Genomic DNA, 144,179 nt, shown 5'->3' with positions numbered 1-144,179 from the left:
TAATAGCTATCATATGGACTTTCCCCTGCTACCTGTCCATGCTTGCGTAATGTATTAATGTATGGAACATGATGTAATATAAGCTTATATAAAAGAAAGGCTTTGGACTGTAATAGAATCCTTCAACCCCCTCTTAAAACCTATTTACATATATCTATATAATGTGGGTTTTTTATTTTGTTCCTTTCTAGTTTTTCCTTAGTTTGCTTGTAAGCCTTTAGGTATTTCATATACCCTTTAGGAGTATAATCCTCAGGCTTTTTTTGGGTTGTGTTTATCTCTTGTACCTCTACCGGAGTATAGAGGAATGTTGAGTGTACCCCTCTTTCGGCCACATTTTTACATATGGTAAGAAGGGAGGGCACACACTGTAGACAACAGCAGAGACACACTATTGCAGCGATCACGGCGAGTACCACTCCTACAACATACCTTATTTGACCAAAGTCAGGTATCCAACCAAAAAGCCAGTCCCACCAACCTTGGTCAACATCTTGTTTTATATGTTTTATCATCTCTTCTAGTTGGCCTATTTTATCTTTTATTCCACGGGAGTGATCTGATAAATTGAAACACATCCCTGGAACGCTGAGCATCCTATACCTTGTTGAAGCAATAAATAGTCAGTAGTTGCCCTATTCTGTAAGATAGCCTTTTTATATGATTGTATATCGAGCAGCATATCTACTAGTGACATCTATCTGTTTTACCATACAACAGGCAAGTTTTGATATTGTCCTGTGGTTATATATGGCCAACCCTGGTACTCCTATCAAAGATACCCCTTAACTCATGTATTCTGCTCTAGAGAGGAGATTCACATTATAATCACAATTTTCTGGTAGCTGTAGGGAAGTGTCTCTCGTGTGTCGTGTCTGCATTGCTGGAAATAGTGGTATCATTGCTAATGTCAACCTAGCTATTGTACAGGGTCCCTCTGTAATATTGGCCGGTATATATGTGTGACTAGTATTTCCACAGGCCAATACCCATCCTGCTGGTAGAGGTACATGTTTGTCTAGGGATGGTACTGTTTTTGTAATATTACATTGCATATATATATATTTTTTTTTTCTGATACTATCTTTTTACAACTTTCTAGATTTCTATCATATTACTTTGCAGAGTCTCATATGTAGGACAGTTATAACGAGCATGATAAGGATTTACATATCCATATTTAACATCATGATCCTGCAAATCTGTGTAATTTGATTGGGAACGTAGGAGCCCTGTCCATACATTACATCTACTGGGGTGGGGACTGCAATTATCAAAGCACTACATTTCAGTCATCTCGAGGAATTTCCCGACTGCGTCATCTCGTTTGGGGTCAAGGCTGTCTGCCTCCGTTAGTACCCCTTCTGTATCTTCTTCGAGGTCAAGGCTGTCTGCCTCCGTTAGTACCTCTGGGCCTCGTTGGAGGTCAGGGCTGTCTGCCCCCGTTCCTGCCTCCTCTCTTTCTCTAACAAGCTTCACTCGGGTGGCGTGGATCCAAATTGGAGATTGTTCAATCAGCACAGCTGTTCTGGTTACTGCAACCACGGTAGTAGGTGGGCCATCTACGAAATCACCTTGAGCTCTTCCTTTCTTCAGTGTTTCGACCACCACCTCATCCCCCACCCTGTATGGGTGGGTGGGTTCCTGTGGAAAAGAGGGAGACTTACAAGCAACTTTGTTCTCAGTTTTGTTAAGAACCTGTATCAATTTGGTGACATAGTCTTCCCTAATCTGGTCTATGTCGCCTTCCTATACCACTAGGGGGTGACTTGCCCAAGGAGTTGGAAAGGGCCTACTCATAAGGATTTCAATGCTGTTATGTCCTACTCCATGGAAATGTGCTATTAAGATGGAAGCACTGTTTTGGGGGAATGCATAACTTCCCCTCTTTGCAGACTAATTCTAATCCTGTCTTAGGATTTTTCTGCAATACTGGATAACACCAGTCTTGCTGTTCCTGTTCAGTGGCATACCACTGAAGATCAGTAAGTATCTGCAACATCTCAGGGGTTGGAGGTGCCAGACATGGCATCTCCCAATGGTTACACAAACCTGTGAGGTTGCATTTGGCCACTCATTTTGCCACCTTATCTGCCAGCGCATTGCCCTGTGAGACATGATCCTTACCATCTGCTGCCGTGAATCCTCTCCTCTGCCAAATCATACCATGGTCCCACACTACCCCATGTGCGTACCTACTATCAGTATAGATGGTGACAGGTCTATCAGTATGTAGAATACATGCCCTAGTGAGTGCAATGAGCTCAGCTGCCTGCTGTGTTGAGTGTGGATGCCCTTGAGTAGGCCTACAACATCATGAGTGGTGTGCAAAATGGTGTACTGTCACATTGTGAAAGGAGTTGCCAACTCTACCATCATAGCACAGGCTGCAAGAGAACACAGACATGCCGGCATCCCTTGAACAGGGGTGGGCATTACCTTCGAAAAAAATACACAAGGACGCAACTTGCCTCCGTTTTCTTGTGTCAGTACACCCGCCATGGTTTTACAATTTTGGCGTGCAAACATGCGGAAGGGCATATTATAGTCAGGGAGGCCCAGCCCTGGACTCAACATGAGTGAACATTTCAGATAATCAAATGCATTGTACATTTCAGAAGACCATTTAATCAAATCTGGATTTCCGTCCAGAGTGGCTTGCCTCAAAACATTGTCATAATAAGAGCAATCAGGAATCCATTGTCTACCGTACTTTATCATACCAAGGAAAGATAACATTTCTTTCTTGGTGTGCGGGGTGACCAAACCCGCAATAGACTGGACTCTTTCTATGCCAATTCTCCTTTCACCTTTTGTGAGGACAAAGCCCAAGTATTCAACCTGCATTTTACACCATTGCATTTTCTTAAGTATCACTTTGTGACCACATCCTGACAACCATTGTAAACCATCCTGAATGCTGGCCTCCGCTGACATGCTACACAGTAATAAATCATCGACATATTGCAGCAGCACAGAACCTTGGGGGGGGTACCATGATTTTAACATCGCTTGGAGGACTATGCTGTACACTACAGGTGAATCAGCATACCCCTGGGGTCTGCACCAGGTCAGTTAGCGTCTGTCAAAGGAAAAAGCAAAAAGTAGTCTGGTTATCTTATCAACTGGGATAGAAAAGAATGCATTTTTCAGATCTATCACACTGAACCAAACAGCGTCTGCTGGAATGGCAGATAATAATTAAGTGACATCAGGTACAACAGGGGCTATAGGCACAATGATGTTGTTGATGGCCCCTAAATCCTGTACAAAGCGGGTAGTACCATCTGCCTTTGTCACTGGATTCACGGGCGTGCTGTAGGGTGAAATCACCTCTGCCAGGATTCCCTTTTGTAGGAATTCTTCTATCACTGGCCTAAGTCCATCAAGTTTCTCTTTTAACAGCTGGTATTGTTTCTGGAACACTGAGATGACAGCTGGTTTCGCAGTAGCTTTGTAAGGTGTGCAATCTATGAATCCTGTGTCATATTCATTTGAAGACCATAATGCAGGGTTAATGTTGTTAAGTTCTGTGTGGTTCTATATGTTTGCAAGAATCAGTGGCACTGGTGTAGAGACTGGAATGAGATCTGAGTGTACTCTAATGTCCTGATTCTTTGCTGATACTTGCAAGTCAAGCTTAATGAACAAATCTCTCCCTAATAGGCTGACTGGGCAATCTGGTATAATGCTAAATACTTGATCTGTGATGTATTCCCTGTCCATGGTCTCGAGTAGTAGTGAGTCAGTTTTGAAAGGTTTTGTCAAAACCCCATTAATTCACATAGAAGGCTCACACTTCCTTCCTCCCACTCTTAGTCATCTAAGTCCACCCCTTTTAGTCGGACGCTTTGGTCCGTCCTCTGTCTGCCATTAGTATCCTAGCTGTCCAGAAGAACAGAGCTCTGATGTTAAGCACAACACTTAACATGTAACATGTAACTTCAAACATTGAAACAAACAGATCTGACAATACAGACATGAACACACAAAGGGCCCATAAAAATTTTTCATTGACTTCAATAAAAAAATGTACAGCTTGATCAATGCTGTTGGCACCAATAAAAACCAAAAACTTCCAAAAAATAAATAAAAATAAAATTCTCAATGCGCATATTATATAAAAACAAAATACCGTATTCCATACACATTCACATACATTTTCATGTACTTAAAAACTAATTTGCACACACAGCTCTGCTAAAAAAACATCTCTCAGGCTTCTTATATTTTTTAACTCCACTACAACTCAAAGCCATACCCATTCACATTCCACTGAATCATGTATCTTCCAACACAGTCAAAAAATGTCTTTGTTTCATTCCAAAACTTGCAGCACAGACAAACACAGCTTTCCTGGAAACAGATATCCACACCACACACAGTTTGTTGCTGCGTTTTCCAATCTCTTCTGGTTTTCACTCTGTGATTAATCAACTCTTATAAGAAGACAATATACATGTTATAATTAGGGATGAGCGAACCCAAACTGTATAGTTCGGGTTCGTACCGAATTTTGGGGTGTCCGTGACACGGACCCGAACATTTTCGTAAAAGTCCGGGTTCGGGTTCGGTGTTCGGCGCTTTCTTGGCGCTTTTTGAAAGGCTGCAAAGCAGCCAATCAACAAGCATCATACTACTTGCCCCAAGAGGCCATCACAGCCATGTCTACTATTGGCATGGCTGTGATTGGCCAGTGCAGCATGTGACCCAGCCTCTATATAAGCTTGGGTCACGTAGCGCTGCACGTCACTCTGCTGATACAAGCGTAGGGAGAGGTTGCTGCTGCGACGTTAGGGCGAGATTAGGCAGATTAACTCCTCCAAAAGACTTCATTCAGTGATCGATCTACAGCTGTGGATCATTGAACTGCTGATATTCAATTGCTCACTGTTTTTAGGCTGCCCAGAGCGTTTTTCAGTCACTTTTTTCTGGGGTGATCGGCGGCCATTTTGTGGCTTGTGGTGCGCCAGCACAAGCTACCACCAAGTACATTTAACCATCAATAGTGTGGTTATTTTTTGCTATATCCTACATCAGGGTCAAGCTTTCATCAAGTGCATTTAACCATCAATAGTGTGGTTATTTTTTGGCCATATACTACATCAGGGGCAAGCTGAGCTTGAGTCACCCAAGTGCATTTAACCATCAATAGTGTGGTTATTTTTTGCTATATCCTACATCAGGGTCAAGCTTTCATCAAGTGCATTTAACCATCAATAGTGTGGTTATTTTTTGGCCATATACGACATCAGGGTCAAGCTTTCATCAAGTACATTTAACCATCAATAGTGTGGTTATTTTTTGCAATTCTCAAAATTAGTGGTTTCTGCTGTATCAGGCCTACTTTAAATCTATCCCTAAAAGGGTATATTAGATTCAAGGTGCTGATAGGGTCATTCTCAAAAACTTAACACACACGTTACAGTGCAGATCCAAGTCTAATTCTGTGATTAAACGTATACCTGTCACCCAGCGCCCAAAAAATAGGCCTCACATTTATATTCATTTAAATCTGTACTGTTTTAGCTGGTCAAGTTATTTTTTGTGACCGTCAAAGCACAGTTTTTGTTCTGGGTTGAAAAACAATTCCCAAATTTGCAATTCTCAAAATTAGTGGTTTCTGCTGTATCAGGCCTACTTTAAATCTATCCCTAAAAGGGTATATTAGATTCGAGGTGCTGATAGGGTCATTCTCAAAAACTTAACACACACGCTACAGTGGAGATCCAAGTCTAATTCTGTGATTAAACGTATACCTGTCACCCAGCGCCTAAAAAATAGGCCTCACATTTATATTCATCCAAATCTGTACTGTTTTAGCTGGTCAAGTTATTTTTAGTGACAGTCAAAGCACAGTTGTTGTTCTGGGTTGAAAAACAATTCCCAAATTTGCAATTCTCAAAATTAGTGGTTTCTGCTGTATCAGGCCTACTTTAAATCTATCCCTAAAATGGTATATTAGATTCAAGGTGCTGATAGGGTCATTCTCAAAAACTTAACACACACGCTACAGTGCAGATCCAAGTCTAATTCTGTGATTAAACGTATACCTGTCACCCAGCGCCTAAAAAATAGGCCTCACATTTATATTCATCCAAATCTGTACTGTTTTAGCTGGTCAAGTTATTTTTTGTGACCGTCAAAGCACAGTTGTTGTTCTGGGTTGAAAAACAATTCCCAAATTTGCAATTCTCAAAATTAGATGTTTCTGCTGTATCAGGCCTACTTTAAATCTATCCCTAAAAGGGTATATTAGATTCAAGGTGCTGATAGGGTCATTCTCAAAAACTTAACACACACGCTACAGTGCAGATCCAAGTCTAATTCTGTGATTAAACGTATACCTGTCACCCAGCGCCTAAAAAATAGGCCTCACATTTATATTCATCCAAATCTGTACTGTTTTAGCTGGTCAAGTTATTTTTTGTGACCGTCAAAGCACAGTTTTTGTTCTGGGTTGAAAAACAATTCCCAAATTTGCAATTCTCAAAATTAGTGGTTTCTGCTGTATTAGGCCTACTTTAAATCTATCCCTAAAAGGGTATATTAGATTCAAGGTGCTGATAGGGTCATTCTCAAAAACTTAACACACACGCTACAGTGCAGATCCAAGTCTAATTCTGTGATTAAACGTATACCTGTCACCCAGCGCCTATAAAATAGGCCTCACATTTATATTCATCCAAATCTGTACTGTTTTAGCTGGTCAAGTTATTTTTTGTGACCGTCAAAGCACAGTTTTTGTTCTGGGTTGAAAAACAATTCCCAAATTTGCAATTCTCAAAATTAGTGGTTTCTGCTGTATTAGGCCTACTTTAAATCTATCCCTAAAAGGGTATATTAGATTCAAGGTGCTGATAGGGTCATTCTCAAAAACTTAACACACACGCTACAGTGCAGATCCAAGTCTAATTCTGTGATTAAACGTATACCTGTCACCCAGCGCCTATAAAATAGGCCTCACATTTATATTCATCCAAATCTGTACTGTTTTAGCTGGTCAAGTTATTTTTTGTCACCGTCAAAGCACAGTTTTTGTTCTGGGTTGAAAAACAATTCCCAAATTTGCAATTCTCAAAATTAGTGGTTTCTGCTGTATCAGGCCTACTTTAAATCTATCCCTAAAAGGGTATATTAGATTCAAGGTGCTGATAGGGTCATTCTCAAAAACTTAACACACATGCTACAGTGCAGATCCAAGTCTAATTCTGTGATTAAACGTATACCTGTCACCCAGCGCCTATAAAATAGACCTCACATTTATATTCATCCAAATCTGTACTGTTTTAGCTGGTCAAGTTATTTTTAGTGATCGTCAAAGCACAGTTGTTGTTCTGGGTTGAAAAACAATTCCCAAATTTGCAATTCTCAAAATTAGTGGTTTCTGCTGTATCAGGCCTACTTTAAATCTATCCCTAAAAGGGTATATTAGATTCAAGGTGCTGATAGGGTCATTCTCAAAAACTTAACACACACGTTACAGTGCAGATCCAAGTCTAATTCTGTGATTAAACGTATACCTGTCACCCAGCGCCTAAAAAATAGGCCTCACATTTATATTCATCCAAATCTGTACTGTTTTAGCTGGTCAAGTTATTTTTAGTGATCGTCAAAGCACAGTTGTTGTTCTGGGTTGAAAAACAATTCCCAAATTTGCAATTCTCAAAATTAGTGGTTTCTGCTGTATCAGGCCTACTTTAAATCTATCCCTAAAAGGGTATATTAGATTCAAGGTGCTGATAGGGTCATTCTCAAAAACTTAACACACACGCTACAGTGGAGATCCAAGTCTAATTCTGTGATTAAACGTATACCTGTCACCCAGCGCCTAAAAAATAGGCCTCACATTTATATTCATCCAAATCTGTACTGTTTTAGCTGGTCAAGTTATTTTTAGTGACAGTCAAAGCACAGTTGTTGTTCTGGGTTGAAAAACAATTCCCAAATTTGCAATTCTCAAAATTAGTGGTTTCTGCTGTATCAGGCCTACTTTAAATCTATCCCTAAAAGGGTATATTAGATTCAAGGTGCTGATAGGGTCATTCTCAAAAACTTAACACACACGCTACAGTGCAGATCCAAGTCTAATTCTGTGATTAAACGTATACCTGTCACCCAGCGCCTAAAAAATAGGCCTCACATTTATATTCATCCAAATCTGTACTGTTTTAGCTGGTCAAGTTATTTTTTGTGACCGTCAAAGAACAGTTTTTGTTCTGGGTTGAAAAACAATTCCCAAATTTGCAATTCTCAAAATTAGTGGTTTCTGCTGTATTAGGCCTACTTTAAATCTATCCCTAAAAGGGTATATTAGATTCAAGGTGCTGATAGGGTCATTCTCAAAAACTTAACACACACGCTACAGTGCAGATCCAAGTCTAATTCTGTGATTAAACGTATACCTGTCACCCAGCGCCTATAAAATAGGCCTCACATTTATATTCATCCAAATCTGTACTGTTTTAGCTGGTCAAGTTATTTTTTGTCACCGTCAAAGCACAGTTTTTGTTCTGGGTTGAAAAACAATTCCCAAATTTGCAATTCTCAAAATTAGTGGTTTCTGCTGTATCAGGCCTACTTTAAATCTATCCCTAAAAGGGTATATTAGATTCAAGGTGCTGATAGGGTCATTCTCAAAAACTTAACACACACGCTACAGTGCAGATCCAAGTCTAATTCTGTGATTAAACGTATACCTGTCACGCAGCGCCTATAAAATAGGCCTCACATTTATATTCATCCAAATCTGTACTGTTTTAGCTGGTCAAGTTATTTTTAGTGATCGTCAAAGCACAGTTGTTGTTCTGGGTTGAAAAACAATTCCCAAATTTGCAATTCTCAAAATTAGTGGTTTCTGCTGTATCAGGCCTACTTTAAATCTATCCCTAAAAGGGTATATTAGATTCAAGGTGCTGATAGGGTCATTCTCAAAAACTTAACACACACGTTACAGTGCAGATCCAAGTCTAATTCTGTGATTAAACGTATACCTGTCACCCAGCGCCTAAAAAATAGGCCTCACATTTATATTCATCCAAATCTGTACTGTTTTAGCTGGTCAAGTTATTTTTAGTGACCGTCAAAGCACAGTTTTTGTTCTGGGTTGAAAAACAATTCCCAGATTTGCAATTCTCAAAATTAGTGGTTTCTGCTGTATCAGGCCTACTTTAAATCTATCCCTAAAAGGGTATATTAGATTCAAGGTGCTGATAGGGTCATTCTCAAAAACTTAACACACATGCTACAGTGCAGATCCAAGTCTAATTCTGTGATTAAACGTATACCTGTCACCCAGCGCCTATAAAATAGGCCTCACATTTATATTCATCCAAATCTGTACTGTTGTAGCTGGTCAAGTTATTTTTAGTGACCGTCAAAGCACAGTTTTTGTTCTGGGTTGAAAAACAATTCCCAAATTTGCAATTCTCAAAATTAGTGGTTTCTGCTGTATCAGGCCTACTTTAAATCTATCCCTAAAAGGGTATATTAGATTCAAGGTGCTGATAGGGTCATTCTCAAAAACTTAACACACACGTTACAGTGCAGATCCAAGTCTAATTCTGTGATTAAACGTATACCTGTCACCCAGCGCCTAAAAAATAGGCCTCACATTTATATTCATCCAAATCTGTACTGTTTTAGCTGGTCAAGTTATTTTTAGTGACCGTGAAAGCACAGTTTTTGTTCTGGGTTGAAAAACAATTCCCAGATTTGCAATTCTCAAAATTAGTGGTTTCTGCTATATCAGGCCTACTTTAAATCTATCCCTAAAAGGGTATATTAGATTCAAGGTGCTGATTGGGTCATTCTCAAAAACTTAACACACACGCTACAGTGCAGATCCAAGTCTAATTCTGTGATTAAACGTATACCTGTCACCCAGCGCCTAAAAAATAGGCCTCACATTTATATTCAGCTAAATCTGTCATTACTGGTGTGCCTGTATTAGTTTAATACAGTATCTAAATAGATAGCCAGATAGTGTTAGGTGTCTGTAAAAAAAGGCCTGAATTTAAATTCAATACATTGGCCCGAATAATATTTTTCTTATTGTGGTGAACGGTAGCAATGAGGAAAACATCTAGTAAGGGACGCGGACGTGGACATGGTCGTGGTGGTGTTAGTGGACCCTCTTGTGCTGGGAGAGGACGTGGCCGTTCTGCCACAGCCACACGTCCTAGTGTACCAACTACCTCAGGTCCCAGTAGCCGCCAGAATTTACAGGGATATTTGGTGGGGCCCAATGCCGTTCTAAGGATGGTAAGGCCTGAGCAGGTACAGGCATTAGTCAATTGGGTGGCCGACAGTGCATCCAGCACGTTCACATTATCTCCCACCCAGTCTTCTGCAGAAAGCGCACAGATGGCGCATGAAAACCAAGCCCATCAGTCTGTCACATCACCCCCATTCATATCAGGGAAACTGTCTGAGCCTCAAGTTATGCAGCAGTCTCTTATGCTGTTTGAAGACTCTGCTGGCAGGGTTTCCCAAGGGCATCCACCTAGCCCTTCCCCAGGGGTGGAAGAGATAGAATGCACTAACGCACAACCACTTATGTTTCCTGATGATGAGGACATGGGAATACCACCTCAGCACATCTCTGATGATGACGAAACACAGGTGCCAACTGCTGCGTCTTTCTGCAGTGTGCAAACTGAACAGGAGGTCAGGGATCAAGACTGGGTGGAAGACGATTCAGGGGACGATGAGGTCCTAGACCCCACATGGAATGAAGGTCGTGCCACTGACTTTCACAGTTCGGAGGAAGAGGCAGTGGTGAGACCGAGCCAACAGCGTAGCAAAAGACAAAGAGGGAGCAGTGGGCAAAAGCAGAACACCCGCCGCCAAGAGACTCCGCCTGCTACTGACCGCCGCCATCTGGGACCGAGCACCCCAAAGCAGCTTCAAGGAGTTCCCTGGCATGGCACTTCTTCAAACAATGTGCTGACGACAAGATCCGAGTGGTTTGCACGCTGTGCCATCAGAGCCTGAAGCGAGGCATTAAAGTTCTGAACCTTAGCACAACCTGCATGACCAGGCACCTGCATGCAAAGCATGAACTGCAGTGGAGTAAACACCTTAAAAACAAGGAAGTCACTCAGGCTCCCCCTGCTACCTCTTCTGCTGCTGCCGCCTCGGCCTCTTCTGCTGCTGCCGCCGCCTCGGCCTCTTCCTCCGCCTCTGGAGGAACGTTGGCACCTGCCGCCCAGCAAACATGGGATGTACCACCAACACCACCACCTGCGTCACCAAGCATCTCAACCATGTCACACGGCAGCGTTCAGCTCTCCATCTCACAAACATTTGAGAGAAAGTGTAAATTCCCACCTAGCCACCCTCGATCCCTGGCCCTGAATGCCAGCATTTCTAAACTACTGGCCTATGAAATGCTGTCATTTAGGCTGGTGGACACAGACAGCTTCAAACAGCTCATGTCGCTTGCTGTCCCACAGTATGTTGTTCCCAGCCGCCACTACTTCTCCAAGAGAGCCGTGCCTTCCCTGCACAACCAAGTATCCGATAAAATCAAGTGTGCACTGCGCAACGCCATCTGTGGCAAGGTCCACCTAACCACAGATACGTGGACCAGTAAGCACGGCCAGGGACGCTATATCTCCCTAACTGCACACTGGGTAAATGTAGTGGCGGCTGGGCCCCAGGCGGAGAGCTGTTTGGCGCACGTCCTTCCGCCGCCAAGGATCGCAGGGCAACATTCTTTGCCTCCTGTCTCCTCCTCCTCCTACTCAGCCTTCTCCTCCTCTTCTTCCACCTGCTCATCCAGTCAGCCACACACCTTCACCACCAACTTCAGCACAGCCCGGGGTAAACGTCAGCAGGCCGTTCTGAAACTCATATGTTTGGGGGACAGGCCCCACACCGCACAGGAGTTGTGGCGGGGTATAGAACAACAGACCGACGAATGGTTGCTGCCGGTGAGCCTCAAGCCCGGCCTGGTGGTGTGCGATAATGGGCGAAATCTCGTTGCAGCTCTGGGACTAGCCGGTTTGACGCACATCCATTGACTGGCGCATGTACTGAATTTGGTGGTGCAGAAGTTCATTCGCAACTACCCCGACATGTCAGAGCTGCTGCATAAAGTGCTGGCCGTCTGTTCGCGCTTCCGGCGTTCACATCCTGCCGCTGCTCGCCTGTCTGCGCTATAGCGTAACTTCGGCCTTCGGAGGTTTTTTGCAACAGCAGAGGCCAGGTACAAATGTGGCCGAACAGGGCCCACTACTGGAGGACGAGGAGGACGAGGATGAGGAGGAGGTGGAGGAGGATGAGGGTGAAGCAGGTTCACAGCGGGGTGGCACCCAACGCAGCTCGGGCCCATCACTGGTGCGTGGCTGGGGGGAAACGCAGGACGATGACGATACGCCTCCCACAGAGGACAGCTTGTCCTTACCTCTGGGCAGCCTGGCACACATGAGCGACTACATGCTGCAGTGCCTGCGCAACGACAGCAGAGTTGCCCACATTTTAACGTGTGCGGACTACTGGGTTGCCACCCTGCTGGATCCACGGTACAAAGACAATGTGCCCACCTTACTTCATGCACTGGAGCGTGATAGTAAGATGCGCGAGTACAAGCGCACGTTGGTAGACGCGCTACTGAGAGCATTCCCAAATGTCACAGGGGAACAAGTGGAAGCCCAAGGCGAAGGCAGAGGAGGAGCAAGAGGTCGCCAACGCAGCTGTGTCACGGCCAGCTCCTCTGAGGGCAGGGTTAGCATGGCAGAGATGTGGAAAAGTTTTGTCACCACTCCACAGCTAACTGCACCACCACCTGATACGGAACGTGTTAGCAGGAGGCAACATTTCAATAACATGGTGGAACAGTACCTGTGCACACCCCTCCACGTACTAACTGATGGTTCGGCCCCATTCAACTTCTGGGTCTCCAAATTGTCCACGTGGCCAGAGCTAGCCTTTTATGCCTTGGAGGTGCTGGCCTGCCCGGCAGCCAGCGTTTTGTCTAAACGTGTATTCAGCACGGCAGGGGGCGTCATTACAGACAAACGCAGCCGCCTGTCTACAGCCAATGTGGACAAGCTGACGTTCATAAAAATGAACCAGGCATGGATCCCACAGGACCTGTCCATCCCTTGTGCAGATTAGACATTAACTACCTCCCCTTAACAATATATTATTGTACTCCAGGGCACTTCCTCATTCAATCCTATTTTTATTTTCATTTTACCATTATATTGCGGGGCAACCCAAAGTTGAATGAACCTCTCCTCTGTCTGGGTGCCGGGACCTAAAAATATCTGACAGTGGCCTGTTCCAGTGGTGGGTGACATGAAGCCTGATTCTCTGCTATGACATGAAGACTGATTCTCTGCTGACATGAAGCCAGATTCTCTGCTATGGGACCTCTCTCCTCTGCCTGGGTGCCTGGGCCTAAATATGTGACAATGGACTGTTCCAGTGGTGGGTGACGTGAAGCATGATTCTCTGCTATGACATGAAGACTGATTCTCTGCTGACATGAAGCCAGATTCTCTGCTATGGGTCCTCTCTCCTCTGTCTGGGTGCCGGTGCCTAAATATATGACAATGGACTGTTCCAGTGGTGGGTGACGTGAAGCATGATTCTCTGCTATGACATGAAGACTGATTCTCTGCTGACATGAACCCAGATTCTCTGCTATGGGACCTCTCTCCTCTGTCTGGGTGCCGGTGCCTAAATATATGACAATGGACTGTTCCAGTGGGGGTGACGTAAAGCATGATTCTCTGCTATGACATGAAGACTGATTCTCTGCTGACATGAAGCCAGATTCTCTGCTATGGGACCTCTCTCCTCTGTCTGGGTGCCGGTGCCTAAATATATGACAATGGACTGTTCCAGTGGTGGGTGACATGAAGCATGATTCTCTGCTATGACATGAAGACTGATTCTCTGCTGACATGAAGCCAGATTCTTTGCTATGGGACCTCTCTCCTCTGTCTGGGTGCCGGTGCCTAAATATATGACAATGGACTGTTCCAGTGGTGGGTGACATGAAGCCTGATTCTCTGCTATGACATGAAGACTGATTCTCTGCTGACATGAAGCCTGAATCTCTGTTATGGGACCTCTCTCCTCTGTCTGGGTGCCGGTGCCTAAATATATGACAATGGACTGTTCCAGTGGTGGGTGACATGAAGCATGATTCTCTGCTATGACATGAAGACTGATTCTCTGCTGACATGAAGCCAGATTCTCTGCTATGGGACCTCTCTCCTCTGCCTGGGTGCCTGGGCCTAAATATGTGACAGTGGCCTGTTCCAGTGGTGGGTGACGTGAAGCCTGATTCTCTGCTATGACATGAAGACTGATTCTCTGCTGACATGAAGCCTGAATCTCTGTTATGGGACCTCACTCCTCTGCCTGGGTGCCTGGGTCTAAATATGTGACAGTGGCCTGTTCCAGTGGTGGGTGACGTAAAGCATGATTCTCTGCTAGGACATGCAGACTGATTCTCTGCTGACATGAAGCCAGATTCTCTGTTACGGGACCTCTCTCCTCTGCCTGGGTGCCTGGGCCTAAATATCTGACAATGGACTGTTCCAGTGTTGGGTCACGTAAAGCATGATTCTCTGCTAGGACATGCAGACTGATTCTCTGCTGACATGAAGCCAGATTCTCTGTTACGGGACCTCTCTCCTCTGCCTGGGTGCCTGGGCCTGAATATCTGACAGTGGCCTGTTCCAGTGGTGGGTGACATGAAGCCTGATTCTCTGCTATGACATGAAGACTGATTCTCTGCTGACATGAAGCCAGATTCTCTGCTATGGGACCTCTCTCCTCTGCCTGGGTGCCTGGGCCTAAATATGTGACAATGGACTGTTCCAGTGGTGGGTGACGTGAAGCATGATTCTCTGCTATGACATGAAGACTGATTCTCTGCTGACATGAAGCCAGATTCTCTGCTATGGGTCCTCACTCCTCTGTCTGGGTGCCGGTGCCTAAATATATGACAATGGACTGTTCCAGTGGTGGGTGTTGTGAAGCATGATTCTCTGCTATGACATGAAGACTGATTCTCTGCTGACATGAAGCCAGATTCTCTGCTATGGGACCTCTCTCCTCTGTCTGGGTGCCGGTGCCTAAATATATGACAATGGACTGTTCCAGTGGTGGGTGACGTGAAGCATGATTATTTGCTACATTCTGTGTAGTTTTGCTCTTGTGGTGCATGTGGACCGCGCCGACATCCTCCATTGTATGCATATTTTGCTGGGGATAGTCGATTACTTCCGTCCACATGCGGTCGGGCTGCTCCCCCAATGAAAGACACGCCACAGTGTCAGGGGTTGAGCAGCCCCTCCAGAATTGCCACTTCATTTCTGTGTTTTGTCTTGTTAGATTTGAGTGTGTTTAAACACTCTTTTGCACCTGGTAACCTCCATCACATGGTCTGATATGGGTGTGGCTCACGGTCTGGCCTCATTCACATTGTACTACTGCAGTATTCATGCTGGGCTTTTGTGTGGAAGCTTGGCTGTGAGCTGAATTACATCACCCCCAGATCTTGTTCACACCATAGTTAGAGCAGCGGCTAGGACCCTCTGCCATGCTGAGTGACCGTGACGTGGTGCATGATGGGCTCCGATATTTTCCTGACTGGAATATATTGGCGAAAGTCTCAGCTTTCAATACCTGCATTTATGACTTCCCAGTATAGTCAGTAGCATTTCTGTTTGGTGCATTTTCTCTCTGTGTTTCATATGATTATTTGCTACATTCTGTGTAGTTTTGCTCTTGTGGTGCATGTGGACCGCGCCGACATCCTCCATTGTATGCATATTTTGCTGGGGATAGTCGATTACTGCGGTCCACATGCGGTCGGGCTTCTCCCCCAATGAAAGACACGCCACAGTGTCAGGGGTTGAGCAGCCCCTCCAGAATTGCCACTTCATTTCTGTGTTTTGTCTGGGACTAGCCGGTTTGACACACATCCCTTGGCCGTCTGTGCGCGCTTTCGGCGTTCTCACCCTGCTGCTGCTCGCCTGTCAGCGCTGCAGCGTAACTTCGGCCTTCCCGCTCACCGCCTCATATGCGACGTGCCCACAAGGTGGAACTCCACCTTGCACATGCTGGCAAGACTGTGCGAGCAGCAGCAGGCGATAGTGGAGTTTCAGCTGCAGCACGCATGGGTGAGTCGCTCGGCGGAACAGCACCACTTCACCACCAATGACTGGGCCTCCATGCGAGACCTGTGTTCCTTGTTGTGCTGTTTCGAGTACTCCACCAACATGGCCAGTGCCGATAACGACGTTCTCAGCTTTACTATCCCACTTCTATGCCTCCTTGAAAAAACGCTGCTGGCGATGATGGAAGAGGATGTGGCACAGGAGGAGGAAGAGGGATCATTTCGTAGGGTTTCCGGCCAGTCATTCACAAGTGGCTCTGAGGGTGGGTTCCTGCACCCACAAACGCCAGGTACACTATTGTCCATCCAGGGCACAGTTCTGGAGGATGATGAGGTGGAGGATGATGAGGAGGAGATGGAGGAGGAGGAACTATGTTCACAGCAGGGTGGCACCCAGACCAGCTCATGGCCATCACTAGTGCGTGGCTGGGGGGATACAGAGGACACAGACGATACACCTCCCACAGAGGACAGCTTTTCGTTGCCTCTGGGCAGCCTGGCACACATAAGCGATTACATGCTGCAGTGTCTCCGCAACGACTGCCGAGTTGCCCACATTCTAACATGTGCTGATTACTGGGTGGCAACGCTGCTGGATCTCCATTACAAGGACAACGTACCGTCCTAAATTCCCTCACTGGAGAGTGATCATAAGATGTGCGAGTACAAGCGCACGCTGGTAGACGCGCTGCTGGTGGGGCACCGCCAGCACCTCAGAAGGCAGGGTTAGCATGGCCGAAATATGGAAAAGCTTTGTCAGCATGCCACAACAACCAGCACCACCAGCTGATATGGAACGTCTAATAAAAGAAAGTCAGTCACGTAGTTCTTTTGGATACTATTGAATACTTGCGCTGCAGGTCCTTGTAGTGTTGTGGGTCAATTCACAACAGTTTCCAATGCGTTAAAGTGAAGAACCGCGCTGCCTAAACAAGGAATTTTTTCCACCATGCTATAAGCCCACCGAGTTGATACAGGATAACAGTGCCTCCCAGCTCTGGATTCCAAACGCACCTCCTGGATTACTCTGCAGGGCACCAAAAAAAAAATCACACCATAGTGAAGCACTTCAAATGCAGGTAAAAAAAACTTGTGGTTTATTATACTCACAAACGAGCTAAAATATATAGCATACATAAAATCCTGGTAGTAACACTCCGCTGCCCGACCCGGGTTTCGCACTCAAGCTTCGTCAGGGGCGAAATCTGTCGAAGCTTGAGTGCGAAACCCGGGTCGGGCAGCGGAGTGTTACTACCAGGATTTTATATATGCTATATATTTTAGCTCGTTTGTGAGTATAATAAACCACAAGTTTTTTTTTACCTGCATTTGAATTGCTTCACTATGGTGTGATTTTTATGGTGTCATTTCACTACTTTGTCAGTTACATTTTCTGGTGAAATTTACAAATTTTTGGGTGTGATTTACCACTGCTATACCTAGTAGACCGGTAAAATAGAAAAAAATTAAAATTGTCAGTTACATTTTCTGGTGAAATTCATCATTTTTGGGGTGTGATGTACCACTGCTATACCTAGTAAACAGGTTTAAAAAATAAATAAATTGTCAGTTACATTTTCGGGTGAAATTCACCAATTTTTGGGTGTGAAGTACCATTGCTATACCTAGTAGACCGGTAAAATAGAAAAAAAATAAAAATTGTCAGTTACATTTTCTGGTGAAATTCATCATTTTGGGGTGTGATGTACCACTGCTATACAGAGTACAGGGTGGGCCATTTATATGGATACACCTTAATAAAATGGGAATGGTTGGTGATATTAACTTCCTGTTTGTGGCACATTAGTATATGTGAACAATATATAGACAAAAGACCGGCACTCACTGTTAGAAGGTATTGTTGGCTTTATTCAAAGCATGGATACAGCATTACGCAAGAGAGCACCACGATACAAGAGAGGAGTGCCGACTGTTTCCCACTGTTAGTATATGTGAGGGGGAAAACTTTTCAAGATGGATGATGACCATGGCGGCCATTTTGAAGTCAGCCATTTTGAATCCAACTTTTGTTTTTTCAATAGGAAGAGGGTCATTTGACACATCAAACTTATTGGGAATTTCACAAGAAAAACAATGGTGTGCTTGGTTTTAACGTAACGTTATTCTTTCATGAGTTATTTATAAGTTTCTGACCACATAAAATGTGTTCAATGTGCTGCCCATTGTGTTGGATTGTCAATGCAACCCTCTTCTCCCACTCTTCACACACTGATAGCAACACCGCAGGAAAAATGAACCAGTATCCGTAGTTTCAGGTGCTGCACATCTCGTATCTTCACAGCATAGACGATTGCCTTCAGATGATACGAGATGTGCAGCACCTGAAACTACGGATACTGGAAGCCTGTGCTAGCATTTCTCCTGCAGTGTTGCTATCAGTGTGTGAAGAGTGGGAGAAAAGGGTTGCATTGACAATCCAACACAATGGGCAGCACATTGAACACATTTTGTAAGTGGTCAGAAACTTGTAAATAACTCATGAAAGAATAAAGTTATGTTAAAACCAAGCACACCATTGTTTTTCTTGTGAAATTCACAATAAGTTTGATGTGTCAAATGACCCTCTTCCTATTGAAAAAACAAAAGTTGGATTCAAAATGGCTGACTTCAAAATGGCCGCCATGGTCACCACCCATCTTGAAAAGTTTCCCCCCTCACATATACTAATGTGCCACAAACAGGAACTTAATATCACCAACCATTCCCATTTTATTAAGGTGTATCCATATAAATGGCCCACCCTGTAGACAGGTAAAAAAATATAAAAAATTTGTCTGTTACTTTTTGGGGTGAAATTCACAATTTTTTAAGTGTAATATACCCCTCCTATACCTAGTTGACAGCTTAATAAATTTCAAAAGTTTTTATTTTACATTTTAGGCTACTTTCACACTTGCGTTCGGTGCGGATCCGTCTGGTATCTGTACAGACGGATCTGCACCTATTATGCAAACGCTTGCATCCGTTCGGAACGGATCCGTCTGAATAACAGCTTTTTCAGATCTGAGTTTTCACATCGTGGAAACTCAGATCCGACAGTATGTTCTAACACAGAGGCGTTCCCATAGTGATGGGGAAGCTTCAAGATAGAATATACTAAGAACTGTGTACATAACTGCCCCCTGCTGCCTGGCAGCACCCGATCTCTTACAGGGGGCTGTGATCCGCACAATTAACCCCTCAGGTGCCGCACCTGAGGGGTTAATTGTGCGGATCTCAGCCCCCTGATCAGGTGCAGCCAGGCAGCAGGGGCCAGACCCCCCTCCCTCCCCAGCATTAAATTCATTGGTGGCCAGTGCGGCCCCCCTCCCTCCCCAGTATTATATTCATTGGTGGCCAGTGCAGCCCCCCCCTCCCACCCCAGTATTAAATTCATTGGTGGCCAGTGCGGCCCCCCCCTCCCTCCCCAGTATTAAATTCATTGGTGGCCAGTGCGGCCCCCCTCCCTCCCTCCTCAGTATTAAATTCATTGGTGGCCAGTGCGGCCTCCCCTCTCCCCCCCTAATTAAAATCACCCCCCCCATCATTGGTGGCAGCGGAGAGTTCCGATCGGAGTCCAAGTTTAATCGCTGGGGCTCCGATCTGTTACCATGGCATCCAGGACACTATTGCAGTCCTGGCTGCCATGTTTACTTAGCAATTTTAGAAGCATTATACTTACCTACGCTGTCTGTGGCCGGCCGGTCGCTCCTCTTACTGGTAAGTGAAAGGTCTGTGCGGCGCATTACTTATAGCACAGACCTGTCACTTACCAGTAGGAGGAGCAACTGGCCGGCCACAGACAGCGCAGGTAAGTATAATGCTTCTAAAATTGCTAAGTAACCATGGCAGCCAGGACTGCAATAGTGTCCTGGATGCCATGGTAACCGATCGGAGCCCCAGCGATTAAACTGGGACTCCGATCGGAACTCTCCGCTGCCACCAATGATGGGGGGGTGATTTTAATTAGGGGGGGGAGAGGGGAGGCCGCACTGGCCACCAATGAATTTAATACTGGGGAGGGAGGGAGGGGGGCCGCACTGGCCACCAATGAATTTAAAACTGGGGAGGGAGGGGGGTCTGCCCCCTGCTGCCTGGCAGCACCTGATCTCTTACAGGGGGCTATGATACGCACAATTAACCCCTCAGGTGCGGCACCTGAGGGGTTAATTGTGCGCATCACAGCCCCCTGTACTGTAAGAGATCGGGTGCTGCCAGGCAGCAGGGGGCAGTTATGTACACAGTTCTTTGTATATTCTAACTTGAAGCGTCCCCATCACTATGGGAACACCTCTGTGTTAGAATATATTGTCGGATCTGAGTTTTCACGATCTAACTCAAATTCGATGGTATATTCTAACATAGAGGCGTTCCCATGGTGATGGGGACACTTCAAGTTAAAATATACCATCGGATTGGAGAAAACTCTGATCTGATGGTATATTAATAGGGACTCCTGACTTTACATTGAAAGTCAATGGGGGACGGATCCGTTTGCAATTGCACCATATTGTGTCAACGTCAAACGGATTCGTCCCCATTGACTTGCATTGTAAGTCAGGACGGATCCGTTTGGCTCCGCACGGCCAGGCGGACACCAAAACCCTGCAAGCTGCGTTTTCTTGTCAGCCTCCAGAGCGGAATGGAGGCGGAACGGAGCCAAACTGATGCATTCTGAACGGATCCGCATCCATACAGAATGCATTGGGGATGAACGGATCAGTTCGGGGCCGCTTGTGAGAGCCCTCAAACGGATCTCACAAGTGGAACCCCAAACACAAGTGTGAAAGTAGCCTTAGGGTGACAATAAACAATTTTTTTCTGTCATAGACCCCTGCTCTACCAAGTAGATAGGTTAATACATTTCTGTAATTTTCCTGTGACATTCTTGGGTTGACATTATACAATTTTAGACGTGAATAAACTCCTGCTCTGCATTTTTGCGCCTCAATAGCCTTTCCCACATTTCCGCTTGACTCTTTTGGTCCACATTTGGGCTTCTGTAATTTGTCCCACATTTGCGCCTCAATAGCTTTTTCCATATTTCCTCTCGATCCCAATTTTTTTAAAATAAATTTATCTCCCTTAAATTTGGTCTCTTTTTCTCACGCTCCCTCTCCAGCGTGGAACCCTGATTCGCCGATAACCGTGATCAACATGGTAGGCTCAGAAAAGAACATCGAAAGTTGATAGAGAAGATATCCAAATGGATGGTGGATGTCACTGGGGCACCTCTACAAAGGTGACAGGAATATAAATTTCGTCAATTACATTGTCAGGTGACATTTTTAAAATTTTGCCGGATAGAAACCCCTGCTCTGCATAGTTGACAGGGAATAAAATTTAATAAATTCTTCATTAATTGATGCGCGACACATCCTTTCATTCAATTCTTAAACTTTAAAAAGTTGTTCCACTTTTACACTTTAATAATTTCTCCCATATTTCCGCTCTATAATTTAAAAAAATTAATCCTCCCTTGGATGTGGTCTCTCTTTCTCACACTCCCTCTCCGGCCTGGAACCATGATTCCCCGCCACCCGTGATCACCATGGTAGGCGCATAAAAGAACATCGAAAGTTGATAGAGCAGATATCAAATTGGATCGTGAACATCACGGGGACGTGCGACATGGTGGGGCAGTAAGTATGCACATGCCTACACAAACTGACTGACAAGGGTCAGCCCCTGCAACTTCTGGGTCTCCAAATTGGACACATGGCTGATCTTGCCCTTTACCCCTTGGAGGTGCTGGCCTGCCCTGCAGCTGGTGTATTGTCTGAACGTGCGTTTAGCACGACTCGAGGGGGTTATCACAGGTTATATTTCCCAATGTTTTGGGGTGTACCCTAATTTAAAAAAGCAGTGTAGGCTACCTCCTCCTCCTCCACTTCCACCTACACCGCCACATCCACTGCCACCTCAACCTCCTACTCCATATGGACCTCGTCCTCCTAGATCAAGATTATTATTTTTTATTTTTACGTATTTTATGTTATTTAAAGTCATTTCCCTATCCACATTTGTTTGCAGAGCACTTGCCATGCTCTTGACCACATTTTGATGCCATTTGCAGCCCTCTAGCCCTTTCCATGACATTTTTACAGCCATTTTAGTGCTCAAAAGTTCGGGTCCCCATTGACTTCAATGGGGTTCAGGTTCGGGGTCAAGTTCGGGTCCCGAACTCAAACATTTTTCTGAAGTTCGGTCGAACCCGTCGAACCCGAACATCCAGGTGTCCGCTTAACTCTAGGTATGACCAAACAGTTTAAGCTCAATAATAAATAATGTCAAAATTCATATCCAGGCGAGTGGACTGGTGGTGTTCGTGTGCGGTGTCTGAGTTTGGTTGGTCAGTATCTGTTATGTGCTCATGATATTTTGCTGCCCTCATGCCTTATGTATTTTATGTGGTGTGCGTTATGTGACATCACCAATTTGGCAATGTGGTTTTGATGTATTGAGATATGAATTTTGACATTATTTATTATTGAGCTTAAACTGTTTGGTCATACCAACTTTTACTATCAGAGGCTGACCATTAATATTGCACTTGCACTTTATTATTGTACACCGACCACCCACCATCGGTCCTTTTGGTTTTTAATGTTTTTAAAATGTCTTTAAAATGTGGCTTGTGAAATTTTCAATAAAAATCATGTAATTTTGCGATTACTTTGTTTCTATATGTGTTTTTGTTCATTGAGTGACCCATTCATCTCTGATTGGTTTTCTCTGATATGTTCAGGTGTGGGTCCTGGACATTGGTTTTGGGCTTTATATAGGTTTCACACCAGTATCTTGGCCAGGTGATGGCAATGCCGCCAAATGGAGATAGGAACCATAGTTACTGATAAAGTAAAAAACATTTTGTCTGTGCTGCGTCAGGAAGGGCTGAGCCATGCACCCTGTATGGTGCACGTCTTGAATCTCGTTGTCACCCAATCCCTAAGGCCTCTTTCACACAGGCGTCGCGTCTGAGGGCCGGATAGGATGTGGGTGCGTTGCGGGAAAATGCAAGTTTTTTCCGCGCGAGTGCAAGGTGTTTTAATGCGTTTTGCACATGCGTGAGAAAGAGAAAAATCGGCATGTTTGGTACCCAAAAGTACCAAGGTTCACAGAAGTTCGGGTTTGGGATCGGTGTTGTGTAGATTTTATTATTTTCCCTTATAACTCGGTTATAGGGGAAAATAATAGCATTCGTAATACAGTATGCTTAGTAAAATAGTGATGGAGGGGTTAACAAATAAAAATTAAATATTTTTATCTCACCTCATCCACTTGTTCGCGCAGCCCGGCTTGTCTTCTTTCTTCTTCTTTAAGGACCTGGGAGAAAATGACCAATGGTGACATCACTGCGCTCATCACATGGTACGTCACATGGTCCATCACCATGGTGATTGACCATGTGATCAGCGCAGTGATGTCACTAAAGGTCATTTTTTCCCAGGTCCTCAAAGAAGAAGAAAGAAGACGAGCCGGGCGGCGCGAACAAGTGGATGAGGCGAGTTTAAATATATATTTTTTTTAACCCCTCCATCACTATTTTACTAAGCATACTGTATTAAGAATGCTATTATTTTCCCTTATAACCATGTTATAAGGTAAAATAATAAAGATCGGGTCCCCATCCCGATCGTGTCCTAGCAACCATGTGTGAAAATCGTACCGCATCCGCACTTGCTTGCGATTTTCAAGCAGCCCCATTCACTTTTATGGGGCCTGCGTTGTGTGAAAAACGTACAATATAGAGCTTGCTGCGATTTTCACGCAACACACAAGTGATGCGTGAAAATCACCGCTCATGTGCACAGCCCCATTGAAGTGAATGTGTCCGGATTCAGTGCGGGTGCAATGCGTTCACATCACGCATTGCACCCACATGGAAAACTTGCCTGTGTGAAAGGGGCCGAAGTCTTCCACTGAACTGCAAGAGCTGTTAATAATTCCCAGGACACTGTGTGCATGCACTTCAGCCACTCTTACCATGCAAAACACACACTCCTTGAGCTGCAAAGGCAGAGTCCCCTTCCCCAACATCGCCTGATATGCAACTTTTCCACCCATTGGAACGCCACGCTTCCTATGTTAAACCACGTGGGCTGGAGGGTGACGATGAAGACAAGACAGATGACCCTGACAGACCGTGGAAGTATGCAGTGGAGATGGATGCAGGGAGGCCCTCCTAGTCCCTTGCGCAAATGGCCAGATGCATGCTGTCTGAATAGATTATTCAGCCACTAATAATCATACTGTAGAGCGCTGTCACACCGGAATATTATGCAAAATGGACCGTTACTTCTGTCCACATGCTGCTGCCACCATTCTTTTGCTGCCATCCGCCTGCTGCCTCTTCTACCATTCCGAAAATGGGGCTTCTTGGCCTACTGATATGTGTATGTTAATTTTTTGAAAGGGTATGCATGCCACTGGGTCTTGCGATCACACTGTTGTGTATGCCACTGCTGCTGCCCCCCTCCCCACTCTGTCATGGGGCGACTGTTGTCACTGCTGCTGCCCACCCATCTCCTCTCTGTTATGGGGCCACTATTGTCTCTGTTACTGCCACTGCTGTTGGCCCCCATCCCCACTCTGTTATGGGGCCACTATTGTCTCTGTTACTGTGGGGCCACAGTTTATTTTTCTGTTCTTCTTATCTGTCAGAAGAACTGAATAAAAAATTATCCTATATTTTGAGCATCCGTAAGGCCTCTTTTACACTGTCAGTATTTGATCAGTATTTGTAAACCAAAAGCAGGAGTGGGTCCAAAACACAGAAGAGATGCAAATATTTCCAATATGTTATCTCTGTTTCGGACCCACTCCTAATTTTTGGCTTACAAGTACTGAACACATACTGATGCAAAATACTGACCAAATACTGACTGTGTGAGTGAAGCCATTAAGGTCCTGCATGCAGGACTTTTTTCCTTGTTATAAAACAGATTTCAGATGTAAATGGCCAAAATGGATGCAAATTGAGCTTAAGGCCTTTTTCACACGGTCAGTATTTGGTCAGTATTTTTCAACAGTATTTGTTTAGAATTTGTAAGCCAAAAGCAGGAGTGGGTTTAAAACACAGATGAGATGCAAATATTTCCATTACATTTTATCTCTCTTTTGGACCCACTCCTGTTTTTGGCTTACAAATACTAATGCAAAATACTGACCAAATACTGACCATGTGAAAGAGGCCATTGTGCATGCACAATGCACGGATGAACGGAAGTACTGAAACCCACGGAAGCACAACGGAGTGCTTCCACTGGGTTTCTCTCCGTGCCTCTGCACCGCAAAAAAATGTTCTATTTTTTTTGCGGTGCGGATCGGTCATGGACCCATTCAAGTTGAATGGGTCTGCATCCATCTGTGGCAGCTGCACAGATAATGCCCGTGCATTGGGGACCGCAAATTGCGCCCCCAATGCACGTAACACCGGCATGAGCACTTAGGTCTCTTTCACACAGTTAGGGCTCATGCACACGACCGTATGGCTTTCTCAGTGTTTTACGGTCCGTTTTTAACGAATTCGTTGTTCAGTTTTTTGTTTCCGTTGTGTTTCCGTTTCCTTTACGTTTTTCAGTTTTTCCGTATGCCATATACATTATACAGTAATTACATAGAAAAAATTGGGCTGGGCATAACATTTTCAATAGATGGTTCCGCAAAAACGGAACGGATACGGAAGACATACGGATGCATTTCCATATGTGTTCGGTTTTTTTTACGGACCCATTGACTTGAATGGAGCCAAGCACCGTGATTTGCGGACAAGAATAGGACATGTTCTATCTTTTCACGGTACGGAAATACGGAAATACTGAAACGGAATGCACACGGAGACACTTCAGTTTTTTTTGCTGAACCATTGAAATGAATGGTTCAGTATACGGACCGCATACTGAACTCAAAAAACGGCCAGTATACTGAACGCAAAATACTGTCGTGTGCATGAGCCCTTAGTATTTGCATCAGTATTTGATCAGTATTTGTAAGACAAAAGTAGGAGCGAGTCCAAAACACAGCTTACAATTGTAAGTTTGTTGGCTTACAATTACTGATCAAATGCCAGGGGGAGAAAAACAGAACTAGATCGCACATCCACAATGCTATGCTTTGATCTAACTCGCTTCTCAGCGCTATATTAAAGTGTACAGCCCTCCATACTGCATGCTGAGGCATTAGTGTACATTTTGATCAAAAGACATAAGCCCACTCACCACGCCAAAGTCGCCTCTTTGAGCGGGGCCTACTCTGACAAAAAGGCGCAGCGCAGTGCGGTGACAAAGCGGCACTGCCCTAGTAGGCGGCGGGACCTAGGAGTCAAACAGCAACCCTGCTGTCTGACAATGCCACCCATGGCACTGTGTCCCACCAACCCACCAGTACAGCACCACAAAAACAAAGGCCACCACGCAGTACTGCACCATGTGAACAGTTGTCTAACACAACATGTCCATTGCTATCAGGAGCTACAGGTCAATGACCACTTTATGCAGACCAATGTGATTAAAACCACCGTGCCGAATGGGAAAAGTGCTGATACCAGTAGTAAAGAAAAAGATAGACCAATAATATGCCAGGGGGAGAAAAACAGAACTGGATCGCACATCCACAATGCTATGCTTTGATCTAACTTGCTTCTCAGCGCTATATTAAAGTGTACACTAATGCCTCTTGTACAGCATGCAGTATGGGGGGCTGTACACTTTAATATAGCGCTGAGAAGCGAGTTAGATCAAAGCATAGCATTGCGGATGTGCGATCCAGTTCTGTTCTTCTCCCCCAGATAATTACTGATCAAATACTGACAATCTGAAAGAGGCTTTACGTATGCTCAAAATACAGGCTTCATGTTTTTTTTTTTTGTTTTCTGTTCTTGTGACGGATTAGGCTACTTTCATATTAGCGTTTTTTGTGGATCCGTCATGGATTTGCAAAAACGCTTCTGTTGCAATAATACAACCGCATGCATCCGTCATGAACGGATACGGTTGTATTATGTCTTCTATAGCCATGATGGATCCTTCTTGAACACCATTGAAAGTCAGTGGGGGACGGATCCGTTTTATATTGTGCCAGATTGTGTCAGAGAAAACGGATCTGCCCCTATTTACATTGTGTGTCAGGATGGATACATCGCGGAAAGAAAAACACTGCTTGCAGCTCTTTTATGTTCGCGATGGGGACGCAACCAAACGGAACGGAATGCATTTTGGTTCATTCCGCTTCGTTCAGTTCAGTTTTGTTCCCATTGACAATGAATGGGGACAAAAGTGTCTTTAATTCTCGTGAAACATGTAAAGGGTTAATTTCAGGGGTGTAGTTTCTAAAATGTGGTAATTTATTGGTGGCTTCTACCCCCAGAAAGTGACTTTATCGCTGAATTGACATTTTCAAAATGGTATCAACATAAAGTAGACATATGTTGAATGTGAATAACTATTTTAGAAAATTTAGAAAATATTAATTTTTCCAAGTTTTTCATAAATTTGGGATTTTTTTATAAATAAAGATAAAACATATTGACTCAAATTCACCAATAACATGAAGTATGATGTGTCACGAGAAAAAAATCTCAGAATTGCTTGGATAAGTAAAAGTATTCCAAAGTTATTACCACATAAAGTGACATGTCAGATTTGCAAGGATTTGCAGGAATGGCCGTATGGTATGAATTGTGACTTGTGTTTTGGAGATTTGGGTGGTAGACCTTGAACCTGTTAGTGAGGGAGAAACTACTGTGTAGTTAGTGGTCTAGGATTTGTTTTGTATCCTGTGATGGAAATGTACACCAATTGCTGTGGAATGTACACCGTCTTGCTGTGACAAGAAAATGAAAGCTGGTTGTGGCCTGTTTGCACTCAAGGCTACAGTGTTTGAGTGGCTTCTTGAGGTGTGCCACCAACCATCTAAACTTAGAGCGGTGGCCATGCTTGCACATTAAATGAAAAAGAGCCAGCTTCTGCGGTTGTCGGGGCCATGGGAGTCTGCATAAACACTCATGTGCAGCAGCCCCCGTTCCGACCATCTCGTATCTCGTATTGCACTGGTGGCGGTAACACCACCGATGGAATGGATGCAATGGAAAAATTAATCCAGCCAGCAAAAGAGGCAATATGGACAATCACAGTACATTAGTAAGTGCCTTGTAATTGCTTTCTCTACATGATACATGCCATTTGCTGAAGTGAGACAACCCCTTTAATAGTGCCTCTTGGATTTTAATATACTTTTTAAAATACACGGATCACTCAGTGACTGTAGAAAGTTGTCTTCCCTCATTTAATTCAGTATCACGACTTGTGTCAAGTCCTGGGGATGAATGCAGTCCTGTCTCTCATTGCTTGATTATACAATACTAGAAACATGCTCATCCCTGCAAAAAAGTTAAAGGTTGGGCTGATATACAAATCAAAGTAAAACATGTATTTCCAGACAAACTGTGGGATTATATTCCAGAAGACGAAAATAGGAAGAAGTCTTCGGGTTGCTATATTCCAGAAAATGGTCAACACAATTATAGGGAGGGACCTGAAAGATTTAGTAGAAATGTGTTAACATGGAATACACTCCTCAACATTGAAATTGCAACATCAAGATGGATAAGCCATAAAGTTATGCAAATCGAGTAAAGTAGCAGATGTCTCTAAGAACTGCAGATGATCACATTCTCAAGCACCTAGCTCCAATCTGTGGTATGTGGGAGGGGCATAAAAGCTAGATTAAAAATACATTTTTGTAAGCCACATGAAACCTCTAAAATTGCATAAAGTCATGTGGGATGATTGTGCGATGCCTCCTGTTTTGTCGATGTGCCACATATGGCCACTTGTCGCAAACTGAGAGGGACAAAATTCTTGAACTGAGAGAACTTAGTTTATCACTCCAATAATATCACTACGGGCCTAGGCCAAGATGTCAGCACTGTTTAATGCTGCGTGTCCCAGTGTTTGGGAGAACAATTATGAACTGCAATGACAGAAAGAAGTGCATAGATGCGAACCTCTGCACGGACAGAATATCTGATTAGAAGAATGACATGTAGTGTAGTAATCCATTCTGTACTGCAAGTGAAATAGGACATCATATCCCAACTCTAGGACGCAAACAGTGTCTACATAAACCACCAGATGTCCAGCTACAGGTGCTCTACTGACCTCATGTCACCGCTCTCCATCGCTATTCATTGCTATCGTGATGCATAGCAACAAGGCATTGGAGGCTGGCTTGGAGATCTGCTCTCTTCAGTGATGAGTCTCGCTTTTGTCTTGGATGCACTGATAGCTGGAGATTGGTCTGGAAGCCACCGTGGGCAATGCCATAAAAAAGCCTTCACGAGGGAATGTCACACCAGTCTTATTCCTGGTATTATGGTGTGGGGTGGCATAATGTACAGTAGCCAAATTCCCCAGCTCGGTGTTACATTAATTTGTTTGTGGGACCAGCGGTACGGCCATTTCTCTAAATTGTCCCAAGAGCTGTGTTTCAACAGGTCAACACCAGGCTGCATGTTAATGTGAGTAGCATTCGTGAAATAAATGTGCTACCGTGGCCTGCAGCGTCTCCGGACTTGTCCTCCATCGGGATGTAGGAAAAGACTAATTCTTAGTACTACATGATCAAAAATTTAAGTGATTATCATGTTCTTTAAAACTGATGGCCTGTCCTTACAATAAGAGATCGGTGTGGGGTGGGGGGCTGAACTTGGGGCACCGCCGTAGATCAGCTGTTTGAAGGGGCTTTCAGCACTCGGGGGACATCAAACCTCTTCACTATTTACAAGCTCTGTATTTTTAGCGATGGCTATGCCTGGTATTGCAGTTCAGTCCCATTCACCTGGACCTGACTAAGCTTTAGTGAAACCAGGCACAGTTGCCACTAAAAGTACAGAGCTATGCCTGGTACACAGTGAAGGTGAACAGAGTTAGCCCCCCCCCCCCCAACCTAATATTATAGGATAGGCCATCAATTTTAAACAAACAAATAAATCTTTCACAATTGAACACTAGTACGTGGACCGCTTCTATCTGAATGACAGAGATGGTTCTTGGGAAGAACATATAGAAAATCGTATATCCTGCCTGTTTCTGCCGTAACGAATTAGAAATTATAAAATTCTATTCTTCATGAAAATCCACCATCACTTACCATAGTTGGCTGGTTGACCACAGTTTCCAAAATGTAAGTAACTCCAGCACTGAATGCAGCATGGCCTGTACAATTATAAATCGAGAAGTCCAGTAATGTACTTCTAGCCAGTCCCATGCAAACTCAACAAGAAGTTGATATGGAAGAATCAAGTACTTGACAAGAAATTCACGCCACTGTGTCCATGTTGGATCCTGTAAATCCTGAAAACGGCATAAGGTATGGTTAATGTATGCAGGTCTATTTTGCCAAAGTAGCAGCAAACATGTGCTGTCTTAAAACATCCTATGTCTGCTGACTGACTGGCTGAAAGGTATTTGCTTAAGCCTTGGAAGGCAATGTCTCTCTGTAGACAGGTATACAAATTTGCATTGCGATTTCATTGAATTAAAATTTAAAACAGCAATAATGGAAAACTACAAAACTATTATCAAAAATGTGTTGATGCTTGCAGTGTGCATCTGCATTGTATTTGTGTATTTGTGGTCAGCCACACTGCATAAGCCTACACAATTCATGCACTTCAACAGGAACTCAGAACTATTCTAGTAAAAATGTTATACTGATTATTTCGTTAATTAACGCAAACCATTTATTTATATTCAAACACATAAAATGTAATACAAGTCTTATCTTCACGTTAAGATATGCTCACATTGCCTCCTCTTTATAGTTTGCCATACATTCCTTTTCTTAAATGTTCTCTAAGATTGTAAGCTTTTTGTGCATAAAACTCATCTCCTGATATATCACATTTTATCATATTTTGCAGCCATCTGTAGTAATACAACAGAACTTTGTTCATATGAACAGCAGCTTGTGCTCCAGGGCCGTTCTTTCTACCACAACTGGACAATATGTGCCAAGCAGGGGGGTAGCTATAGGGGGTGCAGAGGTAGTAGTCACTACCAGGCCCAGGAGCCTGAGGGGGCCTAAAATCCATAATGCAACATAAGAAGACATTGGTATAATAGAAAGAACGTGATGGTCACGTTAAACCTCTGGCTGGAAGGAAAGCGGTTGGGTCAAGAATTTGGCATGGGGAGGTGCCGTTTCAATTTTTGCCTCAGGCAGCATGAAGGTTATGTACTTCCCGGCCCTTGGCCACAAAACACTGAGGGAAGGGGGGCCCAAGCTGAACTCTTGCACCAGGGCCCATGAGCCTTTAGCTATGCCCCTGGTGCCCAGTATTAATGCTATCACGTACCCACAGCGGTCAGACCCCCACGATCCTGAGAACAAGGTCCAATTCCCTTGTCCTGATGGAGTGGCATGCTGAACATGTGTCCAGCCACTCCATTTATTCTCTAAGGGGCTGTCGCAGATAGCAGAGTACAGCTTTTGGCTATTTATGGCAGACCACAGATAATGAATGGAGAAGCGGGACACATACTTGACCTGCCACTCCATCAGGATAGCGGAATAGGACCCCTGTTCTTGGCACAGGTGGAAGTCCTGGTAGTCAGACTTCCACAGATCAGTTATCTATCCCCTATCCTGTGGGTAGGGGTTCACTTTAATACTTGGGAATCCCCTTTAAGGCAGAACATATAATGATATATAAAAAATTCTCTTTGTTAGATATAACACAACCAGACATTTTACATTAAACAAATTATGATCATTTTGTCCGTGGTTATAAATCACTGGTTCCATGTCAGGTGCATGTCTAATAAAAGCATAAAAGCGGCTCTTTTATGGATGGTGTGTAGAGTTTATTAAAACCCCAAAGGAAAGCTCATAAATACTCATTATAGCTGAATTCTGAATTAGCTTCAGTGAGTATTTCTACGATTTCAGGAGTTCAGAGATAAGGGCCATCAGAGCCATTGAGCCATCAGAACAGTTCTGGTGGATTCAGTGTAAAATGTAAAGCCTGCTAATGCACTTTAACAAAAAAAAAAGGCTTAAAGCAATCTGAAAGCACCATATTCTAGAGCAGGAGGAGCTGAGCAGATTGACATAAATTTGTGGAAAAAGATTCAGCAAAACCTGTAATTTATATATTTACATCTCCTGTGAACAGTATCAGTACAGGAAGGAGGTGCTGTCAGTGATTAATATATATATATGAAAAAGGAGGTATGTATTGTGGGGATTTGCTCAGGTAGACAGGCTTGCTGACGCAGTATAGAGGCAACGACAAGATCTTTAACTTAAACAGTTCGGAGTTTATTCACATATAAGGATAAGCAAAACAAAAAGTCAGTTTCAAGGAAAACAGTCACCTTGAGTCTGGTGTTTGTTCACACCATGCAGCAATGCAGAAGTCCTTGGACATAGCAGAAACCACTTGCTCTCACGCCAACAAGGTAGCAGGCCTTTACCCAGGCCCAAACTCCCAGGTCCCAACACAGAGACTGACAGAGCTTCACTGTCAGAGAGGAGTAAATTCCTCTCACCTGACAGTGCTGCCTGTGTCTTATAACCCAAACCAAGACCCGGCCTGGAACGTGGGGAGCAGCCACCCACCCTACCCTTTGGCTGCTCCCACAAAGAGCTGGCCCGGATCGGCTTTACAGCCATACTAAATAGCAAAACCATGTCAGCCAGCACTAGCTGCCGCTGACACATGAAATTACCGGCTCTTACCTCACCGAGGCCAGGAATCTCGGTGACTCATACCTTCCTTCAATGAAGGACCCTTGCGCCTTCCTACATACCTCCCCCCTTTGTTCAACCCTGAGGGGGTGAACACTTGCCAGACAGTGTACCCAGGACTGGGAATCCGCGTTTCCCTGTAAGTGGCCTGCCCTGTGTTCCACTGAGAACTTGAAGTTCTGTAACGACAAGAACCATCTGGTGACCCGAGCATTCCTCTGTTTGGCTTGGCTCATCCACTTGAGAGGGGAGTGGTCGGTCACCAGATGGAACTTTCTCCCCCGACAGATAATAATGGAGAGACTCAAATGCCCACTTGATGGCCAGGCTGGTGTAAGCTTCCAGTATAGGAAAAAAACAGGATGTTCCTCCACATTGATGTCCTGAAAGAGTACAGCTCCGAGGCCTACTTCAGAGGTATCGGTCTGTACCACAAATTCCCTCTTGAAGTCAGGTGTCACCAATATCGGGGACCCATACAGGGCAGACTTCAAAGCGGAGAAAGCCTTTTCCGCCTGATCATTCCACTAAACCGTCACTGACTTGCGTCCCTTCAAAAGGCCTGTCAATGGTGCGGCGACTGTAGCAAAATTAGGTACAAACCTCATATAGTACCCCACCATACCCAGGAACAACTTTACTTACAGAGTAGAGACAGGTCGGGGCCAATTCCTAATTGCCTCAATTTTGTTCACCTGAGGTTTGATCATTCTGCACCCAATTAAATACTCCAGGTACCTGGTCTCTTCTAACCCTATTGCGCACTTTTTTGGGTTAGCGGTTAAGCCAGCCTTCCTAAGGGAGTCCACTACAGCCTGTACTTTAGATAGGTGACTTTCCTAGTCGGTGCTATGGATAACGATATCGTTCAGGTACGCCGAACCGTACCGACAATGTGGGCGTAGTACAACGTCCATTAGCCTTTGAAACGTGGCGGGAGCGCCATGTAGACCAAAGGGTAATACCTTGTACTGATACATCCCCTCTGGTGTGATGAAAGCCGTTTTTTCCTTGGCAGCCTTCGTCAAGGGTACCTGCCAGTACCCTTTGGTGAGGTCAAACACAGAAAAATATCTGGCTTTGCCTAACTTCTCAATAAGCTCATCTAATCGGGGCATGGGATATGCGTCAAATTTGTTCCAACTAATGAACTCCCTGGCTTCCTGAGCCTGTTTAGAGGAGAGGCTGTCAGCAATTTTCATTGTGGCATCCGCTTCCCTTGCTGCAGACAGAGGGGTCGAAACCGCTTCCCCTAAGAACCCTGGTCATGGGCAATCTTCCGTACAGGTTTCCCTATCTCTCCATGGTTTGAGCAGATTCACATGGTACACCTGCTCTGGCTTTCGCCTCCATGGCCGGTGTACCTTGTAATCTACCTCTCCAATTTGTTCAAGTACCTCGTAGGGCCCCTGCCACCTAGCTAGGAACTTACTGTCTACAGTCGGTACCAGAACCAACACCCGATCACCCGGGTTAAAGGACCCAAGCCTGACAATTATAGACCCTACTCTGGGCTCGCTGCGCTGCCTCCATATGCTTCCTAACCAGAGGTAAAACTGTTTCCATCCGTCCTTGCATCTGGGTAATGTGCTCGACAACACTTTTGTGCAGTGTGGGTTGGTGTTCCCATGCCTCTTTGGCGACGTCTAACAGACCGCGAGGGAATCTGCCGTATAGCAGTTCAAAGGGTGAGAACCCAGTAGAGGCCTGGGGCACTTCTCGCACTGCGAACATGAGATAGGGCAGAAGAAGGTCGCAGTCCCTCCAATCCTTAGATACTGCTCTTTTTAACGTTTGATTAAACCTTTCTACCACGCCATCCGTTTGCGGATGATACACAGACGTTCTTAACTGTTTTATGTGGAACAACTTACAGAGTTCCCTCATGGCCTTGGACATGAACAGGGTCCCTTGGTCAGTCAGAACCTCCTTAGGCAGACCCACTCGAGAAAACATCTCCATTAACTCCTTAGCTATGAGTTTGGCTGATGTATGACACAGTGGCACCGTCTCCGGGTAGCGTAGTCGAGGATGACCAAGATGTGTTGGTGCCCTCTAGCGGACTTCGGTACTGGGCCTATGAGATCCATAGCGATCCGTTCGAATGGAACCTCAATAATAGGGAGAGGGACCAGAGGACTACGGAAATGTGGCTGGGTGCTGGTTATCTAGAAGGTTGGGCAAGACTTGCAATACTCCTCTCTGAACCTCTCTGAACACACTGGGCCAGTAGAACCGCTGTAGAATCCGGTCCTGCGTTTTCTGCTGGCCCAGGTGTCCCCTAAGAACATGTTGGTGGGCTAACTCCAACACGAGCTTGCGATACGCCTTGGGCACCACCAGCTGTTCCATATGCTCACCCCGTAGTTGATTTAACCGATGCAGCATCTCCTGTTGAACCACAAAACAGGGGAACATAGACTCGGCCCTCGGTTATTGCGGCTCACACTCAACTACTACCACATTCTCCCAGGTTTGGGATAGAGTCGGGTCCTGGTGCTGCAACAAAATTATCTCCGGAGACGTTGAGGTCTCGCCAACTTCAGACCCGGCGGCAAATCCTCCATGTCTCCCACCAAACGGAACCTCACAAATAGCTGCTAGCAGACGAATAGGAAACGCATCCAAGTGGCTTACACTCCTAGCAATCAGTCTCTAACAGCATACAGTGAATCCCCCCAAGAATGAGACCAAGCTCCGTGTTGAGGGTAAAGCAGTGGACAGCCAGAACTGTGTGTTTATTGTTCTTATATAACATTTTTACACATTAGTACCACCCACAGGGTTTTGTAAGACAACTAGTAACCACGTACAATACACTCAGACACTCCCACACAAAATCCTCCCCTCTGCCTGCGATACAATTACCCTACACAATGGGTTAATGTAATCATCACAGGCAGTGAAATACACAGTTCTACAGAGTCTTCTGTCCTGGAGATAATTGGGAAGTAATCCAATTTATCTCCAAGGACAGAGGCAGCAATTCAGGATACACAGACACAATACATCCCCACAATGCATCCTGGTTTCCTCCTCTCTGCCCTGGAGACAACCGAGTAATTTAATTATCTCTCAGGACAAAGGGACATCGCCATTGTACACGTGGGGACAACAGGACAGAAATCACTATTCAAATATACAATGTCACAACCATTACAGTAAACACAGACATTTAACATATCCCCAGATGGCTTGGATCTGAGCGCTCAATATATCCGAATAGCGTTCAGATGCCACAAACACAGTCAAATCGCCATGGGGTTTAAGCTTAGCATGGGCTGATGAGAGGGCCCATAATCCTGGGGCAAGAGGCTGGCAACCAGGCTTCTCCAGCACCCAGTGGCGAGGTTGGTTTTGCCACAGACTAACAGGGTATCTGACCTTCTGCCGGTCAGTGCCCTTGTTAGTCCAGCAGGCCACCCACAAAATAGAAACAGCAGTACAGCCCACCCACAATAAATGGTTACTACACCTGAGCAAGGGATAAACTTGTCCATGTCCAGGTGCCTCACCACGGCTGTGTGGGGGACTGGTAGACTGCCTTGGTGGGTTGCTGAGTGGGCAGAGACCAGTGGTACTCTGTCCTGGTGCCAGCGCTACTATGGAAGTAGCCTGGTTGGAGCCTGGTTGTTGGAGGGGGAGACAGACTGTCTCCCCTTTAGATACACAGCTCTGCTGTTGTAGGGAGAGACCGACTGTCTCCCCTTTAGATAGACCACCATGCTGCTGTGGGGGGAGACCGACAGTCTCCTCTTTGGCTAAACAGCCCTGTTGCTGGGGGACAGGACCGTCTGTCCCTACCCCATGTGCTGTGAGTGCAGAGACCACGGTCCCATCTGCACTGTTGTGGGGCTTACTGTCCCCCCCTGGTGTGTTAAACTGCCGTTGGGGAATGGAGACTGGGCTCCCAATTCCCAACAAATCCATCTGTTGCTGTGGGATGGAGACTGGGCTCCCAATTCCCAACAACTCAATCTGCTGCTGGGGGACAGGACTGACTGTCTCTGCCCCCTGTTACTCAGCCTGCCGCTGGGAGATGGAGATTGTGCTCCCAATTCCCTGCAAATCACACTGCCAATGGGGAGAAAGGGTAACAAGCTCCTCTCCCATACATACTTCCAGCCTCTGGGGAGGGAGACCGACTGTCTCCGCTCCCAATACAGTGTCCTGTTGCTGGGGAAAGGAGACTGGGCTCTCTATTCCCTGTAGGACACTCTGCCGCTGAGGAATGGAGACTGGGCTCCCAATTCCCTGTAAATCACACGGCCGCTGGGGAATGGAGACTGGGCTCCCAATTCCCTGCAGGACTGGTGGAGAGAACTCAGTCCCATCTCCACTGGCCACCTGGGGTTCTTCCCAGTAACACTCCACAATATCTGCCCAGCTGAATGGGTCTGGATCCGTGTCTGTCATCTTGCTGTCCTGCTGAGCCTTCCCAATGGAGTGGAAGAGATCTCGGTAGTCCTGCTCCAGTTCCCACTCCAGGGTTGCTAGGTGAGCCAGGTCTTTCTCTACCTCATGGGGGTCATCCCAATCCTGCCTAGCCTCCCTCTCGTAGAAAATGTCCTGAAGTCTGGACTGTGCAGGGCTCCCGAAATCAGGCTCTGCAAAGGACTCCCATAACAAGCCAGGATCATCAAACTCCTCTCCCTCTGGCTTGTCATGCTCAGCTGTCCAGGGTATATACTGTGCCATATACCACCAGAGCACGTGGTAGGCATCCTCCAGCCATAGCTCCTGCCATACCCGGTGCTCTAGTTCCTTCACCCATTCTTCCAGGGGCTGCTCTCCCAGGAAGGGCATCCGCAGGGCCACTTGCTTCTGCAATCGCTGCTCTTCACTGGGGAGACTTTCGCCTCGCTGGTATTGTTCATTATCCAGGACCTGGTACCAGATGCCTTTCCTTAATGAATCCCGGCCATCCAGGTCTTCCTTATCGTATGCCACTGCTGGTTCCATCCTGCTGCTGTCAGGGTCGCTGTACTGGGACATGCATTGCCCTCAAATTGTAATTCCAGGGAATGATGTCTCCTGTAGCTGTCCTTCTGGCTGTGGAAACGATCCCGCCGCTTGCCACCAATTGTAACGGCATACAAGGAAATGCTCCAAACTCCCAAACGGAACCTCACAAATAGCTGCTAGCAGACGAATAGGAAACGCACCCAAGTGGCTTACACTCCTAGCAATCAGTCTCTAACAGCATACAGTGAATCCCCCCAAGAACGAGACCAAGCTCCGTGTTGAGGGTAAAGCAGTGGACAGCCAGAACTGTGTGTTTATTGTTCTTATATAACATTTTTACACATTAGTACCACCCACAGGGTTTTGTAAGACAACCAGTAACCACGTACAATACACTCAGACACTCCCACACAAAATCCTCCCCTCTGCCTGCGATACAATTACCTGACACAATGGGTTAATGTAATCATCACAGGCAGGAAAATACACAGTTCTACAGAGTCTTCTGTCCTGGAGATAATTGGGATGTAATCCAATTTATCTCCAAGGACAGAGGCAGCAATACAGGACACACAGGCACAATACATCCCCACAATGCATCCTGGTTTCCTCCTCTCTGCCCTGGAGACAACCGAGGAGTAATTTAATTATCTCTCAGGACAAAGGGACATCGCCATTGTACATATGGGGACAACAGGACAGAAATCACTATTCAAATATACAATGTCACAACCATTACAGTAAACACAGACATTTAACATATCCCCAGATGGCTTGGATCTGAGCGCTCAATATATCCGAATAGCGCTCAGATGCCACAAACACAGTCAAATTGCCATGGGGTTTAAGTTTAGCATGGGCTGATGAGAGGGCCCATAATCCTGGGACAAGAGGCTGGCAACCAGGCTTCTCCAGCACCCAGTGGCGAGGTTGGTTTTGCCACAGCGGGGTTGTCTCCCCCTCTTCCACCGAAGTGACAGTCACCCCTACTACTGGCCCTTCTGACTCAGGTTCCCAGGGTTCTGGTCTCGCCCCTAAGCTGGGCCACTCTGCCAGGGTTAAGTCTGTCTCCCGGGTATCGGTAACTTTCGTATCCTGCGATAGTGCCAGGAAACCGGGGAAGTCTCTCCCAATTATGAGTTCATACTGCCGGCCACCGTTGATAGAGACACCAGGGCGGTGGGATTGTCCTTTATGTCTCCATGAATACACACTACGCCTTTCAGCCAGTATACTAAGGGGGCCGTACCAGGGCAGCTCTTACCAGGGACACCAGGCTCCCTGAATCCAGCAGAGCCACCGCCAGAGTATCACCCACTTCCACCTGGCACAGGTGGCTATTGTCTATAGTCTCGGAGGTTCCTGTGGCTCACAACTTCCTGGAATATAATGAGTGGCGGCAGCCATAGTTGGTGTCCATGGGTTCACCTCGATGGGGACAGTCGGCCCTTATGTGTTCAGGCTCATGACACCGCCAGCAAACCACCGGGGCTGAGTCTGCAGGGGATATGTCCCGGGCGGGTCTGCCTGGCACCGGCCGCCAGGTCTGGGGTGGAGATTTCCGGGGTTTGACTGGCCCCCTCCCAAAAGAACCACCCTGTAGATTTCTGGTGGCCTCATAGCGCTCCACCAGGTCGACCATCTCCAATCATTACCCGGAGACACCTGGCTGATTCAGTGCTGGAGGGGGAACAGTAAAGCCCTCCAGAACACATCCGCCAAGAGACGGTCCAGCATTGCAGTGGGGGGTCAGTACATCAGGCTGAAGCCATTTTTTCAAACGGTGTAACAGGTCATAATACTGCAGTCTGGTGGTTTCAGCCAGGTTAAATTCCCACTGATGCACTTGCTGGGCCCGGACTAACACATTCACCCCCAGTCTTGCCAGGATCTCACCTTATACAGTCAGGTAGTCGGCCGCTTGAGCATCAGAGAGATCGAAAAAAAACTTACTGGGGTCCAGACGCCAGGAACGGAGCGAAGACCTCAGCCCACTGGTCTCGGGGTAACTTTTCCCTCACGGCCACCTTTTCGAACACCGCCAGATAGGTCTCGACGTCATCCGAGGGGGTCATCTTAGAGATCGCTGCACAGACAGCTTTCCAGGCATCGTGGACGTTCAGGGATGCTCCTGCCGCTTGCAATTCCATCACATGTTGCAATAGCAGCTGGTTAGTTTCCTGCTGCTGCTTGTTAGCCTCCCGCTGCTGCAATTTAGCCTCCACGAGGGCCTTCACGACCGTCTCCATTTTGTCAGGGGACATGGGTCGTAACCTTGCTGGCTTAATGTAGGACATGCACTTGTGCCAGGGAAATCCTCACCGAGGCCAAGAATCTCGGTGACACATACCTTCCGTCAATGACGGACCCTTGCGCCTTCCTACAGTATGTACAGGGAGTGCAGAATTATTAGGCAAGTTGTATTTTTGAGGATTAATTTTATTATTGAACAACAACCATGTTCTCAATGAACCCAAAAAACTCATTAATATCAAAGCTGAATATTTTTGGAAGTAGTTTTTAGTTTTAGCTATTTTAGGGGGATATCTGTGTGTGCAGGTGACTATTACTGTGCATAATTATTAGGCAACTTAACAAAAAACAAATATATATCCATTTCAATTATTTATTTTTACCAGTGAAACCAATATAACATCTCAACATTCACAAATATACATTTCTGACATTCAAAAACAAAACAAAAACAAATCAGTGACCAATATAGCCACCTTTCTTTGCAAGGACACTCAAAAGCCTGCCATCCATGGATTCTGTCAGTGTTTTGATCTGTTCACCATCAACATTGCAAGCAGCAGCAACCACAGCCTCCCAGACACTGTTCAGAGAGGTGTACTGTTTTCCCTCCTTGTAAATCTCACATTTGATGATGGACCACAGGTTCTCAATGGGGTTCAGATCAGGTGAACAAGGAGGCCATGTCATTAGATTTTCTTCTTTTATACCCTTTCTTGCCAGCCACGCTGTGGAGTACTTGGACGCGTGTGATGGAGCATTGTCCTGCATGAAAATCATGTTTTTCTTGAAGGATGCAGACTTCTTCCTGTACCACTGCTTGAAGAAGGTGTCTTCCAGAAACTGGCAGTAGGACTGGGAGTTGAGCTTGACTCCATCCTCAACCCGAAAAGGCCTTGGTTTTTCCACATGCTTCTTGTGACCCTGTTGACTATTTTGAATGAAAAGCTTGATTGTTCGATGATCACGCTTCAGAAGCTTTGCAATTTTAAGAGTGCTGCATCCCTCTGCAAGATATCTCACTATTTTTGACTTTTCTGAGCCTGTCAAGTCCTTCTTTTGACCCATTTTGCCAAAGGAAAGGAAGTTGCCTAATAATTATGCACACCTAATATAGGGTGTTGATGTCATTAGACCACACCCCTTCTCATTACAGAGATGTACATCCCCTAATATGCTTAATTGGTAGTAGGCTTTCGAGCCTATACAGCTTGGAGTAAGACAACATGCATAAAGAGGATGATGTGGTCAAAATACTCATTTGCCTAATAATTCTGCACGCAGTGTATGTATGTTCCACAAAAACTCAAAAATGCAACCATCCATTTCAATGAAACTTGGTATACACATTCCTTGCTACCTGGAAAGAAATCTTGCGGGGGTCTCAGCTCTCTAGGACGTACCGTTCCTAATATATTCCCCAAAAATAACCTGCATTATCCAATTCAATCCTACCCGCCTTTCACTTAAATCCTAACTGCCATTCACACGGTCACATGTCCCTTATCAGCCAATAGAAGCTCACAGGTCCTACTTCAGGTTGCCATAACAACTGATCACATGTTTTAGCAGTTCGCAGGTTCCGAAATATTCAGTCATATGACATATGACGGCACAACTACACTGTTACATGCATGGGGGCAGGGGCCACTATTAAACAGACGGGCGCTGTGGAGTTCACTGTTAAAGGGGCGGGCGCTGTGGAGTTTACTGTTATAGGGGCGGGCACCGTGAAAGTCACTGTTAAAGGGGCGGCCACTGTGAAAGTCACTGTTAAAGGGACGGTCACTGTGAAAGTCACTGTTAAAGGGGCGGTCACTGTGAAACTCACTGTTAAAGGGGCAGCAACTGTGAAAGTTACTGTTAAAGGGGCAGTCACTGTGAAAGTCACTGTTAACCACCTCAGCCCCCCTTTTACAATTCTGCACTACACTACTTTCACTGTTTATTGCTCGGTCATGCAACTTACCACCCAAATGAATTTTACCTCCTTTTCTTTTCACTAATAGAGCTTCTATTTGGTGGTATTTCACTGCTGCTGACATTTTTACTTTTTTTGTTATTAATCAAAATTTACCGAATTTTTTTTTAAAAATGACATTTTTCACTTTCAGTTGTAAATTTTTTTTAAAAAAAATACATTTTTATAAAAAAAATTCTCTAAATTTATTGTTCTACATGTCTTTGATAAAACAAAATAGTTTGGGTAAAAGTTATAGCATTTGCAAACTATTGTACAAAAATGTGAATTTCCGCTTTTTGAAGCAGCTCTGACTTTCTGAGCACCTGTCATGTTTCCTGAGGTTCTACAATGCCCAGACAGTAGAAAAACCCCACAAATGACCCCATTTCGGAAAGTAGACACCCTAAGGTATTTGCTGATGGGCATAGTGAGGTTCATAGAACTTTTTATTTTTTGTCACAAGTTAGCAGAAAATGATGTTTTGTTTTTTTTTTCCTTACAAAGTCTCATATTCCACTAACTTGTGACAAAAAATAAAAACTTCCATGAACTCACTATGCCCATCACGAAATACCTTGGGGTGTCTTCTTTCCAAAATGGGGTCACTTGTGGGGTAGTTATAATGCCCTGGCATTTTAGGGGCCCTAATGCGTGAGAAGTAGTTTGAAATCAAAATGTGTAAAAAATGCCCTGTGAAATCCTAAAGGTGCTCTTTGGAATGTGGGCCCCTTTGCCCACCTAGGCTGCAAAAAAGTGTCACACATGTGGTATCACCGTACTCAGGAGAAGTTGGGCAATGTGTTTTGGGGTGTCTTTCTACATATACCCATGCTGGGTGAGAGAAATATCTCTCTAAAAGACAACTTTTCCCATTTTTTTATACAAAGTTGGCATTTGACCGATATATATATATGACTTTTTTGCAGCCTAGGTGCGCAAAGGGGCCCAAATTCCTTTTAGGAGGGCATTTTTAGACATTTGGATTCCATACTTCTTCTCACGCTTTAGGGCCCCTAAAATGCCAGGGCAGTATAAATACCCCACATGTGACCCCATTTTGGAAAGAAGACACCCCAAGGTATTCCGTGAGGGGCATGGCGAGTTCATAGAAGTTGTTTTTTTTTTGGCACAAGTTAGCGGAAATAGATTTTTTTTAGTTTTTTCTCACAAAGTCTCTCTTTCCGCTAACTTGTGACAAAAAGTTCAATCTTTCATGGACTCAATATGCCCCTCAGCGAATACCTTGGGGTGTCTACTTTCCGAAATGGGGTCATTTGTGGGGTGTGTTTACTGTTCTGGCATTTTGGGCGGGGCTAAATTGTGAGCAACCCTGTAAAGCCTAAAGGTACTCGTTGGACTTTCAGCCTCTTTACGCACCTAGGCTGCAAAAAAGTGTCAAACATGTGGTATCACCGTACTCAGGAGAAGTTGGGCAATGTGTTTTGGGGTGTCTTTCTACATATACCCATGCTGGGTGAGAGAAATATCTCTCTAAAAGACAACTTTTCCCATTTTTTTTATACAAAGTTGGCATTTGACCGATATATTTCTTTCACCCAGCATGGGTATATGTAAAATGACACCCCAAAACACATTGCCCAACTTCTCCTGAGTACGGAGATACCACATGTGTGACACTTTTTTGCAGCCTAGGTGCGCAAAGAGGCCCAAATTCCTTTTAGGAGGGCATTTTTAGACATTTGGATTCCAGACTTCTTCTCACGCTTTAGGGCCCCTAAAAAATGTCAGGGCAGTATAAATACCCCACAAGTGACCCCATTTTGGAAAGAAGACACCCCAAGGTATTCCGTGAGGGGCATGGCGAGTTCATAGAAGTTGTTTTTTTTTTGCACAAGTTAGCGGAAATCAATATGCCCCTCAGCGAATACCTTGGGGTGTCTACTTTCCGAAATGGGGTCATTTGTGGGGTGTGTTTACTGTTCTGGCATTTTGGGCGGGGCTAAATTGTGAGCAACCCTGTAAAGCCTAAAGGTACTCGTTGGACTTTCGGCCCCTTTACGCACCTAGGCTGCAAAAAAGTGTCACACATGTGGTATCGCCGTACTCAGGAGAAGTAGGGCAATGTGTTTTGGGGTGTATTTTTACATATACCCATGCTGGGTGAGAGAAATATCTCTGTAAATGACAACTTTTAAAAAATTTCTATACAAAGTTGTCAATTTACAGAGATATTCCTCTCACCCAGCATGGGTATATGTAAAAATTCACCCCAAAACACATTGCCCTACTTCTCCTGAGTACAGCGATACCACATGTGTGATACTTTTTTGCAGCCTAGGTGCGCAAAGGGGCCCAAATTCCAATGAGAATCTTTACGATTCACAGGGCATTTTTTACGCATTTGGATTCCAAACTACTTCTCACGCTTTAGGTCCCCTAAAATGCCAGGGCAGTATAACTACCCCACAAGTGACCCCATTTTGGAAAGAAGACACCCCAAGGTATTCCGTGAGGGGCATGGCGATTTCCTAGAATATTTTTTTTTTGGCACAAGTTAGCGGAAAATGTTTTTTTTTTTTCCTTCTTACAAAGTCTCATTCCACTAATTTGTGACAAAAAATAATTTTTTACATGAACTCGCCATGCCCCTCACGAAATGCCTTGGGGTGTCTTCTTTCCGAAATGGGGTCACTTGTGGGGTATTTATACTGCCCTGGCATTTTAGGGGCCCTATAGTTTGAGAAGAAGTCTGGAATATAAATGTCTAAAAAATTTTACGCGTTTGGATTCCGTGAGGGGTATGGTGAGTTCATGTGAGATTTTATTTTTTGTCACAAGTTAGTGAAATATGAGACTTTGTAAGAAAAAACAAAAAAACAAAAACAAAAAAAATTAATTTCCGCTAATTTGTGACAAAAAAAATAAAAATTTTATGAACTCGCCATGCCCCTCAAAAGTGATCTTTTTATAGCGCCGCAGTGATTTTACGATGTTTTTGCAGTGATCAGAAAAAAAAAATTTCTGTCACTGCGGTGGGGCGGACTGAACGCAAGTGTGCGCACAAGATCAGGCCTGATCGGGCGAACACTGCGTTTTTTGTAGAGCCTATAGAACATGTCCTATTCTTGTCCGCAATTGCAGACAAGAAAAGGCATTTTCTATATAGTTCTGGCAATGTGCAGATCCGCAAAATGCGGAAAGCACATTGCCGGTGTCCGTGTTTTGCGGATCCGCGGTGTCCGTGTTTTGCGGATTCGTGGATCCGCAAAACACATACGGACGACTGAATGGAGCTTTACAGGGGGGTGATCAATGACAGGGGGGTGATCAGGGAGTCTATATGGGGTGATCACCCCCCTGTAAGGGTCCATTCAGACGTCCGTATGTGTCCGTATGTGTTTGTATGTGTGGATCCGCGGATCTGTGGGTCCGCGGATCCGCAAAACACATACGGACGTCTGAATGGAGCCTTACAGGGGGGTGATCAATGACAGGGGGGTGATCAGTGAGAGGGGGGTGATCAGTGAGTCTATATGGGGTGATCAGGGGTTAATAAGGGGTTAATAAGTGACAGGGGGGGTATAGTGTAGTGGTGTTTGGTGCTACTTTACAGAGCTGCCTGTGTCCTCTGGTGGTCGATCCAAGCAAAAGGGACCACCAGAGGACCAGGTAGCAGGTATATTTGACGCTGTTATCAAAACAGCGTCTAATATACCCTTCAGGGGTTAAAAAAATCGCATCTACAGCCTGCCAGCGAACGATCGCCGCTGGCAGGCTGCAGATCCACTTGTTTACCTTAGGTTCCTGTGAACGCGTGCGCCTGTGTGCGCGCGTTCACAGGAAATCTCGCCTCTCGCGAGAGGACGTGCGGAGCGTCCAGGAGGAATAACAGGGCTGCCGCCAGGACGCAATCCTGCGTACGGCGGTCCTGTAGTGGTTAAAGGGGAGGTCACTGTTAAAGTCACTGTTAAAGGGGTGGTCACTTTGAAAGTCACTGTTAAAGGGGCGGTCACTGTAAAAGTCATTGTTAAAGGGACGGTCATTGTGAAAGTCACTGTTAAAGGGGCGGTCACTGTGAAAGTCACTGTTAAAGGGACGGTCACTGTGAAAGTCACTGTTAAAGGGAAAGTCACTGTGAAAGTCACTGTTAAAGGAGAGGTCACTGTGAAAGTCACTGTTAAAGGGGCGGTCACTGTGAAAGTCACTGTTAAAGGGGCGGTCACTGTGAAAGTCACTGTTAAAGGGACGGTCACTGTGAAAGTCACTGTTAAAGGGACGGTCACTGTGAAAGTCACTGTTAAAGGGACGGTCACTGTGAAAGTCACTGTTAAAGGAGAGGTCACTGTGAAAGTCACTGTTAAAGGGACGGTCACTGTGAAAGTCTCTGTTAAAGGGGCAGTAACTGTGAAAGTTACTGTTAAAGGGTTAGTCACTTTGAAAGTCACTGTTAAAGGGGCTGTCACTGTGAAAGTCATTGTTAAAGGGACGGTCATTGTGAAAGTCACTGTTAAAGGGGTGGTCACTGTGAAAGTCACTGTTAAAGGGACAGTCACTGTGAAAGTCACTGTTAAAAGGGTGGTCACTGTGAAAGTTACTGTTAAAGGGGCGGTCACTGTGAAAGTCACTGTTAAAGAAGTGGTCACTGTGAAAGTCACTGTTAAAAGGGCGGTCACTGTGAAAGTTACTGTTAAAGGGGCGGTCATTGTGAAAGTCACTGTTAAAGAAGCGGTCACTCTTAAAGGGAAAGTCACTGTGAAAGTCACTGTTAAAGGGGCGGTCATTGTGAAAGTCACTGTTAAAGGGGTGGTCACTGTGAAAGTCACGGTTAAAGAAGCAGTCACTGTTAAAGGGGTGGTCACTGTGAAAGTCACTGTTAAAGGGGGCGGTCACTGTGAAAGTCACTGTTAAAGGGGTGATCACTGTAAAATTCACTGTTAAAGGGGCGGTCACTGTGAAAGTCACTGTTAAAGGGGCGGTCACTGGTAAAGTCACTGTTAAAAGCGTGGTCACTGTGAAAGGCACTGTTAAATAGGCGGTCACCATTAAAGGGGCGGCCACTATGAAAATCACTGTTAAACGGGCGATCACCGTTAAAGGGGTGGCCACTGTGAAAGTCGCTGTTAAAGGGGCGGTGACCGTTAAAGGAGCGGCCACTGTGAAAATCACTGCTAAAGGGGCGGTCACCGTTAAAGGGGGGGCCACTATAAAAGTCACTGTTAAAAGGACAGCCACCATGAAAGTCACTGTTAAAGGGGCAGTCACCGTTAAAGGTGCAACCACTATGAAAGTCACTGTTAAACGGGCAGTCACCATTAAAGGGGCGGCCACTGTGAAAATCACTGCTAAAGAGGCGGTCACCGTTAAAGGGGCTACCACTCTAAAAGTCACTGTTAAAAGGAAAGCCACTGTGAAAGTCACTGTTAAAGGGGCGGTCACCATTAAAGGGGCGGCCATTGTGAAAGTCACTGTTAAAAGGGCGGTCACCATTAAAGGGGCGGCCATTGTGAAAGTCACTGTTATTTAATATAAAATTGTAATAAATAAATAAAAAAATAAAAAATTTGCAGATATTTTGGAAAAATTCACTATTCAAAATTAGAATTTCTTTGCTATTAAGGTTACTTTCACATTAGCGGCAGGGGAGTCCGGCAGGCTGTCCCGGCGGGTAAACAGCTTGGCGGATCAGTCCTGCCGCTAGTTCACGTGTGCCCCCAGACTGCCGCTCTGTCCCTATTGACTATAATGGGGCGGGGTGGAGTTCCGGCGGCAGCATGGCAGTGCACTGCGAGAGGCAGCTGTACAAAAAGTACGACATGCAGTACTTTTAGTCCGGCTGCCTCTCGCCGTGCGCTGCCGTGCTGCCGATGGAACTCCGTCCCCATTATAGTCAAAGGGGATGAAGCGACAGTCTGGGGGCACACATGAAACTAGCCTTAGACGGATAGTGATACTTCATAAAGTAGTTATTACTTTACATTCCTCATATGTCTACTTTATGTTGGCATCATTTTGCAAATGTCATTTTATTTTTTTAGGAAGTTAGAAGACAGAATTTTAGAAGCACATTTTTACATTTTTAAGAAAATTTCAAAAACCCACTTTTTAAAATTAAGTCTTTTACCTAATCTGAGCGTTTTAGACCATTTTAGACCCTCATTGCAATGGTACCTTTGTTTTCTGTGTCCCTCGTCCAGATCATGAAAAAAACACTTTTTAAACGTATGCAAATGAGCTTCTGAAGGTGCCCAGGGGCGGCGTTACAGGGCGATGTGCATAGAAAAACACACCTCTTTCAGCCCTCTGGTCCGCCCTTCTGTCCTATTATTACCTTCTCCTCTGCCTCCAGCCGGCGGACGTCATGAGCAGCAAGAGAAAAAGTCAGGCTGGGAACTGGCCCGCACCTGCGCACTGCTCTGGCCATTATGGGCAGAAGAACATCTTTTCATATTGCGCATGCACCGGCCAACTAAAGACAGCCGGCCCTCCATCCTCTGGTGCTGCTCGTGACTTTCGACGGCTGTAGGCGGAGGAGGTAATAGGACAGAAGGGCGTGCCAGAGGGCTGAAAGAGGTGTGTTTTTCTGGGCACCTTCAGAAGCTCATTTGCATACGTAAAAAAATCTGGATCTGGACGAGGGACACAGAAAACAAAGGTACCATTGTAATGAGGGTCAAAGAGTCTATAACCTGATCTGAGCGGTCTAAAACGCTCAGATTAGGTGAAAGATTCCTTTTAAAGACCATTTCAGTTATGAAGTCCTTTTGTGGGGCTAACACAGTAGAAACCACCAATAAATAACCTCATTTTAGAAATTACACCCCTCAAGTTATTCAAAACTGGTTTTTACAAACTTTATTACCCTTTAGGTGTTCCACAAGAATTAAAGCAAAATCGAGGGGAAATTTTTAAATTTCACAGTAACACAGCAAGGGTTAACAGCCAAAGAAACCTCAATATTTAATACACTGATTCTGCAGTTTACAGAAACTTCCCATATGTGGTCATAAACTGCTATATGGGCACACAGCGGGGTGTAGAGGCAAAGGAACGCCATATTGTTAACGGAGGGCAGATTTTGCTGGAATGGTTTTCAGGTGCCATGTCATATTTGAAGAGCCCCTGAGGTACCCTAGAAAGAAAACCCCATAAAGTAACCCCATTTTGGAAATACCTCCCTCAAGGAATAAATCTAGTGATGAAGTGAATGCTTTGACCCAACAAGCATTTTATAGAATTTTGAAACACATGGCTGTGAAAATGAAAAATTAACTTTAATTTCCAATATAAAGTTGCTTTAGACCCACATTTTTCATTTACACAAGGGGTAACAGGAGAAAATGCACCCCAAAAATTTTTATGCAACACCTTATACGTGGTCATTAGAGATGAGCAAATTTCCGCTTATGAAATTCGTTCACACTTCGTTTGGTGGTAAAAGATGAATTGCGTTATGGATTCCGTTACCATGGACCATAACGCAATTCTATGATGGAATGCATAATGGAATGCTACTATCTTCTAAGAGCTTTTATACTGTCATCTGATGTGATTTTGCTTTATGTCCTCCACAAATGTGCATAAACCTATGTTAAATGCAATTGTTCAAGTCATTTTCCTGGTATACCAGCAGGTGGCAGCATCATTAATAAAGATAGTTTTAATGTTATGGCCGTTCAGAGTGGAACGATTCTGTTCTATTCTGCCCCCCTGCTGAAGAGAAGTGGAGGATTCCATCTTCCTGCAGCAAGAGAGGGAAAAACTAGTTAGATCCAGATTTAATTACCCCTTGTTAGTGAAGACAGCAAGGACCAAGTCTCGGTCTGAGACTTAGTCATAGTCCCAGTGTGAGCTCCTTCAGCCTCAGCTGGATGAAGAAGCAGAAAGCTACAGACAACTTCCAGGGTTCCAGGAAGAAAGCATCACCTGAGAAACCATCTGTGAGTCAAGTCCAGAGACCTAGGAGAAGCCATTCCTCCTCAGCTAGTCTGTCCCAATACAGCAGAAGTTACAGAAAAGTCCAGAAGATTAGTTCCTGCCACAATTACAGAGCTACCAAGCAGATGACTTATTCTGCAAGTTCACATTTAAAGCAGAAGCATTCATTTCTTGCCAATTCTTGCTAAAACCTGCTGGGACGAAGAGACAAAGGCTGTATATTGCTTGCATACAAGTTATCTTCAGTAAAGAAACGTTTGAACTCCATCTAAATGTCTGGACATCATTTCTACTGCAATATTCCTCTATTACTCCTACTATCACTACACTCAAATTTATTGCAAGTGAGCCGGGAGCCAGAAGTCCGGCCAGGTAGAAGACACTGTTGACACAATTACCACTACCCTATGGAGACATTATAGGCCATTACACCACTCTGGCATTCCTAATCTGGGACGTGCGTTATAACACCTTAGAAGGGCCCTGGGGTAGTACCCTGTGCACGCTGCAATTGGCGTCACAACAACTTTAAATACCTGTATCCTGGCCCATTGCAATTGCAGTCTGTTACAAACAGTTTTGGGGTGTATTTATTTTTTAGATAAGTACTTCCATTCCTCCTTGATTCTGGGGTAAAACTGCAGTCTGATACAAACAGTTTTGGGGTGTTCTTATTTTCTATATAAGTACATCCATTCCTCCATGATTCTGGGCTGAAATTGCATTCTGAGTCAAATAGCTCTGGGGTGTTTTTATTTTCTACTAGCAGAAGGACCTGGCTTTGCACGGGTATATTTCATCTATTTCATTTACTGTTTGTGTGTGTCCTTAAAAGATATCCACAGTATCCCCCATAACAGTGACCTCTACAGCACCCCGCCCTTTAACAGTGAACTCCACAGTCCCCAACTTCTTAACACTGAACCCCCACAGTGCCCCACCACTTTAAAATTGGACCTCCACAGCAGCCCATCCCCTTAACTTTGACCTTCACAGCAGCCCGCCCCTTTAACAGTGAGTTTCATAGCACGGTGCACCCCACTCCCTTGACAGTGACTGCCTCAGGGGCCCGCCCCCTTAACAGGGACCTCCAAAGTACCCCACTACCTTCACAGTGACCTCACAGTACCTTGCTTCCTTAACAGTGACCTTCACAGCAGTTGCTCCTTTAATAGTGGCCCCTGCTTCCTTAACAGTGACCTCCACAGTGTCCGCTCCTTTAACAGTGACCTCCACAGCGGCCTGCCCCTTAACAGTAACATCCATAGTGAATGCCTCTTTAACAGTGACCTCCACAGTGCACGCCCCTTTAACAGTGACTTCCACAGCGCCCTGCCCCTTTAATGCTAGAACTACACGACAACATGTCTCGCCCGACATTTTGTCTCAACAATTTTTATAATGATAGGCTATGGTGTCGCACTGCGACATGTGATATGCTGCGACTGCAACATGAAGTTGCAAAAAATCCATCCAAGATGGATTTTTCTGCAACTGTCACGTCGCAGTCGTAGCATGTCATATGTTGCAGTGCAACACTATAGACTATCACTATAAAAATTGGCGCACGACACTGGTGCGACATCAATGTCGCGCGACACATGTAGCAGTGTAGTTGTGCCCTATGTGTCGTGCAGCCCTAGCATAAAGCTGACCTACAGCAGTGAAGAAAAATGGCTTTGTTCTTATGGAAATCTGGAGTAAAACTGTGTGTATGTGGAGACTAAGGGCCTGCGGGCTTCTATTGGCTGATAAGGGACATGTGACCATGTGTATGGCAGTTGGGATATGAAGAGAAAGACTTTGCAGGCTTGTATTGGCTAATGCCTGTCATTGTTTGGGAATATCTCAGGACATCCTAAAGAGCTGTGACCCCCACAAGATTTCTTTCCCGGTAGCAAGAGATGTGTATACCAGGTTTCTTTGAAATCGATGGTTGCGTTTTTGAGTGATAGCGGAACGTACATATGTACACACATATATACGTCCTTCTTTATATATATATATATATAGATATAAGTACGTCCATTCCTCCTTGATTCTGGGGTGAAATAGCAGTCTAATACAACCAGTTTTGGGGTGTATTTAGTTTATATACAGTGCTGCCCATAATTATTCATGCCCCTAGCAGACCAAGGAGGACGCCACTTCTCCAGATAAGGCACACAAAAGCTCTCTTGGCCTTTGCAAAAGCTCATCTGGACAAAGAAGAAAACTTCTGGTCTTCTGTGTTATGGTCAGATGAAACAAAAATGTTATTGTTTGGTCACAATGATGTTTCCTTCATTTGGCGTAAAAAAGGAGAAGCCTTCAACCCAAAGAACACCATCCCCACTGTCAAACATGGTGGTGGGAACCTAATGCTTTGGGGGTGTTTTTCAGCAAATGGACCAGGGAACCTAATCACAGTAAACGGCATCATTAAAAAAGAGCAATACATGAGGATTCTGAACGACAACATCAGGCAGTCTGCAGAGAAACTTGGCCTTGGGCACCAGTGGACATTTCAGCATGACAATGACCCAAAACACACAGCAAAAGTGATGAAGAAACGGTTAGCAGGCAACAACATTAACGTTTTGGAGTGGCCCAGCCAGAGTCCAGACTTGAATCCAATTGAGAATCTGTGGAGGGAGCTAAAGATCAGGGTGATGGCAAGAAGACCCTCCAACCTGAAAGATTTGGAGCTCATTGCTAAAGATTAATGGGCAAAAATACCTGTGGAGACATGCAAAAAGCTGGTCTGCAATTATAGGATGCGTTTGATTGCTGTAATAGCCAATAAAGGCTTTTCTATTGATTATTGAGAAGGGTATGAATAATTTTGGACTGGACACTTTTTGCTCAAATGTAAATAAAAGCTGAGAATTTATTTTTTTCCACAATAATGCCTCTTGCACATCGTCCTATTATATTTTGGGAGACACCTATGTCATTTCCTGTCAAAAAATTACTTGCTGGTTGAATAAAAGTAACTTTAAGTCAAAATTTGCCAGGGGTATGAATAATTATGGGCAGCACTGTATTTACGTCCTTCCATCCATCCTCGCTTCTGGGATGAAAGTGCGGTCTCGCATGCTGCATGGGTTAAGAAAGCATGCTCCTCTGGCTTAAAAAAAAGGATACTAGAGGTGATCACACCATAAAGGCAGAGAAGAGATAACCTAAAAAGGGTTATCCGCCAAGGCCACTGTTCGCCGCAGCAGAAAGCTTCTCTACACACTTTTAGGGTGGTCAAATACTTTTACACTTAATTTGATGTGTCAATCAGTAGTTGCGGAGCTGGTGTGAAATAGCGTCCTGATTAAAGATGAGCGAATCGAAGTTGACGAAATGGAATTCGATACGAATTTCAGGAAAAATTCGATTTGCTCCGAATTTCCTCACGCTTTGTGGTAACGAATCACATGTTTTCCTAAAATGGCTGCTACACGTGTTAGAACATGGAGCAAGGAACTCTGGGAACGAGGGATCACTCACAATGCCTTGCATGCCGCCAATCAGCAGCCAGCCAGCCAGCCAGCCCTGTGATGTCACAGCCCTATAAATAGCCTCAGCCATCTTGGATTCAGCCATTTTGCAGTGTACTTAGTGCAGGGAGAGATGTCAGCAGGTGCTAGGGACAGTGGTAGAAAAGACTTTAAAACTTTTATTTTGCTGTATAGAAGTTCAGGAAAAGGATAGGGAGGAATCATTCCACAGTATTGAAGCAGAACAGGGTTCAGTAGAGGAGTTTACAGCCTGGGTAATAGTTCCTATCATATTACACCTTGCTGCACTGATTGCGGATCCAAATTGCCATTATACAGCTCTGTAATTCCAGCAAACTGTTCTTGTTATTGGGGTGCAAGTGCTGTTTGATACAGCCATTAACAGGGTTTATTACAAGGAAATATTTATACGTCTTATTTGCCTTTGTGCGGTACAGTTATATGTTCTAAAGCATTTTTTGGCTTGTATTAGTGGGGGGGAAAAAGGGCTTATTAGTAGTGTTGATCGAGCACCAAAGTGATAGGGTGCTCGGCCGAAGACCTCGGGATGCTCGGGTGCTCTACCAAGCACCTGAACACAATGGAAGTCAATGGGAAAACCTGAGCATTAAACCAGGCACCCCCTGCTCTGAAGAGGGGAGGGTGTCTGGTTCATAGCAAAAGGTCAGAAATTGATGGAAACACCACTGAAATGGTTCAGGAACAGTATGGGGAGGATGTCTGGATGCATCTTGTACTACCAAATGGCTACTGGGAACGATGTTGTCCGAGTAGTACGCCACTTTTACAGACTGACAATAATACACACCAAACCGAAGATAAGATCGATTTTAGAGGAAAAATTGTTAGGAAACATTCTTTCCTGTATATAAAGTGCAAGTGCTGCCAAAAATTACAAGGAAGAGGCACTCCGATACAACCTGTATATCACATAAAGGAGGGCCTCATTCACATCGTGGTACAATTGTTCAGGTAGTGGGACTCCTACACTCATAAAGCTTATGCACTAAGTGAAAGGGCTGCCAAAAATTACAAGGAACCAGCACTCCAATACACCCTTTATTACACATAAAAGAGGGCATCATACACCCTTGAAAAATTATGATTGATTGCCTGCTGGTGAGCTGACCCTGTAAAACATTATATGCGAGGGCCTGCAGGTGAGCTGACCCTGTAAAAGAATGTAGGTGAGGGCCTGCAGGTGAGCTGACCCTGCAAAAGATTGTAGGTGAGGGCCTGCTGGTGAGCCAACCCTCTAAAAAATTATATGCGAGGGCCTGCAAGTGAGCTGACACTGTAAAAGATTGTAGGTGAGTAGTGATGGCCTTGTGGTTTGCCCGGCGGTCAGTTCGCAGCGAACTTTGCGTGTTCGCGATCTGCCGAACATGCGAACATATGGCGATGTCCGCGCACACCATATTCTTTTGCATTGGACAGCCAATGACAGATGTTTCAGCACATGGACACAACCCCAACCCTATAACAGAACCCGATCTGGCAGCCATTTTACATTATGTGTTTTGCCAGTGCAGGGCGAGGTTGCATTTTGGAGCAGGGAAAGGCTGTTAGGAACTTAGGGACACCAAACGCTAGCTAATAGGGCCACACAAATCCTTTTAAGGACTGGTAACGTTATGCTATTGATAGGTGTGATACACAGAGGGGTGTGAGATACTTATAATATACTTTCTAACATAGAAAGTATATTATAGTGCATTGTATGCTTCCATAAAATAGTGATTGAGGTTTTCCATATACCTGAGACCACAAAAATACTACTTGCCCCAAGCTCCCCAGAACCTATTCGGCGTGCCAGTTGAGACGTTGCCATACTGTGCTGTGGCTGTTGTGCCTGGAAGCCAAGAGCCACACCGGTCCTGCACTGCTTTCAGCTCTGCGGTCACAGGCCGATACGTGGCTAACCCCGCTCAATTTTACAGTTGGTAAAGTGGTGTGTGACAAAATGAATGAGGCATGGATCTCAGAGGAATTCAACACCTGTGATGACCACATGTAATTGAATTTCCTCATGCCAGCCCACACATATCCGCCACCACCCAGAACAAAGAATGGTCCTTGCCTTATCTACAGTCGTGGCCAAATGTTTTGAGAATGACACAAATATTAGTTTTCACAAAGTTTGCTGCTAAACTGCTTTTAGATCTTTGTTTCAGTTGTTTCTGTGATGTAGTGAAATATAATTACACGCACTTCATACGTTTCAAAGGCTTTTATCGACAATTACATGACATTTATGCAAAGAGTCAGTATTTGCAGTGTTGGCCCTTCTTTTTCAGGACCTCTGCAATTCGACTGGGCATGCTCTCAATCAACTTCTGGGCCAATTCCTGACTGATAGCAACCCATTCTTTCATAATCACTTCTTGGAGTTTGTCAGAATTAGTGGGTTTTTGTTTGTCCACCCGCCTCTTGAGGATTGACCACAAGTTCGCAATGGGATTAAGATCTGGGGAGTTTCCAGGCCATGGACCCAAAATGTAAACGTTTTGGTCCCGAGCCACTTCGTTATCACTTTTGCCTTATGGCACGGTGCTCCATCGTGCTGGAAAATGCATTGTTCTTCACCAAACTGTTGTTGGATTGTTGGAAGAAGTTGCTGTTGGAGGGTGTTTTGGTACCATTCTTTATTCATGGCTGTGTTTTTGGGCAAAATTGTGAGTGAGCCCACTCCCTTGGATGAGAAGCAACCCCACACATGAATGGTCTCAGGATGCTTTACTGTTAGCATGACACAGGACTGATGGTAGCGCTCACATTTTCTTCTCCGGACAAGCCTTTTTCCAGATGCCCCAAACAATCGGAAAGAGGCTTCATCGGAGAATATGACTTTGCCCCAGTCCTCAGCAGTCCATTCACCATACTTTCTGCAGAAGATCAATCTGTCCCTGATGTTTTTTTTGGAGAGAAGTGGCTTCTTTACTGCCCTTCTTGACACCAGGCCATCTTCCAAAAGTCTTCGCCTCACTGTGCGTGCAGATGCGCTCACACCTGCCTGCTGCCATTCCTGAGCAAGCTCTGCACTGGTGGCACTCCGATCCCGCAGCTGAATCCTCTTTAGGAGACGATCCTGGCGCTTGCTAGACTTTCTTGGACGCCCTGAAGCCTTCTTAACAAGAATTGAACCTCTTTCCTTGAAGTTCTTGATGATCCTATAAATTGTTGATTGAGGTGCAATCTTAGTAGCCACAATATCCTTGCCTGTGAAGCCATTTTTATGCAACGCAATGATGGCTGCACGCGTTTCTTTGCAGGTCACCATGGTTAATAATGGAAGAACAATGATTTCAAGCATCACCCTCCTTTTAACATGTCAAGTCTGCCATTTGAACCCAATCAGCCTGACATAATGATCTCCAGCCTTGTGCTCGTCAACATTCTCACCTGAGTTAGCAAGACAATTACTGAAATGATCTCAGCAGGTCCTTTAATGACAGCAATGAAATGCAGTGGAAAGGTTTTTTTGGGATTAAGTTAATTTTCATGGCAAAGAAGGACTATGCAATTCATCTGATCACTCTGCATAACATTCTGGAGTATATGCAAATTGCTATTATAAAAACTTAAGCAGCAACTTTTCCAATTTCCAATATTTATGTCATTCTCAAAACTTTTGGCCACGACTGTACAGGTGAAACCCGAAAAATTCAAATATCGTGCAAAGTTTATTTATTTCAGCAATGCAACTTAAAAGGTGAACTTAACATATGAGATAGACTCATTACATGCAAAGCGAGATATTTCAAGCCTTTATTTGTCATAATTTGGATTATTATGATTTATAGCTTATGAAACCCCAAAGTCTCTATTTTGATGTACCCTTTGCTCAGGGGGTATGGATAAATTAGCTGACTAGAGTGTGACACTTTGAGCCTAGAATATTGAACCTTTTCACAAAATTCTAATTTTAAGCTGCATTAATGCAATTTCTTTTAATTTGCATTACTGAAATAAATGGACTTTTGCACGGTATTCTAATTTTTCGAGTTTTACCTGTATATACAGCGGCATAAAAGGCCTTTTATGTCAGGTGAATGCCTAATATTTGGGGCCTGTACTGGCCAACAGTTACATATTTATCCTGTGACCGCCTAATGTACCTCCAGCCACAGAATCCAAAGTTCTTTGCTGTCAGATGAATGCCTATTGCCTAATTTTTGGGGCCTGTACCGGCCGACAGTTACATGTTTATCCTGTGACCGCCTAATGTACCTCCAGCCACAGAATCCAAAATTCTTTACTATGAGGTGAATGCCTATTGCCTAATTTTTGGGGCCTGTACTGGCCGACAGTTAAATTTTTTATCCTGTGACCGCCTAATGTACCTCCAGCCACAGAATCCAAAGTTCTTTGCTGTCAGGTGAATGCCTATTGCCTAATTTTAGGGGCCTGTACTGGCCAACAGTTAAATTTTTTATCTCTAGCCGCATAATCACACTCCTGTCTTACTCCTCTGCCTCTCATTATTGTGGCGTATGAACCGCATTCACCATAAGGACCTTCTAATGTCACAGGGTCATGTGACTGTGCCCCCACCCCGTACTGTGCCCCCTTATACCCTGCATTGTGCCCTCTTACCACACACTGTGCAGTGCCCCTAGTCATTCCCTGTACTGTGCCCTCTTATACCCTTTTATTCGGTCACGGTATGGCGGTGTTATCCGGTCAATGTATGGCGGTGGTATCCAATAACTGGATGGTCATAACTGTATCCCTTTCCCTGCCCACACCATCCTTTTTTAGACCTGGCATGAGCGGGAAAAAATATGCAAATTGCGGTGCTAAGGACCTTTGCGCCACAATCTGTGTCAGAAATACGCCTAACATAGATGTATTTCTATATAATAAATGACCACCTAGTTGTATTATTATTCGAGGGTAGGGCTAATATCTTTACATTGTATAGATTCTAGTGTATTATACAGTTCCCTGTATTTCTCAGTAGAAAATGATCCTTGGGAAACACAGTCCTCATCCCTGACCACCAGGACCAGGTAGCGCTCTGTCAGTACATGGCGGTCTCCCCTCACCACCACGCTGCTCCGCTGTGTACTGGTGCTTATTCTGACACTAGGGCTGGGTTCACATCCTATTTTTGCCATCCATTTAATGCATACAAATGTACAAATGTATGCGTTAACAGATGCCTCAGACTGATACTGTACAGTGGCGTCCGTTCACCATACAGTTCCATGGTAGAAAAAAAATTACGTTAACGTATGCATTTTTTTATGGACTCTGCAGGATACAATAATGTGGAGTGCTGCACATTTGTATACATCAAACCGATAGGAAATAAAAAAAATTCTAGGCTCTAGCAGGGCACATTTTTGAGAGTTTCTCTTTAAGTCGCATATAAATGGCCCCTGATTAAAATACATATTTTTTGTGGGAATTTTTGCTAACGATCCCCCTCTGGTATATCACTGTTCATCTTGTGGGACTATTTGTGTACTTCTAGTAAGTGTTTTCTGGCTGCAAATATGACCTGAAGGTTTTTCAGGTTCGCCTGCAATTAAAGTTAATGGGGCCTGCCGCGAACGTGCGGTTTGCGAACATTGCGATTTGCGTTCGCAAATCGTCCCAGCCGATGTTCATCTATCACTATAGGTGAGGGCCTGCATGTGAGCTGACCCTCTAAAAAATTATATGTGAGGGCCTGCAGGTGAGCTGACCCTGTAAAAGATTGTAGGTGAGGACCTGCAGGTGAGCTGACCCTGTAAAACATTATATGCGAGGGCCTGCAGAGGAGCTGACCATGTAAAAGATTGTAGGTAAGGGCCTGCTGGTGAGCTGACCCTCTAAAAAATTATATGTGGGGGGCGTGGCCTGAGCGTCTGCAGGAATGGCCGCCTGAACGCTGAGCTCCGCCGCTTGATCTATGAGAAGGAGACTTTTAGGCTTTTTCATCGCAGCACATGGGGAGAAAACTGCAGCTTAAACATCCTAGCAACTCCCAGACCCCTGCTAAACCGAAGAATACATTGGATTCTTACCTTTGTCGAGCCTCGAGGAAGACGTCTACGGAGTGCGGCCTACCTGTGTCATCCGCCTCTGGTGAGTGTGAGTCCGCGGCACTGCAAAAAGATCTTACGCTTCTGAGAGAAGAAGGCGATCTTTCCCAGGGGCTAAACCCTACAGCTTTATCGCCGTCAGCGAAGGCATTTACCCCCAGATCGTCGGGGTGTTTTACCGTTCCCGCCATAAGGCCTGAGCACGAGGCTGAGTGCGCCGCCATTATGCCGCCTAAACAAGCGCTTAAAAACACTAGGCAGTCGGCCACATCGCAACGACGGCGTGATTGGAGTGAACCCCCTGGGGACCCTCATGAATCAAGTCACCATGCAGTAGGGGATGGAGGAGCAGCTACATGGGACCGTTTATCTGATTCGATGGATGAGGGAGATGAAGGGTCTGTGCCTTCCACGCAATCTTCGGCACTTTTGCACCAGTCATTGCAGCACTTACCCACCAAAGCTGACTTTAAAGTATTGATTGCTGAGGTCAGGAGTGCCTGTAAATCAGAAATATCAGCACTTAGGCAAGATTTTAAGCAGTTGTCTGGCCGCATGGATTCTATGGAGATTGATCATGACGATACACGCAGAAGTGTTGCTAACCTGCACTCAATTATAACCTCCCAGTCCCAAGTCATCAGAGAAAATACTCGTCATTTGGAAGACTTAGATAATAGGGGACGCAGAAATAATATCCGTATTAGAGGTCTGCCTGAACCAGACGCAGATGAAAACATACCAGTCATGCTGTCTGAACTTTTCAACAATATCTTGGGGTCTCAGCCACCACAAGACATCAAGCTTGACCGCGCTCATAGGGCGCTTCGTCCTAAATCCTCAGCAGCACAGCCAAGAGACATCATTTGCTGTGTGCATGATTTTCAGCTGAAAGAAAACATAATGGCCAAGGCCAGAGCTATGAAAACCATCGATTTTAAGGGCCAGACCGTCCAACTGTATCAGGATCTTTCCTGGTGGACACTTCAAAAACGAAGAGTTCTGCAGCCTTTATTGAATCTCTTGAGAGAAAAGAAGATTCCGTATAGATGGGGTTTCCCGTTTGCCTTAATAGCATCCAAAAATGGCAGGACATCTATTCTACGTCAGCACGCTGATCTCCTAGCCTTCTGCTCAGCTCTAGATATTGAGGTGCCTTCTATTGCAGACTGGGAAATTCAAGATCCGAATCCTGCTCTAGAACCAGTCTGGCAGACTGTGCGACAGAAAAGAAGAAGATCACCTCCACAAGATTCCTTGTCCCATATGGAGTCCCGTGATGCACCTCCTTGAGTAATGTACTGTGTAGTGCTATATATTGCACGTCTCCTGTTTTTTCTTCCGCTATTATGCGGCGTTCTTGCTTTCTTGTTCTAGAAACCATGTTTAGTGTTTCAAGAATCTATGTGGTTTCCATATTGATAACACTGTTTTACCTATTAATCAGTTGTCCTTTATGGACGGCTTTTTTGGGGGCGCTCAGTCATGCCTTCTCATATGGGATGAATACTTTGACCCTCTCTTTATCCCTTTTGTTTTTAGGGATTATGAGATGGTTACAAATTGAACCAAACCGATTTCAATGTGGTTCACTGATCCCTATCTGGACATTTTGGTCCAATGTTACCATCACCTTAAGGTTTTGTTCTTTAATTGTATATTGTCTTGTGTCTTCCCCGTCTTCCCTTTTGTGTTCCCCTTTTATGTTTTTTACAGCTAGATGTCCATGGTATACTCGTTCCCTACTACATGAAGTGGTGAATATGCACATGTTGTGGTCTCGGCAGATCGACATGAATATGCAAGTACTCCTTTTCAAGTCTACTTATGATGGTTAAATGTATGTCGTTGAATGTGAAGGGCCTCAATTCCAACACTAAAAGAAGGTTAGCAATTAATGAGTGTAGATCGCAAAAAGCAGATATAGTCTTTCTGCAGGAGACTCATTTTGATCAGCAGGGCACCTTTAAATTTGCACAAAGATCATTTCCCAGAGTTTATTCTGCAACGTCAGGGAAAAAAGTGGCGGGTGTAGCTATCCTCTTAGCTACTCATTGTCCAATAAATGTAGAAACTTGCATCTCTGATGTGGAAGGAAGGTATATTATACTCAAGGCTACACTTAGGGGCCAACCGATTGTACTATGTAACTTATACTCCCCTAACACGGCCCAAATTCCTTTTTTGAACAAGGTATTTTTTAAACTATCCCAGTACCTACCTTCCCCTATGATTGTAGGAGGAGATTTCAACATCTCTTTCTCTGAGCATATGGATAGGCTGCCCTTAAATAGCTCCGCCCCTTCGCGTAAACAATGCAGATTGTCACGTCTTTTTAGGCGTCTCATTCGGCGCTATGCTTTTTATGACCTCTGGAGAGTTAATTATCCTTCAGCAAAATCATACACTTTTTTCTCTCACCCGCATAGCACCCACTCTAGGATAGATTATTTTTTTGGAAATGTTCCAATCCTCCGAATGCTAAAGGAGGCTGACCTTGGCCATATCACATGGTCAGACCATGCCCCGATCACCATCACCCTAAAAACTTCGGGTTATCATGTAAAAAAGTGCCATTGGCGCCTAAATGAGACTTTTTTAAATAGTCTACCACTTAGACAGGAACTTAGAGATAGCTTAACAGAATACTTTGCCCTAAATCAGTCTTCCGTCTCCTTGGTTTCTACGTTGTGGGAAGCGCATAAAGCGGTTTTTAGAGGCAATTGTATTGCTATGGGTTCTAAACTAAAGAAGGACCGGATTCAACAACAGGTCATTCTCACTGCTCAACTTAAGGATTTGGAAGGTAAGTTGGGCTCGCGCCGTTCACGACACTTGCTTCGCCGTATAGTGGTTCTTAGGGACAGATTAAGGGATATTATATGCCACAAGACTGAAAAACTTTTATTGTACTCCAGGCAAAGGTTCTATGCATGGGGCAATAAATCACACACCCTTTTGGCACGTCAGCTGCGCGAGTCCAACTTAGTGGGAAATCCGACAGTTATGAGGTCATCTGATGGTACATTAGTATATGATCCTGTTGTTATCTCGGAACTTTTTCAAAAGTTTTACACATCACTTTACTCTATACCACAACAGACGCCAATGGATCATGAAAAGCGTCAACAACTTTTTGATAACTTCTTGACGCAATGCAAATTACCTAAACTATCAGAGGAAGCTATTTCATCATTGAATGCCCCTATAACGTCAGAGGAATTGCAAGAGGTACTGAAGCAGCTTCCCAATAACAAGTCCCCGGGACCTGATGGCCTGCCGTATGTATACTACAAAACCTTTTCGGATATCCTGATGCCCCAAATGATACTATTATTTAATTCTTTCTTGCAGGGATCCCCAATACCTCCATCGCTTTCACATTCGTACATTACAGTAATCCCAAAACCCGGAAAGGACCCACTAGAATGTGCCAATTATAGACCTATAGCCCTTTTTAATTCGGACCTCAAAATATTTACCAAAACTTTAGCTAATCGCCTTTCCATTTGGCTCCCCCACTTAGTGCACAAGGACCAGGTGGGTTTTGTCAGGGACCGTCAGGGAGGAGACAACACTAGGCGTACTATCGATTTAGTGGAAATCGTTAATAAGCGTAACGACATAGCACTTTTGCTAAGCCTCGACGCTGAAAAGGCGTTTGATCGATTAAATTGGCCGTTTATGTTCTCCGCCCTGGGGGCCTTTGGCATTGCCGGACCATTTCTTAATGCCCTGAAAGTCCTATATGCCCAGCCTACAGCTACAGTAAAAATGCCTCATGCACAATCTCCGATCTTCCCCATATATAATGGTACACGTCAGGGCTGTCCATTGTCCCCATTAATTTTTGTCCTTTGCATTGAACCCCTCGCAGCAGCCATTAGAGCTCACCCTGATATCCGTGGAGTTTTGGTGAATAAAGTAGAGTTCAAATTGTCCTTGTTCGCTGATGATATTTTGCTTACATTGACAAATCCACACATCTCACTTCCTAACCTCTTTCGCCTTCTGGAAACCTACGGCAGGCTATCAGGTTACAAGGTTAATACTGCTAAGACTGAAGCCTTACCCCTTAACTTCTCCCTAGATGATTTAACTATACTAAAAACTAACTTTCGCTTTAGATGGCAAGACACAAAGCTGCGTTATCTTGGAATTAGCCTAACTCCGAAATATGGTTCACTATATGGTCAAAATTTTCCAAATACTTTCCGTGAACTAAAGATGCTCATGACCAGGTGGATGTCTCTTCCCATTTCCTTATTAGGTCGCATAGCAGCGGTCAAAATGACAATTTTGCCCAAACTTTTATATTTATTTGAAACACTACCGATCCCTGTTCCTCTAAAGGATCTAAGGACCTTTCAGACAAGTATGCTAAATTTTATATGGAATGGGAAGAGGCATCGGATTGGATGTGCAACTCTCACGGCACTCAAAACTCAAGGTGGTCTGGCAACTCCAGATGTTACGAGGTATTATTGGGCCACACATCTCAGAAGGCTCCCGGCTTGGTCTAATTTATATGCTTATTCCAGATGGCTAGAAATAGAAAAATTATGGTTAGCCCCTATACATCCCAATTCACTTTTATGGACACCACTTCCGAACACGTTGGTTCCGGAAATGTTAGGTCCAATCACTCATACATATAATATTTGGCGCAGTTGTAATCGTAAATTCTCTCTAGCACCTGAAAAGTCTTCAATGACTTCCTTCTTATTTAATCCCCTGTTCCCGATGGGTATGCACGCCTCTTTTCTTAAGCCTTGGTTCTCCAATAAATTATTTCGCTTTGTGGATATAACTGATCATAAAACACTCCGTTTATTGCCACTGGATAGGTTAAGAATGTCCTTTAAGTTACCTGAATCCTCTAGATATCAATATCTACAACTTCAGCATCTGCTTTCTGGCCTCTTTAAATCCTCGAGTGTCTCCACCCCTTCTACATTTGAGAAATTATGCAAGTTGTCAAGCACCACTAGGGGTCTCATTTCAGAGATTTATGGTATATTGTCGTCTTCAACTGTGAAACATCCTTATATGATTAAATGGGAATCTATCCTTGGTCGTTCTGTGTCGCCTGCTGAATGGAAGCTGATTTGGGAAAGGACTGCAAGGACCTCCTCCTGCGTTACACATAAGGAAAACTCTTACAAGATACTTATGTTTTGGTATCACACCCCAAAACTATTGAGGCACCTTAACCGTAACATCTCAGATAGATGTTGGAGATGTGCTACAGGAGAAGGTTCTCATATACATATTTTCTGGGAGTGCCCCCTGATTCAGTCTTTCTGGCATATGGTACAGGAGGTTCTTTTCAGTCTGCTCAATATCAGAATCCCACTAGACCCTTTCTTTTATTTGTTAAATATGTTGTCGATATCACTGAGGAGACATGTTTTATTTCTTACTTTACACATTCTGACCGCAGCCAGACGTCTTATAGCTAGATTCTGGAAGAAAACAACTTCCCCCACCCAGCTAGACCTTCTTACCAATATCACCGAGGTTAGAAGGATGGAATATCTATCAGCTAGCCTAACTAATAGTTTGGAAAGGTTCAACAAAATATGGCAGTTATGGGACAACGTTCATGAGCTTAACCAGTGAGCGAATGTCATCTACGTTTTACTTCCTTTCCTCTTGTGTCGTGTCTTCGTCAATTCCCCCATTGTTTGTGTCATTTACTTATTTGTTTTTCTTTACTTACCTAAGTTAGGATTACTTTTACTGCTGATCTTTTTTTTCTTTTTTATTCTATGCATAATCCTATACAATTGGATACGGTATTATATAATTGTACCAACATTTGCTTATGTTCTCTATACTCTAAGATTATTGATAACAAATAGTCTTTTGTAAATGTTAAGCATTTTGTAAAAAATGATAAGTGATGTCAACTTGTCTACCTGTCTATGCTTTTAAAATGAAAATAAAAAGATAATTAAAAAAAAATAATAATAATTATATGTGAGGGCCTGCAGTTGAGCTGACCGTGTAATAGATTGTAGGTGAAGGCCTGCAGGTAAGCTGACCCTGTAAAACATTACATGCGAGGGCCTGCAGGTGAGCTGACCCTGTGAAACAATATATTCGAGGGCCTGCTGGTGAGCTGACCATATAAAACATTATATGAGAGGGCCTGTAGGTGAGCTGACCCTGTAAAAGATTGTAGGTGAGGGCCTGCATGTGAGCTGACCCTCTAAAAAATTAAATGTGAGGGCCTGCAGGTGAGCTGACCCTGTAAAAGATTGTAGGTGAGTGTCATACCCTGCTCCGGTTATGTGCGGAGGTCTGCCAGGTTAGCAGCACGTGTGTAGTTTGTTTTGTTTGGGTTTGGATTTGTCAGGAGGTGACCTTTATCCACAGCTTCTGGCCTAGACACTTGTTTTATGGTTTTCTGTGTTTCTATTGTATCTTGTATCCTACCCAGCGTGACATTATAACCCACCTAAGACTGCCATTTGTCAGCTGTTTTGAGATGGAGTCAATTGATGCGCTAGTTGATCACATGCAGGGATTATTCCTAGAGGTTACTGATCTGCGTGTTTTGGTCACACGGTGTCAGAATGCTCTGGCATCAGGAAGTCAAATTTATGAGGAGCCTAAAGTCGCTCTCCCTGATAGATTTGCATGGAGTGTGGATGACTTTATCCGCTTTAGAGAGTCATGCAAGCTGTATTTTCGGCTGTGTCCATCTTCGTCTGGTGATGAGAGTCAGAGGGTAGGGATAATCATATCCCTGCTTAAAGGGGACCCGCCATCCTGGGCCTTTTCTCTGCCGTCCGGTTCTCTGGCCCTCCGGTCGGTGGATGAATTTTTTAAAGCCTTGGGATTAATTTATGATGACCCAGATCGGGTCTCGATGGCGGAATCTAAATTGCGTAATTTATTACAAGGTGAACATACTGCAGAGACTTACTGCGTTGAGTTTAGGAGATGGGCTACTGAGTCAGAGTGGAATGACCCCGCGTTACGTAGTCAGTTTTGTCAGGGGTTATCTGAGAGATTGAAAGATGCCCTTGCTTTTTATGAGTACCCGGATACATTGGAGAATGCTATGTCTTTGGCACTACGGTTAGATAGACGTATTAGAGAGAGGTGTAAGGTTCCCTCCACGCAAGGGATCCCTTCTGTGAGTGGTTTCGTCTCACCTGCTCCCCAGGGTGATATGACATGTAACTCTGGGGTAGGGGAGGAACCCATGCAGCTGGGTCAGGTGTCTATCCGTTCTGGTAGTAGGAACTTTAGGAGGTTGCATAAACTATGTTATTACTGTGGAGAAAGTGGTCATTTTATTTTTGCTAGTCCTTTTGTTAAACCGCATGTTGATGAGAAAGAATCACAAATAGGTTTACTTAAAGGAAAAAAATAAACATCCCTGACTCTTGGTAATGTGAATGGGGTGGTAGAGCAAACTCCCTGTAATACTCGTTTTACTCCTTCCAGCTATGGTGGCGCTACACTCAAGAAAATTTATTGTTGAAGTATTCATGGACTGTGGTGCTGGGGTAAACCTTATTGATTTTCTTTTTCTTCAAAATCTGGGTCTAAGTACTTGCACTTTAGAAAGAGAGATTCCGGTTTTCGCAATTGATTCTTCCCCTCTTTCTCAAAAGAGTCTCACTCATATTGCTCATTGTATTCAGTTAAGGGTGGGTGATTCACATGTTGAGATCATGTCTTGTTTTGTCATGAAGGACTTGCCCGCTCCTATAGTCTTAGGTTTACCGTGGTTGACAAAACATACCCCATTAATGATTGGCAAGCAAGACAGATCATTGGTTGGAGTGAATTTTGTTCGGACAATTGTCTTTGGCACATCTATCTCTGGTGTGTCTACTACGGCTTTACCTCAGTATCTCTCAGATTTTGCGGATGTCTTTTTGGAGGGTGGGGCTCAGGAATTGCCCTCTCTCATCGTGACTATGATTGTCCAGTTAATCTCATCCCAGGGGCTAAGTTGCCAAAGTCTCGGCTTTACAATCTTTCTCAACCTGAAAGAGAGGTCATGCGGAAGTATATTGCAAAAGGTCATATTAGGCCATCTAAGTCTCCGGTTGCAGTTGGTTTATTCTTTGTAAAGAAAAAGGATGGATCGCTGAGACCTTGTTTGGATTTCCGGGAATTGAACCGTATTACGGTCTGTGATCCGTATCCCCTTCCTTTGATCTCTTGATCTTTTTGATCAAAATGTTGGAGCCAAGGTGTTCTCCAAGTTAGATTTAAGAGGGGCCTACAATCTGATCAGAATCAAGGAAGGGGATGAGTGGAAAACGGCCTTCAACGCGCACGAGGGTCATTTCGAGAATCTGGTTATGCCTTTTGGGTTAACTAACGCGCCAGCGGTATTTCAGCGATTTGTCAATGACATTTTCCATCAGTTTGTGGTTTTGTCGATCCTTCGGGAGAATAAATGATATGCCAAATTGGAGAAATGTGTGTTTTCTGTGAGGGAGCTTCCGTTTCTGGGATATCTGCTTTCCGACTCTGGTTTTCGTATGGACCCCGAAAAGGTCCGGGCGGTTCTGGAATGGGACCGACCAGAGAATCAGAAAGCTTTGATGCGGTTTTTGGGGTTTACTAATTATTATATAAAATTTATCTTGAACTATTCTACCATTGTAAAACCTCTGAACGATATGACTAAGAAGGGCGTCAACGTCTCTGTCTGGTCGGATGAGGCATTGCAGGCCTTTTCGGCTATTAAGGAATGTTTTGCGTCTGCTCCCATTCTGGTGCAGCCCGATGTGTCTCAGCCATTCGTGGTGGAGTTTGATGCATCAGAAGTGGGGGTTGGAGCAGTGCTGTCGCAGGGTTCATCTCCTGGCAAATGGGTTCCGTGTGCTTTTTTTTCCAAGAAGCTCTCCGTCGCCGAGAGGAATTATGATGTAGGAGATAGGGAATTGCTGGCCATCCAATTGACCTTTGAGGAATGGCGTCACTGGTTGGAGGGGGCGTCTCATCCCGTTACGGTATATACTGATCATAAGAATTTGGCTTACCTGCAATCTGCCAAGCGTCTGAATCCTAGACAGGCTAGATGGTCACTGTTCTTTACCAGGTTCAATTTTGTGGTTACTTTTCGCCCGGGGGTTAAAAACGACAAGGCAGATGCGTTGTCTCGCAGTTTTCCTGGGGGATGTGATTCAGAGGATCCCGCTCCGATTTTGACTGATGGGGTGGTGGTCTCCGCTCTGTACCCCGAATTGGAGATGGAGGTGTTGGGAGCCCAGGAGGAGGCTCTTGATTCTTGTCCCCCAGGGAGGTTGTTTGTTCCTGATGGACTGCGATACAAGGTATTCAAGGAACATCATGATACTGTCCTTGCTGGACATCCTGGTGGTAAGTCCACCTTTGATCTTGTTTCCCTTAGGTTCTAGTGGCCTGGGTTACGTAAGAGTGTTGAGGATTACGTAGCAGCTTGTGAAACCTGTGCACGGTCAAAGGTTGCTCACACTCGACCTTCTGGTTCACTTCTTCCTTTGTCTATTCCGTCTCGTCCTTGGACGCACTTGTCTATGGACTTTATTACGGATCTGCCGAGTTCCTCCGTGAAAACAGTAATTTTGGTGGTTGTTGACCGTTTTAGTAAAATGGCTCACTTTGTATCGTTAGCTAGTCTGCCAATGCCAAGACTCTTGCTCAGATTTTTGTTGATAATATCGTTAAATTACATGGCATTCCCTCGGATGTGGTTTCTGATAGGGGCACGCAGTTTGTCTCCAGGTTTTGGAGGGCGTTCTGCTCTCAGCTTGGCATTCAACTTTCGTTGTCTTTGGCTTTTCATCTGCAGTCGAATGGGCAGACAGAGGGTACTAATAAAAACCTGGAGACCTACTTGAGGTGCTTTGCGGCTGAGAATCAGGAGGACTGGTCCTCATTCTTATCCCTAGCAGTTTTCTTTGAATAACCGTAGGCAGGAGTCCACGGGTAAGTCGCCATTTTTTGGCGCATGCGGTTTTCATCCTCAGTTTGGTACCTTTTCTGGGACTAGTTCCTCTGGGATGCCAGAGGAGGAGAGATTTTCTTATGCCTTGTCTTCTATCTGGCGGAGGATCCAAATGAATTTGGAGAAGATGGGTGAGAGGTATAAGCGAATGGCTGACAAGAGACGTATGACTGGTCCGGACCTGTGTGTGGGTGATCTGGTGTGGTTATTTACTAAAAATATTAAACTAAGAGTACCATCTTGGAAACTGGGTCCAAGATTTATTGGACATCACAAAATATCTGCAGTTGTCAATCCAGTGGCGTTTCGTCTGGATCTTCCGCAGACCTGGCGGATCCATGATGTGTTCCACAAGTCTTTACTGAAGAAATATGTGAAACCGGTGGAACCATCGCCATTGCCTCCTCCCCCTGTTTTGGTTCATGGAAATTTAGAGTTCGAGATTTCTAGGGTTCTCGACTCACGTGTCCTTCGGGGTTCCCTTCAGTACCTGGTGCACTGGAGGTGATACGGCCCCGAGGAGAGGATGTGGGTTACGGCTGTGGATGTTAGTGCCAGCCGACTGGTGAGGGCCTTTCACAGGGCCCACCCAGATAAAGTTGGGCCGGGGTGTCCAGAGGTCACCCGTAGAAGGGGGGGTACTGTCATGCCCTGCTCAGGTTATGTGCAGAGGTCTGCCAGGTTAGCATCACGTGTGTAGTTTGTTTTGTTTGGGTTTGGATTTGGGCTGTATCCGCCTCCTTTCAGGTGCACTGGGTGGGGTCGTTTGAGTTTAAATTACGCCCCATCCCAGTGTCCTTTGCGGGTTATAGCTTCTATCTTGCTCTGAGGAAGGAAGAAAGGAATTGTTGTTTCTGCTCAGATAAGTTGGTTTTGCTTCTATCTTGTTTTCTGTCTAGGCTGTTAGGGAGACACCTGCTCCCTCCTTGCTTGAGGAAGCAGGCTGCCTCTCTTCCCCTTTTCCACCATCTTAGGGATTTCAGTTTTTTTTTCAGTCTTAGGCACGGGGGCACGTTTATTCCCACCTTCAGGGTCTGAACGTGGGCACAGAAGTCCAGGGAGAGTTGGTAGGGATTTGTCAGGAGGTGACCTTTATCCACAGCTTCTGGCTGTGTTTCTATTGTATCTTGTATCCTACCCAGCGTGACAGTGAGGGCCTGCAGGTGAGCTGACCCTGTAAAACCTTATATGCGAGAGCTTGCAGGTGAGCTGACCCTGTTAAACATTATATGCGAGGGCCTGCAAGTGAGCTGACCCTATAAAAGATTGTAGGTGAGGGCCTGCATGTGAGCTGACCCTCTAAAAAATTATATATGAGGGGCTGCAGGTGAGCTGACCCTGTAAAACATTATATGCGAGGGCCTGCAGATGAGCTTACCATGTAAAAGATTGTAGGTGAGGGCCTGCTGGTGAGCTGACCCTCTAAAAAATTATATGTGAGGGCCTGCAGTTGAACTGACCCTGTAAATGATTGTAGGTGAGGTCCTGTTGATGAGCTGACCCTGTAAAACATTATATGCGAGGGCCTGCCGGTGAGCTGACCCTGTAAAACATTATATGCGAGGGCCTGCAGGTGAGCTGACCCTGTAAAAGATTGTAGGTAAGGGTCTGCTGGTGAGCTGAGCCTCTAAAAAATTATATGCGAGGGCCTGCAGGTGAGCTGACCCTGTAAAACATTATATGCGAGGACCTGCAGGTGAGCTGACCCTGTAAAAGATTGTAGGTAAGGGTCTGCTGGTGAGCTGAGCCTCTAAAAAATTATATGCGAGGGCTTGCAGGTGAATTGACCCTATAAAACATTATATGCGAGGGCATTATATGCGACGAATAAGCATGTTGATATGATAGAAGAGGAGGAGGAGGAGGAGAAAAGGAAGATTCAACCATATACCCTTTCTTGTGGTGGAAGGGGTGCATGGGAATACAGTGTATTCAGTACATTATAAACAACACATGTAAAGTGCCTTTATGTTCATCAGCTTTACTCTGGTGGAGTCGAGAATTCAGGGTGAATCCAGGCCTTGTTCATTTTTATAAGAGTCAACCTGTCAGCATTTTCAGTTGACAGGCGGATATGCTTATCTGTTATAAAGCCACCAGCAGCACTAAATACCTGCTTAGACAAAACGCTGCCAGCAGGGAAGGCCAGCAAGGCGTAGAGTGCCAGTTCATGTCAGGCATTCAGCTTGGACACCCAGTAGTTGTAAGGCAATGAGGGATCATTGAGGACGCTGACACTGTCTGCTATGTACTCCTTCACCATCTTCGAAAAATTTTCTCTCCTTGAGACACCCTGCCAGCACCCTCACCCTGATGCGCGGCCTACTGTCATGAAACTGTCCCAGGCTTTGTGTTGCCCTGCCCCTGTTGGAACTGCTGTGTGTTCCCCACTTCTCCCCCCCTAGGTTGCCCAAGGAACTATAGACTCTACCGCCAGCGTTGTCAGATGGATATTTTTGGAGCAATTTTTCAACAAGGACCTTCTGGTATTGCACCGTTTTGCTTGTCCTCTCCACCAGAGGAATGAGAGATGAGAAATTATCTTTGTAGCGGGGGTCGAGAAGGTTGAACAACCAGTAATCCGTGTTGTCTAAAATCTGTATAACGCGCGGGTCACTGGAAAGGCAGCCTAACATGAAGTCAGCCATGTGTGCCAGAGTACCAACAGGCAAGACTTCGCTGTCGTCATCAGGAGGATGACTCTCAATCTCCTCATCCTCTTCCTCCTCTTCTGCCCACGCAGAACAGATGGAATTAAACTTCCATGGGTATTACCCTCTGTAGCGGAGGCAACCGTATCCTGCTCCTCCTCCTCTTCATCATCCAATTCGCGCTGAGAAGACGAACTGAGGGTGGTCTGGCTATCACGCTGTGTACTGTCTTCCCCCATTTACACCTCTTTCACATGCAAAGTGTCGTCCTTAATTGTGAGCAGCCAGCGTTTGAGTAGACACAGAAGTGGGATGGTTATGCTGATAATAGCGTTATCGCCGCTCACCATCTGTGTTGATTCCTCAAAGTTTATTAAAACCTCACAGAGGTCAGACATTCATGCCCACTCCTCGCTTGTGAATAGTGGAAGCTGACTGGAAAGGCAACGACCATGTTGCAGCTGGTATTCCACTACTGCACTCTTCTGCTCACAAAGCCTGGCCCACATGTGGAACCTCGAGTTCCAGCTCGTACTCACGTCGCACAACAGCCGGTAAGCAGCCAATTTCAAGCGCTACTGCAGTGTTGACAGACCAGCTGAAGCTGTCGATGACTTGCGGAAATGTGCGCACACGCGGCGCACCTTCACCAGTAGCTCAGGCAAATTGAGGTAGGTTTTGAGAAACTGCTGAACCACTAAGTTTAAGATGTGGTCTAGGCATGGGATGTGTGTGAGCTTGCCGAGCTCCAAAGCTGCCACCAAGTTACGGCCATTATCAGACACAACCATGACTGGTTTTAGGTTGAGTGGCGAGAGCCACAGCTCGGTCTGGTCTCTTATCCCCTGCCACAGCTCTGCGGTGGTGTGCTGTTTGTCCCCTAAGCATATCAGCTTCAGCACAGCCTGTTGCCGCTTCCCCACTGCAGTGCTACACTGCTTCCAGCTACCGACTCATGGAGGACTGGTGCTGCACGCGGATAATTCGGAGGTGGAAGTGGAGGAGGAGGCGAAGGAGGAGAAGTGGGGGTTGGAGCCACTAACATAGGTTCTGGTGGAAACCCTGATAGACGTAGGACCTGCAATCCTTGGCATCGGTAGCACCTGTGCCATCCCAGGGTAGGACTTGCTCCCGGCCTCCACAATGTTCACCCAGTGTGCCGTCAGGGAAATGTATCGTCCCTGTCCGAAAGCACTTGTCCATATGTCCGTGGTTAAGTGGACCTTCCTAGTAACTGCGTTGGTCAGGGCACGTGTGATGTTACGGGACACATGTTGGTGTAAGGCGGTCACGGCACACCTTTAAAACTAGTGGCGGCTGGGGACTGCGTAACATTTCCAGGGCCAGTAATTTGGAAAGCTGCATTTAGTGCTATGGCCTGTGGGTGGGTGGCTGGGTATTTGCGCTTGCCTTCAAAGGCCTGGGGTTAGGACATTTGGACGCTGGGACACGGAAGTGGATGTGGTCACTGATGGTGCTTGCAAAGGTCCAGGTGCAGGGCGGGAGGCATCCGAGCGTGTGCCTTCGACAGGGGATTGGCCAGCATGTAACACAGGGGAAAAGGAGGCAGTGGTGTGACCCGCAGACACAGATTGTGGACCCAGGCGTTCGTCTCACTTATTACGGTCCTTGCATGCCATGTGGCGGATCATGCTGGTGGTGGTGAGGTTGCTAGTGTTCACGCCTCGGCTCATTTTGTTACGGCACAAGTTGCAAACTATAATTCTTTTGTCGTCTGCACTTTCCTCAAAAAAGCACCATACTGTGGAACACCTACCCCTTGGCAAGGGAGATATCTTCAAAGGGGTGCTCCGTGGAACAGTTGCGGGCCTGTTTGTTGTGGCCCGCCTTCTCCCTTTTGCCACCCCACTGCCTCTTCCAGCCTGTTGCGGTGCTGCAGTTCCCTCCCCTTCTGTACTGCTGTCCTCGCTCGGCTTTCCACCTTTCCAGGTTGGGTCAGTGACTTCATTGTTCACCTCTTCCACTTCCTCACTCTGCTCATCCTCCTGACTTGTTGACCTAACCATAACCTCTTCATCAACCTCTTGAGACAGTAATTGCCATTGACTTATTGCCAACTGTGTCTCATCATCATCCACCTCATTAGACAGTAATTGCCGTTCCCCACCGTCATCTTCTTGTGACTGTGGATGCTCAAGAGTTTGGGAATCAGGGAACAAGATCTGTCCCTCTTCAAGCATGCTTGGTGAGAGGGCCAAATCAAGGAATGGCGCTGAAAAGAGCTCCTCAGAATATCCAAGTGTGGGATCACTTGTTTTCCCAGACTCTCCATGGTGGGAGGAAGGAGGATCAGGGTCAGGATTGTGTTGCGCAGACTCTTGGCTACCGAGACTGGACTTGGTGGAAGACAGGGTGGTGCTTAATCGACAGGAAGCATTATCTGCTGCAATCCAACGACCACCTGCTTGCACTGGTCTGACTTCAAGAGTGATGTCCTGCGCCGCCCTGCAAACTGGGACATGAAGCTAGGTATTGTGGATGATTGTTTTTCTTGTACTCTGGCAGCAGGCACAGTTTCACTGCGCCCAGGGCCACGGCCTCTGTGTGCACCATCAGCATCACGGCCACTTCCCTTTCCTTTACTACTTGCCTTCTTCATATTAAATGTTATATATGCTTGAAAGTATGTCACACGTACAGTAGCGTAGGATTTGAAAGTGTATGCGCAAACAAATTAAAAAAGGTATTTGGGATGTGGAAACATCACACAGGAGATATCCCGCAGATAATGTCAATGCTGTCACCAGTGGCTAATAAAAAATTACAGGCAATGTCACAGTTATTTGGGATGAGGAAACGTTATACACCATTAATGTCACTGTCCGAAGCATCTAAGGAAAAAGTACACAGGATGTCACAGATATTTTTTGGATGCGCACATGTTACACTGGAGATGTGGCACTGGTAATGTCACTGTCAAAAGCGTACACTGTCTATTGAAAAAGTACACTGTATGTCACAGATACATTTTTTAAGCGCACACGTTACACTGCAGATGTGGCACTGGTAATGTCACTGTCAGAAAAAGTACACTGTATGTCACAGATACATTTTTTTCAGCGAACACGTTACACTGCAGCTGTGGCGCTGGTAATGTCACTGTCCACAGCAGACACCGTCTACGGAAAAAGTACACTGGATGTCACAGATATTTTTTGGATGCGCACACTTTACACTGGAGATGTGGCGCAGCTAATGTCACTGTCCGCAGCGGACACTGTCTACAGAAAAAGTACACTGGATGTCACAGATATGGGTATTTCATGTACTGTCATATTATAGGGAGAATTATTACTACTAGGAGGTATTATGGGGAGCTTTACTACTACTGGGGGGCTATGAGGAACATGATTACTAGTATGGGCACTATAGGGGCATTATTACTACTAAGTGTGCTCTGGCAGAGAATTATTTCTATTGGTGGGATTTTGGGGAGCACTGTTACTTTGGGGGGCACTTTTTGGGGGACATTATCTTTATACTATTATTGTCTGGGTGTAGTTATTTTTTAGAGCACTGTGTGCCAATAATTGTTGAAGAGGGCACTATCTGTGTGGTAGTAGTGTTTACCGGGGGACTGTTTCTGCAGTATAGTATTGGGGGTGGCAGAAAAAGGTGTTCAGAAGATGTGAAGATGATGGAAATGTGGGAAACTAATGTCTGTTTGTCAATCTCTGCAGAGACAGGAGATGGCTGAAAAATCATCATGGCGGTCTGGTCTGAATGGAGAAGATAAAGAAAGAGAAAGTCTACAACAAAGGTGACATCACTGGATGTAAGAGGTATGGGACGCTATGTAGGAGAGGAGATGCTCCGGCTCCTCCCCCTGCCATTTGCAGAAGGAGGATTCAGAGTTGGGTGAGGATGGCCAAATGGGGCAGCAGGCCATGGGCGGGTGACAGATGGTGGGGGTAACCACAAGCCCTGAGCAGGAGCTGGGGAGGGAGGAGAGCGGAGGAGCTTCCTGACTGTAGCCTGCTGTTTATTGTATAATGTGAAGCAGGCAGTGCAGCCAGGACAGGCCTCCCCTCTCCGTATGATGTGTAGAGACAGGCCAAAACAATAGAATTTCAGCTGTACAGTGTTTGTTGGGAGTGGCCTATTATATGTAGGAGGGGCTTTTAATAATGGCAGTGCAAAAAATAGGCCACTTGACTGGATTTGCCCCCCAGGACTAAGGCTGCCAGCCCTCCCCTGTCTGCAAGAGATCCTAAAAATGGCCAGGAAACTTTGCATGCACTTCAGCCACTCGTACACTGCAAAGCACACCTTCCTTAATCTGAAGTGGCAGCATGGCATCCCCCAACATAAACTAATATGCGATGTTTCCACCCGTTGGAATTCCACCCTCCATATGTTGGACCGACTATCCGAAAAGAGAAAGACCATAAACAATTTATTGATGATCCAAGTGGACAGGAGTACTCCCCTGTGTAACTTCAATGTCAGCCAGTGGCAGCTCATGCGTGACACCTGCCGTTTGCTCAGGCCCTTTGAGGAGGCCAAGTTATTTGTCAGTTGCCAGGACTACGGGATGACCAACGTCATTACACTGCTTCATGTCCTGGAATAGATGCTGGTAAATATGGCTGGTCAGGGGACTGGAAACGTGGCGCCTCGATCTCACGCCCACATGAGCTCTGTGGGGGATGAACTGGAGGAGGAAGAGGACATTGGAGCACAAAAAATGTGTAGCGAAATGGGTGTTTTTTCTACATAGGTGACAGGAGAGGAGGAGCAGGAGCAGCCAGAGGAGCTACAGGGCGATGAGGAAGACGACGCAGAGGACCCAGACACACCGTGGCAGTATGCAGTGGAGATGGAGGCAGGGAGTCCCTCCAAGTCACTTGCACAAATGGCCCAATGCATGCTCACTTGCTTGCGTAGTGACAGCCGAATTGTCACCATTCGGCAGAGGGATGACTTCTGGCTCTCGACCTTGTTGGACCCTCGTACCGGTCCAAAATGGGGGCCTTTTTTACATCCGCTGAGAGGGAGGACAAACTGAACTACTATAGAGACATCCTATGTACTCAGTTGGCCGCTGTCTATCTGCGCCATCGTCCATCCTCTCACAGGTCTGACCGGGGGGGCCCTCTGCGCTCACGTTCCTCTGCCATGGCTGCTGTGGCAGGTTGGGAGGTAGGAGCAGTTCCAGCTCAATCAGCAGCAACTTGAGTCTAGAGTCGCTGATGAGCAGCTTTTTTCACCTGCCTAGTGAAGAAACTATTCACCAGCAGCAGCTAGACCTGGAGCAGGACCTGAGCCAGCAGGTGTTGGCATTCTTGGACAGCACCCGGCCATCCCACATTGAAGATCCGCTGGACTACTGGGCAGCCAAACTAGATTTGTGACCGCAACTGGCCGAGTTTGCCCTGGAAAAGCTGTCCTGCCCAGCCAGTAATGTGGCATCAGAGCGGGTGTTTAGTGCGGCGGGGGCCATAGTTACCCCAAGAAGAACTCGCCTGTCCATCCAAAATGTGTATAGACTGACCTTTGTCAAGATGAATCAGGCATGGATCAGCCAGGATTTCCACCCACCAATGCCTGATGCATCAGACTAGATCATCCATGGTGCCTCACCAACACGTTCACAAAAGAGACCGGTTTCTTCTGGCTACCTGCCTCAGCTACTATTCTGATGCTGCCACCTTCTATAAATGGCAAAAACAAATAACAAAATCTTCTGATACGTTGCCTGGATAAATAGCCACAGCAGGTCAGAAAGTGATGTGGGTATAATTCACTCTCAGTTCAATGCGTTTTAGTAGACAGCGAGTATTTCAGGTAACCACTTCAATCAGAGTATCCACTTCTGCACGTATGGGTAAAACATTAGTTTCCACGGGAATCACTGTTCCTCCACTGACTCCTATAGGATACCAAAATCACACTGATAGTGAAGTACTGGCACTGTCGATTGCAAGCACACCTTATATTATACTCACAGGCGCACAGTAATATGCAGGCACTTCAAACAAGCGCTATAGAAGCGAGTACATCAAGGTCCTCTTTCCCGATAGTAATCCTATGAGGAGTTCGCTACAATAGTGAAGCACCATCTCCAATTTGTATAGAACAAGTATTTATTATACTCACAAATTCCATAAAAGGTAAAAGCAATTCACAGATAAAAAGCAGCAGCCTTTTGCACGCCCGACCTGGGTTTCGCCTTAGACTTCATCAGGGGCATTGACCTCAATCATCAACACTTGTGTTTAAATATCCACCCTTATACTCCTCCTTAGTTACACTGGTTCACAATGCTGCTCAAATTCAATAAAAACTTTTAAAAATAACAAACAATCAAATGAATCCAAAGGACTTAACCTATAATGTTAATATTTTACGCTCTTATTGGTTATGTTCCCATTTTTATCGGCATAAAACGTAGCTTCATTAATAAAATCACTCCACCACACAACTTGTCACATGACTATTTCTCCACCAATGATGATGCAAAACGATCGATATATCTTAACCACTTAAGGACCACAGGTTTATACCCCCCTAAAGACCAGGCCCTTTTTTACAAATCGGCACTCCACAACTTTAGCGGTTTATTGCTCGGTCATGCAACTTACCACCCAAATGAATTTTACCTCCTTTTCTTCTCACTAATAGAGCTTTCATTTGGTGGTATTTCATTGCTGCTGACATTTTTACTTTTTTTGTTATTAATCGAAATTTAACGATTTTTTTTGCAAAAAAAGGACATTTTTCACTTTCAGTTGTAAAATTTAGCAAAAAAAAACGAGATCCATATATAAATTTTGCTCTAAATTTATTGTTCTACATGTCTTTGATTAAAAAAAAATGTTTGGGTAAAAAAAAAATGGTTTGGGTAAAAGTTATAGCGTTTACAAACTATGGTACAAAAATGTGAATTTCCGCTTTTTGAAGCAGCTCTGACTTTCTGAGCACCTGTCATGTTTCCTGAGGTTCTACAATGGCCAGACAGTACAAACACCCCACAAATGACCCCATTTCGGAAAGTAGACACCCTAAGGTATTCGCTGATGGGCATAGTGAGTTCATAGAACTTTATATTTTTTGTCACAAGTTAGCGGAAAATGATGATTTCTTTTTTTTTTTTTTTTTTTTCATACAAAGTCTCATATTCCACTAACTTGTGACAAAAAATAAAAGCTTCCATGAACTCACTATGCCCATCAGCGAATACCTTGGGATGTCTTCTTTCCAAAATGGGGTCACTTGTGGGGTAGTTATACTGCCCTGGCATTCTAGGGGCCCTAATGTGTGGTAAGGAGTTTGAAATCAAATTCTGTAAAAAATGGCTGGTGAAATCCGAAAGGTGCTCTTTGGAATGTGGGCCCCTTTGCCCACCTAGGCTGCAAAAAAATGTCACACATGTGGTATCTCCGTATTCAGGAGAAGTTGGGGAATGTGTTTTGGGGTGTCATTTTACATATACCCATGCTGGGTGAGAGAAATATCTTGGCAAAAGACAACTTTGTATAAAAAAATTGTAAAAGTTGTCTTTTGCCAAGATATTTCTCTCACCCAGCATGGGAATATGTAAAATGACACCCCAAAACACATTCCCCAACTTCTCCTGAATACGGAGATACCACATGTGTGACACTTTTTTGCAGCCTAGGTGGGCAAAGGGGCCCATATTCCAAAGAGCACCTTTCGGATTTCACTGGTAATTGTTTACAGAATTTGATTTCAAACTCCTTACCACACATTTGGGCCCCTAGAATGCCAGGGCAGTATAACTACCCCACAAGTGACCCCATTTTGGAAAGAAGACACCCCAAGGTATTCCGTGAGGGGCATAGTGAGTTCATGGAAGTTTTTATTTTTTGTCACAAGTTAGTGGAATATGAGACTTTATAAGAAAAAATAAAAAATAAAAAAAATCATCATTTTCCACTAACTTGTGACAAAAAATAAAAAATTCTAGGAACTCGCCATGCCCCTCACGGAATACCTTGGGGTGTCTTCTTTCCAAAATGGGGTCACTTGTGGGGTAGTTATACTGCCCTGGCATTTTCCAGGGGCCCTAATGTGTGGTAAGTAGGTATGACCTGTGAAATCCTAAAGGTGGTCTTTGGAATATGGGCCCCTTTGCCCACCTAGGCTGCAAAAAAGTGTCACACATGTGGTATCGCCGTATTCAGGAGAAGTTGGGGAATGTGTTTTGGGGTGTTATTTTACATATACCCATGCTGGGTGAGAGAAATATCTTGGCAAAAGACAACTTTTCCCATTTTTTTATACAAAGTTGGCATTTGACCAAGATATTTCTCTCACCCAGCATGGGTATATGTAAAATGACACCCCAAAACACATTCCCCAACTTCTCCTGAGTACGGCGATACCAGATGTGTGACACTTTTTTTGCAGCCTAGATGCGCAAAGGTGCCCAAATTCCTTTTAGGAGGGCATTTTTAGACATTTGGATACCAGACTTCTTCTCACGCTTTGGGGCCCCTAGAATGCCAGGGCAGTATAAATACCCCACATGTGACCCCATTTTGGAAAGAAGACACCCCAAGGTATTCAATGAGGGGCATGGCGAGTTCATAGAAATTTTTTTTTTTGGCACAAGTTAGCGGAAATTGATATTTTTTATTTTTTTCTCACAAAGTCTCCCTTTCCGCTAACTTGGGACAAAAATTTAAATCTTTCATGGACTCAATATGCCCCTCACGGAATACCTGGGGGTGTCTTCTTTCCGAAATGGGGTCACATGTGGGGTATTTATACTGCCCTGGCATTCTAGGGGCCCTAAAGCGTGAGAAGAAGTCTGGAAAATAAATGTCTAAAAATTTTTACGCATTTGGATTCCGTGAGGGGTATGGTGAGTTCATGTGAGATTTAATTTTTTGACACAAGTTAGTGGAATATGAGACTTTGTAAGAAAAAAAAAATAATTCCGCTAACTTGGGCCAAAAAAATGTCTGAATGGAGCCTTACAGAGGGGTGATCAATGACAGGGGGGTGATCAATGACAGGGGGTAATCAATGACAGGGGGGTGATCAGGGAGTCTATATGGGGTGATCACCCCCCTGTCATTGATCACCCCCCTATAAGGCTCCATTCAGATGTCCGTATGTGTTTTGCGGATCCGATCCATGTATCCGTGGATCCGTAAAAATCATACAGACATCTGAATGCAGCCTGACAGGGGGGGGTGATCAATGACAGGGGGGTGATCAGGGAGTCTATATGGGGTGATCACCCCCCCTGGAAGGCTCCAGGGAGACGCCTGTATGTGTTTTGCGGATCCGATCCATCTATCAGTGGATCCGTAAAAATCATGCGGACGTCTGAATGGAGCTTTACAGGGGGTTATCAATGACAGGGGGGTAATCAATGATAGGGGGGTGATCAGGGAGTCTATATGGGGTGATCACCACAGTCATTGATCACGCCCCTGTAAGGCTCCATTCAGACGTCCATATGCGTTTTGCGGATCCGATCCATCTATCAGTGGATCCGTAAAAATCATGCGGACGTCTGAATGGAGCTTTACAGGGGTGTGATCAATGACAGGGGGGTAATCAATGACAGGGGGGTGATCAATGACAGGGGGGGTGATCAATGACAGGGGGGTGATCAGGGAGTCTATATGGGAATCTATCAGTGGATCCGTAAAAATCATGCGGACGTCTGAATGGAGCTTTACAGGGGGTTATCAATGACAGGGGGGTAATCAATGATAGGGGGGTGATCAGGGAGTCTATATGGGGTGATCACCACAGTCATTGATCACGCCCCTGTAAGGCTCCATTCAGATGTCCGTATGTGTTTTGCGGATCTGATCCATGTATCCGTGGATTCGTAAAAATCATACGGACATCTGAATGCAGCCTGACAGGGGGGGTGATCAATGACAGGGGGGTGATCAGGGAGTCTATATGGGGTGATCACCCCCCCTGGAAGGCTCCAGGGAGACGCCTGTATGTGTTTTGCGGATCCGATCCATCTATCAGTGGATCCGTAAAAATCATGCGGACGTCTGAATGGAGCTTTACAGGGGTGTGATCAATGACAGGGGGGTGATCAGGGGGTCTATATGGGGTGATCACCACAGTCATTGATCACGCCCCTGTAAGGCTCCATTCAGACGTCCGTGTGCGTTTTGCGGATCCGATCCATCTATCAGTGGATCCGTAAAAATCATGCGGACATCTAAATGGAGCTTTACAGGGGTGTGATCAATGACAGGGGGGTAATCAATGACAGGGGGGTGATCAGGGAGTCTATATGGGGTGATCAGGGGCTAATAAGGGGTTAATAGGTGACGGGGGGGGGTGTAGTGTAGTGTAGTGGTGCTTGGTGCTACTTTACTGAGCTACCTGTGTCCTCTGGTGGTCGATCCAAACAAAGGGGACCACCAGAGGACCAGGTAGCAGGTATATTAGACGCTGTTATCAAAACAGCGTCTAATATACCTGTTAGGGGTTAAAAAAAATCACATCTCCAGCCTGCCAGCGAACGATCGCCGCTGGCAGGCTGGAGATCAACTCTCTTACCTTCCGTTCCTGTGAGCGCGCGCGCCTGTGTGCGCGCGTTCACAGGAAATCTCGGCTCACGCGAGATGACGCCAATCGGCGTTAGTGTGACCTGGGAGCGCCGCAGAGATGACGCCTTTCGGCGTTAGCGTGACGGTAAGTGGTTAAACCCTTATTTATTTATTTTCTTATATATTACTGAAAAAAATCAAGGGGATATAAACCTCAAGCAAAACTCACACATCCTTCTCCCAAACTTAATATGTATTCATATATTCACGATTCGCACTCGTTCCATGTTACTACCATAGACCCATTCATAAATCCATTTCACCCTGTCATCAAACAGGTAGTTAGTCACATGGTTTTGCAACAGCCAATCACAGCCTTAATCCGCCGAACAAAAACAATAAGAATAGTATATTCTATTTTCAATATAGGGACACACTCCTCTAGCCGGTCAGACAAGGTTTCAGGTCAAACTCCACATTTAACCCACGGGGATGGATCGTGTCAAGATCATAAATCCACTTCACCTCCTTCCGATCAATCTTGGCCACAGTGTCTCCCCCCCGCCAATTCGCCTTCACCAGTTCGATCCCCATAAAGGTAAGTCCCCTCTGATTTTTTTGATGCGCGATTTTAAAATGCAGCGATACGCCATGTGTCACTAATCCCTTTTTAATATTCTTTCATAACCCTTTTCAACAAATCTCTCTAGTATGACCTGTCTCTGTTCCCTATATGTTTCTAGATCTGTTTAATTGCGGTGGATCCTTTTCATTTGTCCCATCAGGATGTTCCTCAACCATGGACTATAGTGACAGCTATGAATATCAATATAGCCGTTCACATCTATCTCCTTGAAGAAGGTTTTTGTTTTCACTATTCCTCCCTCAAAGACCGTGAGATCCGTGAGAAATTAACCGCTTCATTGCTGATGCAGCTGGTGAATTTTAGATTCCAGTCATTCCTATTTAGTTCTCCAATAAATTCTTCAAGTCCCTGTCTTTCCCCTTCCCACATGAGTAAGCAGTCATCAATGTACCGTCACCCAAGTGTGCCTGATGGTGTAACTTTGGCCAGACGTGGGTTAATCCTCTCTTCCTCCCAGAATGTCATATACAGGTTGGAGCAACTGGGGGCGAATTCCGCCCCCATCGCCGTCCCAACCTTCTGTAGGTAATAGTAATTTCCAAACCAAAAGTAGTTATGGTTCAGACAATATGCGACACATTCTAAAATAAATGCACCTTGTTTTTCAGACATCGCAGGATCGCTATCTAGATGTCTCTTAATAGCTTCCATAACTAGTTCTTTTGGGATAATAGTATAGAGTGAGGTTACGTCCACAGTCGCTAGCCACATGTTCTCATTATGCGGGCATAAATCTTTCACCAAGGAGATAACGCTTCCTGAGTCTTTTAAAAAGGAAGGAGTTTTAGTGACATATTTTTGCAGAAAAAAATCGATATATTCTGTGAGTTTGCTGGTTAATGAGTTAATGCCTGAGACTATAGGTCTTCCTGGGGGGTCTGTCTGACTCTTGTGAATTTTTGGCAAATGGTAAATAACTGGGGTGACCGGAGCTTTTATTGTTACATTTTCATATTCTTTCTTGATTATAATTCCCTCTGTATATCCCCTCAAAAGGAGCCTATCCAGCTCAATTTTGTATTCTGGCAATGGATTTTTCTTTAGGACCATATACGTCTCCTTATCAGATAGTTGTCTCATTAATTCAGCCTCATATTTGTCTACATCCATTATTACAAGTCCTCCCCCTTTATCTGCCGGTTTTATTACTATATCCCGGTTCTTCTCCAGCTTTCTTAGTGCGTCATTCTCCTCCTTTGTGAGATTATAATTTTTCGGTTTAGAGCTAATTTCTTCCAATTCCTTCAATACTCCTGTTTTGAATGCATCTATGCATTCATTATTTGAATTTTTTGGAAAAAAATTAGTTTTCTCACACAACTGTGTATGAACAATCTCATATCCTGTTGTCATGCCCTGCTCAGGTTATGTGCGGAGGTCTGCCAGGTTAGCAGCACGTGTGTAGTTTTTTGTATCCCACCCACCATGACATTATAACCCGCCAATACCTAGACTGCCATTTCTCAGCTGCTTTGAGATGGAGTCAATTGATGCGTTAGTTGATCGCATGCAGGAATTATCCCTAGAGGTTGCTGATCTGCGTAATTCTGTCGCACGGTGTCAGAATGCTCTGGCATCAGGTGCTATAGGAGGAAGTCAAATTTATGGGGAGCCTAAAGTCACTCTCCCTGATAGATTTTCAGGGGGTGTGGATGACTTTATCCGCTTTAGAGAATCATGCAAGCTGTATTTTCGGCTGTGGCCGTCTTCATCAGGTGATAAGAGTCAGAGAGTAGGGATAATCATATCCCTGCTTAAAGGGGACGCACAGTCCTGGGCCTTTTCTCTGCCGACTGGTTCTCTGGCCCACCGGTCAATGGATGAATTTTTTAAAGCCTTGGGATTAATTTATGATGACCCAGATCGGGTCTCGATGGCAGAATCTAAGTTGCGTAATTTATTACAAGGAGAACATACTGCAGAGGCGTACTGCGTTGAGTTTCGGAGATGGGCTACAAAGTCTGAGTGGAATGACTCCGCGCTACGTAGTCAGTTTTGTCAGGGGCTGTCTGAGAGATTGAAAGATGCCCTCGTTTTTCATGAGTATCTGGATACGTTGGAGAATGCTATGTCTCTAGCAGTACGTTTAGATAGACGCATTAGAGAGAGGTGTAAGGTTCCTTCCGCGCGAGGGATCCCTTCTGTGAGTTGTTTCGTCTCACCGATTCCCCAGAGTAAAATTACATGTAATTCTGGGGTAGGGGAGGAACCCATGCAGCTGGGTCAGGTGTCTTTCCGTTCTGGTAATAGGAACTTTAGGAGGTTGCATAAACTATGTTAGTACTGTGGAGAAAGTGGTCATTTTGTTTATGCTTGTCCTTTTGTTAAACCGCAAGTTGATGATAAAGAACCACAAAAAGGTATATATAAAGAAAACAAAAAAAACATCCCTGACTCTTGGTAGTGTGAATGGGGTGTCGGAGCAAGCAGGTATGCATTCTCTCTGCAATACTCGTTTTCTCCTTCCAGCTATGGTGGCGCTAGACTCAGGAGAATTTCATTTTGAAGTATTCATTGACTGTGGTGCTGGGGTAAACCTTATTGATTTTGTTTTCCTTCAAAATCTGGGCTTAAGTACTTGCACTTTAGAAAGAGAGATTCCGGTGTTTGCAATTGATTCTTCCCCTCTTTCTCAAAGGAGTCTCACTCATATTGCTCATGGTATTCAGTTAAGGGTGGGTGATTCACATGTTGAGATCATTTCTTGTTTTGTCATGAAGTACTTGCCCGCTCCTATGGTCTTAGGTTTACCGTGGTTGATAAAACATAACCCAATTATAGATTGGCAGGCAAGGCAGATCATTGGTTGGAGTGAATTTTGTTCGGACAATAGTCTTAGTGCATTTATCTCAGGGTTGTCTACTATGGTTCTACCTCAGTATCTCTCAGATTTTGCAGATGTCTTTTCGGAGGGTGGGGCTCAGGAGTTGCCTCCTCATCGTGAATTTGATTGTCCGGTTAATCTCATCCCAGGGGCTAAGTTGCCAAAGTCTCGGCAGAGGTCATGCGGAAGCATATTGCCGAGAGTTTGGCAAGCAGTCTCCGGTCGCAGTTGGTTTATTCTTTGTAAAGAAAAAGGATGAATTGCTTAGACCTTGTTTGGATTTCCAGGAATTCAACCTTATTATGGTCCGTGATCCATATCCCCTTCCTTTGATTTCTGACCTTTTTGATCAAATTGTTGGAGCCAAGGTGTTCTCCAAGTTAGATTTAAGATGGGCCTACAATCTGATCAGAATCAAGGAGGGGGATGAGTGGAAAACGGCCTTCAACGCGCACGAGGGTCATTTTGAGAATCTGGTTATGCCTTTTGGGTTAACTAACGTGCTAGCGGTGTTTCAGCGATTTGTCAATGACATTTTCCATCCTTTTGTGGGAAGGTTCATTGTAATTTACTTGGATGACATACTAATTTACTCTCCTGATCTGAAGACCCATCAGGATCACGTGAGACAGGTTTTGCCGATCATTGCCGATCATTCGGGAGAATAAATTATATGCTAAATTGGAGAAATGTGTGTTTTCTGTTCAAGAGCTTCCGTTTCTGGGATATCTGCTTTCTGACTCTGGTTTTCGTATGGACCCCGAAAAGGTCCGGGTGGTTCTGGAATGGGACCGACCGGAGAATCAGAAAGCTTTGAAGCGGTTTTTGGGGTTTACCAATTATTATAGAAAATTTATCTTGAACTACTCTACCATTGTAAAACCTTTGACCGATAGGTGTCATGCCCTGTTAAGGTTATGTGCGAAGGTCTGCGAGGTTAGCAGCACGTGTGTAGTTTTTTGTTTTGGGTTTAGAGTTGAGCTGTATCCGCCTGCCTTCAGGTGCACTGGGTGGGGTCGCTTGTATGAGATTAAATTCCGCCCCTTCCCAGTGTCCTGTGCAGGTTATAGCTTCTATCTTGCTCAGAGGAAGAAAGGAAGGATTTGCTGTTTCTGCTCAGTAACAAGATACGCTGGTTTTGTTTTCTTTTTGTTTTCTGTCTAGGCTGTTAGAGAGACGCCTGCCCCCTCCAGGTCCTGAGGAAGCAGGCTGTCTCTTTTCCCCTTTCACCATCTTAGGGATTTTAGGGAATCTTCAGCCTTAGGCACGGGGGCACAGAAGTATAGGGAGAGCTGGTAGGGATTAGTCAGGAGGTGACCTTTATCCCCAGCTTCTGGCCTAGACGCTTGTTTTTAGGTTTTCTGTGTGTTTATTGTATCTTGTATCCTACCCACCGTGACACCTGTGTGGCATTCTTCAACATAGGTGTCTGGAAATTAATAAAATCTTTGGCAATATTTAGCTTCCGGACATATTTGTGAATGTCAAGAAATGTCTCAAACTTATTTAACCCCTTGGTGGGTGCAAACTTAAGACCCTTTCCTAACACCTTAATTTCTGATTCAGTGAGGACGTGCTTACTTAAATAACAAAAATCCAAGGGGACTTACCTTTATGGGGATCGAACTGGTGAAGGCGAATTGGAGGGGGGAGACGCTGTGGCCAAGATTGATCGGAAGAAGGTAAAGTGGATTTATGATCTTGACACAATCCAGCCCTGTGGGTTAAATGTGGAGTTTGACCTGAAACCTTGTCTGACCGGCTAGAGGAGTGTGTCCCTATATTGAAAATAGAATATACTATTCTTATTGTTTTTTTTCGGTGGATTAAGGCTGTTATTGGCTGGTGCAAAACCATGTGACTAACTACGGTTTTGATGACATGATGAAATGGATTTATGAATGGGTCTACGGTAGTAACATAGAACGAGTGCGAATCGTGAATATATGAATACATATTAAGTTTGGGAGAAGGATGTGTGAGTTTACCTTGAGGTTTAAATCCCCTTGATGATTTTTTTCAGTAATATATTAAAAAAATAAAGGGGGTTTAAGATATATCGATCGTTTTGCATCATCATTGGTGGAGAAATAGTCATGTGGCAAGTTGTGTGGTGGAGTGATTTTATGAATGAAGCTACGTTTGATGCAGATAAAAATGGGAATATAACCAATAAGAGCGTAAAATATTAACATTATAGGTTAAGTCCTTTGGATTTCATTTGATTGTTTGTTATTTTAAAAAGAAAATGTATGTTTTTAATGAATTTGAGCAGCATTGTGACCCACTGTAACTAAGGAGGAGTTTAAGGGTGGATATTTAAACACAAGTGTTGATGATTGAGGTCAATGCCCCTGACGAAACCTAAGGCGAAACCTGGGTTGGGCGTGCAAAAGGCTGCTGCTTTTTATCTGTGAATTGCTTATACCTTTTATGGAATTTGTGAGTATAATAAATACTTGTTTTATACAAATTGGAGACAGTGCTTCACTATTGTAGCGAAATCCTCATAGGATTACTATCGGGAAAGAGGACCTTGATGTACTCGCTTCTATAGCGCTTGTTTGAAGTGTCTGCATATTACTGTGCGCCTGTGAGTATAATATCAGGTGTGCTTACAATCGACAGTAGCAGTACTTCACTATTAGTGTGATTTTGGTATCCCATAGGAGTCAGTGGAGGAAGAGCGATTCCTGTGGAGACTAATGTTTTACCCATACGTGCAGAAGTGGATACTCTGATTGGAGTGGTTATCTGAAATACGCGCGGTCTACTAAAATGCATTGATAATGCCACCTTCCTGATGCCACACATCTGATACCAAGTGCTCCTTCTTTCACCCACCATCTTCAGCTGGTACTAGTATTGCCACCCACCTCCCCACTATGTCACCTTGCCACTCTGTGGTCTCCTAATGCTGCTGCCACCTCCACACTATGTCACCTTGCCACTCTGTGGTCTCCTGATGCTGCCACCTCCACACTATGTCACCTTGCCACTATGTGGTCTCCTGATGCTGCTGCTACCTCAACACTATGTCACCTTGCCACTCTGTGGCCTCCTCCTGATGCTGCTGCTCCCGCCACCTTCACACTATGTCATTGTGCCACTCTGTGACCTCCTGATCCTGCTTCCACCTCCACACTGTCGTTGTGCCACTCTGTGGCCTCCTGATGCTGTTGCCACCTCCACACTGTCATTGTGCCACCCTGTCATAGGGCCACTCTTTGGACTTCTCAAGCTGTTCCCACCCTCCCCACTTCATGACTGGGCCACCATTTTGCCTTTCGGCCTGGCTGACATCATCATTTATTTGACCCTTCTTCTGATCTGTCAGACAGAAGGAAAAATGAGACGCACAACGGATCCTGTCTATGTAACAGCTGTAAGGCCTGCATGACATGGTCCATATTTTGCATCAGAGTTAGCTTATGATTTGGTAGCCAAAAGCAGCAGTGGGTACAAAACACAGAAGACATGCAAATATTCCATTGACGTGTCATCTCTGTTTTGGATCCACTTCTTTTTTTCTTTTTTTTTTGGGCTTTAGGAATACTGATTGATTACTGACCAAATGCTGACTGAGTGAAGGCGTATGCATCACAGACAGGATCCGTTTTTTGGGGGTTATTGTTCTGATGGATCAGAGGAAGGGCAAAATAATCTGAGACGTCAACACAAACTTACGGCTGACACCCTCTCCACTCTGTCAGGAGGGCTCTACTTGTATAAGCGTTTAATAGAACAGGTTCTGTAGACATCTATGTGGAATCAGCTGCCGACAGTGTAAAAGGAGTGCGCTTCTTTTTGACGCTAACATTGACCTGTAAGGCTGAGTTCACACTTGAGTTATTTGGTCAGTTTTGGCCACGTAACTGCCCAAATAAGTGAATTGTGCAGTGATTCTAAGAGCAACACCTCTCATCTGCATGTCATACTGACTCAAAGTATTGTTTCACTACCACATCAGACTCCCTATGCATGTAACTGCAAGGCACAGTGTTCTACATCACTATAAAGGCTCTCTGCAGCCAGGAAATAGATATTTTTTAACGCGATTTGCCACAAATAAATTCAGATCAAATCTTTTTGGGAAATTCGGTGAACCGGCTGAATCAAATTTTTAAAAAATTCGCTCATCTCTACTCAATAGCATAGAATACAACACTGGCATCTAAAAGTGTCTAGACAAAGAGTGGCGTTACTGAAACCAATAAGAAAACTGAGTATAGTAAATAAGGTAAACAAAATCTTTAAGAAGGTGTTAAAAATCTGTGAACTTACTATGAATTTGGTTATATGGTCTTCTTCATCCCCCTCCTGCAGAGGACATGCGGAGTGGATGAACGGTAAAAAGGTCTCTGTATAATCAAACAAATACATGTATAACATGCTGAGCCGTGGCAATGAATCCAGGGTATACAACAGGATATAGGATTTTCCGGAGTTTACCGCCTAAGAGAGTAGAAAGAAGAAAGTTTATATTTACCAGAAGCCCCTAAACAAGCATTCACTTTCCAGTAAATATATATATGAAACAAAATAAAAGATGCAATGTGATGCTGCAGGGGTAATGGCTGCCCCCCCCCCCCCCTCCTCCCCCAGCTACAAAAGCTGATTTCAGTTTCATGCATTAATGGTTTCCTCAGATTCCCCTGGATTAAGAGTGGGAAAACTATTTTTTAAAGTATATCAGGACCTCTTCCTTTCATCTACATCCTCTCCCATCCCTTGGTAGGACATGATGGACATATGATATTTTTCAACCATATGAAAAGTTCTAAGAAAAGTTCTTTGGTTAGGGACCTTGCCATGTGAACCCTACCAGACACTGAATGTTGATGAGCATGCAGTTCTGCTGCAGTCAATAGCAAATGCTGTAGAAAAACTTGTGGCACCTTCATGCTAGTGATCATGTAGCCCCACAGCGATGACATTTTCTGGCAAGTTTCAGTGACAGGCACGTAAATAAATCTTACTGTGGTCCAGGAACCATTTGTCTTATACCAATCACAGAACACAACAGGCAACATCATCACATATAGGTGAAGAACCTTCACTTGTACCAATGTAACCATATGACAGTGGACAAATGCTTTACCCTATATTCCCACAAATTCTGAGGTGGCTTCACCCCAAGCGTCTTCACTTTCTCCAGCTCCGTGATGATGGCTTTCCGGTGACTGGTGTTCTCTATACTGTATGGCTCTTTTGAAAACTCATCCTCAGCCAGTACCAGCAGTAGCCTGTTCATAGAAGTAGACGTCAGCAGTTCATAAAAGCTAAAAAAAAAATAGCTCTCAAAAAGTTATAGCAATGATAACACAAGTGCACAAATGTAGTGTTCCTTATCCAGGTAAAACATCTTTTCTTCTTCTGTCATTGTAGTTGTTGTGGAAATTTTATTAGGATGTGTATTTAATATATTGTGTATTGTCATCATGTCTCTCAGTGTCAGGGTAAACCATTGGAGTGGATATCTTCCCGTGTATGTCCTGTCACAGCTGCTGGGCGCAGAGGTCTCCGTCGGCGAATGGTCCATGTGCTAAGCACTGGGCTGTGGGCCGGGGGAGACTGATGTGTTTAGCAGAGCAGTGTTTTGTTGGCTGATGTATGGACGCCGGCTAGGGCCCCCGCGCAAGACGCAGATTTATTGGTTTGGCGTGGATGCATTTGTTAAGAGAACAATATATGAAAGGAACGTGCGTTTGTTGTCTCTAGTGCGCCTGATCAGCCGCTGGAGATAATGACGTTGTCCTGTAAATAAACATGCATGAGGATCATAGTAATTTTATCTGGCATTGATCACTGAGCAAGGCTGGATAAAATTAGCTCCAGTGGTAATGGTAGGTTATAGTATACATGTTTGTTAGCTGGCTAGGTTATTCCTATGTCATCACTTCCTGTATGTCATCACTTCCTGTATGTCATCACTTCCTGTATCCTTGTCTTGGGCCAGCCCCTTTTACACCTTTTGTGAGTAAATAAAAGAGACAGACTGGGCAGGAGGAGGAGGAGTTGCTCAGGAGAATTCAAGCAAGATGGTAACACCTGTGTCTGTCTCTGACTGTGGTTGAGGGAAGAGAGATTTACCTATTTCTTTACACAAAGTTTGATGCGAGCAGATTACAACTATTAATATTTCTACAACATAGTAAATAGCAGGATGACAAGACAAGTGTGACAGATGTAAATGATCAGATCAGTTGGCTTCATGGGCGTAACTACCACAATGGCAGACCATGCGACTGCTATGAGACCAGAGCAAGAGGGGGCTCAGTTGGGATCATCCTCTCTTCTGCTGGACGTGAAAACTTGGTCAGGATTTCAGCCTCTAAAGGAACAACTTTTAGCAAATGAGGCAGTGGAAAAAATGGCCCATGTGTCATTGAAAGGGGTTTAGGCAGAAACCCTTCTGTCCGGTGTGGGGGGCTGGTTTTATCCTTGCTATGGGGTCCCTACTTCTCTATGTACGCCACTGGTTGGCATGACCGCGTTTAAGCGTATGTTCACACAGTGGAATGTTCAAGGGCCAAAATCCAATTGGAAATCCATGAGATAGCTCACATGCTTCTGGATTTTTCCATAGTGGCCTTGAAATGTGAGATACCTTGATAAATACAGTAACTTCAGTTGCTGCAGAAACCGAAGTGAGTGGCCGCATGTGGATTAAAAACATTGACTGGACCTGAATCTGTGTGCGGATTCGCTCCAAACTGTAAATCTGCAGCAAATTTTTCAGATGTAAATATCCACTGTGTGTACAAAACCTAAGGGTACGGCCAGCAATGCACATGGTCATTTTTCTGCATGCAGTTTTGGAAGCCAAAACCAGGAGCAGATCATAAAAGGAGAGAAAGTATAAAGGACAGATATGACTTCTTTTTTTAATTCACTGCTGGTTTTGACGTACAAAATTCCATGCAGAAACCTGAGTGTACGGCAGTAGCCTTAGAGAGTCTGTCACTAGATCTGAAGGAAAATAATCCAACAGTTGCAATAGCACTGCCAATGCATAGAACCACAAAATAGCGGGCCCTGTATGCTAAATTACTGTTAGCCACGCCAATGAATGGAGGATGGATAATTAACAAGCAGCATGCACTTGCTTTTGTAAGAGCATCTAAGAGATGAGCACCAAGATACTAGACACTTGCCATATTGCTAGTAGATGCATTAATTTCCAATAATCTATACCAATATTCTCACCTTCCATTTACCCTGACAGATAAAAATCTGTCTTGGTAATCAGACGTCCATGGACCCAACTGCTCAAGCCAAAGGACTACCTCTTCAGGGGTCCATTTAGACACTGGTTTGTGGGCCAAGAGGTCATGTTCACATGCTTGAGTGATCCGATAACACACCAGTAACACAACCTGGGAAACAATCCATTACAAACCATTAATAGAAAACAGAATAACTCTTCCTTTTCAAGACTGGATTGGTTTTGATTCATAAAATGTGGCGCCGCAATATTCCTTCTATATGGCACATTGGGTTTATAGTGTTGTACGCATAAGAGACAACCCCTTTGAAAAAGCTAGTGACTGAGCAGCACTCTGGAAAGTGCAATACTACATAGTGTCCATTCTAATGAGCTTTCATGTATATTATGACTCTGTGTCCACCAGGATAGGAGCCAGTCTTACAGAGCGTTTCTCTATTCTGGTTCATAAAGAGAAGTGATAACATAGTCCTCTTCATTACTGTGTAGGCACATGAACAGATGGTGTTCTGCCTCCAGAAGGAGGAGATTCATTTCAATTCACGTCTATTTCATTTCTAGTTCATTCTGCTGCACTTTCTGTATTCCTGTAGTTATTAGTTAGGTAACAGCACCATCTAGCGGTGGTAAAAATATATTGCAACTTAGAAATTGTGGGTAGTGCAAGGGATTCTGGGAAGGAGAAGCTCAGTTTCCAGTCTACATACAGACTACAGGACATCAGCAGAGCTGTTCTATGCAGTTCTTCTTAAACTCCACCATCTTTGTGCAAGTATATCTGTTGAGTGACATCTACCTTTGTTTCAGGGACAGTATGTTATGCAGAGCTGTTCTAGTAGTTGAAGTGTCACTGAGGGAGTTATTTATGTTAGCTAGCCATGTAGGCAACCATTTTGGCCATTCTATGTATAGGCAACCATTTTGGCCATTTTGCTCAGTGTTATGCAAATGTTATAATACATGCTGTTCTATGCTTTCTGCTGATACATGTTATGCCTTATACAAGCCATTTGTATTCTTATAGTTTTGCCACAATTGATCAATCACATCAAATACTCCTGTTTTGCCAATGAAAAAGTTAGACTACAAAACACAGTCCTCTTATTTGGAAGACAGGAATGGTTTATGCTGAATGTCAGACTGCACATTGTGTGAACGTGTATGAAGACATAAGAGATGGAATGTATGTATAGACATTACAAATGACTGTTATACAGGAGGGTCACTTACTGTTACTCCTTTTAATACAGCCAGCACCCCTGAGAAGTCACCTCTGCCCCAGGAAGACAACCGACTCTGGAAGATCCCATACTTATTGAAGGCCTGCAAGGCTCTGGTAATATCAACTTTCTGCTTAAGGTCCTCATATTTTTCTTTTATGGTATCAGGAAACAGTTTTTCAATGATGTTCCTGAAAAACAAAATATCAACCAAGAGGTCGTTACAAGAGTCACAAAGAAATCGTAACATTATGCATTACTGCGGTCACTAAATAATCTGGTATTAGCAGGGGGTTAAGGGCCACACTGGGAGGAGAGTAGCTGGTGGGGGGGGAAGGCTGTTAAAAGGGAGGACAAAAGGCAGGAAAGGGGCCATTTTAGTGGGCACAGTTAAGGGATCATTCATTCTCCCCATTATTTAAAATACAAAACAAAAAAAAAAAAGCTACAGTGTGCTGTGTGTCCCAGAGCCTACTCACCATGTCCGAAGTGGAGGCGATGCTGGCGCAGCTCTAGGAGGCTGCGGAACAGAGAGGTCCAGGATGGCTGCAGGCTCAGGTCCAGGGATTGCTGGCGGGGTCGGTTGGTGCTGCTGCTGCTGAAGTGCCCCCAGGAAAACGGCCGCTGAGGTTCAGGCCTCCGGCGCACCTAAGCCCAGAGGTGACCCCAAGGGTCTGCCACAGAGTGAGGAGACCCTCCATGGATCCTCCGGTTCGTGCTGCTGTGGGGCAGGTTAGTTCCAGGCAGGCACAAGCAAGGAGGAATCCGGCAGCATGGCGGACCTCTGGGCAGTGGTTCTGATGCCCAGCAAGGGGGAGAGCAGCAGGAGTAAAGTGGCCAAGATGGAGGTTCAGCATCTGCCGCACAGGGCTGGCTCACTGTCTTCTGGAGCTTTGTGGAACTGTGCGCCCAGGCTACAACAGGAGAAGACATCTCTGCAGAGGAGTTCCTGAGGATCCTAGGACATGGGGGCGACTGCACGCAACACCCTCAAGCTCATGTTCCAGCTGGCGGAGTCACAGCATCTGCGCAGCCAGGTGAGTCGCAAGGGGGTAACCCTTTGGAGGTAGCAAAGGGGACCTCTGGGTTGGGCTGACCCCGGGGGCGGCGGCTGGTTAGGGTTAAAGGAGCTTTGGGCTGGGTTACGGGAATTGGTGCGGGGTTTGGTGGCACCTGGATTGACGGTGGGGGTTGCCATTGGCGGCGTGGGGTGTCTAAGGGGAGCTCCGGTCAGGGGGGGACGACAGCGAGCGGCGGTAGTAGTGGTGGCGGGACTGGAGGGACATCAGCCGAGTCGGGGGGGATAAGGAAGGGGGTAAAGACGGTGATAAGGAGGGGGATGTGCCTCGTTTGGATGACACAGCAAAGGATGAGGTGTATATTTGCTTTGAAGGGCGCCTAGTCCCTTTAGAGCATTTTTAGTTGGATAGGGAACGGAAAGAGGATAAGAAAAAGGAGGATGAAGATAAGTGGTGTTATTGTCTGATTCCGTGTACGTTCTCAAATTTGTTGCAGGCCTTTGTGATCCTGGCCAATGTTATAGGGGAAAAGGCGCCAGAGAATTGTTCTGCGCTTTTTTGCTATTTAGACACTATTGGGGAAGCGTATCGGGTTTATGGGGGGCTTGCTTGGTTGCGTTATGACGGACAGTTTCGTCAGTGCAAGGCGGTGCGTCCTAGTATCAGGTGGGACCACAAGGATATAGCGCTGTGGTTGCGGGTGACGGCTCCAGTTAGGGCAGGTCAGTCCTTTAACGGGAGGGCCAGGTGTTCAGGACAGTCGGAGGGCTCGGTGGCGGTTCAGAAGGGTTTGTGCTTCCTCTTTAATGAGGGCACATGCAATATCCAATATGTCCATTATGGGGACAAGTGCAAGTTTAAGCACGAGTGCTCATCTTGCGGGGGGAATCATGGTCTGGCACTATCCAATCAGTGCCGACCATGGCAGACTCTGCATGGACAGAGAAAGCTGAGAAGGGGGATGTTCATACTAGGGCTGAAACAATTACTCGATTTAATCAAGTAATTCAACACAATGAAATTCTCGATGCAAATTTTTTGCATCAAGGATTCGTTTGTGTCATGTGACCACAGAACGGGAGTTAAGCGCACTATGACCCGACGCTGTGTGACGTCAGTGCAGCGCGCAGAGAAGAAGATGGAGGAGCTGTGGAACGGCGCCCCTACAGGAAAGGTAATTACTGTCACTGGGGACATGGCTAGGAGGGGGAGATGGTGGCATTGGGGAGCAGTTGGTGGCGCAAGCTGGTGGCACTGGGGGGCATTTGGTGGCACTGTAGGGCATTTGGTGGCGCAAGCGAGTGGCACTGGGGGCAAGGTGGTGGCACTGGGGATCAGGTGGTGGCACCTGGGGGGCAAACTGGTGGCACCTGGGGGGCAAGCTGGTGGCACTGGGGGGCAAGCTGGTGGCACTGGGGGGCAGTTGGGGTGCAAGCTGGTGGCACTGGGGGGCATTTGGTGGCACTGTAGGGCATTTGGTGGTGCAAGCGAGTGGCACTGGGGGCAAGGTGGTGGCACCTGGGGGGCAAACTGGTGGCACCTGGGGGGCAAGCTGGTGGCACTGGGGGGCAAGCTGGTGTCACTTGGGGGCAGTTGGGGTGCAAGGTGGTAGCACTGGGGGCAAGCTGGTGGCACTGGGCGGCAAGGTGGTGGCACTGGAGGGGCAAGGTGGTGGCAAGCTGGTGGTACTGGGGGGGCAAGCTGGTGGTACTGGGGGGGAAAGCTGGTGGCACTGGGGGGGCAAGCTGGTGGCACTGGGGGGTAGTTGGGGGCGCAAGCTGGTGGCACTTGGGGGCAAGCTTTTTGCACTGAGGGGGCAGCTGATGGCACTGAGGGGGCAGCTGATGGCACGGGGTGAGGAAGAGCTGAAGGCACGGGGGGAACGGAGCTGATGGTACTGGGGGGAACTGATGCACTTGGGCTGATCGCACAGGGGGGAAGGGTGTTGGGGACTGATGAGTTTTTATAAAGGAAAACAGTCTATTAATTCATCTTTTCTTATTAGATTACTTGATTAATCGTAAAAAATAATCGATAGAATACTCGATTTCTAAAATAATCGTTAACTGCAGCCCTAGTTCATACACAGTTGTCAATTTGTTCATAATTTTCCAAAATGAATAACAGAGAACAGAATTGCTGTGTCACAGGAAAATTATTTTAAAAGAAAACATGTCAGGACAGATAACCTTTTGAAAAAAAATAATCCGGCCAAAACTGATCTCTTTCTCGTCAGGAGAGGATGCTGGTGATGTCCGTAAGACTAGGTCTTCATTAATTTCCAAACAATCAGCTGTTTTGATAGTATGAAGGTACAGTCACACATACATTTCTCATGCACCCATTGCTAATGTCTGCCATTGGTGATGTCATAGTCAAATGTGACCTGGGCATCTGAGAGCTGAAAACCTGGAAGAACTGTGCATCTTGGCCTGAATTGGCTCCCCCGAGCGGCTATTTGGGAGTCATTCATTTGTTGAGAAAGAGCTCAGCCTGCTGGAGACTCAGGCCTTTCACAGGTATATTCCAATCCAATGTAGGCCTGCAGGTGGCAGCACTAAATTGGAATATACAGAATTTTATATTTTGCAATATATTAAATCCTATTGCTAAATAGATTTGGCAGTCTGACGATTGCATGTTGTTAGGCCCTTATGGGGCATCCCTAGTGTCACCCGTGATTTTGGGGGGCATTATAGGAGTTGGATAACCCCTGTAAAGGAGTTATCTCGGAATGTATATTGATGACCTATCTTCTGGATAGGTGAGCACCTCCATTTTGTGCCTATCTCTATGCGCTCTATCACAAAGGATATTATTTGATATTGCGGTCTGTCTCGTTTTTTATGTAACTCAACATATTTAGACTGGAGATTGTTGTGGAAATTTTATTAGGATGTGTTTCTAATATATTGTGTATTGTCATCATGTTTCCCAGTGTCAGGGTAAACCATTGGAGTGGATATCTTCCTGTGTATGTCCTGTCACAGCACTGGGCTGTGGGCCGGGGGAGACTGATGTGTTCAGCAGAGCAGTGTTTTGTTGGCTGATGTATGGACGCCGGCTAGGGCCCCCGCGCAAGACGCAGATTTATTGGCTTGGCGTGGATGCATTTGTTAAGAGAACAATATATGAAAGGAACGTGCGTTTGTTGTCTCTAGTGCGCCTGATCAGCCGCTGGAGATAATGACGTTGTCCTGTAAATAAACATGCATGAGGATCATAGTAACTTTATCTGGCATTGATCACTGAGCAAGGCTGGATAAAGTTAACTCCAGTGGTTATGGGAGGTTATAGTATACATATGTTTGTTAGCTGGCTATGTTATCCTAAATGATGGTGTCTTGTCTTCCTATGTCATCACTTCCTGTATGTCATCACTTCCTGTATGTCATCACTTCCTGCATCCTTGTTACATGAAGTAAGGGGTCGGGTGATGGGCCAGCCCCTTTTCTATTGTTACACCTTTTGTGAGTAAACAATAAAAGTGAACAGACTGGGCGGGAGCAGGGGAGTTGCTCAGCAGAACTGAACATGAAAACACCTTTGTCTGACTGTGGTTGAGAGATTTACCTTTCCTTACATAAAGTCTGATGCGAGCGGATTTCTACTAATAATATTTCTATAACAAGATGGCGAGCTAGAAGGATCCAACAGATTTTTTTCTCTGCACAGCAGGTAAAATGGGAGAGAAATGTAAACTGTAGTTTTGTCTGCTGCGTCAGAGAAAATTTCTATTTGTTAAATGAACGTTTTCGCTCTATTTGTGTAAGGACGAGGTAGGTGTTTTTCCGTTGTGTAGTTCTTGGTGGATCTGAGTTGATTGTACAGAGATTATATGGTGAGATTGTGATGTGTTTGCTGAGCAGTACAGAGTATTGTGTTTTTGTTGTAACTTCGTAACATTTATATTACTGTGATTTTGTAAGAGGGCCGCCGTGTGTCGGTGAGAGCCCTTTTCCTCACGCTGCTACTCCTTTTCCTGAGGCCTAACTAGGGTGAACGGAGTCCGTGTGTCGGTGCCAGAAATCCTAGGGCGAACGAAGGGGAATAGCACAGTCCAGGCGTGTGTTGCGGGACACTGTATGACAGCCAAGCAGTACATCAAATCCATTTATGGAGGAGGAGTTGTTAAGCCCCTCAAAGATTGGCACCAAGGGACTGGTGTGTCGCGGGACGGTCCAGGCGTGTGTCGCGGGACACTGTAGGTGGACGCACCTACTTTTAGAAGAATCGAGCATGTGTTTAGGGAAATTTAGGGAACAGAAGGGTACCACTTCTGACTATAGGACAGCCAAGCAGTACATGAAATCCATCTATGGAGGAGGAGTTGTTAAGCCCCTCAAAGATTGGCACCAAGGGACTGTAGGTTCAGAGAGGACCATCCCCAAAGAAGGGACCTTTGAGGTCTGGATTGGGAAAAAGTTTGTCCGTAAATTCCCCACTAGACTCCAAAGCCATGGTTCCCTCCAGAAAGCAGAACTGTGGCCGCACGAATCCATTGATCTCCAGCAACAGGGCATTAAAAAGTCCCAGACAGTGCGAACTAACACTGTCATGTGCTCCCGTCCGGCTAAGACTGCAGAGTCCAAGAGAAGCACTTTTCTCTTTCTCTTTCTCTATCTCTCATCCCTTCCTCATCTCTCCATCTAACCTTGAGACGATGCACCATGTTGAATCCAGCTTCTCTTCATCCTGGTTTTAAGGACGATGAGAAGGGGGGAAAGTGGTGTAGAAAACAACGATCTTCAAACTTTTTGCTAACCATTCTAACCTTTCAACTGTCAATCAATTTCTAACCTAGTAAGGAATTACGTTGAGTACCATCACGACTGCCTTTTCTGTGATGGTACTTGCGTCAGATTTTTGCAAAGAAGGTTAAAATCACAGCCGATCCATGGCCTGAATGTTCCGCTGTAACCCTTTATTCCATCAGGTATGCCCCCAGGCAGCCCCACGGGTTGTCACCCGATGTCCACCACCGGGTTTGGGAGTCTCTCCCGGACCCAGACTCAAGCTGATGACGCCAACCTCTCTGAAGTTCGAGGGACGAGACAACTGGAACCCCACCAGTCACTGCGAGAAGCTGCTCAACTATGTCAAAGAATGAAGAGTATCACTTTTCTTTATTTGTTTAGTTTAATGTTTAGGAAGGGAAACGCACATCAAACTAGCCAGGGCCACAAGGAGACATTTGTTGATAGCACTGGTTTTACATTCCTAGAGGGTAATATCAGCTATAGGTTTAATAATAGCCCTGGCTCCTGCTCCTCGCTTGTTAGTCCTGTATGGGTGTCCAGGCAGCCAGGCGACCCATAGATGTGGTAAAGGTCATAAGTTTGTGGGATCCTCCAGTTGTGAGGAAGGTATAATGGTCAACCTTACTAATGAAACCCCCGATCTCTTTAATAACACCCATAGACCAGATTATATCTGCTGGGAAAAAGGGTGTGACGTTCAGACTCAGGGAGCGATCCATTAGTCTATTCAGTTATTACTGGAGAGCCGTTACTATCAGAAGTTCTTGTGTGGAGTTGACGGGTCCGTACTATTTCCTATGCGGGTTAGCCGCTTATAAGGTAATTCCCCCTAATGCCAGAGGTTCATGTGTCCTGGTGAAGCTTGTCCCTGTATCTTATGTTGCAGCCGATTGGGAGAAACTGATGGTGTGGAAGGAGGTAAGAAGGGTAGGGAGAGCTGGAAGGGAGTTGTTTTCTGGCTGGACAGGATGGGGAGTTGGACTTATGAAGCGATTGAACAATTTCTTATCCATAGTGGATGAGATGTTCAAGGAAACCGTTGAGGCAGTGAGAGAGATCATTGAGAAACGTCAGTAGAGCGTCCAAAGGAGGGTTTCTGTGAATTAGATGATGGTTATGCCTGGCTAGCAGACACCATTGACAAGGGTCAGGTCCATACTGACAGGAGCAGGGCAGAGGCTGAGCTATGACTAATGAGGGTTGCTATCCTTTTTAAAGCTTTGGGAGGTCTTAAGGCTCACTGGTTTTCCATTGGTTCCGGGCGAAAGGAAATAGGACATGTACTCGTGTTTTTTTGTTTCCATTCCTTCTATACGCCGGAGTGAGATGTTCCTGATGTCTAATCGACTGAGTTACCGAGGCCTGAACAGACAAGATGCCCGGAAGACCAAACCATGGACCAGATGCAGAGGATTCCAAACCAGCCGGCGACCATCGCGAAACACCACCTCCTGAGTCAGCTCCCGAAGAAAAGAATCTCAGAGTCAAGATTTGTTTTAAGCTACGTGTCAAGATTGACTTTCTGTTTTCCATCATCTGTTCTGTTTTATGGATTCAGGACTTTTCGTAGATAAGACTGTTTTTTTCAAAGAAGAAGATCGAGATTCGTAGAGGGACACTGGGGAGCATATGACAAAGAGGAGGGACTGTTGTGGAAATTTTATTAGGATGTGTTTCTAATATATTGTGTATTGTCATCATGTCTCTCAGTGTCAGGGTAAACCATTGGAGTGGATATCTTCCTGTGTATGTCCTGTCACAGCACTGGGCTGTGGGCCGGGGAAGACTGATGTGTTCAGCAGAGCAGTGTTTTGTTGGCTGATGTATGGACGCCGGCTAGGGCCCCCGCGCAAGACGCAGATTTATTGGCTTGGCGTGGATGCATTTGTTAAGAGAACAATATATGAAAGGAACGTGCGTTTGTTGTCTCTAGTGCGCCTGATCAGCCGCTGGAGATAATGACGCTGTCCTGTAAATAAACATGCATGAGGATCATAGTAACTTTATCTGGCATTAATCACTGAGCAAGGCTGGATAAATTTAACTCCAGTGGTTATAGGAGGTTATAATATAGGATATGGGAGGTTATAGTATACATGTATTTTTTAGCTAACTATGTTATTCTAAATGATGGTGTCTTGTCTTCCTATGTCATCACTTCCTGTATATCATCACTTCCTGCATTCTTGTTACATGAAGTAAGTGGTCGGGTGATGGGCCAGCCCCTTTTCTATTGTTACACCTTTTGTGAGTAAACAATAAAAGTGAACAGACTGGGCAGAAGCAGGGGAGTTGCTTAGCAGAACTGAACATGAAAACACCTTTGTCTGACTGTGGTTGAGAGATTTACCTTTGGTTGATGCGAGCGGATTTCTACTATTAATATTTCTATAACAAGATGAATCACTAACCCATGCTCTGTGAACTGTACAGAGGTTATTGTGCAGGGAGGGGTAGTTGAAAAGCTGTGACCATCAACTATTGTGAATGTTGGGTCCTGTGTTATCTACATAGAGATATCTTTCATTATAATCCTGCTTGTGATGATAATGAGATGGCCACTGAGAAGTGATCTGCACAAAACAGGGATAGTCAGTATTGTGAGGCTCAGTGATCAGAGCGAAAAGATTTCAGAGGTTTATTTTTATACAGACAATGACAAGGAATACTATCAAAGTTATAAAAAATATATTAACTAATAAAATTGTAAGTAATTTACTGATGATACACTGTCTTCAGGTGGATGCTCTCTCTACATATTAACATTTGGTCAGATGCTGAGTTTCTTGCAGAGTGTATTTATATCAATATACAATCCTGTTTGTCCTACAAAACCCATTGATACATTGAACAGCTCAGCAGTACTAGGGATAACAAGTTAAGACGCCCTACACACATGGGCATTAATTGACCAATCGTAGTCATTTGGACCTGCACATCGCAGTGTGAACTGTAGGCATTATTGCAAGAATACAGTCACCAGCCAGAGATTCTAGAGAGAGAGACTTTAGCAAGATAGTGTATAAAGTGGGCCAAAAGCCATACATTGCTATCTGTGGAAGGAGTTGCACTATGTACAGATGAGACTGTATTTCCTTGTTGTTGGATATACTACAACTCCCATTTTTCACTACAGTAAGGGCAGGCATTTATTCTGTTTAAAGCTGGGCTGGTTTACTGACTCGTACATCACCATACGCTGGCCATTGCATACTCTACACACCCTGCTTTGCATCCATACAAACACTTAACATCAAGGACACCCCAATCTACCATCCTGCAGGAACCCCAGCAACCAGGAGCATCCTGAGAAACAAAGGGTGTGCCCTCCTCTCACTGCATCAGCCCTAGGGAGCAACCACTGTGACACATCCTATAGTCAGAGCCACTACCATTCCCACCCTCCGCTCTGGCTCCTCAAGGGCTTTCTGCCTATCCACAGGATAGGTGATAAGTATCTGATATGTGTGGGGATCCAATAGATAGGCCCCCACCGATCACAAGAACAGGGTCTTTAAGTCCTCAGAATGAATGGATCAATTGTGGTGCATGTGAAAATAGCCGTATCCGACAGTCCCATAGAGAATAAATGGAGTGGCAGTGCATGTAGATCATTTCTCCATTCACTCTGGGACGCTGTCTTGTGAACATGGGGGTCCCTGTGAGTGAATGCCTACTGATAAAATATTTACCGTCTATCCCTTTAGTAGGCAATAAGTTGTCATAGAGGAACAACCCTTTAATTGATATGAAAGAGGAGAAATTACCATCGCATTCAGTTGATGAGCCACTTAGCCTGTAGGACAGATGAAGAATATATCATCTTTGCCTCAAACAATATTACCATTAAAATACGTATATCAGAATTACGTTTAGCCCCCACCTCTACTTACCTAAGAAGTATGTTCACTTTGGGAAACTCTTCGCACTTGTCACAACATAGGGGACACTCGGTCTTCTTAGAAGACAACCACCACTGGGCGAGACAATGTCTGCAGAAGCTGTGACCACATTTCAGGGTGGTGGGGTTCACCAATATATCATGGCAACAACTGCAGGAAAATTCACTAGCAGATATGTTTCGGTCTATTCTCATTTCCGAGCTCCTCTCACAGTCGTCAATGTCTAACTTGACGTCGTCCTCCATGGCTGCCATGCTCAGGCTGTCAAACATGGAATGCGGGTCTCCAAAACGACGTGTCATTATAAGTCCTGCAAAACAGCAGACATGAATTGTCATAACTATGATTGGGAACATTTCTTCACTAATTTATGTATTTAGTGTAAGAGGAAAAAAAAGGTACAGTTTTCCAATAGCCATGGTTTGTCAAACCCTGCATTACCTATTGTAACTGAAGAGAAACATTAGGCCGCTACATGCACACTATAAGCAACAGTGAAAAAAATGCACTGTCAGTTTTTCATGGCCATTTTTCAACCATTTGTGCATCCATTTTCTGACCATCTGTCAGTTTTTAATGGCCGTTTTGCATCTGTTTTTTATGGCTGTTTGAGCGTGAGCTACTGAAAAGGAGGACATCCCTGCGTCCATTCAGGCCCTGCGGTGGACAGAGGACAGGGAGTCAGAAAACAGGGCTGTCCGGCCTAACAGAGGACAGGGAGTCAGAAAACAGGGCTGTCCGGCCTAAAAGCAGCCACCCTACACGTGGCGTATTTTGGTGCAAAAAATCTTCAAAGAATTTGCAGAAAAAGTTACCTGTGGATTTTCATGCTGTGGTTTTCATCCTATGTACTGCACAGGGTTAAATGCTGTAGTGGACATAGCAATATATGGCATACAGCATTCATGTGAACAGTTCAACAATTACACAGCAACGCCAATGCAAGATGGCATTATGACTAGGGATGATGAACCCATGGAAGTTCAGGTTCCGAATTTGACCCCAGGACCAAACCCCATTAAAGTCAATAGGGACCTGAACTTCACTTTTTTATTTTTCGTTATCACATGGTTCTATCTGAAAACAATGGCATTCTTAAGATGGAATGCAAAAGGAAAACCTTTAGAGGCATTCCATTATAATAGAAGTGTATGGGAGCATAACGGATCCGTCCTGGTTTCTGTTATGCAGGAGTACTGTCCTGCATAACGGAAACCAGGACGGATCCGTTATGCTCCCGTAGACTTTGATTTTTAACAATTGCAAAATGGAATGCCTCTAAAGGTCTCCCTTTTGCATTCCGTCTTAAGAATGCCATTATTTTCCGATATAAGTATTAAGGCTGATTTCAGCCTGTATTTGTGGGCAGGGCGTTAGCTCCCTATATATACCTGCCAATTCCTTCCCTCAGGTGGTGTGTCTCACTTGCATCTGTAGGAAGAGCCACACCTAGCTGCCCAGCAAGCTTCACGTCTGTTTTTTCTCTTCAGTACGATTCTCTGCACAGTGCGACATTCCTGAGAGAAGTTTTCATTCTCAAGAGGAGCCACATCCAGCTGCCGGCACGTGCAAGCATCACGGTTGTTTCAAAAGTTTCGGTTCGCTACACGGTATAGTGCAATACTTAAACTGTTTTTCCGGTCTGTCACCAGGTAAGTACTTGTCCAATGGAGCGTGCCGTATACTTGCGGCCACGGGTCGGTCTCCCCTTCTCGCGGATGGCGTGCGGTTCATGGAGGCAGGGATTCACTCTGCCAGCAGGTGCCAGGGGTACAAAATTGCGCGTGGCAGGCTCCCCGTTTTCCAAACGCAGATTTGGCTGGGAAGATTCGTCAGTGGCGCGCGATCAGTTTAGTTACCACATATACTGCGTACTTAAATTATCTGTCGCCTGGACCACTCAGGCCAAGATCAATGTTGTACGTCACCTGGATCGTCCAGGCCGTGTTTAATGTTGTACGTCACCTGGATCGTCCAGGCCGTGTTTAATGTTGTATGTCACCTGGATCGTCCAGGCCAACTTTAGCGTTGTATGTCACCTGGATCATCCAGGCCGAGTTTAACGTTGTATGTCACCTGGATCGTCCAGGCCGAGTTTAACGTTGTATGTCACCTGGATCGTCCAGGCCGAGTTCAGTGTTGTATGTCACCTGGATCGTCCAGGCCAACTTTAGCGTTGTATGTCATCTGGATCGTCCAGGCTGAGTTCAGTGTTGTATGTCACCTGGATCGTCCAGGCCAACTTTAGCGTTGTATGTCATCTGGATCGTCCAGGCTGAGTTCAGTGTTGTATGTCACCTGGATCGTCCAGGCCAACTTTTGCGTTGTATGTCACCTGGATCGTCCAGGCCGAGTTTTAATGTTGTATGTCACCTGGATCGTCCAGGCCGAGTTTTAATGTTGTATGTCACCTGGATCGTCCAGGCCGAGTTCAATGTTGTATGTCACCTGGATCGTCCAGGCCAACTTTAACGTTGTATGTCACCTGGATCGTCCAGGCCGAGTTCAGTGTTGTATGTCACCTGGATCGTCCAGGCCTTGTTCAGTGTTGTATGTCACCTGGATCGTCCAGGCCAACTTTAACGTCGTATGTCACCTGGATCGTCCAGGCCAACTTTAACGTTGTATGTCACCTGGATCGTCCAGGCCAACTTTAACGTTGTATGTCACCTGGATCGTCCAGGCCGAGTTCAGTGTTGTATGTCACCTGGATCGTCCAGGCCTTGTTCAGTGTTGTATGTCACCTGGATCGTCCAGGCCAACTTTAACGTTGTATGTCACCTGGATCGTCCAGGCCAACTTTAACGTTGTATGTCACCTGGATCATCCAGGCCGAGTTCAGTGTTGTATGTCACCTGGATCGTCCAGGCCGAGTTCAATGTTGTATGTCACCTGGATCGTCCAGGCCAACTTTAGCGTTGTATGTCATCTGGATCGTCCAGGCCGAGTTTAATGTTGTATGTCACCTGGATCGTCCAGGTTCAGCTACCACTGATACCATGTCACATCATTTATCTTGCCTCTGGGTCCCGCCAGGATGAGCCAAATGCTGGGCGACAACTGGACCTTCAATTTAGCCATTGTTGTTTCCACGCCATATGTCATATTGAGTCCGCCACACCCCACTCCAGGCCATCCGGGCTCGGTTCTTAGTTAGGAGTCTCCCGGATGGTCAAGGGGTCTCACGGTCCTTATCCTATCCCCACGGGTACGTTATTCAGTTTACTTTATGTTTCCCCCAGATTCCTAGAAGCGTCTCCGGGCATTATCATTCTAAAAGCAGGCAAAGCTCCGCAAGGAGATGCCCGACGCGGACCCCACGGGTGCCACAATCCCAGCATACAACACCCCAGTGATGGATTAGAATCTCTGATCTCAACAGCAAAACACCTCATAACACAATCATTAGCGCCAAATATGTCCAGGAATTATAAAGCGGGGTTGAAAGCGTTTGAGAGATTTAGACTTCTCTATTCTCAGGGCGGCCGCGACGAAATATCTTACTTACTGGCGTTCATAGCCTTCTGCCATTCCCAACAAAAGCTCTCATATAATACTATCAAATTATACCTAGCAGGCCTTCAACTCCATTTTATGCTCAGTAATCCGGGTTGTTCTTCTATCTTGTCCAACCAGGTCATCAAGGCGGCCCTCAGGGGAATACAGGAAAATGCAAACAGCCGGTGTTCGGCAAGCTGTTCAGGGATTTGTCTTCTGCCCTGGACGGCGATCCTTTTTGGCCCTTGACCAGCACGGTCATCCAAGCGGCCATGTTCTAAGTTTTTACGGCTTCCTCCTGCCAGGAGAGTTCACTGGCAGCTCTCCGAGACCCGGCGGTCTTCGCAAAGAACAACTGTCGTGGCACTATAACTATTATGTACTCAGCATTCCGTCAACCAAAATAAACCAGACAGGGCCATCCACGGAAATTAAATATTTCCCTACCCGGAATAATTGGTATCCAGTCCAGATCCTCAATAAATTATTGTCCCTGTTGCAGACAGCGCCTCCTGACAGTCTGCTCCTGCCCTTCAAGAACAAACCCCTCACTTCAAACCAATTCACGTCCCACATCCGCTCTCTGGCGGCAGGTCTGGGGTACGACCCAGGAGCCATTTCGGGTCACTCGTTCCGTATTGGGACGGCATCGTCAGCTTCGAAACACCAAGTCCCCGCTCACGTTATTCGATCCATGGGGCGCTGGAGGTCATCTTGCTTCAACAGATACATTCCGAATCCACACCGGGAAATTTCTCAAGCTTTTCAGTCGTTGGCGTTATAGGTCATGCGGGCTGGAAGAATATGAATAAACCAGTGTAGACAACATAGCGTACTTGTCTTTTTGCCCTCTCCAGGCTTACCCACGCCCGTGGCTTCCGGCACAACTCAGCCATAGTTCAGGTTCGGCATGCCTTACCCACGTCCAAGACGCATTTAGCCCTGCCCATAAGTATTAAGGCTGATTTCAGCCTGTATTTGTGGGCAGGGCGTTAGCTCCCTATATATACCTGCCAATTCCTTCCCTCAGGTGGTGTGTCTCACTTGCCCCTCCCTCCCACCCCTTTTTTCACACACTCCAATAGGGTACGCCCTCTCCAGGCTTACCCACGCCCGTGGCTTCCGGCACAACTCAGCCATAGTTCAGGTTCGGCATGCCTTACCCACGTCCAAGACGCATTTAGCCCTGCCCATAAACATGTTATAACGAAAAATAATAAAGTAATAAAAAAACACCCAAACATCGAGCCCGGACTTCAGTAAAAAAAAAAGTCCGGGTTTGGGTCCGGGTCCCTGAACTTGCAAAGTTTGCTCATCCCTTATTATGTCAACTTTGTGGGCTAAAACTTTACAGCTATTGATGGATCCATAAGGATTTCTTCACATACTGCTGTTGACACTTGCATCAGAACCTGCATTTGACAACCACGCAGTGGCGTACTAGGGGGGGGGGTCCGCCCCGTGCCGGCTCTCAGGGGGGTGCCAGAAGCAATGAGCGCTTCCATCAATATAGATGGAAGCGCTCATTGCTGGAGCGCTGGGAGCTGCGGTCCTGTCACTCACCGCTCAGCTTCCAGCGCTCCTCCCCTCCTTTAGGCCGGCAGCGCGCAGAATGGTGAAGAAGGAAGACTTCTCCCCACTCCACCGTTCAGCCTGCAGACACAGATCGCGCTGCCAGCCTGTGTGGGCGGAGCCTGCAGCCCGGGAATCTGCATAAGCTCCGCCCACACAGTGCTGCAGAATGATCTGTGCCTGCAAAAAGATCGCTGTGCCGGTAAACTAACAAAGAGGGACACAATGTGCGGCGCACAAAGCAAATTTCTTCCGCACTAGGCCACGCCTCTAACTCCTCCCAAAACATAACTATACACCTAATCCGACCCAGTCCCCTTAAAGGGGTTTTTTACCATCACATACAATAGGGACACATCACTAGGATATGCCCCCACTGTCTGATAGGTGCGGGTCCTGAACAAGAACAAGAACACATTGTGCCCCCAGTAATATGCCCACATTGTGCCCCCCAGTAATATGACTACATTGTGCCCCCCAGTAATATGACTACATTGTGCCCCCCAGTAATATGCCCACATTGTGCCCCCAATAATATGCACATATTGTGCCTCTCACAGTAAGTAAAAAAAATAAACACCACATACTTACCTTGTTCCTAGCAGCAGCAGGACATCGGCTGCTCTGGTCTGTGAACGAGGTGGAGCTGAGTCTGACTAACGCCACCCCCCCCCCCCCCCCCCCCCCCCCCCCCCCACAGACCAGAGGTGTGGAGAGCCGGCAGGAATAATGAAGCAGGGATCCGATGCCAGAGACAGCTCTCGGTTTCACATTATGGCAACTGTCTCTGCTTCCTATGGACAGAGTGACAGCCTCCAGAAAGCGGGACATACCTCCCCCTTACTGGGACAGCGGGACAGCCACTGAAATCCGTGACTGTCCCACCGGATCTGGGACGGTTTGGAAGGAATGGGTATGTGAGCTTCAGGATCGGGACAAGGTGAGTAATTACAGTGTTGTTGTTTTTTTTTTTTATATACAGAGGGGACACAGAGGGCATGACGAGGGTATTGGTTATCCATGTTCGCCTCGACCATTACTTTCATACCCACCTTACTCACCTCTAAACCACCATTACACTTTTCCACCCCAGAACTCTAATCCCAATAAAACTCGGACCACCAATTGGAAATGTAATGGCCACAGCAGCCGTTTATTAAATAACATTTACAACCATAACATAACCTAATACAGTATAAAAACCCCAATGGGGGGAGGTCCTTGAAGCCCCAAAACATCGAGCTGTCAAACCAGGGTGAGCCATTCTTGCCTCCAGCCGTACCGCCCAGCTCAAAGGCACCATCGAATGACCCCCTCTCGATTCACCACAACCGCTCGGTCCACCTGGGAGTCCAGCCCCCACCGTGGGGCCCCCCCAATTGTCCTCAGATTCCACCGTGCCCAACTCCAAGGACCCCCCCCCCCCACCGCCACCAATGACCGGACTTGACCACCTCAACTCCGGGCGTTCCTCCACAACCTGAGGGCCACCTCAATGCCTTCCTGCAACGCCAAACTCCACATATCCAACCCCACCGCATTCAAATGCACTCCGTCCGATCTCCAAAAAGCCCCCGTTCCCGCCTCCAAATCCCTATGCCTGACTACCACCGCCCTGTTCCTAGCCATAAAACGCCCAACTGCCCTGTTCACCTTTATCCTCGCCTTATTCACCGCATCCACAGACCTAGCCTCCCTCCACACCTGCCGGGGGACAATATCCGACCATATGGTCACCATATCCGCAAATAACGACCACAACCGTAAGAAATCCCACTTGATCTCCTTAAAGGGTTTCTGTCACCCCACAAAACTCATATTTTTTTTTTTGGATAGTTATATTGCTTATAGCGCGATATAGGAGAATATAATAGTCTTACTTAGGCTACTTTCACACTAGCGTTCGGAGCGGATCCGTCTGATGTTTCATCAGACGGATCCGCTCCGATAATGCAGACGTTCGCATCCGTTCAGAACGGATGCGTCTGCATTAAAACTTAGAAAATTTTCTAAGTGTGAAAGTTGTCTGAGCGGATCCGTTCAGACTTTCCATTGTAAGTCAATGGGGATCCGCTTGAAGATTGAGCCATATGGTGTCATCTTCAAGCGGATCCGCCCCCATTGACTTACATTATAAGTCTGGACGGATCCGCTCGCCTCCGCACGGCCAGGCGGACACCCGAACGCTGCAAGCAGCGTTCAGCTGTCCGCCTGGCCGTGCGGAGGCGAGCGGAGCAGAGGCTGAACGCCGCCAGACTGATGCAGTCTGAGCGGATCCGCATCCATTCAGACTGCATCAGGGCTGGACGGAAGCGTTCTGCTCCGCTCGTGAGCCCCTTCAAACGGAGCTCACAAGCGGACAGCAGAACGCTAGTGTGAAAGTAGCCTTACTTTCATGCGGCCGATTCTTTAGAAAACGAAGTTTTATAATATGTAAATCAGGGCTCTACCAGCAAGTAGGGCGTCTACTTGCTGGTAGCCACAGCAGAAAATCGCGCGCCTCTGGTCATTCGGCGCAGGCGCTCTGAGATGAGGAGGCTCGTCTCCTCAGTACTCCCTCAGTGTGCCTGCGCCGATGACATCACCGAAAGAGAAGACGTCATCGGCGCAGGCGCACTGAGGGAGTGCTGAGGAGACGAGCCTCCTCATCTCAGAGCGCCTGCGCCGAATGACCAGAGGCGCGCGATTTTTGAAATACTGACAGGGCCGGCTGGAGGAGGAGATCACGGCTGGCCCTGTCAATCAACACGGCGAGGGGGCGGTTTTCTGCTGCGGCTACCAGCAAGTAGACGCCCTACTTGCTGGTAGAGCCCTGATTTAAATATTATAAAACTTCGTTTTCTAAAGAATCGGCCGCATGAAAGTAAGTAAGACTATTATATTCTCCTATATCGCGCTATAAGGAATATAACTATCCAAAAAAAAAAAAGAGTTTTGTGGGGTGACAGAAACCCTTTAATCAACTCCCGGATAGGCTTCGCCGCCAAATCATTCCCCCCCGCATGTACCACCAACACCTCCGGTGCCCTATCCATCCTCACGAACCTATGAATTTCAGGCAGCACCCCTTTCCAAACCATACCCCGCCTCCCAATCCACCTTACCACCGCAGACTCCCTGTCAAATCCTAGCTGTTGACCGTCCGGCCGAACCGCTGCCCGGACGGCCCCCCAGAAGACATAGGAATGCCCCACAATCCACACCAGAGCGGGCGCTGTATCTGTAACGAGAGAACAAAAAGAACAATACCGCAGCTTTGCACAAACACAATAAACCTAACACCAACCAACCCTCCACACTTTACAAGCGATCCAAACGCACATAAGATTTAAACCTCGCCAATTCCCAACGGACAATCCTTTTAATAACGTCTTCACCCACACCCCATCTAGCCGCTTCTGTCGCTGCCCCGATTCTAAAGGAGTGGCTAGAATACCCCACCTTATCCACCCCCACCCGGCTCAAACACCTCGAAAAAATAGCAGAAAACTGAAAGCGCGACAAAAAGGTGCCATCCATATGAACCAACAATGGGGACCCGTCCCCCTTCCTTAACCTATAATCCCGCAAACATTGAACCGGGCACATGTCACAATCCTCCACCCGGAAAAGCACCACCTTCTTCCCTTTACCCAACGTATCCGTCTTTGACCGCCGAATAATAAACTCTACCCTATCATCAAACAGCTCAACATCCCTCCTCAAAAGTCCCCCAACCCGACTCACCGACGGACAAACCAACTCCCCCACCCGCATAGCCCCAAAAAAGGCCAGCGAGAAAGCCAACCGAAACAACCTCGTTTCCCCCTCTGACCGACAAACCGTCCGCAACTGCCCCCCCAACTTAAGCAACAACCCAAACGAGACTGGCCTCCTCCCGTCCACCCCAGCACCCATCCTCCTCCAACCTTTTAATGCCTGCACCACCAAAAATGACTTTGTCACATCCACCATCCGCCGAGCCTTAAAACCAAAAGCCAACCCGGCCATGTAACTGTTTATCTTGCTAACCGACCAACCCTGCTCCCTACCGTGACCCAAAAACATTAGCAAAACCAACTCCGGCTCCTCAATCCCTCCTCCCAAAGCGGCACACCAGTCCTCCCACACCCTCCAAGCCCTCATATACGCATCCCACGTACCCGGAGCTAATGACGCCCGAATAAGCCCCATCAATGCTCCTCCAGCAGCTCCCACAGGCAACCCGGACACTCCAATCCAATCACCTCCGCCTCCGGAGCCAACTGCCGAAAACGATTCCACTGCGAACGAGTAAGGGCGTCAGCAATACAATTGTCAACCCCCGGCACATGCACAGCTACAACCCAAGCATTAAGTGACAAGCACTCTAACACTAACCGCTGCAGCAGCCGCACCACCAATGGCGACGATGCCCATTTATCGCTTGAACCACCCCCATGTTGTCGCAGTGAAAACGAACCTTTTTATCCCGGAACCGCTCTCCCCACAACACAACCGCCAGCACAATAGGGAACAACTCTAACAAAGCCAGATTCTTCACCCAGCCCCGTTCCACCCAAACAGCTGGCCACACTCCAGCGCACCATTGACCTCCACAAAAAGCCCCAAAACCTGAACCCCCCGCCGCATCCGTGAATAATTCAAAATCAATTGCCTCAACAACTTCCCCTATGAACAGCGAGCGACCGTTGTACTGGTCCAGAAAAGAACTCCAAACCTGTAAGTCCGCCCGCAGCTCCCTACCCAACCGAATATAATGATGCGGAGCCACCACCCCCCCAGTTGCCTGCGCCAACCGCCTACAGAACACTCGCCCCATGGGCATTATCCGGCAAGCGAAATTAAGCTTCCCCAACAGCGACTGAAGCTTCCTCAACTGCAACTTTTTTGCCCGAATCGCCCTAGCCACCAAGCCTTTCAGATCTACCAGCTTATCGCCCGGCAACCGACACTCCATCCTCACCGAGTCAATCACTATGCCAAGGAAACTCAATTCTGACACCGGCCCCACTGTCTTACCCTCCGCCCGCGGGACCCCAAACCTCTCAAAAACCGAACTCAACGTTGCCAACAATAATGCGCAAACCGGCGACCCCGGGGGGCCTATACACAAAAAATCATCCAGGTAATGAATCAGCGATTCACAACCCGACGAGTCCGCCACTGCCCACTCCAAAAACGAGCTGAAAGTTTCAAAGTAAGCGCACGACAATGAACACCCCATGGGTAAACACTGATCCACAAAGAACCCCCCATCCCAAAAACATCCCAACAAATGCTGACAATCCGGATGAACCGGCAACAACCGAAACGCCGCCTCAATATCCGTCTTTGCCATCAACGCTCCCGCCCCAAAACGCCTCACACAACCGACCGCCGCGTCAAACGATGTATATACTACAGAACAAACCGCCGGGTCAATACCATCATTGACCGAGGAGCCCCTCGGGAACGACAGGTGATGAATCAAGCGAAACTTATTCGCCCCCCAGCGGTGACACCCGCAAATTGTAAACCGGTGGCTCTAAAAACGGACCCGCCATCCGCCCCAGCATCACCTCCTTCCCCAACTTCTCCCCCACCACCTCTGGATGCTCCCTAGCAGACCGCAAATTCTTCCTGAGCAACACCGCCTCACCCGGAACAAACGGAATTCGAAAACCTTCCGCAAAACCCAAAACCAACAAACCCGCCGCCTCCCTATTGGGGTACCTATCTAAGTACGGTTGCATCCTTTCCAGCCGAACCGGCGTCACCCCCTTTTCCAAAACCATCCCCCCCTCTCTGCTTGCCTCCCTTAAAACACCGCGCTGCCCCGTGATTCCCTCCACAGCCTGAGCATTCGTGCTTAAATTTACATTTAGGCCCGAACCTACAGGTGCCTTCATTGAAGGCAAAACACAGTCCCCTCGCTGAGGCAACCGCTGTATTGCCCGACCCCCCACTACTACCTTCCCCACGAAAGGGTTGCCCCGAACGCACTGGGGCCGTAACCTTCAGCCATAAAGCAATATCCTTATGGTCCCACCGCATCTCAGGGCGAACCGTCTTCCTCTGCCTGAACTGTTCGTCATACCGCAACCACGCCACTCCCCCATACACCCGATACGCCTCCCCGATTGCGTCCAAATAACAAAACAACCCCGAACAAGCCTCCGGAGTCTTCTCCCCAATCACACTCGCCAATATCGCGAACGCCTGCAACCAGTTTGCAAACGTCCTCGGTATTAACCTATACCGGCGCTTCTCCTCCTCCTCCCGCTTACCATCTTCCCTTCGCACCCTATCCAGATTGAAGCGTTCCAAAGGAAGCAAGGAAAATATCTCCACATATTCCCCCTTCCAAATCCTCTCCCTCACCTCCGACTTCAAATGCGCCCCCAACGGACCCTCAAAGCAAACATAAACCTCCCCTTTTGCTTTATCATCAACCCGCATGGAATCCTCGTCCCCCTCCGTTCCCGCCTGCGTCTGTACCGACACCCCCACACCCGGCAACCCCCGCTGCGGCTCCACCGACGACCCTCCGCTCGCAGCCAAACCTTGCACGCCCCAGGCCTGCAACGGTGTCCCCCCACTCAACCCCCAACTAGCAACCAACCCCGCCAGACCCCCCAACAATTGCCCCAGGCCCTTACTCAACTCTAACTGGGAAACACCCCCCACCTCAGCCCCCACACCCTGCACTACCTGCGCAAGTGGACCCCATGCAATCTCACCTGGCTGCCTGGGCGCTGTGTTCCCATCAGCCGCAAGTCCTGACTCCTGAAGATCCCTCCTCTGCGTCACGCTGTCGCCGTCTCTCTGTCCCCTGGACCCGCTGGGACCAGGGACGTCCTCTCCCGGATAGACCATGCCGCTGGAACCTTCATCCTCACCCTGCCTCCTGGCAGGGCAGGAACGCGCGTTGCAACAGGATCCCTCCACGGTCCGGACCTCCTCACATCTCCTGGGCTTGGTCGGCTCCTGTCCCCTGGCTCTATGCAAACCAGGGACGCCGGGGTTAACGATGTCATCATAACTGCTCCGGGGGCGGAGCCTCTCGAGCTGTCTGCAACCTGGGGCCTGCTGCTACCACCGGATCCACATGCAGCAGCCCCGCGCTGAATGCCTGACCTCCCACGCCGAGGGGCCGCCCCTGTGCCAGGAGTTACAGGGGCGCCCGCAGTACCCGGTCCCGCTCCCACGCCGTCGCCGCTTGCAGGAGTGGACGGCCGGGCCCGGCCGCCCACAAGGCTCAGCCTACAGTGAGGATTCCTCCCACGCCGGGACCTAGTAGAAGCTGGTGTCGGCGGCACCCGACGTGGAGGGTCCCGAGAGGGGCTCCTAATATGGCGCTGAGCCCTAGGGGGGGAAGTTGATGGGGAAAGGCGCGCCGGCGGCCTGGCCCGCCGCGGCCGTAATACCGGTGAGTGAGGCAAGACAGGCACCTCACTCGGCCCCCCCAGCAGCAGCTGGATCTGCTCCAGGACCCACGCTGGGCCTCTCACCTCAGCCGCTGCCCGCAACTCGCCGATCATGGCCTCCAGACGCTCCATCTCTCAGGTGATGTACCAGCTTTTCTCTCTACCTAAAATGGCCCCTAGCCTTCTTCTTCCCTGCCTATTTAAACCCCTCGACTCCACCCCCTCACACCCCTAACCTATCCTAACCTATTCTCCCTGCCAAAGCCCCCTCCCTCTCCCCTAGCCCGACCACTCCCCCCCCCCCCAGCTCACTGAAACCAAACCCCCGTCATGGGGGCCTCCCCTAAAGGGGGCTCCGCCCCCCCTCAGTCCGGCCACTGCTTTACTAATGTGAAGGGGGCACAATGGGCATTTCTACTATGGAGTAGTGATGAGCAGCATAGGCAATATTCATTTTCGCGATATTTCGCGAATTTTTGCCATAATATTCGCAATAAATTATCAAATTCTAGAATTTGTAATCTCCAGTCATTATTTTCGTGATTGCGCAAATCGGCACTAATGATGCGCATATTTTTGCGCATTACATGCAACTTCACATTTTATAAGGTCTGAGTAGATATTACTGGTTGGTGCACTAAGTATTGTTGTGACATTACAACATGTCTGTAGCATGTATGTATGGACAGCTGAGAAACAGTAATTCCTATCACACTACCTAACACCCTGCACTGGAACCTATCAGCTACACTATATCACTGTCTAACCTACAATGACTGACTATCTCCCGCTAACTATCTGTATTATATATATATATGAGCTAACTAACTATCTAATATAAATGGATAAGGAATAGGATCCAGATGAAAGCACAGAGCACAGCAATGTCCCTGCTCTCTCTCTCTCAGAACTGCAAAAAAAAATGCATACAATGGCTGCTGGGGAGGTTCTTATATAGTAAAGGGGTAGGAAACTTTCCTATTGGTTGCTAGGGATGTTACTAAGCGCTGACAAAAATATTGCAGCCCTCTCATTGGCCCACAAGCAAGAAGGGAGGTTACTGATGAAAAAAAAATCTAGAATATTCAAGATTACGAATATATAGCACTATATTCTACACCTTTGCGAATTCTCGAAGTGCCGATATTCGTGATTAAAATTAGCGATTAGAATATTTGCGATCAACACTATGGGGGGGCACAGAACCAGAGGGTATTACTACAATGAAGGGCGGCATTATTACTGTAAATGGGGCACAGTGGGCATTATTACGGTGAAGGGGGCACAATGGGGATTTCTACTATGGAGGGGGCACAGAGGGCATTACTACTATTAAGGGGGCACAATGGGCATTATTACTATGAAGGGGACATTATTATTATAAAGGGGGCACAATGGGGATTATTACTATGAAGGGGAGACAATGGGGATTATTACTGTGAAGGGAGCACAATGGTGATTATTACTGTGAAGTTGGCACAAAGAGGGCATTACAACTGTGAAAGGGGCACAGAGGGCATAACTACTTTGAGGGGGGGCACAATATGGGCATAACTACTGTGAGAGGGCACATATCTGTACAAAACTACTGTGAAGGTTGTACAATGAAGGCAAATCTACTGTGAGGGGGTACAATTTTTTTTAAAGTATTGGGGGGTTGCCAGAGAAAGGACCCGCCCTGGGTGCCAAACACTGTAGGCACACCACTGCAACCACGCGCACCTTTACTGCGATTTGCCATGTGAATCATATCAAATCTGTAAATATTTCACCTATAAAAACTCTGCAGCCAATTTATACATAGTTACATAGTTGATACGGTTGAAAAAAGATATAAGTCCATCAAGTTCAACCAAGGGATAAGTGGGGACGTGAATCCCAGAAGGAAGTGAGACTTAGATTTCTACACGTTTTAGCATAAGCATTAATGTTATTTACTTTTAATAATTTATCTAAAACCTTTTTTAAACTATCCACTGTTCCTGCTGTGACCATGTCCTGAGGAGGTCTATTCCACAGATTCACAGTAGTGTTGATCGAGCACCGTAGTGCTTGGGGGCTCGGGCCAGTGGCGTACCTACCATATAGGCAGACCACGCAGCTGCTATGGGGCCCGTGGGAAAGAGGGGCCCGAAGTGGAGGAGAGGCCCCGCCCCTAATTGCTCCTGTTTATCTTTCTAAAGCTAAAGGACCTTTGATGATGTCATCAGAGGTCCTGTAAGGGAACTGCACAGTGTAAAGTGTAGTTCCCAAGTTAGAACAGTGCATCTGCCAGGACCTGTGATGACATCATCTTCAACATCATAGGTCCTGCAGAATCTAGCAAAGGAACTGCACCAAAAATGGTGTAGTTCCTAGGTTTCAAAGGTATATCTGCCAGGACCTGTGATGTCCTTCAGCCCCTAACAGCAAGTATTAGAAGTTCACAAGCAGCTCTGCACTGATCCATACAGACTGGAATGGAGTGGTAAGAGGAGGTCCTCCACTTCTCGTCATTTACCCCCCCCCCCCCCCATGCCCTGTTTTCACTCATTGCTCACTCATTTATAATACTTCAGACAACTACAGTGACCACTACCTCATGTACCTCACACACACAGTGACTATAATGTATAACTGACCACATATTTCTGTAAACTCTGCATCTACAGTATTATACCTTCTATGTCTCACATCAATACACTGCTCTCTGTGTATATATATATATATATATATATATATACATATACACACACATACATACACACACAGCATATTTTACACAGTATTATACATGCAATATGTACAGATATATAGTATATACCGCAGTGCACTGATATGTGAGGTACAAATAATAATAGATGCAGTGTGTACAGATATATAGTATATACAGCAGTGTACTGATATGTGAGGTACGAGGTATAATAGATGCAGTGTGTACAGATATATAGTATATACAGCGGTGTACTGTTATGTGAGGTACGAGGTGTCAATACACTGCTGTATTTACTATATACCTGTACACACTGCATCTATTATACCTCGTACCTCACATATTACACTACTGTATACACTGCATCTATTATACCTCGTACCTCACATATTACACTACTGTATACACTGCATATATTATACCCCGTGCCTCACATATCAGTACACTGCTGTATATACTATATATCTGTACACACTGCATATATTATACCCTGTACCTCACATATCAGAACACTAGGGAATATACAGTCAGGTCCATAAATATTAGGACATCGACACAATTCTAACATTTTTGGCTCTATACACCACCACAATGGATTTGAAATTAAATAAACAAGATGTGCTTTAACTGCAAACTGTCAGCTTTAATTTGAGGGTATTTACATCCAAATCAGGTGAACGGTGTAGGAATTACAGCAGTTTGCATATGTGCCTCCCACTTGTTAAGGGACCAAAAGTAATGGGACAGAATAATAATCATAAATCAAACTTTCACTTTTTACTACTTGGTGGCAAATCCTTTGCAGTCAATTACAGCCTGAAGTCTGGAACACATAGACATCACAAGACGCTGGGTTTCATCCTTGGTGATGCTCTGCCAGGCCTCTACTGCAACTGTCTTCAGTTCCTGCTTGTTCTTGGGGCATTTTCCCTTCAGTTTTGTCTTCAGCAAGTGAAATGCATGCTCAATCGGATTCAGGTCAGGTGATTGACTTGGCCATTGCATAACATTCCACTTCCTTCCCTTAAAAAACTCTTTGGTTGCTTTTGCAGTATGCTTTGGGTCATTGTCCATCTGCACTGTGAAGCGCCGTTCAATGAGTTCTGAAGCATTTGGCTGAATATGAGCAGATAATATTGCCCGAAAAACTTCAGAATTCATCCTGCTGCTTTTGTCAGCAGTCATATCATCAATAAATACAAGAGAACCAGTTCCATTGGCAGCCATACATGCCCACGCCATGACACTACCACCACCATGCTTCACTGATGAGGTGGTATGCTTAGAATCATGAGCAGTTCCTTTCCTTCTCCATACTCTTCTCTTCCCATCACTCTGGTACAAGTTGATCTTGGTCTCATCTGTCCATAGGATGTTGTTCCAGAACTGTGAAGGCTTTTTTAGATGTCGTTTGGCAAACTCTAATCTGGCCTTCCTGTTTTTGAGGCTCACCAATGGTTTACATCTTGTGGTGAACCCTCTGTATTTACTCTGGTGAAGTCTTCTCTTGATTGTTGACTTTGACACACATACACGTACCTCCTGGAGAGTGTTCTTGATCTGGCCAACTGTTGTGAAGGGTGTTTTCTTCACCAGTAAAATAATTCTTCGGTCATCCACCACAGTTGTTTTCTGTGGTCTTCCGGGTCTTTTGGTGTTGCTGAGCTCACCGATGCGTTCCTTCTTCTAAGAATATTCCGAACAGTTGTTTTGGCCACGCCTAATGTTTTTGCTATCTCTCTGATGGGTTTGTTTTGTTTTTTCAGCCTAATGATGGCTTGCTTCACTGATAGTGACAGCTCTTTGGATCTCATCTTGAGAGTTGACAGCAACAGATTCCAAATGCAATAGCACACTTGAAATGAACTCTGGACCTTTTATATGCTCATTGTAATTGGGATAATGAGGGAATAACACACACCTGGCCATGGAACAGCTGAGAAGCCAATTGTCCCATTACTTTTGGTTCCTTAACAAGTGGGAGGCACATATACAAACTGTTGTAATTCCTACAGTGTTCACCTGATTTGGATGTAAATACCCTCAAATTAAAGCTGAAAGTCAGCAGTTAAAGCACATCTTGTTCGTTTCATTTTAAATCTATTGTGGTGGTGTACAGAGCCAAAAATGTTAGAATTGTGTTGCTGTCCCAATATTTATGGACCTGACTGTACTATATACCTGTACACACGGCATCTATTATACCTCTTTTGTGTGCCAGGGCTGTTTTGTAATCCCAATCCGGCCCTGGTGGCATAAATTATAAAACGCAGCAGCAAGAATAGTTCATGGAACAAAAGGAGGGTCTATAAAAGGGGAATGGGGGCCCAATTTAGATTCCTGCTATGGGGCCCAGTGATTTTTATGTACGTCCCTGGCTCAGGCCTAATACATTGTGATATTCGGGTGCCGACCGAGCACCTGAGTATAATGGAAGTCAATGGGAGAACCCGAGCATTAATCCAGGTACCTCATGCTCTGAAGAGGGGAGGGTGCCTGGTTCATAAGAAAATGTCAGAAATTGTTGGTAACATCACCAAAATGGTTCTGTTACAACAAGGGGAAGATGTATGGATGCATCTTGGACTCGCTGGTCGCTGCTGGGAACTATGTTGTCCAAATAGTACGCCACTTTTACATAATGACAATAATACGCACAAAACCAAGGGGAAAAATCGATTTTAGATTAAAAATTGATAGAAAACATTCTTTCCTGAATATTTACTTGTATATAAAGCGCAAGTGCTGCCAAAAATTACAAGAAAGAGGCACTCCGATACACCCTTAGGGTCCATTCACACATCCGTGCATGTTTTGCGAATCCACGGAACCCCAGATCCGCAAAACACAGACACCGGCAATGTGCGTTCCGCATTTTCGCCGGCACTTAATAGAAAATGCCTATTCTCGTCCGCGGACAAGAATTGGACATGTTATATTTTTTTCGGGATCGGAATTGCGGACCTGGAAGTGCGGGTCCGCATTTCTAGATCCGGGCCGCACATTGTATTGCATTGCATAGAAATGAATGGGCCCGCTATTCCGTTCCGCAAAATGAGGAAAGGAATTGCGGACGTATGAATGGAGCCTAAGTTACACATAAAGGAGGGCATCATACACACCCTTTAAAAATTATGATTGATAGCCTGCTGGTGACCCTCAAAAACATTAGGAGCAAGGGCCTTCTGATCTGACCATCTAAAACATTATGGGTAGTGGCCTGCTGCCGCTTTGGTGACTCTAGTTGACCTAGGGCCGATGGCATGTCCCCGTGACGGCGACGATCCATTTGGATGTCTAGCCTATCAGCTCAAAACCATTGTAAACTAGGGGTAACAGGGAATCAGTGTTTGATTCCAGAGAGGAAGCCTGAGAAATGGCTACCACATCCAAGGAAGGCAAGTGGTGGCGCGCAAATTACACACTCCCTACTCGTGGAGGTAGTGACGATAAATAACAATATAGGACTCTTAAGATGCCCTGTTATTGGAATGAGTAATAAAAAATTACAGGGAATGTCACTGCGGTATTTTGGATGAGGAAACGTTATACAGGAGAGGCCCTGCTGCCGCTTTGTTGACTCTAGATAACTTCTGCATGATCGCACGTCCACGTGACGTCCACGATCAATTTGGATATCTTCCCAATCAACTTTCGATGTTCTTTTATGCGCCTAACATGGTGACCACATGGTGCGCCTAATATGGTGACCACCGGTAACGGGGAATCAATGTTCGATTTCGGAGAGGGAGCCTGATAAACGGCTATTACTTCAAAGCAAGGCAGCATGAGTTGCGGGCCTGCAGGTGAGCTGACCCTGTAAAAGATTTTAGGTGCAGGCCTGCTGGTGAGCTGAGGTGGAACCGACAAACCCAACTTGATTTTGATGGCTGCATTAATCTGTCATGCAGCTCTACAGATTTGTTTCCACCTGCATCTTTCTCAACAATCTGTGGCCTCAGTCTTTTATCCAGAATATGTCATTGTGCCACTATGTGGTCTCCTCAGGCTGCCATCTCCACACCATGTCACCTTGCCACTCATTTTTATCACCATGCTGCTGCTGAAGCTGTTTAAAAGGCTTTAAACTGATCACCAGGCCCACAATTTAATTAAGGTTTTGGAATCGATAAACCCAACTTGCTTTTGAGGGCTGCATCAGTGGTGTAGCTAGAAATGACTGGGCCCCACAGCAAACTTTTGAATGGGGCTCCATCCCACAGTAATTGGGCAAGTAAAGATCGCTCTCTCAGACCAGTGCCGGCAGCTGTTCCATCCATTTTATACACTGTCTATACTGTCACTGTATATATTTTTATTGTGTAATACTGTTGAGGGGGCCCTGACCAAATCCTTTAGTCCTCCTCCTGCTGGATGGGCACACTTCTGGGTCGGGGCCCCAAAGCTGCAGTTTCCCCTGTTTCCCCTATAGCTACGCCCCTGGTCTGCATTAATCTGCAGGTGACCTTCATACAGCTCCACAGATTTCTTTCCATCTGCATCTTTCTGTGGCCTTAGTCTTTTATCCAGACTCAGTCATTGTGCCACTATGTCTCTACCTCATGCTGCCATCTCCACAGTATGTCACCATGCCACTCATTTTTATCACCATGCTGCTAATGATGCTGCTTAAAAGGCCTTAAACTGATCACCCGGCCCACAATCTAATTAAGGTTTTACGCACAGAACCAAAGTAAAAAATCGATTTTATAGGAAAAATTGATTGAAAACATACTTTCCTATATATTTACTTGTATATAAAGTGCAAGTGCTGCCAAAAATTACAAGGAAGAGGCACTCCGATACAACCTGTATATCGCGAAAAGGAGGGCCTCATTCACATTTAGTTGCGGGCCTGCTGGTGAGCGGACCCTGTAAAAAATTTGATGTGAGGGCCTGCTGGTGAGCAGACCCTGTAAAAAATTAGATGTGAGGGCCTGCTGGTGAGCGGACCCTGTAAAAAATTAAATGTGAGAGCCTGCTGGTGAGCGGACCCTGCCTTTATGTTCATCAGCATTCCTATGGTGGAGTCGAGAAGTCATGGTCAATCCAGGCCTTGTTAATTTCTATATGAGTCATCCTGTCAGGATATTCAGTTGACAGGCGGATACGCTTATCTGTTATAATGCCACCAGCAGCACTAAATACACGCTCAGACAAAACGCTGGTGGCAGGGCGTAGAGCACTAGTTCGTGCCACGTGTCCAGCTTGGACACCCAGTAGTTGTAAGGCACTGAGGGATTATTGAGGACGCTGACACGGTCTGCTATGTACTCCTTCACCATCCCCCAAAATTTCTCTCTCCTTGTGGCAGTAGGCTGCACATCAGGGTGAGGATGCTGGAAGGGTGTCATGAAACTGTCCCAGGCTTTGGAGAGTGTTGCTCTGCCTCTGTTGGAACTGCTGTGTGCTCCCCTTGTCTCCCCTCCTCGGTTGGCCAAGGAAGTACGGACTCTGTCGCCAGCGTTGTCAGATGGAAAATTTGGGAGCAGTTTTCCAACAAGGATCTTCTGGTATTGTACCATTTTGCTCGTCCTCTCCACCACAGGAATGAGAGATGAGAAGTTCTCTTTGTAGTGGGGGTCGAGAAAGGTAAACAACCAGTAATCCGTGTTGTTTAAAATGAGTATAACGCGCGGGTCACGGGAAAGGCAGCGTAACATGAAGTCAGCCATGTGTGCCAGAGTACCAATAGGCGAGACTTCGCTGTCGTCATCAGGAGGATCACTCCCAATTTCCTCTTCCTCCTCGTCTGTACACCCACGCAGAACAGATGGAATTAAACTTCCATGGGTACTACCCTCTGTAGCTGAGGCAACCGTCTCCTGCTCCTCCTCCTCCTCTTCATCGTCCAATTCGTGCTGAGAAGACAAACTGAGGGTGGTCTGGCTATCATCAACCTCAAACACCAATTCGAGAGCACACATATTCAAAATATCATATTTTATTATATACCATAATTACATTATAAAAACAATAAAACCCATAAAGAATAGATTATGCAGGAGAGAATATGGAAACAATGTGCGTCCCCCGATTACACTGAACTGGTAAGGACACAAAGGCAATAACATCAAATTATAACCATCATGGTTAAGTAACAAGCCCTGCCCGAATCCTACACCCACCCAGCATCCATAAATAACACTCAAACTCAGAGGGCACAATGCCTAGCTGTGTAAAAGCGACAAGTGCCTGCACCCCCAGCCGGGAATGCTGAACAACAAGTCCCCAACACACTATTACTCTTGAGCAACCTAATAGCATACACATACATGGACACAACTGTGGGGATACCAACCAGCAATCAGGAGACACACCACTCCGACGTACGTTTCGCCGTCGCTTCCTCTTGGGGGCTGTATAATGTCTTCCCCCATTTCCACCTCTTCCACATGCACAGCGTCGTCCTTAATTGTGAGCAGCGAGCGTTTGAGAACACAGAAGTGGGATGATGACGCTGATAATAGCATTATCGCCGCTCACCATCTGTGTTGATTCGTCAAAGTTGCGTAAAACCTCACAAAGTTCAGACATCAATGCCCACTCCTTGCTTGTGAATAGCGGAAGCTGACTATAAAGGCAACGACCATGTGTAGTGTACGGGGACTGTAATGCCCGTCACTACAAAAGGGTCACTTGGTGTGCTGTCGTCCCTCCTTAATTATGGGGAAGTTGGTATATGTCATTTTTATAAATTGTCATGTAATGTAATGCTATGTATTTCCCTGTTACTATGACACTTGCATGTACAGGCCTGCTAGGGGTGTCATTCCAGCTTCTAGTCACTAGAGGGAGCTAGAGAGCCCTAGTTTATATAAGGCCCAGTCAGGGAAGAAAGGGTGAGTCTAGTCTAAAGTCAGTCTACAGGAGTTGGAGTTTAGACTATGTCTGAGTCAAGCCCAGGCCTGAAGCCTGCGGACCAGGAGAGGGTATTGCAGTCCCTGTAACCGGGTTCCAGATCCAAGGAGAAGGTTCCCCTCCTGAATTTATATATGCAGAAGCAGGAAGACCACTGTTAAACAGCCTGGAAGTCAGAAGTTTCTAGAGTGTGCTGAAGTTTCTAGAGGCTGAGGAAGCTGAGGGAGAGACAGAGGCATGTCAAGGAAAGCAAGAGGTACTCAAGATAACAGAGGAGGTACTTTATAAAGAGAGAACCAAGGATATACGCCAGAGTTAAGGTATTGGGCCTTGGAGAAGATTTTCTATGTCCCAGGATCAGTCAGGAATAGAGTGCAAGCTCCTGTACTGCAAGTCCTGTGTTTCACACTCTGAAGTCACCTTGCTTAATCTGTATTGCCTGCATCGACCGTATTGAAAAATCAACTGTATGCAAAGGAACTGTGCTTCCGTTAATGTCTCTATATGGAAACTACTAAAGTTGGAGTTTTGTTTTAACATCACGTGGTTCCTCAGTTATTTCTGCTATCAGCAAACGGCGTGCCACAGTTTAATTGGCACTGGCGTCACGAACATTTTCCTACCATCACCTGCCTATGCAGAGAGTCAGCCGTCTCAGGTTAGTGTCTATTGCACTACTACACCCAGGAACACATTTCTACACACAACTTGAGTACGCTGCACCTCTCTTTTGGCGTCACGAACAGGATACGCACGCTTTATAGTGCAAGAAGCGTGAACTTTGTGCCTTATACAGTTGCCCTGTGACCAAAGTGACAAATTGCCTGTTTTATTAAAGTGGACTTTGTGAACTGGAAATCCTACCCAAAGTGTGCCTAAAACCTCCAAAAAGCGCTGTGCAGTGTTGCGCTACCAAGAGGAAGAAAATCGCCACATTGGAGTGTGGTTTTGTGGACTCTTCATCATCCTGCTTGCTGTCAGTGAATAGACAGCGTTACTTGCTAAAGATGGCCGCTGAGCTTGCTGAAATAACTGCTGCGTCATCTTCATCCCGAAAAGGTGGGAAAAATTGGCGCCTTTCTGAGGAAATAGCGGGAAGGAGTTCAAGGTCAGGCGCCACTGCTTATCTGGACATTTGCATGTCTGCCAGCATGGACACCGCCTTCCATATACTGGAATACCTGGGGGGCGGCCTCCCAGTGCAAGGGGAGGAGCTGGCTGATTTAATTGACGCGACCCTATCGCTCTCCAGAGAAGGATCGAGCATGTTGGAAAGTGAACAGAGCGTTGCTGCAACGTCCGCACCTGAGATTTCAAAGATGAGTGATATTGGTGTAGAGCCAGAGGAGGCTCCACCGGCCTACTCTCCGGGACCGGAGAAACTCGCCTGCCGCCCACGGGAGAAAGAACCAGAGCCCTGCTATGGCTCTTGGAGAGACTTCTTTCAACCCTCTTTCAAGTGGTCGTTACTTATGGCAGAGATCCGGGAGGCCGCGATAAAGCGGAATACAAAGACCAAGATCTATTATGAAGAGTTGACCAAGACAATCCATGAAAGACACACCAACACCCAACCCCGCCTGGAAAGGAGAAAGGGAGTGGTGGTGTCCTTTGACAAAACCCGTGGCTACGGGTTCATACAGGATTACCTGACTGGCAGAGACTTATATGTTAATAGAAGGTCTGTCAAGAGAGACTACCTCCCTTCCTATCAGCACAGCCTCCGCGAGGGAGAGGAAGTGGAGTTCACCCCTGCCGAGAGCCTGAGAGGCCCTTATGCCACTGCCGTGACCCGTCCCAAGCGAGAACCTGAGGACTGGGAGGCAGAAGAAGAAGACTACTCAGGCTGCGAGTGGGAACCGGAACGCTCTCCAGAGCCGGCCCATCACGCTTTCCAGGAGCGGAGCTCCTTCATTGGGCCTAACGTCTTCTGGCAGCCAACCGTGTTGGAAAAATGGGTGAGCCCTTACCCTTCCCCCGAGCTGCCTCGTCGGGAGAAGACCATGCAAGAGATGGAAAATCTAAAGGGACTTCGAAATACCTTTGAGAACATCCGGAGGGGTCGGAGACCCGATGCATCACCAGAACCTGCAGAGGCCGAGTCCGCGCCATCGGTGACTGTACATGCGCCGGCGGCGCCAGCAGACGACCGCGACTCTGACACAGAGAGCATCGGTGAGCAGATTGTCCGGCTGGAGGAGAAGTTGCGGGAGCTGCGCAAGATCGCGACCGCCAGGATCCAGACGCCGCCGAAGAAGGACGAGGTAAGGGTGCCTGTCACCACCCGTAGACTACCTTCTGCTGCCACCGCTCCGCCAGTGCCCCAAAGAAGACCCCCTGTTGCTGTGAATTGCAGCACAGAGCCCACCGGACCGCTTGCGGCGGCGGTATCCACTCCACTTTATCCCACAATTATCATGCCGGGACCGGTACGGTCCACCCAAGGGTTTACCCCTAGGCCTATGGGGCCAATACCTATTAGGGGTCCCTTCAGGTTGCAGCTTCCCCCTAACACTGTTATGTGGGCACATCCTCCTGTAGAGGACTACTACAGGCCGTACTTGCCAGCAGAGCCGGGTAATGAAGACATACCCTTGTGAATCAGCCTGCTAGGCCTTTGATTTATTTCACCAATGAAAAATGCTGTTAACCCTTCCAGGACAGGAGTCCTATGTTCCCTGGTCGTTTGTTGCTGCTGCCAGTTTATCCACGGCTCAGTGGTGGGTGTTGACCACTGAAGTATTAAAGTCAACAAAGCCAAGTTTGTTTCCAGGACCTCCTGCCTGCTTTTGCTACCCCACGCCAAGTTGTGCCTGTTCCTTAGTTGCACCTTTTACCCTTAACCCCCTTTTCAGGTTGATCAGGGGTATTACAGCACTTGTTTTATATTATACCATTTTATTGTGCAACTTGATACTAAGGAACCGTGCCCGGAGACAGACTCAAAAGAACCTGAGCCTCTGAGATTTTTGCTCTTTTAAAAGGAAATGTGCCCAGAGATGGACTCCACCGCACGAGAGCCTCTGTGATTTATTAGGAAAATAACCTGGGTACGGACTCATGTTTGTTCTTTGAGCCTCCAAGAACTTTTATACTGTTTTATCTATTTTGCTGTTCTATTATGGACTTATTCATTGTCATGGACTATCCTGGTTATAATGTTACGCTGTGCCAGGTCAGCGCCCCAGTTCCATTCACTATCCTGAGGAGAAGAGAACGACGCCCCTTGTCACCACCCTTCACCTTTGCCAATTGGACCTGATATGAATGTAAATGCAGATGAATTACATATATGTATGCCTGCATGTTTCTTTTTCTGTTTCAGGTAGAGATTCCAGTTGGGCGAGCCCTGATGGAGTACGAGGTCGTACTCAGCTTAAAGCAGTGGGATATGTAGTGTACGGGGACTGTAATGCCCGTCACTACAAAAGGGTCACTTGGTGTGCTGTCGTCCCTCCTTAATTATGGGGAAGTTGGTATATGTCATTTTTATAAATTGTCATGTAATGTAATGCTATGTATTTCCCTGTTACTATGACACTTGCATGTACAGGCCTGCTAGGGGTGTCATTCCAGCTTCTAGTCACTAGAGGGAGCTAGAGAGCCCTAGTTTATATAAGGCCCAGTCAGGGAAGAAAGGGTGAGTCTAGTCTAAAGTCAGTCTACAGGAGTTGGAGTTTAGACTATGTCTGAGTCAAGCCAGGCCTGAGCCTGCGGACCAGGAGAGGGTATTGCAGTCCCTGTAACCGGGTTCCAGATCCAAGGAGAAGGTTCCCCTCCTGAATTTATATATGCAGAAGCAGGAAGACCACTGTTAAACAGCCTGGAAGTCAGAAGTTTCTAGAGTGTGCTGAAGTTTCTAGAGGCTGAGGAAGCTGAGGGAGAGACAGAGGCATGTCAAGGAAAGCAAGAGGTACTCAAGATAACAGAGGAGGTACTTTATAAAGAGAGAACCAAGGATATACGCCAGAGTTAAGGTATTGGGCCTTGGAGAAGATTTTCTATGTCCCAGGATCAGTCAGGAATAGAGTGCAAGCTCCTGTACTGAAAGTCCTGTGTTTCACACTCTGAAGTCACCTTGCTTAATCTGTATTGCCTGCATCGACCGTATTGAAAAATCAACTGTATGCAAAGGAACTGTGCTTCCGTTAATGTCTCTATATGGAAACTACTAAAGTTGGAGTTTTGTTTTAACATCACGTGGTTCCTCAGTTATTTCTGCTATCAGCAAACGGCGTGCCACCGTTTAATTGGCACTGGCGTCACGAACATTTTCCTACCATCACCTGCCTATGCAGAGAGTCAGCCGTCTCAGGTTAGTGTCTATTGCACTACTACACCCAGGAACACATTTCTACACACAACTTGAGTACGCTGCACATGTTGCAGCTGGTATTCCACAACTGCCCTCTGCTGCTCACAAAGCCTGGCCAACATGTGGAACGTGGAGTTCCAGCGCATGCTCACGTCACACAACAGTTTCAAGCGTTGCTGCAGCGTTGACAGACCGGCTGAAGCTGTCGGTGACTAGCGGAAATGTGCACACATGCGACGCACCTTCACCAGTAGCTCAGGCAAATTGGGGTAGGTTTTTAGAAACCGCTGAACCACAAGGTTGAATACGTGAGCAAGGCATGGGATGTGTCTAAGGTTGTCCAGCTCCAAAGCCGCCATAAAGTTACGGCCATTATCAGACACAACCATGCCTGGTTCTAGGTTAAGTGGCGAGAGCCACAGCTCAGTCTGGTCTCTTATCCCCCTGCCACAGCTCTGCGGCGATGTGTGGTTTGTCACCTAGGCAGTTCAGCTTTAGCACGGCCTGTTGCCAATTCCCCACTGCAGTGCTACACTGCTTCCAGCTACCGACTGATGACTGATTGGTGCTGCACGCAGATAATTCGTAGGTGGAAGTGAAGGAGAAGTGGGGGTTGGAGCCACTAACATAGGTAGTGGCGGAAACGCTCATGGAATTGGGGCCCGCAATACTTGTCGTTGGTAGCACCTGTGCCATCCCAGGGTACGACTCGCTCCCGGCCTCCACAACATTAAACCAGTGTTTCATCAGGGAAATGTAGCGTCCCTGGCCAAAAGCACTTGTCCATGTGTCTGTGGTTAAGTGGACCTTCCCAGTAACTGCGTTGGTCAGGGCACGTGTGATGTTAAGGGACACATGTTGGTGTAAGGCTGGAACGGCACACCTTTAAAAATAGTGGCGGCTGGGGACTGAGTAACGAGGGACGGCCACTGACATCAGGCTGCGGAAGGCCTCAGTGTGCACAAGCCTAAATGGCAACATTTTCAGGGCCAGTAATTTGGAAAGCTGCGCATTTAGTGCTATAGCCTGTGGGTGGGTATTTGCACTTGCGTTCAAATTCCTGGGGTAATAAAGACATATGGACGCTGCGCTGGGACAGGGAAGTGGATGTGGTCGCTGATCGTGCTTGCAAAGGTTCAGGTGCAGGGCCGGAGGCATCCGGGCCTGCGTCTTTGACAGGGGATTGGCCAGCATGTAACACAGGGGAAGAGGAGGCAGTGGTGTCACCCGCAGACACAGATTGTGCACCCAGGCGTTCAGCCCACCTATTAGGGTGCTTTGATGCCATGTGGCGGATCATACTGGTGGTAGTGAGGTTGCTAGTGTTCATGCCCTGGCTCATTTTGGTGTGGCACAGGTTGCAAACTACTATTCTTTTGTCATCCGCACTCTCCTCAAAAAAGCGCCATACTGCCAAACACCTACCCCTTGGCAAGGGAGATTTACACAAGGGGGTGCTCCGTGGAACAGTTGCAGGCCTGTTTGGTGGTGCCCGCCTTCTACCTTTTGCCACCCCACTGCCTCTTCCAGCCTGTTGCAGTGCTGCAGATCCCTCCCCCTCTGAACTGCTCTCCCTCGCTGGCTTGTTGCCACCTTCCCAGGTTGGGTCAGTGACCTCGTCGTCAAGCACCTCCTCTTCCACTTCCTCCCTCTGATCATCCTCCTGATTTGTTGACCGAACCACAACCTCAGTGATTGACAACTGTGTGTCATCCTCTTCCTCAACCTCTTGAGACAGTAATTGTGGTTGAGTCATTGGCAACTGTGTCTCATCATCATCCACCTCATTAACACTCATTTCCGTTCCCCCAGCATCATGTTCTTGAGACTCTGGATGCTCAAGAAATCGGGACACAAGATCTCAGGTCCCTCTTCAAGCATACTTGGCAAGAGGGCCAAATCAATTAATGGCGAGGCAAAGAGGTCCTCGGAATATCCGAGTGTGGGATCACTTGTTTGGCCAGACTGTAAATGGGGAGGTAGGAGGATCAGGGTGAGAATTGTGTGGACCAGACTCCTGGCTACTGAGACTGGACTTGGTGGAAGACAGGGTGGTGCTTAACCGACTGGAAGCACTATCTGCTGCAATCCAACCGACCACCTTCTCGCACTGGGCTAACTTCAAGAGTGGTTTCCTGCGCCACCCTGCAAACGGGGACATGAAGCTAGGTATCTTGGATGATTGTTTTTCTTGTACTCTGGCAGCAGACAGTTTCACCGCGCCCAGGGCCACGGCCTCTGCGTGAACCATCAGCATTATGGCCACTTCCCCATCCCTTAATGCTCTCTTTCTTCATATTAAATGTTATATGTTATAAGAGACCGTTTATAGGCAAAGTGTGGATAAATTATGGAAAAAATACAGTATAATTGTTTTCGCTAATATTTTTCCCAATATCTGGCCCTGACACACACACACACACACACGCCATTGCAGCGCAGATGTGACAATTCATTACAGACACCGTTTATAGGCAAAGTGTGGATAAATTAAGGAAAAAATATAATTGTTTTCGCTTATATTTTTCCCAATATCTGGCCCTGACACAAATACAAGCTATTGCAGTGCAGATGTGACAATTCACTGTAAACACCGTTTATAGGCAAAGTGGGGATAAATTATGGAAAAAAATATATATATTTGTTGTCAGTAATATTTTTCCCAATATCTGGCCCTGATACAAACACAAGCTATTGCAGCGCAGATGTGACAATTCACTGCAGACAACCGTTTATAGGCAAAGTCTGGATAAATTTATGGAAAAAATATAATTGTTTTCGCTTATATTTTTGCCAATATTTGACCCTGACACACACACACGCTATTGCAGCGCAGATGTGACAATTCTCTGCAGACACCGTTTATAGGCAAAGTGTGGATAAATTATGGAAAAAATATATATTTGTCGTCAGTAATATTTTTCCCAATATCTGGCCCTGACACACACACACACGCTATTGCAGCGCAGATGTGACAATTCACTGCAGACACCGTTTATAGGCAAAGTGTGGATAAATTATGGAAAAAATATAATATACAGGGAGTGCAGAATTATTAGGCAAGTTGTATTTTTGAGGATTAATTTTATTATTGAACAACAACCATGTTCAATGAACCCAAAAAACTCATTAATATCAAAGCTGAATATTTTGGAAGTAGTTTTTAGTTTGTTTTTAGTTTTAGCTATTTTAGGGGGATATCTGTGTGTGCAGGTGACTATTACTGTGCATAATTATTAGGCAACTTAACAAAAAACAAATATATACCCATTTCAATTATTTATTTTTACCAGTGAAACCAATATAACATCTCAACATTCACAAATATACATTTCTGACATTCAAAAACAAAACAAAAACAAATCAGTGACCAATATAGCCACCTTTCTTTGCAAGGACACTCAAAAGCCTGCCATCCATGGATTCTGTCAGTGTTTTGATCTGTTCACCATCAACATTGCGTGCAGCAAGAAACCACAGCCTCCCAGACACTGTTCAGAGAGGTGTACTGTTTTCCCTCCTTGTAAATCTCACATTTGATGATGGACCACAGGTTCTCAATGGGGTTCAGATCAGGTGAACAAGGAGGCCATGTCATTAGATTTTCTTCTTTTTTACCCTTTCTTGCCAGCCACGCTGTGGAGTACTTGACGCGTGTGATGGAGCATTGTCCTGCATGAAAAATCATGTTTTTCTTGAAGGATGGCAGACTTCTTCCTGTACCACTGCTTGAAGAAGGTGTCTTCCAGAAACTGGCAGTAGGACTGGGAGTTGAGCTTGACTCCATCCTAAACCCGAAAAGGCCCCACAAGCTCATCTTTGATGATACCAGCCCAAACCAGTACTCCACCTCCACCTTGCTGGCGTCTGAGTCGACTGGAGCTCTCTGCCCTTTACCAATCCAGCCACGGACCCATCCATCTGGCCCATCAAGATTCACTCTCATTTCATCAGTCCATAAAACCTTAGAAAAATCAGTCTTGAGATATTTCTTGGCCCAGTCTTGACGTTTCAGCTTGTGTGTCTTGTTCAGTGGTGGTCGTCTTTCAGCCTTTCTTACCTTGGCCATGTCTCTGAGTATTGCACACCTTGTGCTTTTTGGCACTCCAGTGATGTTGCAGCTCTGAAATATGGCCAAACTGGTGGCAAGTGGCATCTTGGCAGCTGCACGCTTGACTTTTCTCAGTTCATGGGCAGTTATTTTGCGCCTTGGTTTTCCACACGCTTCTTGCGACCCTGTTGACTATTTTGAATGAAACGCTTGATTGTTCGATGATCACGCTTCAGAAGCTTGCAATTTTAAGAGTGCTGCATCCCTCTGCAAGATATCTCACTATTTTTGACTTTCTGAGCCTGTCAAGTCCTTCTTTTGACCCATTTTGCCAAAGGAAAGGAAGTTGCCTAATAATTATGCACACCTAATATAGGTGTTGATGTCATTAGACCACACCCCTTCTCATTACAGGATGCACATCACCTAATATGCTTAATTGGTAGTAGGCTTTTGAGCCTATACAGCTTGGAGTAAGACAACATGCATAAAGAGGATGATGTGGTCAAAATACTCATTTGCCTAATAATTCTGCACGCAGTGTATACAGGTCCTTCTCAAAAAATTAGCATATTGTGAAAAGTTCATTATTTTCTGTAATGTACTGATAAACATTAGACTTTCATATATTTTAGATTCATTGCACACAACTGAAGTAGTTCAAGCCTTTTCTTGTTTTAATATTGATGATTTTGGCATACAACCCATGAAAACCCAAAATTCCTATCTCAAAAAATTAGCATATCATGAAAAGGTTCTCTAAACGAGCTATTAACCTAATCATCTGAATCAACTAATTAACTCTAAACACCTGCAAAAGATTCCTGAGGCTTTTAAAAACTCCCAGCCTGGTTCATTACTCAAAACCGAAATCATGGGTAAGACTGCCGACCTGACTGCTGTCCAGAAGGCCATCATTGACACCCTCAAGCAAGAGGGTAAGACACAGAAAGAAATTTCTGAACGAATAGGCTGTTCCCAGAGTGCTGTATCAAGGCACCTCAGTGGGAAGTCTGTGGGAAGGAAAAAGTGTGGCAGAAAACGCTGCACAACGAGAAGAGGTGACCGACCCTGAGGAAGATTGTGGAGAAGGACCGATTCCAGACCTTGGGGGGACCTGCAGAAGCAGTGGACTGAGTCTGGAGTAGAAACATCCAGAGCCACCGTGTACAGGCGTGTGCAGGAAATGGGCTACACGTGCCGCATTCCCCAGGTCAAGCCACTTTTGAACCAGAAACAGCGGCAAAAGCACCTGACCTGGGCTACAGAGAAGAAGCACTGGACTGTTCCTCAGTGGTCCAAAGTACTTTTTTCGGATGAAAGCAAATTTTGCATGTCATTCGGAAATCAAGGTGCCAGAGTCTGGAGGAAGACTGGGGAGAGGGAAATGCCAAAATGCCTGAAGTCCAGTGTCAAGTACCCACAGTCAGTGATGGTCTGGGGTGCCATGTCAGCTGCTGGTGTTGGTCCACTGTGTTTTATCAAGGACAGGGTCAATGCAGCTAGCTATCAGGAGATTTTGGAGCACTTCATGCTTCCATCTGCTGAAAAGCTTTATGGAGATGAAGATTTCATTTTTCAGCACGACCTGGCACCTGCTCACAGTGCCAAAACCACTGGTTTACTGACCATGGTATTACTGTGCTCAATTGGCCTGCCAACTCTCCTGACCTGAACCCCATAGAGAATCTGTGGGATATTGGGAAGAGAAAGTTGAGAGACGCAAGACCCAACACTCTGGATGAGCTTAAGGCCGCTATCGAAGCATCCTGGGCCTCCATAACATCTCAGCAGTGCCACAGGCTGATTGCCTCCATGCCACGCCGCATTGAAGCAGTCATTTCTGCAAAAGGATTCCCGACCAAGTATTGAGTGCATAACTGAACTTAATTATTTGAAGGTTGACTTTTTTTGTATTAAAAACACTTTTCTTTTATTGGTTGGATGAAATATGCTAATTTTTTGAGATAGGAATTTTGGGTTTTCATGAGCTGTATGCCAAAATCATCAATATTAAAACGAGAAAAGGCTTGAACTACTTCAGTTGTGTGGAATGAATCTAAAATATATGAAAGTCTAATGTTTATCAGTACATTACAGAAAATAATGAACTTTATCACAATATGCACATTTTTTGAGAAGGACCTGTATTTGTTGTCAGAAATATTTTTCTCAATATCTGGCCCTGACACATGCTATTGCAGCGCAGATGTGACAATTCACTGCAGACACCGTTTATAGGCAAAGTGTGGATAAATTATGGAAAAAAATATATATATTTGTTGTCAGTAATATTTTTCCCAATATCTGGCCTTGACACACATAAGGTATTGCAGCACAGATGTCACAAGTCACTGCAGACACCGTCTATCGAAAAAGTATTGCAAAGTATGGAAAAAAAAATTGCTGGCTAAATTATATTGCTGCCAGCCTGCCACCACACACAATAGTCCTTAAAAGGACTTTTGGGTCTTTGAAATGTTTTTCTATTGAATATATTGCAATCACACTCCCTACACTATCTGTCCCTTCCTAAGGGCAGCTCTCCCTGACTCACAATATATAGCACCCAATGACATGCTCCGGCCAGCCAATCACTGTAATGCCAGTAGCCAACATGGCTACTGGCATTACAGTAATGGCAGTACTTGCCTGCACATTTCTTGGCTGCTTAGCAGCCGTGAAACGTGCGGGGAGGAGACTCGAGCATGGCGCTCGAGCACATGCAGTACTCAGCAGAATACCGCCATGTGCTGAGCATAGAGAAGCTTGAGCTGGACAGGTATTCGACCTAGCATGCTCGCTCAACACTAATTCACAGTTCTTACAGTAAAGAAGCTTTGACGCTTCTGGAGACTGAACTTTTTCTTCTCCAGTCGGAGGCAGTGCCCTCTTTTCTTTTGAGGGCATTTTACATGGAACAGTTTTTCAACGTATTTTTTGTATGGTCAATGTTTATATTTGTATAAGTTAATCATGTCCCCCCTTAGATGGCTCTTCTCAAGACTAAATACATTTAATTCTTTTAATCTTTCTTCATAGCTAAGACCCTCCATGCCCCTTATCAGTTTAGTCGCTCTTATCTGTACTTTTACCATCTGCAGTGCATTCTTTCTATGTACTGGTGCCCAGAACTGAACTGCATATTCCAGATGAGCCTGCACCAACGCTGTAAAGTGGTAATAATACAGAAATCCTGATACACTACATCCACAGCCGCCCCTCTGTCCAGGCTACTACTCACCTCCTCATAAAAACAAATCAGGTTAGTCTGACAACTTCTGTCCTTGGTAAACCCATGTTGGTTATCACTTATAATATTATTTACAGTCACATACTCCAGTATATAGTCCCTTAAGAGTCCTTCAAACATTTTTCCCACAACAGAAGTTAAACTAACTGGTCTATAATTACCTGTGACCTAGATGCTTTTTTAAATAGGGGCACCATGTTTTCCCTGCACCAATTGCTTGCCACTGTACCAGTACCTAAAGAATCTTTAAAAATTATAAACAGAGGCACATTAATGACTGAACTGAGCTCTTTAAGCACTCTTGGGTGTAATCCATCTGGACCGGAAACTTGTTCACATTTACCTTATTTTACTTACCTTGGACCATATCTATAGTTAGTACATCCAGTAATATACTCAATTGGCTAACAGCTCAAGCACCACATATATCATCTCCTTTCTCTTCTTTTGTATATAGAGAGCTAAATAAAACATTTAGTAACTCCTCTGCCTTTTCCTTATCTTCATTGACTACCCCCCCCCCCCCCCCCCCCCCCTTACCATTATTTAGGAGAACTACCTACTCGGATCTTGTTTTTTTTAGCATTTATAGAATTTTTGGGATTTGTTTTGCTCTCTTTTGCCACCTGCTGTTCGTTTTGTATTTTTGCTAATACTATCTCCTTTTTACAGATTTTATTAAGCCCTTTGTAATCTTCAAACGCTACAGCTGACCACTCAGATTAGTATTTTTTAAATGCCCTTTTTTAGTCTTTTATTGCCCTTTTTACAGTAGCTGTAAGCCATGGGGGGTTAATTTTAGCCGTTTATACTTGTTACCTTGTTTATGCAGTTAATCCCTCAGGTGCCGCACCCACCTCCTGTATTAAATGTTAATTATATTATTATTGGTGGTGCAGTGCCCTCCCCCCCTCCTCCCCAGTAATAAAATCATTGGTGGCAGTGGCCACAGGGTCCCCTCCCCTCCTCTTCATTGGTGGCAGTGGCAGTGGCAGTTCTGATCGGAGCCCCAGCAGTGTAATCCTGGGGTTCCGATCGGTTACCATGGCAGCCAGGACACTATTTAAGCCCTGGCTACCATAGTCGGCTCCCTACTTCTGTGTGTACTATGCACAGGGCAGCAGGAAGAGTGTGAAATCCTATTCACCCTGATAGAGCTTTATTAGAGTGAATAGCACAAGGGATCAAAAGATCCCAGGTCCTAGCCCCTAAGGGGGGGAAATAGTTATTAAATAAACTGTAAAAAAAAAAAATAATGTAAAAAAAATAATAATGTAAAAAAAAAACATCAAAATATTAAGTATAAATCACCCCCTTTCCCAATTTTACATATAAAATATATAAACAATAAATAAATAAACATATTACATATCGCCACATCTGAAAAGTCCAAACTATTAAAATATAAAAAAATGTCCTATGCAGTGAGTGCCGTAACAGAAAAAAAAAAAAAAAACTGCGCGATTCGCCATTTTTTTTAGTCACCTTGTCCTCCCAAAAAATTGGAACTGTTCTATTATGGGCCGGACGTTCCATAAAAAGCGGAATGCACGCGTCTTTTTTTGGTGATTTATTTTTTTTCGCGTGGTATCGAGTATCGCAATACTTTTTTATGGTATCGAAACAACCCTAGTTTCAACATTGAATGCTTCAACATTGAATGTCATCACATAAGCAATATGTGCCAACACTGAATGTTAGATTCTATTACTATGTGACCGTAGCTTAGATACTAAAGGAGTGACTTTATCGAACACAGGATAAAGCCGACAGCTCATTGAGCAATATTAATTTTCAAGAACTCCTCCAGAACTGAATAGGATCTTTACATATATGAATTTAAATATTAATTCATCAATTTAATTTATATACAGTGACTGCGCTCTTGAGGATGATTGAATATAGATATTTTTTCACACTTTCCAATTTTTCTATTTTTTCACTTTTATATATTTTTTTATTTTAGTTTTTTCTACTTTTATTAGAAATATATTTATTTATTTACATTCTCTTGATTCGGAACAATTTTAGAGAATTGATTTATTTGTGTTATACCCGTCTAATCATTAGTATTATTGTGAACTGCTGCCATCTAGAGACGGCTATGTTTATTGCTATGTTTACTGCCATCTTTGTGAATTAATATAAGAGGTGCAGAGATTACTGTTAACACAAGTATATACCGTCTATTAGTATTACCAACACTGTGGTTCTAGTAATGCTATTCTTCACAATATTATTATCCACGTAGGAGTCTATACTAGTATTATTTATTGTGGGATAGAATTTATTTTATTATTGATAACAATTTTTAACAATTTTCTCTTTTTATGTAATTTTGTGTACTAATAAATTATTGAGCTATTTTTAATCCTTGCAACACCAGATATTAGTGTGTCATCCATCTTTTCTATTTTTACTGTTCATACAGTGAGATCTAATCATCTCTCCAGTTTTGCAATTCCCCTAAGTATTTCAAGCTGCTTATTTAGATCAAAGATCTGAGCTTCCAAATATGCAACATAATTGCATCTAGTGCAAATGTATTCACCCTCGAAAGGTTCTTCAAGGCACGCATACATTGCATAGGACACACACTTAGTAGCATTGTCCATGGAGCACATGTTTAAATGGGGATGAACAGTAAAGTAGGAAAACAGGAAATATGAGTTAGAATTAGCCCCTGTCTGCTGTAGTTGGAGGACTAGCTAGAATCAAGTCAACAACACACAAGGAAAATCTATCAAACCTTAGTTTCTTGCTCCTTGTCTTAATATGGGGTTCTCTAAACTCCACTTATTCACAAGCCCACTTAGTACAGCGAGCCCAGTAGAGAGAGGATGAGTTCAGTGGTGCAATTAAGAGCACCATGAAGCACAAACCACTCCCCAGGTAAACAGCAGAGGGAAAAAAAAATCCTGCATCATAAAATCACATTCATTAATAATGTCTTAGTGCTCACATAACAGTGGCCTCTGCCTTGTTCGTATACTCATAAGCTGGTTAAAAGGGATGTCCAACTTTTTTGAAAATCTGCCCAGTACCCTAAATGTGCTAAAATAATAAAAGATCAGATACTCACCACTTCATCCACTACCATTTCCAGCACTGCTGCTCCGGTCTGTATTTATAGGCTGCAGGGGTGACATAGCAGTATACAGCATGTGACCGCTGTAGCCAATCACTGGTCTCACAGCTCTCATGCCAAAGATCGACATGTAGTCCCAGCCCAAGGAGTAGGCTTTTTGTATGATTGCTGGAGGCAAATACAATAATAACTTGCCACAAATGTCACAGAACTAGTTTGCTCTGTTTACTCATCCACTCACGCTCCATGGTCCCAAATACAGCACATAAGACTGTTTCTTTAATATGCGGCAGGGCCCTTTTAAGAGGAAAAAAGTATTTGTTTTCGTGAGGCCAGTTGCAGTGAAGCAACAAGGGCACAGGGCCCCTTTTAGTGATACTGTGGATTGTACCCAGGTGTAGTAATGCCAGAGTGGTGTAGGGTGGCCTAAATGTCTCTTAATGTTGGTGCACATGTCACGGGGCTCCTACCTCGATATGCTGGACCCTAGGCTTTGGCTCCGAAGCAATGAAAAATGGTGTTGTTGATGAAGGGGATAAAGAAATAAATTGAGTCCAGACCTTGTGATGAAGTTGATAACAGCTTTACTTTCATTAAACATTTCTCCAAACAGTTTCAGGCTTTGCCTTGGTTCCCAGCAGGCTTTAGCATGAACAAAACTGTGGCAGGCAAACTCCTCTCTGCTACATCTGTCACTCCATGGCTCTGCTGTACTAACAGGGTAGCTGTATAACTTAGCTTCCTCTGGATGCTGTAACTTCTCTCAGTAGTCTGACTCCATGTTTGTACAGGGAATTTTTCCTCCTGGCTTCAGAAGCTCCAAGATGTGCTTCCACATCCAGCAGAGCTGACGGTGCTCCAGCTGGCTTACACAAGGCACATCCAGACCTTCCCTTAGCAGGGGGTAAGCTAGACTTTCCCCTAGCAGGGGGGTTAACTAGACTCACTGTCACTAACTAGTCTCCTCCCTTCCCTAGAGGGGGAGTTAGAATGGGAAGAAGGGTTCCATCCTCCATAAGATAGCTCTGCCATCTTTGCTGCCATCTGCTGTTGAACCAGGCACATTACATGATAACATAACAGTTGCAAAATGGGAAATGCACATTATGAAGGACCTGCAATAAATACACAGATGTGATATTAGCCCATTAGAGACATGATATTAGCCCATTAGAGATAGTAGCAGGGTGCAGAAGTGGTAATGCCACTCTGGGGTATTACAAATACACAACACCAAAATCCTGACATAATCTGACTTTTTCAGTCTGTGATCCTTCCAAAGCCCAAACACAGCCCATGCACTGAAGGTCAGCAATATCCTCTGTGTTCACCCAGAGATGCAGGACAGTCCAACAACCTCCTAACTTTTATTCAGGTCAGGGTTTTCCCAGGAATTAGATCACTGTAGTAACTTCCATATGCAGTATCCTAGTAAAGGAGGTATCTGCAAATGGTTTGTAATGTAATGTTATGTACTTTCATTTAATGCTTCTGTACACCAATCATGACCTGCTATGTGGTTTACGTAGAGCGTATATGGACCATAGAGGGCGCACAAAAACAACCGGTCATGGGAAATGTTTTGGTTTCAGCAGTATTCCATTTATTCGTGAGACAACGCGTTTCGGGGTTCTAGAGTCCCCTCTATCAAGTCTGAGCCAGATGAGCAGGACGAGTGCCACGGCTCGTTCACAGAGGACGTTCTACACGTGCCTCTGTGAACGAGCCACGGCACTCGTCCTGCTCATCTGGCTCAGACTTGATAGAGGGGACTCTAGCACCCCGAAACGCGTTGTCTCACGAATAAATGGAATTCCATAGAATAACACAGAACAGGCTTGATGAAGCTACAAGGAAACTGAAATTCCCCTGGAGGCTCAGTATTAAAGGAAAGTCCCTGCCAGTAAAGGGAGTGGTCACTATGCATGCAAATTTACAAGTTTAGTTTTCTGGTATACTAAAGTAAAGAAAGAAATTATAAAGAAAATTGTAAAGAATTTATTATAATCCACCACTTGTTTATTGCAGATGATCTTAAATTTTTTAAGACATCCAGCCCCAGACTCTTCCGTCTGCTAGCACTGTGATTGCAACCTCTGTCACTCTAGCTGTCAATGGCAGGACACGTAATGGTAACCATGGCACAAAGTTTCCTAAGCACCTTTATGTACCTCCACATCCCAAAGCGGAAACATGGATAAGTAACCTGTCAAAGAATGGAGCAGAGGAGTTTGTCACCCTGTGGTTGCATTGCATTGCCTTAAAGGGATTCTGTCACCAGGTTTGACCCCTGTCAGCAAAACATATGCTGATGTTCAGGGCGTCTTTATGATTCCTAATGTGGGCTTATAAATGTCATCTGTGGGCTTATTTAGCTAAAAAAAAAAGCTATTACTAACCTGTCAGTCAAACAAATAAGGTGCCCAAGGGGATGTTAATGGGTGCAAGATGCCCGCCGCACCCACCGCCGTTCGTGCCCAGCGCCACCTTTCCGGACCTCCTAATCCTCTGTGCCGCCTCTCGCTCTCCCTCCCTCCCCCCTCCTTCTTCTGTAAGATCTCGCGCTTGCGCACAGGGCTCTGCCTGAAGCGCCCGTGCAGACTTCTCCCATTTGGCTTCTTACAGCGAAGTGCGCATGCGCCGGCACTTCACTCAACCCCTCTATGCGCAAGATCTTACAGCAGGAGGAGGGGGGAGGGAGGGAGAGCGAGAGGCGGCACAGAGGATTAGGAGGCGGCGCAGAAGTCCGGAAAGGCGGCACTGGGCACGAACGGCGGTGGGTGCGGCGGGCATCTTGCACCCATTAACATCCCCTTGGGCACCTTATTTGTTTGACTGACAGGTTAGTAATAGCAGTTTTTAGCTAAATAAGCCCACAGATGACATTTATAAGCCCACATTAGGAATCGTGAAGACGCCCTGAACATCAGCATATGTTTAGCTGACAGGGGTCAAACCTGGTGACAGAATCCCTTTAAGTGAAAGTATTACCCCCCACATCTAACAGCTAAAGTCAGTTAGGAAAGTGAAGGATAAGGAAGATTGCTTAAAACATCTAAAGAGACACCAGTTTGGCCTATGGTTATTTGTGCATCTGAGGATACTGTATTTTTGTGTAAGATCAGCCGGTCCATAACAAGTAAGACCTGTCCTGAATTGTCTGTATCTGAAGCTTAAGTAAAGAATTGTTTGCTGTTAACCTGGACTCATTATTTTCATCTCACATTTGCA

General features: G+C 45.6%; 1 protein-coding gene across 1 annotated transcript; it reads right to left on the bottom strand.

Annotated features, from left to right (window-relative positions):
* Positions 1-28,452: 28,452 nt before the first annotated feature.
* On the bottom strand, positions 28,453-104,475 carry LOC121008752 (bifunctional apoptosis regulator-like). The gene is made up of 7 exons (XM_040441447.1): positions 104,222-104,475; positions 94,560-94,740; positions 93,311-93,480; positions 91,203-91,347; positions 90,386-90,556; positions 30,296-30,498; positions 28,453-28,678 (listed from the first exon to the last, which is right to left on the bottom strand). The coding sequence occupies exons 1-7, from the start codon at positions 104,473-104,475 to the stop codon at positions 28,453-28,455; spliced, it is 1,350 nt and encodes a 449-aa protein (XP_040297381.1).
* Positions 104,476-144,179: the final 39,704 nt, after the last annotated feature.

This window comes from Bufo bufo, chromosome 7 (genome assembly GCF_905171765.1).
Source record: "Bufo bufo chromosome 7, aBufBuf1.1, whole genome shotgun sequence".
Taxonomy (NCBI): Eukaryota; Metazoa; Chordata; class Amphibia; order Anura; family Bufonidae; genus Bufo; species Bufo bufo.
This window is presented reverse-complemented; position numbering and strand designations above follow the sequence as displayed.

Bases quoted from the DNA above. Each gene is read 5' to 3' on its own strand.
- LOC121008752 (XM_040441447.1), bottom strand. From the start codon at position 104,475: ATGGAGGACGACGTCAAGTTAGACATTGACGACTGTGAGAGGAGCTCG. The intron at 94,741-104,221 runs GTAAGTAGAGGT...TTTGTTTTTCAG, and splicing joins AAAGTGAACATACTTCTTAG to GAACATCATTGAAAAACTGT. The intron at 91,348-93,310 runs GTGAGAATATTG...TTCTATGAACAG, and splicing joins TCTGTCAGGGTAAATGGAAG to GCTACTGCTGGTACTGGCTG.